General features: G+C 41.8%; 1 protein-coding gene across 1 annotated transcript; it reads left to right on the top strand.

Moving 5' to 3' along the window:
• The first annotated feature begins 9,043 nt into the window (after window positions 1-9,043).
• On the top strand, window positions 9,044-105,545 carry LOC126424911 (NPC intracellular cholesterol transporter 2 homolog a-like). The gene is made up of 4 exons (XM_050087753.1): window positions 9,044-9,203; window positions 42,372-42,485; window positions 71,068-71,243; window positions 105,290-105,545. The coding sequence occupies exons 1-4, from the start codon at window positions 9,122-9,124 to the stop codon at window positions 105,371-105,373; spliced, it is 456 nt and encodes a 151-aa protein (XP_049943710.1). The 5' UTR covers window positions 9,044-9,121; the 3' UTR covers window positions 105,374-105,545.
• The last annotated feature ends 38,634 nt before the right edge of the window (window positions 105,546-144,179 follow it).

Below are 144,179 nucleotides of genomic sequence, written 5' to 3' on the forward strand. Positions count from 1 at the left end.
AGATACTACGCCATGAAGAGATGTGTGTCCCCGTTTATGCCAGGTACCATCGAACGCTGCAGTCAAATCTCTGTTACCATTATTTTCCATTACTGCCTCTTCCACAGCGTTCTTCATAGATTCTATACAGACATCTTGTACTTTAGGCCCTATTAATTTATTATAGGTCGTAAACTTGGTTGGGGGGATTTGGAAGATTCATGATGCCACAGAAAATTGCACCTGCAGTAGCACCCTTACCAACTGAACGCAAGGAATAAACAAATCTAATGTTGTGTTCGTAGATTTTGCTACCATTTTCTTCAGTTGCAGTTACTGCAACACTGTTCCAAAAGGTGGTCATGTACGAACACTTATCACATTTCAGTTGTATTTCACTAGCAAGTCCTACGTGCTTTATTATGGAGAGTTCCAGACCAACTTCACTACAATGAATACATCTTACACAGTTTGAAAAAATTCCTTTGAGAACCGACATATCAAATATTTCATTCACATCCGATTCGCCCATAAAACATTCATAGTTTTCACTCATTGAACCAAAGCTCCCACTTTGACTGCTATGGGCAGGTGTACTTGAGAGGTTAGGTTCACTCACTTGGTTATCGTCTTTATTGTTTACAGTAATAACACATACCTTTGGCTTTCCAACATTTCTCCTTTTCTTAAAAGCCTTCAGAGGATTTCTAATAACTTTACTTTTACTCATTATTATAGTTCAACAAAACAGAGACTCAAGAAACAGAATTAATTACGAATATTTTCGAGATAACGACAGAGTAAATAAACATGAAACAATCGACAATCACACCAGCGATATATATTGAACCATCACAGGTTAGCACAACACATACTTTATCTCACATCACTAAAATGTACCTGATGAACACGGACGTTAATAATAACACCATTTGACAGCAGTTTAACAGCGCCACAGTGGGTCACGCCCATGTAGAACACATTTCAAAAAAAATTTAAAAATAGTTGTAGTCTTCGTAATTGAATAAATTATATATCTATTAAAAGGTAATAGTCTGCAGATTCAGAAAACGCAAAAAAGTAAAAATTGAACTTTTCATGATTTTGAGCCTTTCCGGAGCCCCTTAAGTTTCGAAAACGGTTGAAATTCGAATTGGGCCAGGCCGTAACCGTATGGACGATGATCGTCGACAATGAAACCAAGACGTCGGTCGGACTGCTGCAAATGCCGCAGGGCTGTGATCTGGAATTGTCATGCTGAAGGAGCGCGTGAGCCATGTGTGGGACGAGCTCTAATCAATTTTCTGAGAGTCTCTCACGCACCGCCATACTTACGTTGCATACTGTCACGTTACACTGTACAAGGCGGAGCTCTCTAGGGGCAAAGGAAGTGGAAAAATCGACTGATTAATATATATCACACGAAATACATCAACCAATATTGAGAGCAGAATAAAACATTCTGAGGCGTTACTTTTCAGCACGGCTTCGCAGTTCGATTATTGTGTTGGTTCGGCGGCTCTTAAGCCAGATGGCGTGCAGTATTGTGCTACTGTATAAACAAGAGCTAAAGCTGTTGTTCATAATGCAGATGTCGAAAAGTCCCATACGGTGCCTCATAGTTCTGTAGGATGTTATTCCTTGCAGCTGTCCCTGTCAGGTGCTTCTTATTGCTCAACGTTCTGTCTGAAGTAACTCCTAGATACTTCGGAGTTTTATTGCGAGCTAAAGAGACATAATTAAAGTACTTCTAAGTTCCACATTTGCAAGTTTATTGTTCATGTGGAAGTGGGGGGACCCCTGTCTTAGTTCAAATAGGCTGGAACCTCCATTTATGGAAATAGTCACCCATTGTTAATAAGTTAGGTATCCTCCATTCCAGAGCAGAGGAGCTAAACCGAGACTTGAAGAAGGCCATTATTCACTTCCATTTGGTTGCCCCATATGTTCTCAACAATCACTTGAAATGTTTTACCACGAAGCAAATTTTCTAGCAGTCTTGCAATCACACAACAGGTAATAAAATAAAGAGACTTGCGCATTAATCCTTAACTCCATACAGTGTCATACGTATGCAGCCTTATATCTAACAATACTACAAATAATTGCAGTTCTCTTTGGAATCCACCTTCACTATGAGTACTTAAAGACAGAACCCGGTCTGAGTAGCCTCTGCCGGTTGTTGAAGCCAAGCGGTTCTAGGCGCTACAGTCTGGAACCGCGCGACCGCTACGGTCGCAGGTTCGAATCCTGCCTCGGGTATGGATGTGTAGGATGTCCTTAGGTTACTTAGGTTTCAGTAGTTCTAAGTCTAGGGGACTGATGACCTCAAATGTTAAGTCCCACAGTGCTCAGAGCCATTTGAACCATTTAGATTTCCTATGATAGTTCCTTGGGGAACGCAAGGAAATCACGAATCCAGTCGCACAGCTGAGATAAAGTTCCATAGGCACGAAATCACGAATCCAGTCGCACAGCTGAGATAAAGTTCCATAGGCACGAAGATTTCGGCCTTTATCAAGGCATGGAGTGGTCTTAAGACGGCACTACCATGATGTCTCCAAGTAATGAACCACGTTTCGTCCGAAACGCTCAATATTCCGGCAAAAAAAGAGGTTTAACATAAAAAATGAGTTTTCATCTAACTTTTCGTTCCCTTCACTGTACTGTCGTACTGAACCCTTTCTCTCCCTAGTATTGGTAGCTGTTTTCGATTCATTCGTGACAGTAAAATGATATAGAAAGAAAGGATACACCACAATGCCAGCAAGGAAAGAAAACATGTAGTCCGAAACGTAGGGAGAAGGTACTAGTCCTTTAACTCTTTTCTTACCCTAAGAGATGCTGAAAGAGAATTTTTTTATTTTTTATTTATGTATTTCTTTTTTACAGAAACTAGTTGAACTAGTTGCGTTTTATTCTCGTGGAACAATTAGCTGCAGGTCAGGAAGTCGTCGTGGGAATGCCGCGAGCTTGGTGACTAGAAACCGTGTTGTTCTTAATTGGCAGTGCAAAAATGGTTCAAATGGCTCTGAGCACTACGGGACTTAACATCTGACGTCACAGTCCCGTAGAACTTAGAACTACTTAAACCTAACTAACCTAAGGACATCACACACATCCATGCCCGAGGCAGGATTCGAACCTGCGACCGTAGCGGTCGCGCGGTTCCAGACTGAAGCGTCTAGAACCGCTCGGCCACCCCGGCCGGCAATTGGCATTGCAGAGAAATCGTTTGCATAATAATAATTGGTAAAACAGCTCTAAATCTAGTACCTAGAGAACGTCCAGAAAAAGTAGGGTTACAGATCTCATTCGAGAAAAGTGAAACAAAATACGGTAAAATCAATAAGGTACCGTATTTTAAATATCTCGGAGAAATTGTCGAATCTAAGGTCTTGAAGAAATCTCACAGAAAAAGCGTCTCCAAATAGCAAAAGATACGGCATTACGGTTATTCCAAAACCTCTACAACGAAACATCCGTGTCAAGAGAGACAAAAATTCGGTGCTACAGCCCAGTTATAAAACCTGCAGTCCTCTGCACAAGCGAAACATTGACACTTAACAAAAAACATGAACTTTAGAAAATCAAAAAATCATTAGGAAGGGAAGATCATTAGACAATTTTAGGGGCAAGACATACACAATCAATCAAAACAACAAGTTTAAAAAAATCGAAAGTGACATTAATGAAAGGAGAGTGAAATCCTTGTCATCTCCGCGGACTAGCAGAAAAGCGATTGACAAAAAGCATAATAGACTATGTGACATCACTTAAGAACTAAATATTCTGACTGAACGAAAGACGAAAGTTCCTCAAAAACGCAAATATAACACAAAGTAACATTTTAAATAGAAACACCTTCTGACAAAAAGTAGAAAAATAGGAAGTTACAAAAGAGAAATCAAAACAAAAACAGTACAGGCCAAAGTGGTCGGAAGAACGTAAACAAGCCATCTCGGAAAGTCTATTGCAGCAACATGAAGAACCTAAAGAAAAGATGATTGAGTTATTTCCTCAACTCCTTTCATTTACTGTGAGAATTCGCTAATAATAATCATAGTAAACGGTTTTCGTTTAAAAATATAGATTGCAGGTTCGACTTACAAATGTTGAAATGAGATGATAGACCACTTAGAGCGCACGATCGCCGCATCAGCAAACTGACTACTCCCAGCTAATTTAAAAGGACAAAAATATACAAAAAGCTTCGTGAGTACAGGAATGCAGGATTAAGCACTGTAATACAAAGTAAAGATGAAATAATTCAGATAACATTATTATTTGACACAAGAATTCAAGATACAGGTATAACACAACTTTCTAGCAGACAGACTTAGCAAGGAGGGAGGAAATCACTTTATTGTATTACTTTCACAAGAAAAGATCACAATGACCTTCACAGACAAAATGTACTCGAGCATGAAGTTTATCATCAACTATTTAGAATGAAATTTTCACTCTGCAGCTGAGTGTGCGCTGATATGAAACTTCCTGGCAGATTGAAACGGCGTGTCGGAACGACACTTGAACCCGGGACCTTTGCATTTCGCGGGCAAGTGCTCTACCAACCGAGCTACCCAAGCACGGCTCACGACCCACCTTCACAGTTTTACTTCCGCCAGTACCTCGTCTCCTACGTTCCAAACTTCACAGAAGCTCTCCTGCGAAACTTGCAGAACTAGCACTCCTGGAAGAAGGATATTATGGAGACATGGCTTAGCCACAGCCTGGACGATATTTCCAGAATGAAAGATTTACTCTGCAGCAGACTGTGCGCTGATATGACACTTTCTGGCAGATTAAAACGGCGTGCCGGACAGAGACTCAAACTCGGTCCCGAGTTCGAGTCTCAGTCCTGCACACAGTTTTAATCGACAAGGAAGTTTCATCAACTATTTATTTCCACACCATTGTTAGATTCTATCAGGTTCAGTCAGGGTATCCGCTTGAAATGAAATGGTATGCTACATTGCCTAGGGGAACTTATAGTTATCACGGCCTCTAACGCCCACTAAAGAATTCCAGCTTTCATGGCGGGCAGTAAAACATTTTCATTAAATTATTATAAAATTTTGTTATAAGGTATGTGGTAAGTCTTTATTATCACATGTTTTAACTTTCTGTAGTTCTGTTTTATATATTTTATAAATCATAGTTACTTTTCCACTTTAAAAAACACCATTACTGTGGAACCTTTGGGCCGTAAGATAATTTTACTATAACAGAGATTCAAAAACAGGCAGTAGGAAAAGTTCAGATTTCACGTTGAACTGTAGATGTTCTTTCTAAGGTAGGACTGCTGAGCTACATTGGGGTCGCACCGAAATTATGTCCAGCTAAAGTAGTCGCACCAGCCCGTTGAGCGACACGAAACTATCTTGTTTTGTCCCCGTGAAAAACTTTTTGTTGTTGTTGTTGTTGTGGCCTTTAGTCCGAGGACTGGTTTGACACAGCTCTCCATGCTAATCTATCCTGTGCGAGCCGCTTCATCTCTGAATAACTACTGCAACCTTTATCCTTTTGGACCTGCTTTCTATATTCATCTCTTGTATTACCACTACGATTTTTACCGTCCACACTTACCTCAAATACTAAATTGGTGATCGCTTCATACCTAAGAATGTGTCTTATCAACGGGTCCCTCGTTTTAGTCAAGTTGTGCCATAAATTCCTTGTCTACTCCACTCTATTTAGTAACTCCTAGTTAGTTACACGGTCTACCCGTATAGTCTTCAATATTCTTCTGTAGCAACAGATTTCAAAAGCTTCTGTTCTCGTCTTGTCTAAACTGTTTGTCGTCCATGTTTCACTTCCACACATGGCTACACTCCAGATAAATACTTTCAGAAAAAAACTTTCTAACGCTTGAATCTATATTCGATGTTAACAAATTTCTGTTCTTCAGAAACTCTTTTCTTGACATTGCCATTGCACGAAAAAGGGTTCAAATGACTTTGAGCACTTTGGGACTTAACTTCTGAGGTCATCAGTCTCCTAGAACTTAGAACTACTTAAACCTAACTAACCTAAGGACACCACACACATCCATGCCCGAGGCAGGATTCGAACCTGCGACCGTAGCGGTCGCGCGGTTCCAGGTTGCCATTCTATACTTTTAATTTTCTGTACGTCGGGCATCAGCAGTTATTTTCCTGCCCAAATAGCAAAACTCATCTACGGGGTGTTCAAAGTCTCTCCGCAGTGCCGTATGATTGTTGGCCGCGCGTGCCGCATGGTTGTTCGGCTGCCTGGGTTACTTCCCTTTAAGTGGACTCTCACAACATTCCAGCGTCAGTAGTATCTTTGGTGTGGCTCATTACGTGTTGACGTTCGTTTGTTTCGTTTTTGTCACTGTTAAAATACTAACCATTGAACAACGTGTGTTTTTAGTCGAACTAGTGTTAAAGACTGGCCGGAAATACACAGTTTCAGTTCGTCAAATATTTAATTCAATTTTCCCGGAGACAACACTCCCACATCGCGATACTGTGCCAGATCTGATTAACAAATTTCGAAGTACGGGTACAGTGACAGATGCGCCGAGACGTGATCGTCCTAGCGTTTTGTCCGAGGATAAACAACTCGATATTTCCGATAAAATGTCCATGAGTCCGAACAAGTCAGTAAGAAATCGATGTTAGTGTCGGAACGGCCCACACAGCTTTAAGGAAAAAATTTGAACTTTTCCCATAAAAGGGACAGTCGTGCAAGAACTGAAAAATTCTGATCATGGCAAGAGACTGCATTATTGTCAATGGTTCAAAAATTTCGTTCAACAAAATGGAAGGGATATTCTTAATGAGATGCTTTTCACTGATGAGGCGTGGTTTCATATATCCGGGTACATGAACTCGCAAAATTGTCGTATGTGGATTACTGCAAATCCACTGTGTATTCATGAGGAACCTCATCATTCTGTGAAAATAGTAGTTTGGATTGCATTTTCCAGACGTCGGATTGTGGGTCCCATATTTTTCAATGAAACAATAAACGCACAACGATACTGCAGAGAGATTCTGAACCAATTCATAGGAGCACTTCTGTTAAGTGAAATACTGAACGGTTATTTTCAACAAGAACGGTTATTTTCAACAAGATGGTGAAACCGCGCATTCAGCTCGCTTCTCAATGTCATTGCTTGCTGATGTTTTTGGTGATCGCATAATTTCACAGGTACTTTGGCCTCCACGATCGCCTGACCTACCACCACCTCACGTTTTCTTCTAGGGTGCAGCGAAAGCAACTGTCTATAAAAACCGTGCAAATTCAATCGATGAACTGAAAACTGCAATATCCACTTTCACTGCTTCTGTTACAGAAGAAATGTTACAACTTGTGTTTGGGAACATGATTAGACGAATTCAATTGTGTATTCAACAACAGGGGCGAGACTTTCTATATTTAATGTGAAAATTTGTAAGTAAAATTGAATATTCATTAAATTAATAACTTGTATTTCACTTGTTTTATTTCGGTATATTCAGTGCGGCATAAGGCACGCGCGGATAACAATCATACGGCACTGCGGAGAGACTTTTTGAACACCCCGTACTGTATACACTTCTGACGTCTTCAGCATGGGGGCGATCTGTAGTATTATGTTCACTTAATAAATTTCCAGCTGCCAAGATTTATAAAATCATTTATTCATGTACCTGACCGGCTTGGGAAATTCTCTGTTGCCATCTGCGAAAAATAGAACAGAAAAATGCTGGGAAACAGCAACTAACGTAACAGGACACACACGTAATTATGTCCAAGATTGCAATACATGGAACGGGAACATATCTATTTTTTCATCATTACACAATCTTCTTCTTCATTAAAGTGATCCTACACAAAAACAAAAAAATTATATTCCGTGTTCACTCGTCTACTACTTTTCGTGTTTCGTTTCCTAATACCTCTCGTTTCCTAATGCCCGCAGCATCTCCTGATTTAAATTGAATACAGTATGTTATCCTTGTTTTGCTTTTGTTGATGTTCATCTTATACCCATCTTTCAAGACACTGTCCATTCCGTTCAGGTGCCCTTCCACGTCGTTTGCTGTCTGTGACATAGTTAGAATGTAATTAGCATACCTCAAAGTTTTTATTTCTTTTCCGTGAATTTTAATTTCTTCTCCTTAATCTTCTATGGTTTCCTTTACTGCTTGCTCAATGTACGGATTGAATAACATCGGGGCCGGCCGTAGTGGCCGTGCGGTTCTAGGCGCTACAATCTGGAACCGAGCGACCGCTACGGTCGCAGGTTCGAATCCTGCCTCGGGCATGGATGTGTGTGATGTCCTTAGGTTAGTTAGTTTTAATTAGTTCTAAGTTCTAGGGGACTTATGACCTCAGAAGTTAAGTCGCATAATGCTCAGAGCCATTTGAACCATTTTGAATAACATCGGGGATAGACTACAACCCTGTCTCACTCCCTTCTCAATCATGCTTCCTTTCATGCCCCTCTTCTCTTATAACTGCGTCTGGTTTCTGTACAATTTATGAACACCTGTAGTCTTTCGCTACCTGTATTGTACCCTATCTACCTTCAGAATATCAAAGAGAGTCTTTCAGCAAACACTGTCAAGAGCTTTCTCTAAATCTACAAATGCCACAAACCTAAGTTTGCCGTTTTTTAGCCTACCTTCTAAGAGACTTCGTAAGGTCAGTATTGCCTAGCGTGTTCCTGCATTCCTTGATCATTCCCATGTCGGCTACTCCCAGTTTATTCATTTTTCGGTAAAGAAATTGTGTTAGTATTTTGCAACTATGACTTATTAAACTGATAGTTTAGTAACATTCAGAGCTGTCAGCACCTGCTTTCTTTGAAACTGGAATCATTACAATCTTCATGAAGTCTGACGGTATTGGAATTGCTATGGTTAACGAAATAAAAATATGTAAAATGTTTTTTTTTTTTTTTTTCGTGACATTTCACGGTTGGCCTGCGACTAGCGAACGCATGTGGAGAGTTGTCCAGACTTGTTGTGGCACGTCTGCCTGTCAGCATCACGCCTGAGACAATGCAGTACGTGACCTCCTTCGGAACCTGCAACGCACGCGCTACTCTCTCGGCAGACAAGCAGGCGACGAGTTAGTTCGTGGCCGCCGTCCGCTCTGCTCCGTTTAGAAGCCCCGGCACAGCAGCATGCGGACATCCACGATTGCAGCCTTCACCGTCCACATCCTGCTGTGTGCCTCTCCTGCTCTCGCCAAGATATCCTTCTGCGGTAACTATTACCTTAACTTTATCGTCATCACTTTGGTTCAATCCGAGCCTGCAAAATCACTAGTGACATTTTCAGCATTCTCCCTGCTTGCGTTGTGTTTATTCTTCATCTCCTATTACTCCGAAAGCCACGTTGCGGTGCGTGGCTGAGGGTGCTTTGTACACCACTGTCATTTCCTCACTTTCCTGTCCCATTCGCGAGTTGTTCGCTCTCGGTTAAGTCTCCGTGTCAGCTCGAACTCCTCTAATTTTACACTCGTGGTCTTTTCGCGAGCAATACGCAGGAGGAAGCAATATATTGGCTGACTCTTCTAAGAGCGTGAGCTCTCGGAACGTTAACAGTAAGCAGTATCTGCACCTCTAGGTGGCTGAAGCTCTCCGTGATGCTTTCGCGCTCTCTACATCAGCCTGTAACAAAACGTGCTGCTCTTCTTTGGATCTTCTCTATGCCCTCTACCGATCCTACCTGATAAGGATCCCAGACTGACGAGCAATATTCGAGTATTTTGTGAACGAGGGTTTTGTAAGCTACTTCTTCTCTGGGTGGACTATACTTCCTGAGGACTCTTCCAGTAACACTCAGTGTGGCATTTGCCCTGCCTGCGATTAGTTTTACGTGATCGTTCCACTTTGCGTCTTGCACTCCTAGATATTTCATGGATGTACCTGCTTCCAGTTATTGTCCTGCAATCGCATAATCTTTATATATACGCAGGACTTTCTTTATTTAAGGTTGAATAACAGACACAATCTGTTCTCTTCTACTGATTTTTGTTTATTTCAAACTAGTTTTCGGCTTATTGGGCCATCTTCAGAAAACAACTGACTAGCGTCTGAAAGTGAGCCTATTTCTAAGTTAACTGAACATTGGAAGCGAAACTACAATCCACTTCCATCGAGTGTCGTGCATCAAACGAGGTTCTTCGCGTTGAAATTACAATTCTTTCAATGGACAATATTACGAACAATAAATAATTAAACTACACAATATTACAGATTAAATGGTTGTAATGCTAAAATCTGTGAGTTCTTGACAGTGGTTGACAAACTTTTAAACTGGCCACTCTTCATTTATGTCGTGCAACAAAAATGTTTTTTAACATCCTACATTAAACTTTTGGCAACGTACAATATTATAAACATTAATTAAAATGCGCAACCTTACTTACAGTATTACATGTTGTACGTTTTTGATGTCACGATCTGTGAGGACGTGAAAACTCTCTGAGTGAGCGTTAGTGACTTACGTTGTGCAACAAACGTGTGTTACATTGAAAATTATATTGTATGCAGTTGTCAATATTAAACTCAGTACGTGATTAAAATACACTGTATGACAGTACTGCAAGTTATACTGTTCAAGTGTGTGGGGCAAGCGACGTAAAGAATCGAAAACTGTACTGTGTTTTAATTTTGTGCGGGAATATCTGTCATTATGGCGGTTTGAGGGGATGTGGCTGTTGACTACATCACTTGAAGCTTAAAAGTGGGGATGTGTCCAGCTGTAATTAATCATTTAGAACCAGCTGAGGATTTTTAGCTAAATGTTTATTTACCTCAATTGCTTCAAACAAGCATAGTTTTCTTTCTTTGTCGACTATATGTAGTAGTTCCGTGTGGACTTGGTACCTATGTCCTTCCTTCAGCAGATATTCGACAAAGGTGGAGTCTGACTTATGTAATGTCCAGCTGCGTTCCTGTTCATTCAGAGTAGTTGTCATAGCCCCAATATACGTGGCTGTGGTCGGCAGAGCCTATATATGAGCGGGCCAGAGTGGCCGTGCGGTTCTAGGCGCTACAGTCTGGAACTGAGCCCCCGCTATGGTCGCAGGTTCGAATCCTGCCTCGGGCATGGATGTGTTGATGTCCTTAGGTTAGTTAGGTTTAATTAGTTCTAAGTTCTAGGTGACTGATGACCTCAGAAGTTAAGTCGCATAGTGCTCAGAGCCATTTGAACCATTTTGAGCCTATATAAGACAACAAGTGTCTGGCACAGTTGTTAGATCGGTTATTGCTGCTACAACGGCAGATTACCAAGATTTAAGTGAGTCTGAACGTGGTGTTATAGTCGGCGCACGAGCAATGAGACACAGCAACTCGGAGGCAGTGATGAAGTGGGGATTTTCCCGTACCACCATTTCACGAGTGTACCGTGAATATCAGGAATCCGGTAAGACATCAAATCTCGGACATCGCTGCGGCCGGAAAAAGATCCTGCAAGAGCGAAACCAACGACAACTGAAGAGAATCGTTCAACGTGACAGAAGTGCAACCCTTCCGCAAACTGCTGCAGATTTCAATGCTGGGTCATCAACAAGTGTCACCATGCGAACCATTCAACGAAACATCATCGGTATGGGCTTTCGGAGCCGAAGACCCACTCATGTACCCTTGAAAACTGCACGACACAAAGCTTTACGCCTCGCCTGGGCCCGTCAACACCGACATTGGACTGTTCAAGACTAGAAACATGTTCGCTGGTCAGACGAGTCTCGTTTCAAATTGTATTGAGCGAATGGACGTGTACGGGTATGGAGGCAACCTCATGAATCCATCGAACTTGTATGTCAGCAGGGTATTTGAAGCTGGTGGAGGCTCTGTAATGGTTTGGGGCGTGAATAGTTGGAGTGATATGGGACCCGTGATACGCCTGGATACGACTCTGACAGGTGACACGTACGTAAGCATCCTGTCCGATCATTTGCATCCATTCAAGACCATTGTGCATTCCGAAGGGCAATTCCAGCCTGACAATGCGACACCACACACGTCCTGAATTGCTTAAATTGGCTCCAGGAACACTCTTCTGAGTTTAAACACTTCCGCTGGACACGAAACTCCCCAGATATTAACATTATTGAGCATATGTGAAATGCGTTGCAACGTGCTGTTCACAAGAGATCTGCATCCCCTCGCACTCCTTTGGATTTATGGACAGCCCTGCAGGATTCATAGTGTCAGTTCTCTCCAGCACTACTTCAGAGATTAGTCGAGTCAATGCCACGTCGTGTTGCGGCACTTCTGAGTGCTCGCGGGAGGCCATGCACGATACTGGGCAGGTGTACCAGCTTCTTTGGCGTCACTGTTACCAAATAAATCAGTTTTGTTTTTGTTGTTGAATAGTATATGAGCTGTAGTGCCACTTATAAAAAATGAAGTTTTGTAACTGCAGGATTGGAGGGTGATGGGCAATTAGGATTTGAGGGTTATGGCAATTTGTGGTTCAAATGACTCTGAGCACTATGGCACTTAACGTCTAAGGTATCAGTCCCCTAGAACTTAGAACTACTTAAACCTAACCAACCTAAGGACATCACACAAAACCATGCCCGAGGCAGGATTCGAACCTGCGACCGTAGTGGTCGCGCGGTTCCAGACTGTAGCGCCTAGAACCGCTCGACCGCCTCGGCCGGCGCAATTTGTGGGATAGCTTTCCTAAATATGGGATAGTACACCAGTTGGTTTTATATATGAGTGTTGCTGCAGAGGGCCATATACATAGGGCAACATTTTTCCATTTCCCTGCATCAATCGTCGATCCACTGCAGGTGTTCCTGCATTTCGCTATAATTTTCTTGCATTCCCACTTCTCTGTATACCTCTATATCATACGTGAAAAGCCTCGTGCCACTGTCCACATTATCCACCAGTCTTCTATATGCATTGTGAAACTAGATGGTCCTACAGCACCTTTGTGTTACTTTATGTTTGAAGATTTTTGTCCGTTGAGAATGACATGCTATTTTCTGTTTGCTAAAAACTCTTCAGTCTTATATTCCGCACGCTCGTATTTTGATCATTTAGCGCCAGTGCGGAATTGTACCGAACGACGTCTATAATCCGTTAACCATAAGAATAAACCTTATGTAAACAGCCGGCCGCGGTGGTCTAGCGGTTCTAGGCGCTCAGTCAGGAACCGCGCGACTGCTACGGTCGCAGGTTCGAATCCTGCCTCGGGCATGGATGTGTGTGATGTCCTTAGGTTAGTTAGGTTTAAGTAGTTCTAAGTTCTAGGGGACTTAGGACCACAGATGTTAAGTCCCGTAGTGCTCAGAGCCATTTGAACCTGATGTAAACATCGCACTATATATTCCGTTTCACGTGGGACTGCAGCCAAGCAGTCTCGAGTACTGTCAAGCACGATAATAAGAGTACATTTTGTATTGTGCGTTACGCGCAAATAGACTTAACGATAATACGGGACAACAGCTTTACCGGCGCATTTAACTTGGACTGCACTGGCCGGTCAGCTGGTACGGCTAAGCAACACATTGTCGTTATTAGCTAACGTACTATTGTAATTAAAAACAAGACTGATGAAAATTTCTGACTTAACCAAAGGGTAATTTTTCTGCACAAGCTTTGTGTAACGTAAGAGGGTATCGAAGGATTTCACAGTATAGGTAAATATTGAAGTCAGTGAAGGTATTACTTACAGTCAGTCGTCTGGTAATCTCTTAGCTCCTTTCTTATCCGAATCCGAGAAATACATTTCAGTTCTGGAAGTGTCGCGTGCTACTTCGATAACGAGCCGTTCTATTAATCCGCCAGCGTTCGGCAGTGACTTGTGAAAAAGCTGCGTGCGTTAGTTCCAGTGCGGCTGGCAGCTTAACAGTCTTGTTGCTTCTCGGACCAAACCCCGCCGCTCAAGATCAGTTCTGTTGGGTTCATATTGTAATGCTACAGTAGCAAATGTAAAAAATGTAGCGTTTGTATGATGTGCTCGATGCTGTGAAAATGATTGTTTTTCATGTTTCTACGATACTCATCTATCTCTGTGGTATAAAACGATGGGCATAGTCCACATAAAGAGGATTTGGTTTTTTATTTTTGCCTTAAAAAATTAAATTGTTATGCTTTCTTAATTTAAACAACTTTTATGAACAGTCTTTCATAAAACATAGATAGTTAATAATTTGTATTTGAAATGAAAACAGGAATTTCGCGTCCAATATGTAATTAGAAACAAGAAGACGTGCACTATTCACAAAAAAATGATGAGTTTTACAAATACGAGATATATGTATCTGAAATTGAACGAGGAAAAGAAATGATCCTGGGGAGATTTGAACCAACGCACGAATAACCGCACATCCAATTGCGCTACCGATTGCACTAAATTTCCAGTGTTGATTTGTTTATCAACTGCAGTATATAGAATGCTGGGAAACTTCAGGGCCAATTATCTCTGTAAATTTATGAAAACCATTAAGAACAGCCTATTTCTCGGCACTTTTTAACCGTGTTCCACGCGCGTGTTTCACTACGGAACAAAGTAGCCTCAGCCATTTTCATACTGCGCATTAACAGCGCGACAATCAGAGCACAACGCTGCAGAGGCTGAGACTGTACTCGATTTTTGAAATTAAAAATACGTAGCTAATGCGTGATTAAGAAAAACTTTGATGACTGTTAACACATTTTAATATCTTAAAGTTTCATTTCACGTAACTTAGTAATAAGATATCTATTACATAAGTAATACCTACTTCCAAGAGCGTAACAACACCAGTATACGTGTGCTACGGCTTCTGAACAATCATCGCGTTTGTGTTTGTTTACATCTGGTTTATTCTTATGATGAACGGATTACAGAAGTCAAGGAACACGGTATGAACTTCGACGTCGGTATGTATCACCTTTTGGGTGTTGCGGGCGAAGAAGTGAGCTAGATTTCATTCGATCCTCGTTTGCGGAATCCATATTCTTCATCTACATCTGCGTACGTCATCTACAACCCACCTTAAAGTACGTGTCTGAGGATACGATGTACCACTACCACGCATTTCCTTTCCTGTTCCGCTCGAAAAGAGGGAGGGAGAGAGAGAGAGAGAGAGAGAGAGAGAGAGAGAGAGAGAGAGAGAGGGAAAACTATTGTCTATATGCATCCGTACAAGCTCTAATTTCTCGTATATCTCCGTGGTCCTTACGCTAAATGTAATTGTCGGTAGCAGAATCGTTCTGCAGTCAGCTTCAAATGCCAGTTCCCTAAATTTTCTCAGTAGTGTTCCTCGAAAAGAACGTAGTTTTCCCTCCAGTGATTCCCTTTTGAGTTCTCGAAGCATCTCCTTAATACTTGTGTGCTGATCGAACCTACTGGTGGCAAATCTAGGATCCCTCCTCTCAACCGTTCTGATGTCTTCCTTCAGTCCGATCTGGTGCTGATTCCAAAACTCTAACAGTACTCAAGAACGGGTCACACTAGTGTTATATACGCGGTCTGCTTTACAGATGAACCGCACTTTACTAAAACTCTCCCACTAAACCGAATTCGACCATTCACCTTCCCTGTTGCACTCTTTACATCTTCATTCCACTTCATATTGTTTTGCAACGTTACGCCTAGATGCATAATCGCCGTGACTGAGTAAAGCAGCACATTACAGATTTGTCTTTTCCTACTCGTCTGCATCATCCTACATTTGCCTGCTTTAGCCTCCAGATATGTTATAATACGTGAGGATAAAACATGGTTCGTCGACCCTTAAAAACATTAACCACTTGTAACTTGACTCCACTTCCAGTTGCTTGAAACGCTTTGTTGTTACAGCGACCTGCAGTCAGCTGTTGCTTGAAAGAGAGTAATTTCTTTCGTACAATCAACATATAATCTTACAGTTGTCCCACATGATCCTGTCGCCTTTCCTCTGTTATACGACTTAACATTTACGCAGTAATTAATCTCTATCTATATTAGTTAGATATTTATATGTTCCATAGATCATTTGAACTATTCTTTTATATGAAATGATGGGGAGCGAGTCATTTTACACGACACGTAAACATGATTTGTGTTAACATTAATGAACAAATTATTTTTTTGTCTTACTCATACAGCGCCACTTGAAAAACCAAATTTTTCTTTACTGGCTACCAGTTTTTAACAGGAAATTCGTCCATACAATGGAAGGAGTTGTCCAGGAGAAACAATTTTAGGATAGATTCAAAATTTACTTCCGTACCCGTCGGATATTTTATCTTATTGAGCAAATGATCAAAGATATTTGTTGCTGAATGTTAACTCCTTTCTGAGCCAGTGACTGCTTTAATATGGGTAGTAAGGGTCACTTTTCCCTCTAGTGATGCATGTGTGGATCTTACTGTTATTCTCAAACTGTGACATAATTTATGACGAATTTCGTTAGAAAATATTTGTATTTCGACGACACAATTAAATTGCATAGTTACTTGAAAAATAACACGCACGACGTCCCTGGGGTGAACGCCACATATTATTCTTTCTGCTCACTTTTGTGCAATCACGCCGGCCGCAGTGGACGGGCGGTTCTAGGCGCTTCAGTCCGGAACAGCGCTGCTACTACGGTCGCAGGTTCGAATCCTGCCTCGGGCATGGATGTGTGTGATGTCCTTAGGTTAGTTAGGTTTAAGTAGTTCTAAGTTCCAGGCGACTGATGACCTCAGCTGTTAAGTCCCATAGTGCTCAGAGCCATTTTTTGTGCAATCAATATTTTTTTCTGAGTGGTGCGTTACCCCAGAAAATTATCGCGTACTGAGTTCCAGGACTAGCAATTGTACGTGGAGCAAAAGTAGCTGAACAATTGTTTAAGAAGATCAGTAACATGCTTCTTCCTACGCCACTTTTCGTCAACAGGCACACCTCAAAATTCGGAGCATTCTAAGCTGTTTACTGGCTCTTGCTCAGATATTGGTATGTTGAAAGGTGAGCGGAGAAAATCTCCGACCCAGCCGGGAATCGAACCCGGGACGTTGGGATTGACATTCCGTCACCCTGACCACTCAGCTACCGGGGCCGGACGTTTGGTTGGTGTAATGTACAGATGGAAGAAGTTGCAATTGTCAGAATATATTTGAGAAAGGAGATGGGCTTGTGATTTATTATGCTGGTGTAATGGAATATTTTCGTCAATATATAATGAGGTGGTAAAAAGCTATTGCAGTTTTCTTTAATGACAATCCCTCTTGCTCACAGGTACAGTCAACAAAGCATCTGGCTCGTGTTCATTTATTAGACTTGTAATTCTGGTTTCTATGTGCAATTATAGTATTTCTGGTTTTTCAATAAGTTCATTGAAACGGTGTTTAAAATATTTTGTCGCATTGAGAAAGAACCGAGCCAAATACATGTACGTTCAGTCACACTACATTCTTTATTTTTATTTTATGCAGTCAGATTGCGTGCTAATACTAGTCAGGGCGGGTCGACAGAAGCGTCCGATCCCACGCGTCGGCTTTGACCCGTGACGTAAGGGTGTTGTCGTGTGTGACGTCATGACGGCGCGGAGTTTGGTTTGAGTGTGGCTGTCTCCAGTTCTGTTTTATCTTATTTTATTTACTTTTCTGATCTGTTCGTTCTATCTCGTGAGATTTTTTTTTTTAATTTAAAAACACTTATTACTTATTTTAATTATCTGTTTCCTCGAATTTCTGTTTTAGTTTATTATATTTATCTTTCTGATCTGTTCGTTCTATCCCGTGAGATTCTTTTTTTAAAGACAAAAAACACTAATCAGCTACTGAAGCATCTTTATCTTCTATGGGTTGCAGGGGTTACGACCCCTGGGGAGGTGGGTGGGTATTCATGCATGGCTGTCTTCACTTACACGTTGTAGCTACGCAAGGCGTCTAAATTTGTTTATATTTAGTTTGCCCCCCACCCAAAACACCCCATTTCCCGCGCTTGTCCCGTTAGTGTCATTAGGCTTCTTGTGGAAAGTGTGTGTGTTTGTTTTTGTTTCCGCCATATTTATGACGTCATGGGTCAAAGCAGATGGGTGGGATCGGACGCTTCCGTATTTCCGTCAGGGCCAACCGGTTACGAGACTTCGTAACCAGTCACACAGCTAATAAAATTATTGCATTTATTCATTAATATTAGTCCTTTCTCTTTTTAATTAAGCCCCCATGCAATGTCTCTGTTTGTTGAACAGAACTGAATATAGTACTTATCTCAAAATTAAGGGAGAATCCGTTTTCTAAGAACCGTTTGATAATTCTTTTAAAAAATCATTAACGATTTCTTCTGGTGCTTTGTCTCTAATGGCTTTTGTTATACTACTAGTATCGTCAGCAAAAAACATCAATTCTGCTTGTTTAATGTTAAGTCGGGGGGAAGGGGGGGGGGGGAGAATGTCATTCACGTACACATGAAACAGGAATTGACTCAAAATTTAACACTATAGAATTTCTTTTGCAATTTCTCTCAAGAGTTACTAAAATTTTTTACTGTTCCAGCATTGTTTGAATTATTCAACCATAATTTCCATTCTGTTTGTTAAGAGTGATTCAAACTTGTTGTCTAAAGCCATTAATTCCGCTACTTGATCTAAGAGAGAGTAGTCTGATTTACACAATACGTCTTGCAAAGATTACAAAAATACCATTCACGATTTTTTATTATTTAAAAACTGTAGTATTCATCTTGTTATAAATCCAGTAATGGTTCGCAATAATTTTTTCACCTGATAATTAATGTCGGTCAGCTTTGATCATCTTCAGACCTAAAAATTAACATACAAAGGTAGTTTGATGTTCAATGTAGACAAATAATACACAAAATCAGAAATTGTTACTAGCAAACATGAGAGCCTTTCCGTAGCTTAGTGAAGCCAGTGCATTATACAAGTCGTGTCATTGTGTATACATATGGTGTAGTCGCGTTAATCAACCATACAAGCTTCGTCATAAAATCTAACCATTCTTTTATGTACCATGAATAGTACTGCGTCAGACATGTTGACACGAAGTACAGCGCCGCGCAGCGACGAAAGACGTGTTTGCACTAAAGCAAACTTATCCTACAGAATGTAGCGCAAATAAATCTCAAAGAGCAGATTAATGTGTTTCTATGACACAGAATAAAAGAATCTGCATTACAATATTACATAGCGTCATTATATAGTGCAATGTATCTTGAAACAAAATCTGCAGCTTGTTAATGAAGCAGACCATAAAAGCCCTTCCTCCAACCCACACACCGAACTCATGCAATCCATCTGCTAAACTTCATCCTACAAACCTTATCTCAACCGTATGTGTAGAAACGGACGTAGTGCCATTCAGCGCTAGTGTCCCACGGGATTTACTCATGAGCTATAGTTAATACAAACTGTAAAAACGGATTTGATTGAAATATAACACTATGTTATAAAAACCATGCAATACCATTGTACAGTGCACATTAATCATTAAAGCAACAAATGCAGATTCTTTGAAAGACAAAAAAATAAAAACTGTACGTGATATAGTGAAGACAGAGACAGGTGAGGCCAAAAAGGAAGAGCAACAGATAGCTCTGAAAATAAATGAGACTTTGGTTACAAGTGCATGTAGTGTTGCAAACCTCTGAAACAAGTACTTCATTTCTGTTACTGACAGCTTGGGGTTATCAGGTTCAGTGAACAGTGCAAAGGAATACCTGAGACCAGTCTTTAAAAATAACGTCAGTAAAATGGAAATGACATTCACGTCTCCCAAAGAAGTAGCATCCATCATAAAATCCTTAAACTCTAAGTATTCCAGCGGGTATGATAACATGTCAACGAAGTTAATCAAAGAGTGCTCATGCGAGTTGAGTTCTATCTTGTCGCGAAATTGAAGTAGATACTTCCTGTGAGTTAGCATGGGCAGAGGTCATTGTTGGCAACCGGAACTAAATAATATGATCCTTTTACCGACATCCCAATTCAGATGATACAGTTGCTGAAAGGTTCAAAGAAAACTTGAGTTTGATTTCAAATACGTACCAGACTCATACAATAATAGTTGGTGGTGACTTTAATTTACCCTCGATATGTTCGCTATAATACATGTTTAATTCCGGAGGTACGCATAAAATATCATCCGAAATTGTGCTAAACGCATTCTCTGAAAATTATTTCGGGCCCACGCGAATAGTAAACGGTTGTGAAAACACACTTGACCTCTTAGCAACAAATAGTCCTGAGTTAATAACGAGCATCAAAACCGATACAGGGATTAGTGAACACAGGGTTGTCGAAGCGAGATTGAATATTGTAATCCCAAATCCTCGAAAAATAAGCGAAAAATATACCTATTCGAAAAAGCAGATAAAAATTCACTTGGCGCCTTCCTGAGAGACAATCTACATTCATTACAAATTAATAATATAAATGTAAACCAGATGTGGCTTAAATTCAAAGAAATAGTGTCGGCAGCAATTGAGCGATTTATTCCAAATAAATTAACAAACGACGGAGCTGATCATCCTTGATACACAAAATGGGTTAGAACACTGTTGCAGAAACAACGAAACAAACATGCCAAATTTAAACAGATGCAAAATCCCCAAGATTGACGATCTTTTACAGAAGCTCGAAATTTCACGCCGACTTCAATGCAAGATGCTTATAACAGTTTCCACAACGAAACGTTGTCTCGAAACCTGGTAGAAAATCGAAAGAAATTCTGGTCGTATATGAAGTATGTCAGCGGCAAGAAACAATCAATGCCTTCTCTGCGCGATAGCAATGGAGATACTATCGCAGACAGTGCTGCCAAAGCAGAGTTACTAAACACAGCCTTCCGAAACGTCTTCACAAAAGAGGACGAAGTAAATATTCCACAATTCGATTCAAGAACAGCTGCCAAAATTAGTAACGTAGAACTAAATATCCTCGGAGTAGTGAAGCAACTTAAATGACTTAATAAAAGCAAGTCTTCTGGTCCAGACTGTATACCAATTAGGTTCCTTTGAGAGTATGCTGATGCAATAGCTCCATATTTAAAAATCATATAAAACCGTTCGCTCGATGAAAGATCCGTACCCAAAGATTGGAAAGTTGCACAGGTCACAACAATATTCAAGAAAGGAAGTAGGAGTAATCCACTAAATTACAGGCCCATATCTTTAACGTCGATATGCAGCAGGATTTTGGAACATATATTGTGTTCAAACATTATGAATTACCTCGAAGAAGACGGTCTATTCACACACAGTCAACATGGGTTTAGAAAACATCGTTCCTGTGAAACACAACCAGCTCTTCATTCACATCAATTTTTGAGTGCTATTGACAAGGGATTTCAGATCGATTCCGTATTCTTGGATTTCCGGAAGGCTTTTGACACTGTACCACACAAGCAGCTTGTCGTGAAATTGCGTGCTTATGGAATATCGTTTCAGTTATGTGACTGGATTTGTGATTTCCTGTCAGAGGGGTCACAGTTCACAGTAATTGACTTAGTCATCGAGTAAAACAGAAGTGATTTCTGGCGTTCCCCAAGGTGTTATTATAGGCCGTTTGCTGTTCCTTATCTATATAAACGATTTGGGAGACAATCTGAGCAGCCGTCTTAGGTGTTTGCAGATGACGTTGTCGTTTATCGACTAATAAAGTCATCAGAAGATCAAAACAAATTGCAAAACGATTTAGAAAAGATATCTGAATGGTACGTCATCCACATGAGTGCTAAAAGGAAATCGTTAAACTTCGGGTACACTATAAATTAGTCTAATCTAAAAGCCGTAAATTCAACGAAATACCTAGGTATTGCAATTACGAACAACTTAAATTGGAAGGAACACATAGAAAATGTTGTGGGGAAGGCTAACCAAAGACTGCATTTTATTGTCAGGACACTTAGAAAATGTAACAGACCTACTAAGGAGACTGCCAACACTACGCTTGTCCGTCCTCTTTTAGAATACTACTGCGCGGTGTGGGACATTAGAATAGATAAGACTGGCGGAGTACACCGAAAAAGTTCGAAGAAAGGCAGCACGTTTTGTATTATCGCGAAATATGGGAGAGAGTGGCACAGAAATGATACTGGATTTAGGCTGGAAATCATTAAAAGAAAGGCGTTTTTCATTGCGACGGAATCTTCTCACAAAATTCCAATCACCAACTTCCTCCTCCGAATGCGAAAATATTTTGTTGACATCGACCTACATAGGGAGGAACAATCACTACGATAAAATAAGGGAAATCAGAGCTCGTGCGGAAAGATATAGGTGTTCATTCATTTCACGCGCTATACGAGATTGGAATAATAGAGAATTGTGAACGTGGTTCGATGAACCCTCTGCCAGGCACTTAAATGTGATTTGCAGAGTATCCATGTAGATATAAATCTAATGACTGCCCTTAAAATATTAGTGTTTTTTGTAGTATATAACTTATATCGGATCTCGACTTTTTCTTGTATTTATATATATTTCCGCCTCCTCCTCACTTGAGATTCTAATATCCTTAGTTATTCATGGCTTACTTGCTTTTTAAAAGACCTTCTTAATAACTTTTTAGGGAGGCAACTTACAAATACTAACAAAACATTTAGTGTGGAATAGATTGAATTTCACATTAGTGTCTCTTTCTGTGTATACCTCATCTCACACCATCTCTTTTTAACTTACTCTTAAAACATTGTACCTCATTAAGAAGGCTAGCTGTTTTGTATGACCCTGCCTTTGGGATGTAAGGTGCTATTGTTTGTTTCCATTAATTGTGTATCATGATCAGATAGTCAAATAACAATGGCGTTACATTATCTGTTCCAGTCTGAGCAGTATCTATAAAAATGTTATCAGAGTCCTTATCTTGGTACACCAGATTTGGAAAACTAAGTACTGAAATTATTCTGAAACACCCAGACAATGATTCTAGTTCATTCTTTCTGCCCGTATCTAAAGATATCTACACTGAAATCTCCACAAGTTACTGTTTCTTCTTGTCTGACGGGTAGTACAATAATACACCTCCATTTCTCATAAGTAGCTGAAAGTTTCATGGCGGGAATCTGTAGCCTGTCACAATTACAAGAGAAATGTTCTCGTAATATCTCACAAGCACATGCTTCTAGATTGTAATCAACACAAAAATTATTTATCTCAATATTTTTGTCTTCATGTTCAGCTTTTACATACGGCACAATTCTTCCTGTTAACTCTACGCGAAAATGATGCTACTGTGTAATCTCTCCTATTTATCTTCCCCATCTCTGTCACCACATAGTGTTCAGAGAGGCACACCACATCTATGGGTTCGGAATTTTCCACATCCTGTAAGCGTAGATGAAGAATCTGTGTCTTGTTTTCAACCTCCTAATGTTCTGGTGAAGTAAATTAAGTCTACTTTTCTGAAAACTTTTACACTGGGGAAGTAGCGCTAAAAGGGATTCATATGTCAAGATGTTTTGATTTAAATATCTTTGAAGCGGCCAGACAAGTCGAAAAGCGTGTTTCCTTCACAATCGTATCGACGCCCAGAAGATACTGACCTTTCTTGTGATACGGTAGGAGCATTTTTCGTTCTGGTTTCCAACTATTTCTGTACCATACTTCATCATCAGTCTGCCATAGCTTGGCAACCGATACAGATTTATTTGATTCAGGTGACGACTGATCTGTTTTTTATTGTCTTTCGGACCAAGTTGCTTATGTCGTGTAAGTGGATAAAGCTTTCGCAAAACAGGACGACGATTGATTACCTTAATTTGTCTACCTTCTTAAAAGAAATTTGAACCGATTCGCAGAAGTTTGAAACATATAAATACCGCACGGGACAAAATCACAAAAAACGTGTTTTTTGAACGTAAAATAAAAAAAGCTACGTTTTAAAAAGCATGTCCTCAATTTTATCATAGGAACGCATTTTTTCATGTATTTTAATCAGTTTAAACCGTCTCGGCGCATTCAGTTTGCGTAAGAACGAATTTCGCGAATTACATTTAGCTCGACTTTAAAAAATCGTATGTAGATAATGGATAAAGATTACTGGATAAAAAAATGTTTCAGTTTCAGTTTATCCATTTAATTACCATAGCGCAAAGTTTGAGGCAGTTCGTACAAATTCAAAGTACAGAAATGGCGCGCATCAGAAACCGCCCAGAAAAACGTGTTTTTAGCACGTATTTGTAACTAAAATCGTAACGGTGCATATACCAATGGATCCGTTAGCTGACCATTAATTTCAGCCCAGTTAACATCTTTTGCAAAAGGGATTAATCAATTCGCACAATTTTCCTGGGCAACAACTCCGGTTCGTAGTTCAAACCCTGCTTAATGTACTGTAACATAGCTTTAGTAAGAAGGATGTTCGGACAGCTGTGCGAATGACTACTGATCCGTGGTAAACTGAAAACTTTTCACTCCAAGTCCCCAGCTCAAGTAGGAAGGAAGCACCGAGACGCCCCACACGGCGATTGGGCGCGCGGCGCAGTCAAACATTTTTCTTCACTGTTTCAGCCTTTAACGATTAGTATCAAACATGGGCCTTAACTTGAAAAAGAAGTTTCTGAGAATGCTCGTGTGCAGCACAGTTTTGTGTGGTAGTGAATCATGGATTTCAGGAAAACCGGAAAAGAAGAGATCGAAGCGTTTGAGATGATATTGAAATATAGGTGGACTGATAAGAGAAGGAACCAGAAGGTTATCCACAGAATCGACGGAGAAATTAATGTATGGAAAACAAAACAAATAAAATGAAAATAATTGCAGCCCTCGGTCGAAAAAATGAAGTTCAAATCGCTCTGAGCACTATGGGACTCAACTTCTGAGGTCATCAGTCCCCTAGAACTTAGAACTACTTAAACCTAACTAACCTAAGGACAACACACACATCCATGCCCGAGGCAGGATTCGAACCTGCGACCGTAGCGGTCTCGCGGTTCCAGACTGTAGCGCCTAGAACCGCACGGACACTCCGACCGGCGAGTGTGATTTGGCGATGTTCAAAACAGAAAGAGAAGCATTTCCGAGGATAGATCAAAACCAACGATTCTGCAATGCTCTTTTCGCAGGAGCATCAATGTGGAGCTCCGGATGACGCAAGGTTGGAAGTACAGAGGACTCTGAACCAGGCAAAGAAGAGGGCACGAGAGAAAAATACGTCTATTTCCAAAATCTGTTCAGAGGAGCTAGGTAGCTTGCATAATCGAGGGTACGACTTTGTGTCAGAAATGCCAGAGCAACGAACAACGAAGGGAACGTTATACAAGCAAAGAGCAAAGTCGCAGAGAAGTCAAAGGGATCCAGAGACAAGAGAAGAGATTGAACTTGAAACAGAGCTATTAACTATAAATGATGGCAGCAGTTTCCTATTAAGCGACGATAAATTCAGAGACAGGATAATAGTTTTTTGTGAAAGAGCAAGGAGAGAGGCTCTAAGAAGTAAACGAGACATTTCTATGGATGGTACGTTCAAGTGCAGCAGCAAACAGTTTTCACGGATATATACAATTCATGCAGATTTTGGAAGTAAGAAAAATGAGACTAATATCTACCAAGTTGCATTTTCATTGTTACCAAATAAAAGGAAAGAGACATATCTGACTTTTCAGAAATGTGCTGGAAAATGTTCCAGAATGTAACCCTGCAAGTTTGACTGCAGATTTTGAGTCAGCAGCGATTCATGTGTTACCAACTTCCTCAGTGCATGTATCTTATTTCCACATAAGAAAGTCTGTGGAGGAAAGTACAGGATCTTGGACACACGCGAATACAAAGAAACTGAAGAAGTGAGACAACAAATTCGCATGCTTGCTGCGCTGGCGTTTCTACGGCCTGAAGATGTATGTGATGGCTGGCTGGAGATACATTCACAGGCACCGGATTTTCCTAGACTTTCTAACTTTCTCGACTATTTTGTAGAGAGATGGTTGGAAATTGAAGAAAACCCTATCAGCCTTTGGAGCTGCTACAGACGGCTCAATCGAACAACTAACTCCGTAGTTATATATTAATAATACGCTTTCCAAACCAAATCCTAAAATTAGTGATGTAATTACTTGCATGAAAACGGAAGCAGAAAATTAAACGTGCGCGTTAATGATAACAGAGCTGAGAATGGAAAGTAGAAGAAAGAAAACAGTGTACATGAAACTGGATGAAAGGCAGGAGAAAATATTGAAAAGGCAGACACAAGCGATACCAAAGGTAATGCCTGTTGGTAAGAGCCAAAAACATATTGCACTGTCAAATTCAAAATTACAGAAGACGTTGTATATGAAACATACATCAACTCGAATCGGGAGGGAGTAAGGACGGCATCAAGGCTGAGAAGAAGCATCGTTATTTACGTAAGGAGCTACTGTGCTGACAGGTTTTTTATAAAACAATGAATTACCGATAACTTACATGCATTTACAATTGCCATTAAATTCCGTTGCTCAACGAAATTAAAACACATGGGGGTATAAATTAGTTATGCAAAACTAAACTGTAATTGTGAAAATGGTACATAACTTACAGAAATGATTGATACCGCATTGAATGCAGCGTATCTTCAAGTTTTATTCCCGCAGCACTGTCAGTTCCCGACGTTCCTGGTAGGTGGCTTGCGCGAATGAGTTACTCCGACAGTCATCATGGAGTCGTATAATGGTGCAGAGCGTGCGCAATGTTGTGTGTGATATCGTGGCCGCCTCGATCACCTGACTGAACACCAATGGACTTCTGTGTATGGGATTGCTTTAAAGACAGTGACTGTTCCCCACTTCTGGGAAACGTCGATGATCTGCGACAACGTTATGACGCAAGCAGCTGCCACAACACTTCAATAATTGCTTCGTAGGATTTGGCAGGAAATTGATTGGAGATGGGACATTTGTCATGTTGCAGGAGGTTGCCGCATTGAACACTGGTTAAGTAAAACTTGATGATATGCTGCATCCATTGCTGTATGAAACAGTCCTGTGCGTTATTTACCGTTCCACAAAGGTTAATTTTGTATATCTAATTGGTAAATACACTGTACAACATGTAAATTTCGAGGTGTTTAGAAAATTATTTATAAAGAACTGAACAGTAATGGAAAAGATAATGTTTAACAAGCCTTATGATACAAAACAACCAAGTGTAGGGAAATTTATATGTATTTGTGCAACTTAATAAACATGCTAACATTACAAATAATATCAGTTTCAGCTGAGTTCGAAAAGCCACATGACATGTCATCTACATCTGCGTCATACTTTGCAAGCCACGTATGGTGTGTGGCGGAGGGTACTTTTGGTCTACTAACTGAGCCTTCCAACTCTATTCCACTCGCGAATAGCGCTGGGAACAATGATTGTCGGTAAGCCTCTGTATTGACTCTAATTGCTCGAATTTTCTTCTCGATGTCATTACGCGAGAGGTATACAGCGGAAAGTAATATGTTGTTTGACACTTCCCGAAATTTCAATAGCAAATATATCTGTGATGCACAACGCCTCTCTTGTAACGTCTGCCGATGGAGTTTGCTGAGCGTCTCTATAACGTTCTTATGCCGACTAAACGATCCCGTGACGAAACGCGCCGCTCTTCGTTGGATCTTCTCCATCTGTTCTATCAGTCCTATCTGGTAGGGATCCCAGACAGATGAACGATACTGAAGAATGGGTCGAACGAGCGTCTTATAAGCCACTTCCTTCCTGGACGAGTGACATCCCCTTAATATTCTTCCTACGAATCTGAGTTTGGCATTAGCTTTCCCACTATATGTTTTATGTGCTCATTCGCTCCGGCTAGTTACGCCTAGATATTTTACGGCAGACTCTGTCTCCAGCAGTTTGTCATAATTAGTGTAGCTGTACAGTGATAGATTTACACTCCTGGAAATTGAAATAAGAACACCGTGAATTCATTGTCCCAGGAAGGGGAAACTTTATTGACACATTCCTGGGGTCAGATACATCACATGATCACACTGACAGAACCACAGGCACATAGACACAGGCAACAGAGCATGCACAATGTCGGCACTAGTACAGTGTATATCCACCTTTCGCAGCAATGCAGGCTGCTATTCTCCCATGGAGACGATCGTAGAGATGCTGGATGTAGTCCTGTGGAACGGCTTGCCATGCCATTTCCACCTGGCGCCTCAGTTGGACCAGCGTTCGTGCTGGACGTGCAGACCGCGTGAGACGACGCTTCATCCAGTCCCAAACATGCTCAATCGGGGACAGATCCGGAGATCTTGCTGGCCAGGGTAGTTGACTTACACCTTCTAGAGCACGTTGGGTGGCACGGGATACATGCGGGCGTGCATTGTCCTGTTGGAACAGCAAGTTCCCTTGCCGGTCTAGGAATGGTAGAACGATGGGTTCGATGACGGTTTGGATGTACCGTGCACTATTCAGTGTCCCCTCGACGATCACCAGTGGTGTACGGCCAGTGTAGGAGATCGCTCCCCACACCATCATGCCGGGTGTTGGCCCTGTGTGCCTCGGTCGTATGCAGTCCTGATTGTGGCGCTCACCTGCACGGCGCCAAACACGCATACGACCATCATTGGCACCAAGGCAGAAGCGACTCTCATCGCTGAAGACGACACGTCTCCATTCGTCCCTCCATTCACGCCTGTCGCGACACCACTGGAGGCGGGCTGCACGATGTTGGGGCTTGAGCGGAAGACAGCCTAACGGTGTGCGGGACCGTAGCCCAGCTTCATGGAGACGGTTGCGAATGGTCCTCGCCGATACCCCAGGAGCAACAGTGTCCCTAATTTGCTGGGAAGTGGCGGTGCGGTCCCCTACGGCACTGCGTAGGATCCTACGGTCTTGGCGTGCATCCGTGCGTCGCTGCGGTCCGGTCCCAGGTCGACGGGCACGTGCACCTTCCGCCGACCACTAGCGACAACATCGATGTACTGTGGAGACCTCACGTCCCACGTGTTGAGCAATTCGGCGGTACGTCCACCCGGCCTCCCGCATGCCCACTATACGCCCTCGCTCAAAGTCCAACTGCACATACGGTTCACGTCCACGCTGTCGCGGCATGCTACCAGTGTTAAAGACTGCGATGGAGCTCCGTATGCCACGGCAAACTGGCTGACACTGACGGCGGCGGTGCACAAATGCTGCGCAGCTAGCCATTCGACGGCCAACACCGCGGTTCCTGGTGTGTCCGCTGTGCCGTGCGTGTGATCATTGCTTGTACAGCCCTCTCGCAGTGTCCGGAGCAAGTATGGTGGGTCTGACACACCGGTGTCAATGTGTTCTTTTTTCCATTTCCAGGAGTGTATTTTCCTATTTATGCGCAATATGTTTTATTTATTTACGTTCAGCGTCAGCTACCACAGCCTGCACCATTCATCAATTCTCTGGAGGCCATTCTGCATTTGTTATAGGCAACCGCACCATCTCGAACAGGCTTAGAGAGCATCCGATGCTTTACACTACAGCATTGTAAACAATAAAGGACTTGTCAAGCTCGCTTGGGTACTCCGGAAATTACCTTTACGTCTGTCGATTTTGTTCCGTTAAGAACGACGTGTTCAGTTCTGTCTGCAAGAAGTCTTGAATCCAGTCGCAAACCTGCTCCGATACGCGATAAACTCGTATTTTTTCACTAAATGGCAGTGCGGGACGGTGTCAAATGCCGTCCTGAAGTCAAGGAACTCGGCATCAATCTGGGCACCATCGTCTACGGCGCTGTGGATCTCATGGAGCAACAGAGCGAGTCGAGTTTCGCAGTATCTCTGTTTGCGGTACCCATGTTGCTTTTTATAAAGGAGAATTTTCTTCTCCAAGAACGTCACAGTTCTTGCAAATAAAATGTTTTCCATAATTCTACAACATATTGACGTCAACGGTATATGTCTATAATTGTGTGCATCTGTGCACGGCCCTACTTAAAAACGGGAGTAACCTGCGTTTTCTTCCAGTCGCTAGGTACCCTTCATTGCTCAAGCAATCTACCATAAGTTATTGTTAGAATGAGAGCAACACTGCTTCACATAATCTTTGAAGAATCTTCTAGGTATCTCATCTGGTCCTGACGATTTCATCAGTAATAGAAGAAGACCAAAGAATTGGAGGATGATTCAGCGTAATTGAATGTGTTCCAAACCACGTAGGAAGGGCAGGAACCGTGAGGATGAGCTGACCGATATCTGAACATGTACACTAAAGAGCCAAAGAAACCGGTACATCTCCCTAATATCTTGTAGGTCCCCCGCGAGCACGCAGAAGTGCCGCAACATGACGTGGATGGACTCCGGTACGGTCTGAAGTAGTGGTGGAGGGAACTGACACTATGAACCCTGCATGGCTGTCCATAAATCCGTAAGAGTATGAGGAAGTGGAGATCTCTTCTGAACAGAACGTTGCAAGGCATCCCAGATATGATCAATAATTTTCATGTCTAGGGAGTTTGGTCACCAGCAGAAGTCTTTAGAAGAGTATTCCTGTAGCCACTCCGTAGTAATTATGGACATGTAGGGTGTCGCATTGTCTGCTGGAATTGTCCAAGTCCGTAGGAATGCACAATGGACATGAATGGATGCAGAGGATCAGACAAGATGCTTACGTACGTGTCGCCTGTCAGAGTAATATCTGGATGTACAGGGTTATTACAAATGATTGAAGCGATTTCACAGCTCTACAATAACTTTATTATTTGAGATATTTTCACAATGCTTTGCACACATATACAAAAACTAAAAAAGTTTTTTTAGGCATTCACAAATGTTCGATATGTGCCCCTTTAGTGATTCGGCAGACATCAAGCCGATAATCAAGTTCCTCCCACACTCGGCGCAGCATGTCCCCATCAATGAGTTCGAAAGCATCGTTGATGCGAGCTCGCAGTTTTGGCACGTTTCTTGGTAGAGGAGGTTTAAACACTGAATCTTTCACATAACCCCACAAAAAGAAATCGCATGGGGTTAAGTCGGGAGAGCGTGGAGGCCATGACATGAATTGCTGATCATGATCTCCATCACGACCGATCCATCGGTTTTCCAATCTCCTGTTTAAGAAATGCCGAACATCATGATGAAAGTGCGGTGGAGCACCATCCTGTTGAAAGATGAAGTCGGCGCTGTCGGTCTCCAGTTGTGGCATGCGCCAATTTTCCAGCATGTCCAGATACACGTGTCCTGTAACGTTTTTTTTTCGCAGAAGAAAAAGGGGCCGTAAATTTTAAACCGTGAGGCATCCAGAAGCTTTAAACTGCGCATACCATCGCCGAATGGAGTTAGCAGTTGGTGGATCTTTGTTGAACTTCGTCCTGAAGTGTCGTTGCACTGTTATGACTGACTGATGTGAGTGCATTTCAAGCACGACATACGCTTTCTCGGCTCCTGTCGCCATTTTGTCTCACTGCGCTCTCGAGCGCACTGGCGGCAGAAACCTGAAGTGCGGCTTCAGCCGAACAAAACTTAATGAGTTTTTCTACGTATCTGTAGTGTGTCGTGACCATATGTCAATGAATGGAGCTACAGTGGATTTATGAAATCGCTTCAATCATTTGTAATAGCCCTGTATGACGGGTCCCATATCACTCCATTGCATAAGCTCCACACCATTAAAAAGCCTACACCAGCTTGAACAGTCCCCTGCTGACATGCATGATCCATGGATTCATGAGGTTGTCTCCATACCCGCTCGATACAATCTGAAGTGAGACTTCGTCCGACCGGGCAACATGTTTCCAATCGTCAACAGTCCAATTTCAGTTGTGACGCGTCCAGGCTAGGAGTAAAGCTTTGTGTCGTGCAGTCATCAAGGGTAAACGAGTGGACCTTCGGCTCCGAAAGCCCATATCGATGATGTTCCGTTGAATGGTTCACACGCTGACACTTGTTGATTGACGAGCATTGAAATCTGCAGCAATTTGAGGAAGGGTTGCTCTTCAGTCACGTTGAAGGATTCTCTTCAGTCTTCGTTGGTCCCGTTCTTGCAGATCTTTTTCCGGCCGCTGCGGTGTCGGTGATTCCGTGTTTTACCGGATTCCTGATATTCACGGTACACGCTTGAAATTGTACAGGAAAATCCCCACTTCATCGCTACCTTGGAGATGCTGTGTCCCATCGCTCGTGCGCCGACCAACACCACGTTCAAACTCACTTAAATCCTAATAACCTGGCACTGCAGCAGCAGTAACCGCGCCAGACACTTGTCTTATACAGGGTGTTACAAAAAGGTACGGCCAAACTTTCAGGAAACATTTCTCACACACAAAGAAACAAAATATGTTATGTGGACATGTGTCCGGAAACGCTTACTTTCCATGTTAGAGCTCATTTTATTACTTCTCTTCAAAACACATTAATCACGGAATGGAAACACACAGCAACAGAACGTACCAGCGTGACTTCAAACACTTTGTTACAGGAAATGTTCAAAATGCCCTCCGTTAGCGAGGATACATGTATCCACCCTCCGTCGCATGGAATCCCTGATGCGCTGATGCAGCCCTGGAGAAAGGCGTATTGTATCACAGCCGTCCACAATACGAGCACGATGAGTCTCTACATTTGGTACCGGGGTTGCGTAGACAAGAGCTTTCAAATGCCCCCATAAATGAAAGTCAAGAGGGTTGAGGTCAGGAGAGCGTGTAGGCCATGGAATTGTTCCGCCTCTACCAATCTGTTGTTGAGAAGCGTACGAACACTTCGACTGAAATGTGCAGGAGCTCCATCGTGCATGAACCACATGTTGTGCGGTACTTGTAAAGGCACATGTTCTAGCAGTACAGGTAGAGTATCCCGTATGAAATCATGACAACGTGCTCCATTGAACGTAGGTGGAAGAACATGGGGCCCAATCAAGACATCACCAACAATGCCTGCCCAAACGTTCACAGAAAATCTGTGTTGATGAAGTGATTGCACAATTGCGTGCGGATTCTCGTCAGCCCACACATGTTGATTGTGAAAATTTACAATTTGATCACGTTAGAATGAAGCCTCATCCGTAAAGAGAACATTTGCACTGAAATGAGGATTGACACATTGTTGGATGAACCATTTGCAGAAGTGTACCCGTGGATGCCAATCAGCTGCTGATAGTGCCTGCACACGCTGTAAATGGTACGGAAATAACTGGTTCTCCCGTAGCACTCTCCATACAGTGACGTGGTCAACGTTACCATGTACAGCAGCAACTTCTCTGACGCTGACGTTAGGGTTATCGTCAACTGCACGAACAATTGCCTCGTCCATTGCAGGTATCCTCGTCGTTCTAGGTCTTCCCCAGTCGCGAGTCATAGGCTGGAATGTTCCGTGCTCCCTTAAGACGCCGATCAATCGGTTCGAACGTCTTCCTGTCGGGACACCCTCGTTCTGGAAATCTGTCTCGATACAAACGTACCGCGCCACGGCTATTGCCCCGTGCTAATCCATACATCAAATGGGCATCTGCCAACTCCGCATTTGTAAACATTGCACTGACTGCAAAACCACGTTCGTGATGAACACTAACCTGTTGATGCTACGTACTGATGTGCTTGATGCTAGTACTGTAGAGCAATGAGTCGCATGTCAACACAGGCACTGAAGTCAACTTTACCTTCCTTCAATTGGGCCAACTGGCGGTGAATCGAGGAAGTACAGTACATACTGACGAAACTAAAATGAGCTCTAACATGGCATTTAAGCGTTTCCGGACACTTGTCCACATAACATCTTTTCTTTATTTGTGTGTGAGGGATGTTTCCTGAAAGTTTGGCCGTACCTTTTTGTAACACCCTGTATAAGCAGACGTTGCTGACCGCAGCGCCGTATCCTGTCTGTTTCTATATCTCTGTAATTGAATACGCATGCCTCAAAAATGGCTCAAATGGCTCTAAGTACTATTGGACTTAACATCTGGGACTTAGAACTACTTAAACCTAACTAACCTAAGGACATCACACACATCCATGCCCGAGGCAGGATTCGAACCTGCGACCGCAGCAGCAGCAGCAGCGCGGTTCCCGACTAAGGCGCATAGAACTGTTCGGCCACAGCGTCCGGAAAATACTATTGCCTATACCAGTTTCTTTGGCGCTTCAGTATATGTATACTATTATTTAAAATAGTTGTCACTTGACAGGCAATGGGCTGCAGGGCTCCTGCCACCAATAAACCGATGGCAGCCGGCGCTGTCGGCTGCCACTGCGTTGCCACTTGGCTCTGCTGAGCTGACTAAGGCATTGTGCCAGCCAGTCCTCAGCGAGCCGTTGTAGACGTGCGGCTGAGAGATTTGAGTGACTTGTAGCTTCGCGTGTTTACGATGTCTGATGAAAGCAGTCGCGAGAGAGGGAGGCCGAGGCTACACACTCTTCCGAAACCTGCAACAAAGTGGCGGACATGGCGTCGTTATACGCAGTCAGGCGCGTGAATACGTGTGTTCCTTAAGGGAGAGAGAGAGGGATGCAGGAGGGCCTCTCGCTCCTTTGGATAAGGTGGTGGAGCGAACTGCAGCTGCTCTGCAAGTTAACGAACGTTCAGTAATAAGAATCTGCAAGGAGAAATTCACGAAAGAAGGCTCAAGTGAATCATCTAAATTGGAGACACCTGGGAAATAGAGGCGACTAGAGAAGAGGGTCACAAAACTTGGCTCTTTTCAGGAAGATGCCATTCGTCGTCAAATACACGCATTTTATTCCAGGAAGTAGTATCCAACACTCAAAAAACTACATGCTACCCTCATAGCGGCTGACCTGTTCCAGGGTAGTAAATCGTCTTTGTTACGACCCGTGAAAATGTTAGGATTCCGCTATAAATCCCTCTCTGGCAGAAAGTTACTAATAGAACGCTAAGATATTGCAGCCTCGCGATGCCGCTTTCTTAGAGAATTAGTGGTGACAAATTTTGATGATATCGTTTGGCTTGATGAAACGTGGGTGAATGCAGGACACAGTTTAAAAAAAGGCTGGACAGACGGTAGCGGTAGTATGGCAGCTCCGATCGGCAGAGGAAAAAGGATAATTGTAGCACATGCCGGAAATTCTAAAGGTTTCATTCCAAAATTGTCTGCTGCTATTCAGTTCAAATAAGACCTGCGACTACCACGAAGAGATGAGCCACAATACTTTCGTGAAATGGTCTGAAGACTGTGTGCTCCAGAACTTAACAAAAAACTCTATCATTGTTATGGATAACGCTCCTTAACACTCAGTTGTTGTTGTTGTGGTCTTCAGTCCTGAGACTGGTTTGATGCAGCTCTCCATGCTACTCTATCCTGTGCAAGCTTTTTCATCTCCCAGTACCTACTGCAACCTACATCCTTCTGAATCTGCTTAGTGTATTCATCTCTTGGTCTCCCTCTACGATTTTTACCCTCCACGCTGCCCTCCAATACTAAACTGGTGATCCCTTGATGCCTCAGAACATGTCCTACCAACCGATCCCTTCTTCTGGTCAAGTTGTGCCACAAACTTCTCTTCTCCCCAATCCTATTCAATACTTCCTCATTAGTTATGTGATCTACCCATCTAATCTTCAGCATTCTTCTGTAGCACCACATTTCGAAAGCTTCTATTCTCTTCTTGTCCAAACTATTTATCGTCCATGTTTCACTTCCATACATGGCTACACTCCATACGAATACTTTCAGAAATGACTTCCTGACACTTAAATCAATACTGGATGTTAACAAATTTCTCTTCTTCAGAAACGCTTTCCTTGCCATTGCCAGCCTACATTTTATATCCTCTCTACTTCGACCATCATCAGTTATTTTGCTCCCCAAATAGCAAAACTCCTTTACTACTTTAAGTGCCTCATTTCCTAATCTAATTCCCTCAGCATCACCCGACTTAATTAGACTACATTCCATTATCCTTGTTTTGCTTTTGTTGATGTTCATCTTATATCCTCCTTTCAAGACACTGTCCATTCCATTCAACTGCTCTTCCAAGTCCTTTGCTGTCTCTGACAGAATTACAATGTCATCGGCGAACCTCAAAGTTTTTATTTCTTCTCCATGAATTTTAATACCTACTCCGAATTTTTCTTTTGTTTCCTTTACTGCTTGCTCAATATACAGATTGAACAACATCGGGGAGAGGCTACAACCCTGTCTTACTCCCTTCCCAACCACTGCTTCCCTTTCATGTCCCTCGACTCTTATAACTGCCATCTGGTTTCTGTACAAATTGTAAATAGCCTTTCGCTCCCTGTAATTTACCCCTGCCACCTTTAGAATTTGAAAGAGAGTATTCCAGTCAACATTGTCAAAAGCTTTCTCTAAGTCTACAAATGCTAGAAACGTAGGTTTGCCTTTCCTTAATCTTTCTTCTAAGATAAGTCGTAAGGTCAGTATTGCCTCACGTGTTCCAGTGTTTCTACGGAATCCAAACTGATCTTCCCCGAGGTTGGCTTCTACTAGTTTTTCCATTCGTCTGTAAAGAATTCGTGTTAGAATTTTGCAGCTGTGACTTATTAAGCTGATAGTTCGGTAATTTTCACATCTGTCAACACCTGCTTTCTTTGGGATTGGAATTATTATATTCTTCTTGAAGTCTGAGGGTATTTCGCCTATTTCATACATCTTGCTCACCAGATGGTAGAGTTTTGACAGGACTGGCTCTCCCACGGCTGTCAGTAGTTCCAATGGAATATTGTCTACTCCGGGGGCCTTCTTTCGACTCAGGTCTTTCAGTGCTCTGTCAAACTCTTCGCGCAATATCATATCTCCCATTTCATCTTCATCTACATCCTCTTCCATTTCCATAATATTGTCCTCAAGTACATCGCTCTTGTATAGACCCTCTATATACTCCTTCCACCTTTCTGCTTTCCCTTCTTTGCTTAGAACTGGGTTTCCATCTGAGCTCTTGATATTCATACAAGTCGTTCTCTTATCTCCAAAGGTATTTCTAATTTTCCTGTAGGCGGTATCTATCTTACCCCTAGTGAGATATGCCTCTACATCCTTAAATTTGTCCTCTAGCCATCCCTGCTTAGCCATTTTGCACTTCCTGTCGATCTCATTTTTGAGACATTTGTATTCCTTTTTGCCTGTTTCACTTACTGCATTTTTATATTTTCTCCTTTCATCAATTAAATTCAATATTTCTTCTGTTACCCAAGGATTTCTACTAGCCCTCGTCTTTTTACCTACTTGATCCTCTGCTGCCTTCACTACTTCATCCCTCAAAGCTACCCATTCTTCTTCTACTGTATTTATTTCCCCCATTCCTGTCAATTGCTCCCTTATGCTCTCCCTGAATCTCTGTACAACCTCTGGTTCTTTTAGTTTATCCAGGTCCCATCTCCTTAAATTCCCACCTTTTTGCAGTTTCTTCAGTTTTAATCTACAGGTCATAACCAATAGATTGTGGTCAGAGTCCACATCTGCCCCTGGAAATGTCTTACAATTTAAAACCTGGTTCCTAAATCTCTGTCTTACCATTATATAATCTATCTGATACCTTTTAGTATCTCCAGGGTTCTTCCATGTATACAACCTTCTTTCATGATTCTTAAACCAAGTGTTAGTTATGATTATGTTGTGCTCTGTGCAAAATTCGACCAGGCGGCTTCCTCTTTCATTTCTGTCCCCCAATCCATATTCACCTACTATGTTTCCTTCTCTCCCTTTTCCTACACTCGAATTCCAGTCACCGATGACTATTAAATTTTCTTCTCCCTTCACAATCTGAATAATTTCTTTTATTTCATCATACATTTCTTCAATTTCTTCGTCATCTGCAGAGCTAGTTGGCATATAAACTTGTACTACTGTAGTAGGCGTGGGCTTCGTATCTATCTTGGCCACAATAATGCGTTCACTATGCTGTTTGTAGTAGCTTACCCGCATTCCTATTTTCCTATTCATTATTAAACCTACTCCTGCATTACCCCTATTTGATTTTGTGTTTATAACCCTGTAGTCACCTGACCAGAAGTCTTGTTCCTCCTGCCACCGAACTTCACTAATTCCCACTATATCTAACTTTAACCTATCCATTTCCCTTTTTAAATTTTCTAACCTATCTGCCCGATTAAGGGATCTGACATTCCACGCTCCGATCCGTAGAACGCCAGTTTTCTTTCTCCTGATAACGACATCCTCTTGAGTAGTCCCCGCCCGGAGATCCGAATGGGGGACTATTTTACCTCCGGAATATTTTACCCAAGAGGACGCCATCATCATGTAATCATACAGTAAAGCTGCATGCCCTCGGGAAAAATTACGGCTGTAGTTTCCCCTTGCTTTCAGCCGTAATCACTCAGTAATACAAGATAAATCACCCACAAAGGCAACGAGGAAAAACGACTTTGTTAGCTGGTTACAGAAACATAAGGTACAGTTCGACAGTAATTTGACAAACGCAGAATTATTAGAACTTGTATCGCAACACAAGCCGAAGAACCCGATTTACATTGTGGACGAAGTGGCAAAAAAATAGGGGCATAAAGTGCTCAGATTGCCTCCTTACCATTGCCATTTGAACGCAATAGAGCAGATTTGGGCTCAGGTTAAACGGCATATTGCTGTGAAATTCACATTAACCGAAGTGGAACGCCTTTTGAAAGAGGCAGTTGAAATTGTGACATCGGAAGACTGGCAGAAGGTAGTGCATCACGTGAAAGGAGTGATAAGGGACGCATGGAACAATGAAGGTATCTTACAACAAAGGGTCGAAGACTTGTTTATATCTGTCAATACGAGCAGCGACACGGATAGTTTCACTGAAAAATGGGTTCAAATGGCTCTGAGCACTATGGGACTCAACTTCTGAGGTCATTAGCCCCCTAGAAATTAGAACTACTTAAACCTAACCAACCTAAGGACATCACACACATCCATGCCCGAGGCAGGATTCGAACCTGCGACTGTAGCGGTCTCGCTAGTTCCACTGACTGACTGAATTAAACGGTGTTTTCGCATTGTCTGATTAGTGTGTAGTGTACTTACTGCCATTAAATATTGTGTTTGTGAATTTATTTTGATTAATTCTTATTCTTGTTGTGAGACTAAGAAATACTGTTTGGCCAGCTCTCGTCATCTCCTTACGGTAAGTTAGACTGAATTTTAATTCTATTTCATTTTGTATATACAGCAAGATGATATTCAATGTGTGTAATAGTTTTCGAAATTTGAAATCTAAAGAAGAAAACCTTTCCGGACGCGAAAATTTCTCATACTTCAATAGTTAATGTAACAGCGTCCATAATTAAAATTAAGAAAACATATTTGATACGCTTATAGAAACCACTGAGACCGATACTGTTTGTAAATTTCAAAATATTTACATGATATTTACAAGAGATAGAGATTTTAAACGTCATACTTGTTTCGAGTTCAGTACTGATAAGGTTGCTTAAAAACGCTGTTTTCAGAAATTTATATACAGGAAACGTAATGCACTACGGAAACTTTTAAGGATTCTTTGCCGAGTGCATTATTTTTGTAATGAATGGAAAAAAAATATTTTGCTGTGCCAGTAATGACATGATAAGTTAGAAGCTGTTTGCGAAATCGAGAATTTAAATGGTTTCAAACGAATTAACTTAACTCTTGTCCTAATTAAAATTAAGAGCAGATATTTGACAGATTGAGAGACATTGCAGAGATATACATCATATGTGGATTTGAAATTTTTTGCTTACTTTTTGTAGAAGATACAGGCTTTAAAACGATTTTCTATCGCCGGGGGATAGAAACAAGGAAGGATGTAAGTTACGATCCCGAGTATTGCACACTACAGTCATTCGCCCTGTTGGGCACTCGTTTGCGAGTAATTGACGAAAAAAGTCGTAATTTTGTGTAGTACTGAACAGCGCTAAAAAGCTGCGATTGTGGCGTGGTGTAATAGGTAGGATAGCATCTTCGCTTGTAGGAGATTGTGGGTTCGAATTTTTCAGGTGTAGTATGTTCTTTTATTTTTAAATGTTCGTCGAAGTGACTTCGATTATCATTTTTATTCACTTAACTGATTTATATGTAATCTTTTAATTCCATTCTTTTCCACATAATTTTAATCGTAGTATCAACTTCATTTGCTCCCATTTTCCCTCTTATCATTCTTTCTGCACTTCAAATCTTTGTTCGTGTGTTTTTAATTAATTTTATGTACTAATTTCGATTTAATTTCTTTTAGCACCGTATTTTTTCATCCACATTATTGCGTTCATTATATCTATTTCTCATTTGATTGAATTTCGCTTTACTTATAAACCCGTCATTAATTTGAATTTTCATCTGCGTTATTTTGTCCATGGTGAAATAGGTATTTAGGGCATGTTTTAAATGTTTGTGTAACGATAATCGTGCAAAAAAATTGCACCCCTTGTAACAAAAATAACCAGTGCGCAAATATAAATATCTTGTTTCACCTTATGTTTTTAACTGATAGATAGAAATTACCAAATATTTGAATATTGGAAATGAAGTCCCATGCTACTTGACAGAGCGTAGGGGAACGATGCGGGAGACCCGCACCGCCGTACCAGGCAAGGTCCTAATGGAGGTGGTTTGCCGTTGCCTTCCTCCGAGCCAGTGTGCGATTTGCAGGGGGGGATGGGTGGGATTTCCCCCCCTCCGGATCAGACCATCCCCTCCACTGGTTTTAGTTTATGCATCCCAACCTGGAATGTTTATTTCCCATGCACTGGAGTAAAACTTTACATATAATTTAAATTTGTGGAGCCGAGCAGTCTTACTATTAATACTATTATTATGCTCGGTTATTAATTTTGAAAAAGTGTTATGTAGTAGTTAAGCATTTCAAAACATTTAGAACTAAATGACAAGACAATGCACGCCACATTTCCGTAGCATGCCACAATGTTGCAAGACGTTGCCCCAGCGTAAACGAGGCTTTCTAAGCCACGTCTGTATTGCATGGTGGATGTGATGTGTTGCGTACGAAACTAAAACCTGCAATTAGATCCAAACGACGTGAAAAACTGTGAAGAGGTGTCATCCTTCAGCAAGATAACGCTCGCCCGCATTCTGCCAAACGGACAGCCGACGCAATAAAGGAGTTGAGATTCGAGGTGCTGGAACACCTACCATACAGTCCAGACCTGGCTCCAAGCGATTTTCACATGTTTGGACCCTTAACGGAAGCACTACAGGGGAGAAGATTTGACAGTGATGAAGACGTCATTGCTGCGGTGCAAAATTGGTTACAGATGCAACTGATGAACGTATTTTCTGATGAAATAAAAAAAAACTCCTAAAACGTCGGGAAAATTGCATTGAAGTCCAGGGAGGTTACGTAGAAAAATAACGCATGTTTCAGTTTTCTATCATCAGAATAAGTACAGCTTTTCTCAAATGTGCCTTTACTTTTTGAATTCCCGTCGTATACCTGTATGTAGATGATTTTGTAAATAAGCTTCACTTATAATGTACTTTTAAAGATATAACAAGGGATGGCTTTTCTGATATTGCATACGCGTGAATAGTGCGTTTCGGCATTTAACATCTATTTATAAATAACTGTTTGACCATGGGTAACGCCACGGTCAAAGCTAGTAACGTATGTAATTTTATTAACCCCCTAAGACATCCCCCCCCCCCCCCCCTCTGGTAAAAGCACAAATCGCACCCTGCTCCGGGCGCAGTGGGGATGAGTGACGATGATGAAGACAACACAACAACACCGAGTCATCTCGAGGCACTTGAAAATCCCCGATCCCGCCGGGAACCGAACCCGAGACCCCGCGCTCGGGATAAATTTATATTTACAAAAATTCCAATTAGACAAAAAATAAATGAAAAATTTGTTACAGTGATTAAAACGATTAGGCAAAGGAACAGCAATAAAAATTACATTTAAGCGAATTAATTGAATAGAAATAATGATCGAAATAATTTCGATAAAGTCCGCCTCCGTAGTGTAGCGGGAGTGTTACCGCCTACCGCGCAAGGAGCCCGGGTTCGATTCCCAGCAAGGGACTGGGTGTTGTGTGTTTCATCATCATTGACTCGCAAGTCGCCGACGTGGCGTCAACTAAAAACGACTTGCAATACGGCGGCCGAACTCCCCTGAATGGGGCCTCCCGGCGAACAATGCCATACGATCATTTCCATTTTCCATTTCGATAGAGACTTAAGGACCCTGACGAGATTCGAACCCACTATCTCCTGCATTTGAAAGTGTTCTCCTATCCATTACACAAGGTAACCACGCCACGTAATCCTAATTTTTCAACGATATTGAGCACCACGCAAATTTCCAAATTCTTTATTCGTCAATTAACTCGCAAACGAGGACCCACCAGGATGAATGGCTGCAGTGTGTGATACCTGGGATCTTAACCTATGTACATCACCGTATAGATAGTTCCAGAAAGTCAATCGGACCGCTGTGGACCTCGTCTTAAGCAGAACCAAAAATACATAAAATTAGAAGTCGCCTCCCGCGCGATATCAAGTTGCAAATTAACTGATTGCAGTTTTGTTTTTTCTTTCTTTTTATCGTTGCCACATCCTAACCCAACTTTTTTATGGGCATTTTTGTACGAATCAGCAGTGTTAACCAGTCGTTTTCTTGTTGCTTTTTCCTCGTTTACAGATTCGAAAGTTGGCAAGTGCCTGCACGCGGCTGTGGAAAACTGTGATAGCGAGGCGGACCACTGCGTGCTGAAACGCGGCTCCAAAGCGACTATCACGATCGAATTCAGCCCCGGTAAGTAGGAGGACTGTTTATATTTTAGTAAATATCGGAAATCAGATATATCGATTTTTAAAAATCTATCATTGTAGGCTCATTACATCTTAAGAAGTATCGATATATCGACGTCGGCGGAGTGAATATCGACGTACCGGCCTATAAAGATATCGGCTGCACATTGTAAATATACTGCTGGTTTTAGAGCTGTATATTTAAAGTACTGATTTATAATTAGTCTGTAAATCAACCGCTCAGTCCGGAACCGCCCGACTGCTATGGTCGCAGGTTCGAATCCTGCCTCGGGCATAGATGTGTGTGATGTCCTTAGGTTAGTTAGGTTTAAGTAGTTCTAAGTTCTAGGGGACTGATGACCACAGATGTTAAGTCCCATAGTGCTCAGAGCCATTTTTTTGTAAATCAACAAGCTAGCGGCATGCCCGTTCCCCTTACAGCAAGAATTGGAAGAAAAACTACGCACGTTCACGCTTGGCGATAACCACTTAGCTAACAATGGTAACTGCATGCAAGTGTCACAACAAAGGGTGTCCGAAGGGTCCGTCGTTGGCTTTAGTCACATAACGGATTTGTCCGGAACACTTCGTGTCGACTTCCCTGGTTTCTCAGTTCTGCAAACGTCAGAGACCTAGCAACTGTAGTGGCAAAATTGCGTGGTGAAGCTAAACTTTGCAGTTTCTGTTGGTAGCGCCGGGCGCCGACTACGTCGTCATTTTCTCTCACGCGTCCACCCATCGCAGCGACAGTCTCGTTTTTAGGCATTTGTTCATCTTTTTTAGCAACTTATTCAAGAATGTCGATGTAAAGATATAGCACACTACTTGCGTTATAATTTTTTTTTCTTCACGCAACTGGCGTTTTGTTTCTTCCAATCGGAAATGATGTTATTCCATTCATACCGCCACCCTCGAGTGCAATAGCAGTCCTTCTTTTGCGCCACGATGCTGGCTTCGCACAGTCATAGATAAAGCTGGATGTGATGAAAGCTCACACAGTGAAAGAAAAATTATGTTCTACTGCAATTTCAAAAGAACAACTTCAAATATTTTCCGAAAATTTTGAAAAGATATAATACAAAATAAAAATATCAGCACTGGATATTGCCTTTTTATATCGATATATCGGTGGTGAAAGTTCTGCAGGCATATATCGACACTTACTAAAAAAATATTGATATATCGATATATTATGAACAGCCCCTGTGATTAGTCCGCATGCAACGCTTATCTTTGTCGAGTGAACGAGGACCACAACTACAGCAAACATGATTATATTTTAGACTTGGTTGTTTTGTCAAGAGATGCTGCCCAAAAACACTCCTTGACGTTTAATGTTATTTTAATGTGATCTTGCTGATGTGTAAGGAAGGAATATATTTTTGTTTGTATTGCACTTGCAGTTCAATAAAAATCACATGGGGGGGCTAAGTATCTTGCCGAAAGTGTACACTATGAGAATCGACATAGTAAAACAATTTTCAGGTTTTTAATTTAGAACAGCAACCAGCCACATGTATCTTCCTGGGGACAAAACGCAAAAAAATAGAAACTTTACCTATTTTTAAATGCAGAACTTCTTGTTTATTTTATTGCACAAAACCAGTAACATCTGCAAAGTGAAACCCTAGGAGAGCAAGGAAATCTGTAAGAGTCATCTGGAGATTCTAACAACCCTACCACAACAAAGGTCAAAAATTAATTATAGTTGTAGTGTTGCTCATGCTGCTAAATATTGCATTTTCGGGCAACAACAAAGTCATATTATGTGGCAGGCGTCATTAGAGCACGGCTAATAAAGTCATTTCTTGAAATAATGGATAAACTAGGCACTCATCTTTTCGTGTTTCCCACGCTGGTCTCGTTGTGAACTCGTGGCTCAATCGTCGAAAATCTAGGTGGTGATGATTCCAAGCTCGGGTGCAAAGAGGCCTTGGTGTTATTCTGCGATATTCAAAAGTTTTATAGATGTGTTTCATAAACTATTCTTGAAGATGAAACTTTTGCAAGTTAGGACAAAGGCGATGTAAAAAAGTTATCAGCACTCCGAATTTAAGTTACACTTCTTTTTTATTACTTTTGTTGCAATATCACGTAACTCGTTCCAAAACATCATCACTTCACAATATAAAACATGCTTGAAAATATCTTCCTCACTGTTAAAGTTCAGATTTCATAAGCTGACTACAATTTGCGTCTTTTTAACATGACGACCAAAACTTGACTCTCTAATAACCGCTTATGTACCCAAAAATCAGAGTTACAAGTACGTCAAAGATCATAGTGACAAAAGAAAGCATACACATAAGAATAATATCATTGCAATATATACATATCGACGTATGGAAGTACCTCTGCATTAATGAAATCAAATCTGAATGTTGTCACAGAAATACGTTAACTATTTTACAGAAACACAGTAGAATATTGCTGGTATCGAGAGGTTGAGGTGAGGTGCCGTAATGGTTACGTAATTCAAGTACCATTACAACATGCATTTGTAATCAACAAGAAACTGGTAATGGTTTGATTTAAATAAACATTTTTTATATCGTACGTTGCTGTAATTATAAATCACAGATGAGGTGTAGTCATTGAATTTTAATTATCACTAATATTAATGATTAATGAAAACCACCTAAGGTGTAATATTATTGAGGGTGAGCCAAAAAATTTGCGACAAACTTCGAGGGAAGATACAAGACGACTTAGACAAAATTTCCAGTTGGTGTGATGAATGGCAGCTAGCCCGAAATGGAGAAATGAAAGTTAATGCGGATGAGTAGGCAGAACAAACCTGTAATGTTCGTATACAGTATTACTAGTGTCCTGCTTGACACAGTCAGGCCGTTTGAATATCTGGGCGTAACGATGCAAAGCGATATGAGGTGGGACGAGCATGTCCGAACTGTGGTAGAGATGGCAAAAGCCCGACTTCGATTTTTAGGAGAATTTTAGGAAAGAGTGTTACACCTGTAAGGGAAACCGCATATAGGACGATGGTGGGGCCTATTCTTGAGTACTGCTCGAGTGTTTGGGATCCGTATGAGGTCGGATTGCAGGAAGACATCGAAGCGGTTCAGAAGCGAGCGGTTAGATATGTTACCGGTAGATTCGAATAAGACGTAAGTGTTACGGAGATGCTTCGGGAACTGAAATGGGAATCCCTGGAGGAAAGGCGACGTTCTTTTCGAGAGACACTATTGAGAAAATTTAGAGAACCGGAATTTGAAGCTGACTGCTGAACGATTGTATTGCTGCCAACATACATCGCGCATAAGGTCCACGAAGATAAGAGAAATTAGTGCTCGTATGGATGCGTACAGACACTCGTTTTTCCCTCGCTCTGTTTGCGAGTGGAACAGGAAGGGAAATTACAAGTAGTGGTACAGCGTACCCTCCGCCACGCACTGTACGCTGGCTTGCGGAGTATCTATGTAGATGTAGATGTTGTAGAGGGCGTGTTGAGAAACAAGTTGAAGATAGGAAGCTGTGCCGTCACCCAGCGACGATACAGAACGTCGAAGCTATAGGCGCTGGAACCTACCACTACGCCATCCATTCGGCAGCAAACGTGCCTTTGTACACTGTCACACCATAGACGGACTGACTGACACGATCGCAAAGATGGAGCTGGCTGCTATAGAGGCAGGCCTTGTCTCTTATTAATGTGATACCTGTGCCCTTGGTGCATATCGGTTTTAGACCTGAGTTTCCATCTGGAGTTTATTTTTCTTCTGTATACTGTAATACACTGGAGATTACAGAGCGTTCCAGGAGAAAAAATAAACTGTGGATAGAAACCTGTGTGTGAAACCAGCATCCATCGAGGAAACATCGTATCGCATTAAAAGGAGACAAGGCCTTACCATGCAGCAGATAGCGCCATCTTCTCCACCTTCGGTCGTGGTAATCAGTCGTCATCATTTAATAACATACAACATTGCGAGGCCTATGAAGTCACGTTTGCTGTCTAAGGGGTGGCCTAGCGGTAGGAGCAGGTGCCTATAACTTCGACGTTCTGTAGCTTCGTTGACGTTTCTGGACATGGGTTCCTATCTTCGATTTGTTCCTCAAGACACTCGTAAGTATGTCGCAAAATTTCTACGACACCCTGTATATTTATTATGTTTCGACCAGTTTCGTTCGTCATCAGGTCGCTGAGTTGCGCCATTATCATGAGATAATCGGTCTGGTAGTCGTATGTAATAATCGAGATAAAAATTATGGAAACAACAAGGCATGCTCTGTACATCCTGACAACCAGACCATTTAAAGGCAGATACTTTCTTTCACAACTTGGCAGCCTGATGGTGTTCTAAGAACGGAATCAGTTGTAGCACAATAAATGTGTAATAATGCAAGTGTGATGAGGTTTGGTTTGTGGGGCGCTCAACTGCGCGGTCATCAGCGTCCATACAAAGTCCCAATTTTTACACAGTCCAATTTTTTTCACAGTCCAATCTATCCACTGTCACGGATGATGATGATGATGATGATGATGATGATGATGATGAAATGAGGACAACAACACAAATATCCAGTCCCCAGGCAGAGAAAATCCCCAACCCAGCCGGGAATCGAACCCAGGACCCCGTGATCCAGAGGAAACAACGCTAGCCGCTAGACCACGAGCTGCGGGCATGGTGCGAGTGTGGTGGTTTTCATTAATCATTGATATTAGTGGCAATCAGCTATGGTGTTCAACATGATCAAGATTCCATTTGGGAAGAGATCAGGTTCTGGCGAAATACAGCTGTGGGGACAGATCGTGAGTGGTGATTTGACCTTGGTTGGTAGACCACTTGCCCGCAAAAGACAATGGTCCTCGGTTCAAGTCCTGGTTCAGCACAAAATTTGATCTGTTAGGAAGTTTGGTGATTAAGATTAATCTTGAAAAAGTCAAGCTGCGACGCTGAAACTTAGTGAGGCAGAAGTCTGCATTTTGGCTGTTTAGGAACCGTTCCACCTCGAAAATCGCCTCGCATCGTTCTGTAATTGTCTGCCACGCAATGCTTTTATTCATGTGAGGAAAATGTTACTGTGTTGCATGTCAGGAGAATACGCAGGGTGAGGCCAGACTTGACAGCCCAATGAAGCACCATTTGTGATTACCTCCTAACACCCTATCCAACCGAATCAGTGCATATATCCAGTCCAGAGAGGGATATTGATAAGTCGGCTCATATTGCCAAGTTCTTTGTGAAATTACTCGAAGTTGTAATCACTGAAATATCACATGCCATCTCTAGCAGTGAACTTTCATTTAGTTTCCTTCTCGCGTCTGAGTGGTTCGCTTTTTTTCTGTCACACACTGAAATTATAGCACTCTGCAATGCAAATGAAACGTACAGAACGCCTGGTACTTGGTAAATGAGGTGTATGCCCTGGCATGTAATGTATGAATGTATATGTAGATGTGCACATCCCATCAAAGGTTTGGAATAACATAGAGTTTACTACAATAACTTCTTATAGAACACCCATTTCGATTTTTACAATGCTTTATTAACAAAATTAACATAATTCCTTCTGAAAACAAGAACGATTTTGGCTGGTTATAAAAAATCATTACAAAACAGAGTAGGCTCTCTTCTAAGTGTACATCCTGAAAACAAAAAATCTTTATCTCTCGATGATGATTATCTGTCTTTAGTAGTCAGTATGTCCTCCCAGTACACGGCATGCTCTGGATTAGACTGTCAAGTTTATCTTGGAATGAGGTACCACTCCTCAACGGCAGCTCCAGTGAGGTCCTGAAGATTATCAGTTGGATTCGGACGGTGTGCAATGGCCACCTTCAACAGGTCCCATGCATGCTCAGTTGCATTTATGGCTGTGGACTGTACTAGCCAATGCATTCGCTTGATGATGCAACTCTGAAGATGCCAAGACACTGTTAGAGTACAGTGCCGTCTCGCATTGTCATCGACTAGGATGAAATTGTCACCGACTTCACGTCTTAAAGCCTTACAATCGTTTGTAGGACCTATTGGAAGTATCAGGGACCAGTCAAATTGCCGTAGATGAGAATTAGAGGGGTCTCCCGTCCCACCATTTTTTGCCGCACTGAACATTACACTTCGACCTGCAAAAGGATGGTTTTTCTCGACGTATTGGCGTTCCTGGTGCCGTCAAGCGCTTCTCAAAATCGTAACACGACCAGTGTCCGATCGCCAAACATTCATCGTCTCGTTAGCAAAAATGGCATTACTCCAATCTGTATTGGTCCAGTGTTGATGTGCAAGAGCTCAGGGCCTTCGACTGGGTCGGTTCCATTGCTTCAGTGCAGAATTTCGCATTGGTCTTCTGGAATGAAGACCACCCTGATGCAATCTTCTATGCATTGTTTGGTCTGAGATGCGAATCCCTGTTGCCCAGGAGAAATCATTTCCAATATTTCTGGCAGGTGATGTTGGATGTCTGCGAGCCAGTAACTGGAGGAAACGATCGTGCATTGGTGTTGTCATACGAGGTCTATTTATCTCTCCGTACTTTCTCCACATCTTAGACACTCCACTTTGAGTGACATGTAACCAATCGGCAACATCTTGCTATGTATGACCTGCTGAAAGTAAAGCCACTATCCTGACTCTAGGAAAGTGTTGTACGCTTCCACATGACATGTTACTGCAGTGCTGAACACAAACTGAATGAAGTTGTTGTTGATACCAGGCTGTTAGCGACGTGCCACTGCGGTAGCGGTATGTTTACATGAATGGGAAACGGTCATAAAGCAAGCGAGTAGCAAACACCATCCAGTGTATGGGCTCTAACTGGATAATGCGTGAAGCGCCTAGATCAGTGAGACTTCTAGTATCGTACACTACATTTTACGACACTATTCTAACCTTCTGATGAGCAGTGTCTATGTAGATGTATATGGCAGTTCTTTGCTGGATTCCAAGAGATTAACGACGTCCTAATGGGAGGTGGGTAGACGAAATTACAGATCAGATGCGTACTGCTGAACAAAACCGGGAGAGGACTATAACCGAAGTGGATATCAAATTTCTGAGGATGGTAATAACAAAGAAGATTAATTACGGAATGTACTGTATCGAAATAGGATCCAAAAAAAATAAGGGCAGTGGCAAATGTCGTTTGCATGGCAAAGCAAAGTGTATTCTATTATTATCCTAGGTCCAGAAGCACGCAGCTGTGTAAGCTGATAGGGAGCCGTGGACGGTATTTGATATCGACCAGGGAGTCAGCTGCCCAAATAGAATCGGTCAACAAGACAGGTTCTAAATTCGGAGTGCGGACGTTGCTGTGTGTGCATGATATCAGGGAGGAGGTGCTCAAGGTTCATTTGGTCAAGCAATGACCTCGACACTGTTCTGGAAACAGGCATTTCTTTCTACGAGGACGGGTAGAAGTTTTTCATACAAGTGCTAAATATTGTCGCGATGTGTGCTGCATGCAATGTTGAGTAGCAACTAGTGCCATTGGCTGGCGTGCTGTGCTTCTCATATATGTTTTTTTTTATTTATCATTTCTATAAGTTTCTCGATATTTCTTATGTTTATAATGTGTGCAGATTCTGGAATATTCGATGTCTGTATTAATATCAGCACTCTCCAGCAGGCAGTTCTGTTCTGCCAGTACGTTAGATCCATCATAAACGTGGTTTCGGTGCAAATCATTGCACTTCATTGGCGACCCTGCTTTCGGATTTGGACTTGATTTTGGTTCCGAAGTTACAATGTCATCGGTTTGCAGAAAGACTACATACTCGTTCTCAACATGACCTCTACTGAGTCCAATTAATTTCGCCCGGAGACATCACATCTTTCCCTCGGAAAATCAAATTGTTTCGCAACTCTGAATAGTTTGCGTTTAGGTAATAGGAAACCTTCTCATTTATCAGTGAAAGAAATGTGAGGATCTGCTAAGTGAAGCTGAGTTTGACTTTATGAAATGTAAATGGCATCAGAGAGGTGGTTATACCGTTACCTTGATAATGGTACCGAGGCTTCAGAGAAATCGAACACTTTCGTAGGATTTGTTGCCGTACCAAAGCGTTCGTCCGTCTAAAAGTGATTTAAGATGTGCTGGACTGGGACTCGAATGCGGAACCTTTGCAATTCTCGTGCACGTGTTCTACCGACTACCAAGGTACTGCTCATGACTCGCCTACACAGCTACACTTTCACCACTCCAAATCTCGCAGAAGTTCTTCATACCTTGCGGGATGAGCACTTCTTAACACTTTAAGTGAATAGACTTTGTGTGTAGACCATTCGTCGTAAATGCTGTTATTACTTTATTTACCGCAAACAATTGATTGTACTTGTATTAATATATTCGCAATATGTACGGTTTTTATGTTCGTAAGCTGGTAAGCTTGAGATATCAGTGAACAAGTGAGTATTGGTATGAATGTTCACCGATACTCTTTAAGGCATTCGTCTTCAGAACTGCTTTTGTGTTCAAATAGCGCTTGTGACCTATGGATTTGCGTTTCTGAAGTCTTTTGATACAAGCGACATATAAGTTCACAGTAAAATTAGCGACATTATAAAGTACAAAATCAATACGGGAGTCTCTTGTAAGCATATATATAGGTAGTATTATTTCGCGCCGTACATGTATGCAAATAGACTGACTGAATTCAGCTCCAGGTTACACCCAGTCTTACTGATTATGTGCTGTGAAATTCTTCTTGCAGATAATATAGTTTCACAAATTATCCCTAAAATACACTCCTGGAAATGGAAAAAAGAACACATTGACACCGGTGTGTCAGACCCACCATACTTGCTCCTGACACTGCGAGAGGGCTGTACAAGCAATGATCACACGCACGGCACAGCGGACACACCAGGAACCGCGGTGTTGGCCGTCGAATGGCGCTAGCTGCGCAGCATTTGTGCACCGCCGCCGTCAGTGTCAGCCAGTTTGCCGTGGCATACGGAGCTCCATCGCAGTCTTTAACACTGGTAGCATGCCGCGACAGCGTGGACGTGAACCGCATGTGCAGTTGACGGACTTTGAGCGAGGGCATATAGTGGGCATGCGGGAGGCCGGGTGGACGTACCGCCGAATTGCTCAACACGTGGGGCGTGAGGTCTCCACAGTACATCGATGTTGTCGCCAGTGGTCGGCGGAAGGTGCACGTGCCCGTCGACCTGGGACCGGACCGCAGCGACGCACGGATGCACGCCAAGACCGTAGGATCCTACGCAGTGCCGTAGGGGACCGCACCGCCACTTCCCAGCAAATTAGGGACACTGTTGCTCCTGGGGTATCGGCGAGGACCATTCGCAACCGTCTCCATGAAGCTGGGCTACGGTCCCGCACACCGTTAGGCCGTCTTCCGCTCACGCCCCAACATCGTGCAGCCCGCCTCCAGTGGTGTCGCGACAGGCGTGAATGGAGGGACGAATGGAGACGTGTCGTCTTCAGCGATGAGAGTCGCTTCTGCCTTGGTGCCAATGATGGTCGTATGCGTGTTTGGCGCCGTGCAGGTGAGCGCCACAATCAGGACTGCATACGACTGAGGCACACAGGGCCAACACCCGGCATCATGGTGTGGGGAGCGATCTCCTACACTGGCCGTACACCACTGGTGATCGTCGAGGGGACACTGAATAGTGCACGGTACATCCAAACCGTCATCGAACCCATCGTTCTACCATTCCTAGTCCGGCAAGGGAACTTGCTGTTCCAACAGGACAATGCACGTCCGCATGTATCCCGTGCCACCCAACGTGCTCTAGAAGGTGTAAGTCAACTACCTTGGACAGCAAGATCTCCGGATCTGTCCCCCATTGAGCATGTTTGGGACTGGATGAAGCGTCGTCTCACGCGTTCTGCACGTCCAGCACGAACGCTGGTCCAACTGAGGCGCCAGGTGGAAATGGCATGGCAAGCCGTTCCACAGGACCACATCCAGCATCTCTACGATCGTCTCCATGGGAGAAGCAGCCTGCATTGCTGCGAAAGGTGGATATACACTGTACTAGTGCCGACATTGTGCATGCTCTGTTGCCTGTGTCTATGTGCCTGTGGTTCTGTCAGTGTGATCATGTGATGTATCTGACCCCAGGAATGTGTCAATGAAGTTTCCCCTTCCTGGGACAATGAATTCACGGTGTTCTTATTTCAATTTCCAGGAGTGTATAAGTCACTGAGATAATACAAATTTATTTTCGCTGATATTGCACATGTAGGAAGATTAATGAAAATAAGCAACATGTCAAAAACATTTGCGCAGTTTCAACAGTCAAAAGTAGGATCAGCAACCCTTTTATTTAGAGACGTTTATCAGAAATCTGTCACGTTTGCAGTACGTTTATTTTGGTGGCTAGTTTCGAAATTACTGGTTCAGTCTCACTATACAATTCATAATCCAGCTGAAGCTGATTCTCACTTGTATAACGAGCATATGTACATTGTGACACGTATCTACCGTCATTGTGTGATGCATGTATTGGAAATTTGATGGTTACCATTAAGATCAGATACTTTTACTACAGCCTTAGTAGGTCAGGCTTGACAATTAATCACTCGGTGCGAAATCACGTGTACTGTAACTATGACGAATTTGCTATAAACTCTTCATGACGGAAAACAGTTTATGCACACACTTGAATGTAATAGGCATATTATTTCCTCATTTTTGGTTGGTTTTTATAGTTGGTGGGATCATTATGAAATATTCTTTTTACATCTGTAGCTATGACTTCATTGGAGTGGCATAGTTCATAGGCGGATGAAGTTCTGGTTGATCGTGTAACGAACTGCTTGGAAGAGGTTACAGAGAAGCACGCAGAAGACTGAAAATTTAGAGGAGACTGTGAAGTACATGATGTAGTTACTATTTCTACAGTTCAAACACTACTATAATAATTGGTGGTGGTCTGGGTAACACACTATAAAGTTGACCAGTAGGTGGATAATACTATAGATGCAGCGGCTAGTGTCTGTGCATTTGATTAAAGTGTTGAAACTAATTGTTGTACTGAAGTGACTGCAAATGTTGGGCTCTGAGCGCTATGGGACTTAACATCTGAGGTCATCAGTCCCCTAGAACTTAGAACTACTTAAACCTAACTAACCTAAGGTCATCACACACATCCATGCCCGAGGCAGGATTCGAACCTGCGACCATAGCAGCCGCGCGGTTCCGGAATGAAGCGCCTAGAACCGCTCGGCCACCGCGGCCGGCCTGCAAATGTTGATTTACTATATATGCGTGGTATAAAGTTGGTTGTGAACTCCGTTCTTTCGGGGAATTGTATTGTCACTTCTTTCTATATACAGAGTAGCCTGTCCAATGACACAGGCCTACCTTTACGATTAGCCACACTTCGCCCCCCAATAAATTTTAAGCTAGGATTCTTAATTACATATTCGTTCTAGTGGCTGAGTGCAAATAACGCATCTGCTATTGTATTTCAGAAGAATTTAGGCGTATGCCACTAGCACGTGCAAAAAATGCCAGCTACTCCAAAACCAATTTACTGTGCTTGTCATCGATATTACTACACGTGGGAATTGGTGAAAAGTTATTACTCGTCAGCGCTTACGTTATCCCTGATAGCAAAGGTGAACTGACCAAACTTTGTGCCCAGTCATTTTAAAATGACATCCAAACACGACCTCTAACAGCACGCTACCAAGCAAATCAGCTATCCAGTAACTCTTACGTGAATTTTATACACGTAATGTCACGCTTACTGTGACGTTATCAGTTAAAATATTTACTATTTCCACCTCTTTGAGTAACTTCACGATTCGAGATAACTGCTGCTGCAGCTGGTTATCTCAAAAAAATGCCATCGGCCGGTAAGATGATCTACAGCGGAGCGCGTCAAATTACTACGAAAAACTAATTACTACATCAACACACGTATTAAATATTTACCGTAGCTGCCATTAATCTTACTTACGTTAAGTACCGACTTAACAAAATATCTCAAACATTAAATGCCAACTTGTCAGTTTTTACGAGAGTTCCGATTGTAACAGTAACAGCTATAATTTTATTATAAACCAGCGATAGCACGGATGTAAAAAAAAAAAAGGGAGATGGTGCAATATAGTTACGCTGTACATTGTTTTGAAGCCAGTGTGGGCGGGGCTTGCCGCCATCTTAAATAGGACAAAACATTAGCAGACTATTGTTTGCGATTGCTTCTTGTTCTTTATTTCTGTCAAGCGCACGCATCAGCTGTTTTAAATACCGAAAACTACAGTGCTTACGTGCATAACACGGTGTAAGAAACGAAATTTTGAACGTTTTTCTGTTCTTCAATCTGTATTTGATGGGGTAATACGACACATTTGGCCTCGTTAAAGTCGCTTGTTTTTTGTTGAAATGTCTCGAATAACCTAGAAGAGAAGGATGTGATATCAAAAGCATGCTTTGGTAATGTATTTTTTTTCAATTTTACTATGTTCGTATCGATAGCAAATGAAGCAGGAACATCGAAACCATTGCTTGTTTGCTTACTCTTACTGATTATTGTTCGTTATAATTTCAGATTTCAACTCGTAAGCACACATTTGATATTCACGATTGCAAAAAAACTTACCTACGTGTTCTCTGTTAGCCCATAAACGTGTGCAATGAGAAAAGAAACAAGGCATGCTATCAAATCTTGTGCATATCAACAAAGAGAACGCTTACTGAAATGTCAAAGAAACAAAACTGCACAGGGGTATACCTCCATGCAGAATAGAGTTCTTGTTTTATTACATTGTCAGTGCAATAGTCTAACTGTAGTTTACACATCTTCTCACTTTGAAACCTTACTTATGATGCATCATCACTCAGTGTTTGTCCACTATAGCAATTTACAACGTTAAAAAAAAGAAAAAGATAATTTTTAAACATCTTCCAGCGTTGTGGAAGGCTGTAAATGTGGTTAAGGGAATGGTCTCAATCGCTTAAGATTCTATAAAATGGGTATTTTGCTTTAACATGTATGTAAACATATTTTTAAAGTAATTATAGCCTAACCTATGTAACATGTAGGCCTACCTTTCCAACAGTATCCTATTTGCTTCTTTTCGCGGAATATTCTTCGCCAGTAACTCCTGCCAGTTTTTCAGGAATGACCAGAGATAGCAGAACTGGTATGCTATTTTGTCTAAAACTGACATAGTGAGACCGTGGCTGTGTACAATTAACGTAGGCTGATTCTTACAAAGAAGAAGACAACCAGCCACTATTATAGTGGCTGGTTGCTGTCTTCTTCTTTGTAAGAACTGGTATGTCTGTCTACTTTCATCATCTGCTTGATTTTACTTTTGAATTTCATTTTGAGGTTTTCAGGCGTATACCACGCTTCGTTACATACCAATAGTAAGTTAGTTAATTAGTTAGTTTCATGTTCCATGTATCATTTGCATGATATATCGTAATGATGTGGAAGAATCATTATACACTGAAGCGCCAAAGAAACTGGTATAGGCATGCATATTCAAATAGAAAGATATGTAAATAGGCAAACATGACGCTGCAGTGAGCAACGCCTATATAAGACAGCAAATGTCTGGCGCAGTTGTTAGATCGGTTACTGCTGCTACAATCGCAGGTTATCAAGATTTAAGTGAGTCTGAACGTGGTGTTATAGTGGCCACAAGAGCGATGGGACACAGCATCTCCAAGGTAGCGATGAAGTGAGATTTTTCCATACAACCATTTCACGACTGTACCGTGAATATCAGGAATGCGACAAAACATCAGATCTGCTGCGGCCGGAAAAAGATCCTGCAAGAACGGAACCAACGACGACTGAAGAGAATCGTTCAACGTGACTGAAGAGCAACCCTTTCTCAAATTGCTGCAGATTTCAATGCTCGTCAATCAAAAAGTGTCAGCGTGTGAACCATGATCGGTATGGGATTTCGGAGCCGAAGGCACACTCGTGTACCCTTGATGACTGCACGACACAAGGCTTTACGCCTCGTCTGGGCCCGTCAACACCGACATTGGACTGTTGATGACTGCAAACATTTTGCTTGGTCGGACGAGTCTCGTTTCAAATTGTATCGAGCGGATGGACGTGTACGGGTATGGAGACAACCTCATGAATCCATAGACCCTGAACGTCAGCAGGGAACTGTTCAAGCTGGTGCAGGCTCTGTAATCGTGTGGGACATATGCAGTTAGACTGATATGGACCCCTGATACTCCTAGATAAGACTCTGACAGGTGACATGTTCGTAAGCATCCTGTCTGATCACCTGCATCCATTCATTGCGACGAACTAGAGCAATTCCAATAGGACAATGCGACACCGCACACATCCATAATTGCTACAGAGTGGCTCCAGGAACCCTCTTCTGAGTTTCAACACTTCCGCTGGACACCAAACTTCCCAGACATAATCATTACTGAGCATATCTGAGATTTATGGACAGCCCTGGAGGACTCATGGTGTCAGTTTCCTCTAGCACTACTTCAGTCAGACATTAGTGGAGTCCATGCCACGTCGTGCTGCGGCATTTCTGTGAGCTCGCGAGAGGCCTACACGATATTGGGCAAGTGTACCAGTTTCTTTGGCTCTTCAGCGTATATTCTCCTTCACTATTGACAACAGTCTGCCAACGCTGGGGTAACTTTACGATACCGTGACTTTAGAAGTCACGTGGTTCGAGGCGAGATAATCGTCGAGATATGTTCAGAGCACATTCTCATCTGGCAAGGATGTTCCTTGGAGGCTGTTCGATAGAGGTGAAATCCGACGGCGGAACATCAGGTGAACAAGTGCGTACGGCATGACTTCCCAACTCACCCCCTGTATAGTGTTTTTGTCTGCCCAGCACAATGCGGACTGGAGTTACCGTGGAGTAGTATCACCTCACGCAGTCTTCCTGCTATTTGTTCTTGGACTGCGTCTGCAAGACATCTCAGTTGTTGACAATGAAAGTCAGCGGCGATGGTTGCACCTCGGGCAGGCAATTCGTAGTACAGCACACCGTGTCTCTTCCCCGAGGTGCATCACATTATCTTTTGGCTGCGTACAGGTCTTTGTACAGAGAGTTGCTCCTTTTTCTGGGCTCATCTACACTCCTGGAAATTGAAATAAGAACACCGTGAATTCATTGTCCCAGGAAGGGGAAACTTTATTGACACATTCCTGGGGTCAGATACATCACATGATCACACTGACAGAACCACAGCCACATAGACACAGGCAACAGAGCATGCACAATGTCGGCACTAGTACAGTGTATATCCACCTTTCGCAGCAATGCAGGCTGCTATTCTCCCATGGAGACGATCGTAGAGATGCTGGATGTAGTCCTGTGGAACGGCTTGCCATGCCATTTCCACCTGGCGCCTCAGTTGGACCAGCGTTCGTGCTGGACGTGCAGAACGCGTGAGACGACGCTTCATCCAGTCCCAAACATGCTCAATGGGGGACAGATCCGGAGATCTTGCTGGCCAGGGTAGTTGACTTACACCTTCTAGAGCACGTTGGGTGGCACGGGATACATGCGGACGTGCATTGTCCTGTTGGAACAGCAAGTTCCCTTGCCGGTCTAGGAATGGTAGAACGATGGGTTCGATGACGGTTTGGATGTACCGTGCACTATTCAGTGTCCCCTCGACGATCACCAGTGGTGTACGGCCAGTGTAGGAGATCGCTCCCCACACCATGATGCCGGGTGTTGGCCCTGTGTGCCTCGGTCATATGCAGTCCTGATTGTGGCGCTCACGTGCACGGCGCCAAACACGCATACGACCATCATTGGCACCAAGGCAGAAGCGACTCTCATCGCTGAAGACGACACGTCTCCATTCGTCCCTCCATTCACGCCTGTCGCGACACCACTGGAGGCGGGCTGCACGATGTAGGGGCGTGAGCGGAAGACGGCCTAACGGTGTGCGGGACCGTAGCCCAGCTTCATGGAGACGGTTGCGAATGGTCCTCGCCGATACCCCAGGAGCAACAGTGTCCCTAATTTGCTGGGAAGTGGCGGTGCGGTCCCCTACGGCACTGCGTGGGATCCTACGGTCTTGGCGTGCATCCGTGCGTCGCTGCGGTCCGGTCCCAGGTCGACGGGCACGTGCACCTTCCGCCGACCACTGGCGACAACATCGATGTACTGTGGAGACCTCACGCCCCACGTGTTGAGCAATTCGGCGGTTCGTCCACCCGGCCTCCCGCATGCCCACTATATGCCCTCGCTCAAAGTCCGTCAACATATATGGTTCACGTCCACGCTGTCGCGGCATGCTACCAGTGTTAAAGACTGCGATGGAGCTCCGTATGCCACGGCAAACTGGCTGACACTGACGGCGGCGGTGCACAAATGCTGCGCAGCTAGCGCCATTCGACGGCCAACACCGCGGTTCCTGGTGTGTCCGCTGTGCCGTGCGTGTGATCATTGCTTGTACAGCCCTCTCGCAGTGTCCGGAGCAAGTATGGTGGGTCTGACACACCGGTGTCAATGTGTTCTTTTTTCCATTTCCAGGAGTGTATTCCTTTCTTTACCTTACGTTAGCACAAAGACACCATTTGTCGTCAACAGTAGGGATGCAGGATAGTAATGGTAGGTAGTTTTCACGAGCCAGTTGATGACTAGCAAGCAGAGATGTACGTATAATCAATCACTGAATTTCGTGATTTTGGCTTAGAGCATGCGAGATCCACACATCTGCTTTTTGAACCTTCGCCATTGCAGGCAAATGCCGCACAATGGTGCGATGATCACAGTTCATCACATTTGACATTTCTCGTACACTGACGTGTATTAATGCTTTTAAATGATCTTCATCGAACTCTGAAGATCTTAGGTGAACGTTGTGAGTCAATAATGTCAAAACGACCCTCCTTAAAACGAGAAAACCATTTTCTTGCCTTTCTCTATCCAATGGCATTATCCCCACACACGGTGCAAGTGTTTCCAGCTGCCTCCGCTGCTGTCACCCCTCTATTGAACTCAAACAGAATATGTCGGAAGTGTTAAGATTTCTTCACTTGTCCCTCAATTTTCTAGTGTACACAGCTCCACTATTTCCGAATGACAAAATGACCATTTGTCAAGTCAAATAGCAACACTAAACTGCAAATAAAAAGACAATGGATAAATAAACCCACGGCAATCGAAATACCGACATGCAAAACAAAAGCTATACGAACTTACACGATATGATCAAAAGTATCCGGACACCTGGCTGAAAACGACTTAAAAGTTCGTGGCGCCCTCCATCGGCAATGCTGGAATTCTGTATGGCGTTGGCCCATCCTTAGCCTTGATGACAGCTTCCACTCTCGCGGGCATACGTTCTGTCAGGTCTTGGAATGATTCTTGGAGGATGACAGCCTATTGTTCACGGAGTACTGCTCTGAGGAGAGGTATCGATGTCGATAGGTGAGGCCTGGCACAAAGTCGGCGTTCCAAAACATCCCGAAGGTGTTCGAGAGAATTCAGGTGAGGACTCTGTGCAGACCAGTCCATTACAGAGATGTTGTTGCCATGTAGTCACTCCTCCACAGGCCGTGCATTACGAACAGGTGCTCGATTGTGTCGAAAGGTGCAGTCGCCATCCACGAATTGCTCTTCAACAGTGGGAAGCAAGAAGGTGCTTAAAACATCAATGCAGGCCTGTTCTGTGATAGCGCCACGCAAAACAACAATGGGTGCAAGCTCCCTCCATGAAAAACACGACTACACCATAACACCATAGCCTCCGAATTTTACTGTTCACACTACACACGCTGGTAGATCACGTTGACCGGTCATTCGTCATACACACACCCTCCAATCGGCTCGCCACATTGTGTACCGTGATTCGTCGTTCCCTACGACGTTGTCCCAGTGTTCAGTCGTCCAATGTTTACGTTCCTTACACCAAGCGAGGAGTCTGACATTTACGGGCGTGATGTGTGGCGTCTGAGCAGCCTCTCGACCGTGAAATTCAAGCTTTCTCACCTCCCGCCAAACTGTCGTAGTACTTGCAGTGTATTCAGTTGCAGTTTGGAATGTCTGTGTGTTGGTCTGGATAGATGTGTGCCTACTACACATTACGACCCTCTTCAACTGTTGGCGGTTTTGTCAGTCAACAGACGAGGTCGGCGTGTACGCTTTCGCGCTGTAGGTGACACTTCATATTTGCACTTTATTGTTGTTGTTGTTGTTGTTGTTGTTGTTGCTGTGGTCTTTAGTACTGAGACTGGTTTGATGCAGCTCTCCATGCTACCCTATCCTGTGCATGCTTCATCATCTCCCAGTACCTACTGCAACCTACATCCTTCTGAATCTGCTTAGTGTATTCATCTCTTGGTCTCCCTCTGCGATTTTTACCCTCCACGCTGCCCTCCGATGCTAAATTTGTGATCCCTTGATGCCTCAGAACATGTCCTACTAACCGGTCCCTTCTTCTTGTCAAGTTGTGCCACAAACTCCTCCCCAATTCTATTCAATACTCCATCATTAGTTATGTGATCTACCCATCTAATCTTCAGCATTCTTCTGTAGCACCACATTTCGATAGCTTCTATTCTTTTCTTGTCCAAACAATTTATCGTCCATGTTTCATTTCCATACATGGCTACACTCCATACAAATACTTTCAGAAACGACTTCCTGACACTTAAATCTATACTCGATGTTAACAAATTCCTCTTCTTCAGAAACGCTTTCCATGCCATTGCCAGTCTACATTTTATATCTTCTCTACTTCGACCATCATCAGTTATTTTGCTCCCCAAATAGCAAAATTCCTTTACTACTTTAAATGTCTCATTTCCTAATCTAATTCCCTCAGCATCACCCGACTTAATTAGACTACATTCCATTATCCTTGTTTTGCTTTTGTTGATGTTCATCTTATATCCTCCTTTCAAGACACTGTCCATTCCGCTCAACTGCTCTTCCAAGTCCTTTGCTGTCTCTGATATAATTACAATGTCATCGGCGAACCTCAAAGTTTTTATTTCTTCTCCATGGATTTTAATACCTACTCCGAATTTTTCTTTTGTTTCCTTTCTGCTTGCTCAAAATACAGATTGAATAACATCAGGGAGAGGCTACAACCTTGTCTCACTCCCTTCCCAACCACTGCTTCCCTTTTATGCCCCTCGACTCTTATAACTGCCATCTGGTTTCTGTACAAATTGTAAATAGCCTTTCGCTCCCTGTATTTTACCCCTGCCACCAGTAGAATTTGAAAGAGAGTATTCCAGTCAACATTGTCAAACGCTTTCTCTAAGTGTACAAAGGCTAGAAACGTATATTTGCCTATCCTTAATCTTTCTTCTAAGATAAGTCGTAAGGTCAGTATTGCCGCACGTGTTCCAATATTTCTACGAAATCCAAACTTATCTTCCCCGAGATCGGCTTCTACCAGTTTTTCCATTCGTCTGTAAAGAATTCGTGTTAGTATTTTGCATCTGTGACTTATTGAACTGATAGTTCGGTAATTTTCACATCTGTCAACACCTGCTTTCTTTGGGATTGGAATTGGAATTGTTTTTTTATCACATCGGAACGGGGTGTTTAGAAGTGTGGAAATATCGCGTACAGACGTATGACAGAAGTGACACCCAATCACCTGACCATGTTCGAAGTCCATTAGTTCCGTAGAGCGCACAATTCTACTCTGTCACAATGTCTAGTGACTACTGAGGTCGCTGATATGGAGTACCTGGCAGTAGGCGGCAGCACAATGCACCTAATATGAAAAACGTATGTTTTGGGGGGCGGGGGAGGGGGGGGGGGGTGTCAGGATACTTTTTTATCACAAAGTGTATGAAGCAAACTAATATTTGGGCACGAACAGCACCTGTGCAGCGTCCTCTACACGTTGCAAGCATCAGTGGTGGCCAGAACAGTGTTCTGTGTAGTTGTGAGTGCATCATGTCGGAGCTAAGAGAGTTCCAACGTGCAACATGTTGGTGCACTTGTGGTGGGTGTTTACACAACCATGGGAGACGAACAAGTTTTAGGTGTTTCAAGGGGCGCTGCGTCCCCTTATCGAAGATTTACACCGCAAACAGCGAAAGCAGGAAAATGTTATTCACCAAGTCACGACGCAGTCGATAGTGTGTGTTAGGTCGTCGTGACGGAGGTCGTTAATGAGGACTGTAACGAAAAATAAAAGGACGACAGCTCCAAAGTCACTGCAGAACTGAATGTCGCACTCGCGGACCCTGCCAAAACATCTCGAAGAGAGCTCCAGAAGTTGGGAACTGCAGGGCGAGCTATGGTTTAAAACCGCTCATCAGTAATGCAAAGTTCCGTAACTGGAGAACGTGGCGCACAAAGCTACAAAACCTAGACTATGGAATAATAGAATAAAGGCACTTGGTTGGACGAATCTTATTTCACACTGTTTTCATCTTCTGGCCGAGTTTACATCCCAATAGTGAAACATTGCGAGCATTAGGTGATTATTTGGGCGGCCATATCGTGTTACTCCATGGTCACCATGGTTAATCTCCAAGGCTGCATTATTGTCAAGGATTATGTTACCATTTTGGAAGATCAGACCCCTCGCATGGTACTATGGGCGTTCAATAAGTAATACACTACTGGCCATTAAAATTGCTATACCAAGAAGAAATGCAGATGATAAACGGGTATTCATTGGACAAATATATTATACTAGAACTGACATGTGATTACATTTTCACGCAATTTGGATGCATAGATCCTGATAAATCAGTACCCAGAACAACCATATCTGGCCGTAATAACGGCTTTGATACGCCTGGGCATTGAGTCAAACAGAGCTTGGATGGCGTGTACAGGTGCAGCTGACCATCTAGCTTCAACACGATACCACAGTTCAAGAGTAGAGACTGGCGTATTGTGAAGACCCAGTCGTTCGGCCACGATTGACCAGACGTTTTAAATTAGTCAGAGATCTGGAGAATGTGCTGTCCAGGGCAGCAGTCGAATATTTTCTGTATCCAGAAAGGCCCGTACAGGACCTGCCACATGCGGTCGTGCATTATCCTGCTGAAATCTAGGGTTTCGCAGGGATAGAGTGAAGGGTCATTCATCCGAAAAATGACGTTTTGCCATTCGTCGACCCAGGTTCGTCGTTAAGTACACCATCGCAGGCGCTCCTGTCTGTGATGCAGCGTCGAGGGTAACCGTAGCTCTGATCTCCGAGCTGATAGTCCATGCTGCTGCAAACGCCGTCGAACTGTTCGTGAAAATGATTGTTGTCTTGCAAACGTCCCCATCTGTTGACTCAGGAATCGAGACGTGGCTGCACGATCCGTTACAGCCATGCAGATAAGATGTCTGTAATCTCGACTGCTAGTGATACGAGGCCGTTGGGATCCAGCACGGCGTTCCGTATTACCCTCCTGAACCCACCGATTCCATATTCAGCTAACAGCCATTGGATCTCGACCAACTCGAGCATCAATGTCGCGATACGATAAACCGCAATCGCGATAGGCTACAATCCCACCTTTATCAAAGTTGGAGACGTTATGGTACGCATTTCTCCTCCTTACACGAGGCATCACAACAACGTTTCACCAGGCAACGCCGGTCAACTGCTGTTTGTGTATGAGAAATCGGTTGGAAACTTTCCTCATGTCAGCACGTTGTAGGTGTCGCCACGGGCGCCAACCTTGTGTGAATGCTCTGAAAAACATGTGCTTCCTGTCGGTTCAATTTCGCGTCTGTAGCACGTCATCTTCGTGGTGTAGCAGTTTTAATGACCAGTAGTGTACAAAGCTTATTTCTGAATGCAAGTTGGGTAATCAGGACTCCAATAGACCTAATTATTCCCCATTCTTCTGGCTACAGAACCCTGTTTTTCAACATGATATCAGTTCAATGCGGCGATCTTATGCCACCTTACTGAGAGGGGTTGTATGCCCGCATGGTACCACTCTACTAGTCGACGCTGGAACCTCATAATGCTCAAGAAATTCCGCACAGTTTGTCGCTCGTCGCTCTTTATGATCTTCTGTTAGTCGGCGATGATCCCAGTGGGCACACACCTTTGTGTACCTAACTGCTGGACGATGGTGGTTGTGGTGCTATGACGATGACGATGTTCGGTTTTTGGGGCGCTCAACTACTCGGTTTTCAGCGCACATACAAATTCCCAACCTTTACTCAGTCCAATCTCGCCACTTACATGGATGGTGATGAAATGATGAGGACGACACAAATACATCTACATCTACATCTACATATATACTCCGCAATCCACCAGACGGTGCGTGGCGGAGGGTACCTCGTACCACAACTAGCATCTTCACTCCCTGTTCCACTCCCAAACAGAACGAGGGAAAAATGACTGCCTATATGCCTCTGTACGAGCCCTAATCTCTCTTCGACTATCCACCTTCCCCAGAACTGCCATTACATGTTTGTCCCACTTCATATCGCTCTGTAGTGTTACGCCCAAATATTTAATCGACGTGACTGTGTCAAGCGCTACACTACTAATGGAGTATTCAAAAATTATACGATTCTTTTTCCTATTCATCTGCATTAATTTACATTTATCTATATTTAGAGTTAGCTGCCATTCTTTACACCAATCACAAATCCTGTCCAAGTCATCTTGTATCCTCCTACAGTCACTCAACGACGACACCTTCCCGTACACCACAGCATCATCAGCAAACAGCCGCACATTGCTATCCACCCTATTCAAAAGATCATTTATGTAGATAGAAAACAACAGCGGACGTACCACACTTCCCTGGTGCACTCCAGATGATACCCTCACCTCCGATGAACACTCACCATCGAGGACAACGTACTGGGTTCTATTACTTAAGAAGTCTTCGAGCCACTCACATACTTGGGAACCAATCCCATATGCTCGTACCTTAGTTAGGAGTCTGCAGTGGGGCACCAAGTCAAACGCTTTCCGGAAGTCAAGGAATATGGCATCCATCTGATACCCTTCATCCATGGTTAGCAAGATATCATGTGAAAAAAGGGACCAGTCATGTTGACAGGTGAAAAATCCCTGACCCCGCCGGGAATCGAACCCGGGATCCCATGCTCAGAAAGCGAGAACCCGACCACGAGACCACGTCGTGCTATGTGTAGGGCGCCAGCAATGGTGGACGAGTGTGTCAGCACTACGACAGGGACGTCCACTTGAGCAGCGAGGTGATTGATTGTGATCCGTTCCTCACCTCGAATGAGTGTGTCCTCACGTTCCAACACTGCAGAAGCGACAGCTGTGTGCTGCCGGCTGGCACGTGGGAGATCAGACAGGTTTGCACAACCTCGTTGCGATGATGAGACACACATCGCCCAACGAGTCGCCGTGCTTTTGTCCACTGCCAGGTCTCCGTAGACGTTCTGCAAGCGCCTATGAACATTGACGATGCTCTGGTTTTCCACCAAAAGAAAATAACAGCTCTCTGCTTGGAATGCATCTCCGTTACAATCCCATTTTGTAGGTTACATACAGCGTCGCCATCGGAACTTCATAATACTACAGGGGCTGCAGCAGAAATATTTCACGACGGCGCACAACGGATTTCGCATTTTTATAGCAGAAATTGGCCGAGAAAAAAGTGTTTCATTAGTTATTGAACGTCCCTCGTACAGTGTTTGTTCTCCGGTGGTGATGCTGTGTTCGGAGACGAAAGCTCTCATCGTCCAGAACTGGTTTTCTAACCACGAGGGTCAATCACCACATCTTCTCTGGCCGCCACACACACCAGATCCGAGAGGTATTCAGTCTTTGTGGCCTATTTTGGAGAGAAGGGTGCGCGATTGCCACCCACCTCTACATCTACATTTATACTCCGCAAACCACCCAACGGGGTGTGGCGGAGGGCACTTTACGTGCCACTGCCATTACCTCCCTTTCCTGTTCCAGTCGCGTATAGTTCGCGGGAAGAGCGACTGCCTGAAAGCCTCCGTGCGCGCTCGAATCTCTCTAATTTTACATTCGTGATCTGCTCGGGAGGTATAAGTAGGGGGAAGCAATATATTCGATACCTCATCCAGAAACGCACGCTCTCGAAACCTGGACAGCAAGCTACACCGCGATGCAGAGCGCCTCTCTTGCAGAGTCTGCCACTTGAGTTTGCTAAACATCTCCGTAACTCTATCACGCTTACCAAATAACCCTGTGACGAAATGCGCTGCTCTTCTTTGGATCTTCTCTATCTGCTCCGTCAACCCGATCTGGTACGGATCCCACACTGATGAGCAATACTCAAGTATAGGTCAAACGAGTGTTTTGTAAGCCACCTCCTTTGTTGATGGACTACATTTTCTAAGGACTCTCCCAAAGAATCACAACTTGGTACCCGCCTTACCAGCAATTAATTTTATATGATCATTCCACTTCATATCGTTCCGCACGCATACTCTCAGATATTTTACAGAAGTAACTGCAACCAGCGTTTGTTTCGCTATCATATAATCGTACAATAAAGGATCCTTCTTTCTATGTATTCGCAATACATTACATTTGTCTATGTTAAGGGTCAGTTGCCACTCCCTGTACCAAGTGCCTATCCGCTGCAGATCTTCCTGCATTTCGCTACAGTTGTCTAATGCTGCAACTTCTCTGTATACTACAGCATCATTCGCGAAAAGCCACATGGAACTTCCGACACTATCTACTAGTTCATTTATATATATTGTGAAAAGCAATGGTCCCATAACACTCCCCTGTGGCACGCCAGAGGTTACTTTAACGTCTGTAGACGTCTCTCCATTGAGAACAACATGCTGTGTTCTGTTTGCTAAAAACTCTTCAATCCAGCCACACAGCTGGTCTGATATTCCGTACCTGAAATTGCTACTATTTTGCGGCAAGAATGGAATAAAATTCGTTTGAAAACCATACAGGACCTGTATTTATTCTTTCAGAAATGACTGGAACTTGTTTCGAATGCCGACGGGTTTTCTTACATCGTGTAAGACGTGGTGGTACGCTGTTTTTTTGGTGTTTCTATGAGGTGTGATTGGAAAGTTTTAAGAGTGGGCTTGTAACAGTACAAACGGTGGTACTTACATGTTACTGTAATGCATCTCCTTCAAAATAGTTCCCTTCTCACTGAACACACCGACTGCAACGGTGTTTCCACTTTTGGAAACATTCCTGGAAATTTTTTTCCTGGAGTGTGTTAAGTGGGGTAGGACATCAAACTGGCCGACTTGGAGCAGGAGAGTCACCACAGGACATTTTAATTTCCACTGTCTATACCTTTACAAATAAATTCATAAAACTTTGTCAGCATGACCAGGAAGGGTTCATGATTCACGCTCGTAGCAGTGGAAGTTCAAAAATATAACAAATCTTTTTTTACATGTGAAATGTCATCATTATTTCACTTACTATTGGCTGCATTCGTTGCTATAGGTACACTTTTCTTCAGAAGTAAGGGAGATTCTTCGATGAATTTTGCACAGCGTACAAACCGTACTTACAGGTATATGAAACTCTAGAATTTTCCAATCTATTAAAAACTGTGCTAAAAATTGAGATAATTAACCATTAAATTTGAGTTTTTTCTAAACATGAAGTTTAAAATGTAACAGCTCATTCATTTTTTCATTAATTAAATAGATTCTAGAGTTGTATACACCCATAAGTATGGTTTGTATGCTGTGCAAAATTCATCGAAGAATCTGTCTTACTTGTGAATTAAAGTGTACCTATAGCAACAAATGCAGCCAATAGTAAGTGAAAAAATGATCAAATTTCACAAGCAGAAAAATTTATTTTATTATACTTTTGAACTTACATTGCTATGAGTTTGAATCCTGAATCCTTCTTGATCATGTTGACAAAGTTTTATGAATTTATTTGTAAAAGTATAGACGGTGGAAATTAAAATATCGTCTGATGCCTCTCCTGCTCCAAGTCGGTCCGTTTGACGTCTTAAGGACGCTCTCCGTATTTGCCTGGATATCTTCCATCGAGTCAATTCGCTTCCATTTCATTGAAAATTTCAGTTTAGAAAACAGGTAGAAGTCATTAGGGGCAAAATCAGGGGAATACAGCGGTTGTCGAAGCACAGCAATTTTGAATTTGCTCAAAAATTCAACGATGGAGAAGGCACGATGAACCGGAGCGTTGTCATGGTGTAGCAACCCAACTCCTGTCTCTCCACAATGCTGACGTTTTCTTCCGCACCTTTTCGCACAGACGCTCAAGGACTCATTTGTAGTATTCATGGTTAATTGTCTGTCCTCGAGGGGTAAATTCATGATGCACAACACCGGTAGAATCGAAAAAAAATCACCAACACTGTCTTCACCTTCGGCCGACTTTGCCGTGCTTTGCTCGGTCGTGGTGAACCTCGAGTCTTCCACTGCGAAGTCTGAACTTTTGTTTCAGTGTCATATCCATATACCCACGTTTCATCACCTGTAATTACCCTATTTAACAAATCTGGGCCATTTTTAGTTCGATCAGTTCTTGGCACACTTCAAGTCGGTTTTATCTCTGGTCACTTGACAACACTTTTGGAAAGAATTTTGAGGACACTCGATGCATGTTCAGAAAATGTTCAAATGTGTGTGAAATCTTATGGGACTTAACTGCTAAGGTCTTCAGTCCCTAAGCTTACACAGTACCTAACCTAAGTTATCCTAAGGAAAAATGGTTCAAATGGCTCTGAGCACTATGGGACTTAACATCTGAGGTCATCAGTCCCCCAGAACTTAGAACTACTTAAACCTAACTAACCTAAGGACATCACACACATCCATGCCCGAGGCAGGATTCGAACTTGCGACCGTAGCGGTCGCGCGGTTCCAGACTGAAGCGCACACCCATGCCCGAGGGAGGACTCGAACCTCCGCCGGGAGCAGCCGCACAGTCCATGACTGCAGCGCCTTAAACCGCTCGGCTAATCCCGCGCGGCGCATGTTCAAATCTTCCGTAACAATTGACTGAACTGCATAGAAACGTAAATTAAGTTCATCAGCCATCTTCCTAATTTACGAGCAGAGCGCACTAAGTCGCAAACTTTCAAAACATTTTCATTCGTTTTCGAGGTGGAAGGACGGCCGAAACATAGTTCATCTATTAATGATTCGTGGCCATTTTTGAATGTGTTGAACCAGACAAAAACATTTGACTGGCTCATACAATTATCTCCAAAAGTTTTTTTATTAGTCTCTAAGTGTCAGAAGCTGATTTCCCAGCTTTAAAACAAAATTTTGCACAAAATCATTGCTCCGTTTTTACGACCATTTTCACCCAGACAGAATCCGGCAACAAGCCCTAACAGACCCACACTCAACCAGCTGCCGCAACGAGCTGAATAAAGGACACGCAGTTTCCTGTCAGAAGGTGTTCAAGGACAAGGCAATGTGACACTCCCAACCCTCCGTGTACCTGCCTGGCAAACCAGTAAGCGGTAGCGGATCCGTTCTTAACACTTACCAATCACACCTCGTATATATTTATCCAACCCCTGTACTTTTCCCAGTTTATACCATCTTTCTTTTTTTTCACCCACAAGACTTTGCACCACACCTTTGTCTGTTACCATGTCAATGGCCTATCTCGCCCCCTACTTTGTACAGTATGGCGCTGCAAGCATCACACATGCCAATTGGACGTTTATTGCATGCCCTCTTCACGGTTTACAATTTTAATGCCAATCAGTGTAGTATAATGGGACGCGAAATTAAAGCGTCACCCATCCACAAGGATCAGCTCAGTTTGCAGGTAAATATAAGTTTAATTTAGTGTTTTGTTTATATATTTGCAATATTTTGTTATGTTTGTAAAATATTTGAAGTTTTGTATTTTTGTTTTGTATGTTTCATGTTTGGAGAGAGCAGCGCAACTCGCGGAAACAGCATCTTCACTGCCGGAACCAGAAAAAGAAAATTGCTGGCCACTAGACGTCGCGGGTCAGCGGCCAAAGAGCAGCAGAAGATGCTGTGACCGGGTTGTTGCGTCGAACCTCCAACATTCAAATAAATAAAAAATTTTAATTTTCCATCGTAATGACGTCACAGAAGTTTTTAGTTCATATTGTATTTTGTTTAGTTCTGTTTTGTCGAGTCTGATGTTCACATCTGTATGTAGCATATACGAAGACAATAAAACAGTGTATGCTCTAAAGCTTAAGTACGTGTTCGAGAATTATTTATGAAGAGTTACATTGAGGAAGAATTATTACTGAATTTTTCAAAGATATTAATTTTCAGAAGAGTTGGATTTCGATTTTTGAATCTTAAAGGTTTTACAGTCTGACTTTAATACGAGAAAAATAAGATGACTTGCAAGAATATAATTTTCAAGAAGAAACAAACGACATCTAAATTTCAAAAGTTTGCGCAAACCAGTTTGACTGAGTGACGTAATTTTGCACAAACGACTCAACTGAGGGTGTTTTAATTACAGTTTCGTTCAAGAATCTTTTATAGTGAACTTTAAAAGAATTTAAATAATTTTTTGAAGTGTTTTGTAAACGACGTAGGTGACTAACTCTGCACATGGTCATATTTCAAACAGAAATCATTGAGTCATACGCGTCGTAACACTACAGTAGTTGAAAATGAAGTATGTACGTCTTTGGTGGGATGAAAACGTCTTTGAGTGCTTATGATTTTTTTTTTCGGGCTAGCTGCCTCTTTTATAAATGACTTTGTTGCACATAGTCTTAGCAATATCCAGCAAAATTTCTGTCTCTTGGTTCCAGACCATCAAGTCTCCATTGTGAAGCCTCTGGTGTTCGGTGTGGTGGAGAAATTTCCCATTCCGTTTCCACTGGCTCACAAGAACGCCTGCGGCAGTTCTGGGCTCGAGTGTCCACTTGCAGCAGGGCATCGCTACAACTACACTGACGCAGTTTCCGTCAAAAGGATGTATCCAAGGGTAAACAACAAGGGCATAATTTCAACAGTCGGATGTCCTTAAAGTTTTATTCTGCATACAGAACCAACTATCAGAAGGGAAAATTAGCGCTTTTCACAGATGATACAAGCGTCATTGTCGAGCTGGTCAAAGAATCATCCACAGAGAAAATAAATTATGCTTTTGTTAGAGTTATGAAATGGTTTTTGCACAAACAAACCACCTTTAAATACAGATAATCCAATTTTGAGCTGTCAAAAATACCGCACTTACTATGAAGATGAAATGGGAGATATGATACTGCGTGAAGAGTTTGACAGAGCACTGAAAGACCTAAGTCGAAACAAGGCCCCGGGAGTAGAAAACATTCCATTAGAACTACTGACAGCCTTGGGAGAGCTAGTCCTGACAAAACTCTACCATCTGGTGAGCAAGATGTATGAGACAGGCGAAATACCCTCAGACTTCACGAAGAATATAATAATTCCATTCCCAAAGAAAGCAGGTGTTCACAGATGTGAAAATTACCGAACTATCAGTTCAATAAGTCACAGCTGCAAAATACTAACGCGAATTCTTTACAGACGAATGGAAAAGCTAGTAGAAGTCGACCTCGGGGAAGATCAGTTTGGATTCCGTAGAAATGTTGAAACATGTGAGGCAATACTGACCCTACGACTTATCTTAGAAGCTCGATTAAGGATAGGCAAACCTAAGTTTCTAGCATTTGTAGACTTAGAGAAAGCTTTTGACAATGTTGACTGGAATACTCTCTTTCAAATTCTGAAGTTGGCAGGGGTAAAACACAAGGAGCGAAAGGCTATTTACAATTTGTACAGAAAGGAGTTGGCAGTTATTAGAGTCGAGGTACATGAAAGGGAAGCAGTGGTTGGGAAGGGAGTGAGACAGGGTTGTAGCCTCTCCCCGATACTATTCAATCTGTATATTGAGCAAGCAGTAAAGGAAACAAAAGACCAATTCGGAGTAGGTATTAAAATCCATGGAGAAGAAATAAAAACTTTGAGGTTCGCCGATGACATTGTAATTCTGTCAGAGGCAGCAAAGGACTTGGAAGAGCAGTTGAACGGAATGGACAGTGCCTTGAAAGGAGGGTATAAGATGAACATCAACAAAAGCAAAACGACGATAATGGAATGTAGTCGAATTAAGTCGGGTGATGCTGAGGGAATTAGATTAGGAAATGAGACGCTTAAAGTAGTAAAGGAGTTTTGCTATTTGGGGAGCAAAATAACTGATGATGGTCGAAGTAGAGAAGATATAAAATGTAGACTGCCAATGGCAAGGAAAGGGTTTCTGAAGAAGAGGAATTTGTTAACATCGAGTATTGATTTAAGTGTCAGGAAGTAGTTTCTGAAAGTATTTGTGTGGAGTGTAGCCATGTATGGAAGTGAAACACGGACGATAAATAGTTTAGACAAGAAGAGAATAGAAGCTTTCGAAATGTGGTGCTACAGAAGAATGCTGAAGATTAGATGGGCAGATCACATAACTAATGAGGAGGTATTGAATAGAATTGGGGAGAAGACGAGTTTGTGGCACAACTTGACTAGAAGAAGGGATCGGTTGGTAGGACTTGTTATGAGGCATCAAGGGATCATCAATTTAGTACTATAGGGCAGCGTGGAGAGTAAAAATCGTAGAGGGAGACCAAGAGATGAATACACTAAGCTGATACAGAAGGATGTAGGCTGCAGTAGGTACTGGGAGATGAAGAAGCTTGCACAGGATAGAGTAGCAGTCTCAGGACTGAAGACCACAACAACAACAACTATGAATTTGGTTTACCAGATAAAAATAATAAACGGGGAAGAGTTTGAAGTTCTTAAGTTGGCTTATGGATCAAAATTTACTTTGGAAAAATGATACAGTGAGGTGACAAAAGTCTTGGGGTACCTCCTAATATCGTGTCGGATCTCCTGGCGTAGTGAAGAAACTTGACTTTGCAAGGTCCCAACAAGTCGATGACAGTCCCCTGCAGAAATATTGAGCCATGCTGCCTCTACAGCGTTCCATAGTCGCGAAAGTGTTGCCGGTGCAGAATTTTGTGCACGAACTGACCTCGCGATTGTGTTCCACGAACGTTCGATCACTCATCGTGCAGGAATGGTGTCTTTCATTAGTAATCAAAATGTCCTTGATCCCGGGTTCGAACTCTGCCATCGCTTAAATTTTGAATTAAAGTAGTCAGTAATGGCGACCGAAAACTTCTGGCATAAGAGATCACCATCATTCAGCCAACGACCATGTCAAAAGAGGGCGGAAGAGCTGATAGAGGTTGAGGGCACTCTCTTACCCTTGGGATGGGAAACGGCAACTGATGGCAGAAGAATCAGCAATGGTCAACGGCATGAGGATCCAGATGGCAATGGAACCTACTGCGTTAAAGACGCATAATACACTCCTGGAAATTGAAATAAGAACACCGTGAATTCATTGTTCCAGGAAGGGGAAACTTTATTGACACATTCCTGGGGTCAGATACATCACATGATCACACTGACAGAACCACAGGCACATAGACACAGGCAACAGAGCATGCACAATGTCGGCACTAGTACAGTGTATATCCACCTTTCGCAGCAATGCAGGCTGCTATTCTCCCATGGAGACGATCGTAGAGATGCTGGATGTAGTCCTGTGGAACGGCTTGCCATGCCATTTCCACCTGGCGCCTCAGTTGGACCAGCGTTCGTGCTGGACGTGCAGACCGCGTGAGACGACGCTTCATCCAGTCCCAAACATGCTCAATGGGGGACAGATCCGGAGATCTTGCTGGCCAGGGTAGTTGACTTACACCTTCTAGAGCACGTTGGGTGGCACGGGATACATGCGGACGTGCATTGTCCTGTTGGAACAGCAAGTTCCCTTGCCGGTCTAGGAATGGTAGAACGATGGGTTCGATGACGGTTTGGATGTACCGTGCACTATTCAGTGTCCCCTCGACGATCACCAGTGGTGTACGGCCAGTGTAGGAGATCGCTCCCCACACCATGATGCCGGGTGTTGGCCCTGTGTGCCTCGGTCGTATGCAGTCCTGATTGTGGCGCTCACGTGCACGGCGCCAAACACGCATACGACCATCATTGGCACCAAGGCAGAAGAGACTCTCATCGCTGAAGACGACACATCTCCATTCGTCCCTCCATTCACGCCTGTCGCGACACCACTGGAGGCGGGCTGCACGATGTTGGGGCGTGAGCGGAAGACGGCCTAACGGTGTAGCCCAGCTTCATGGAGACGGTTGCGAATGGTCCTCGCCGATACCCCAGGAGCAACAGTGTCCCTAATTTGCTGGGAAGTGGCGGTGCGGTCCCCTACGGCACTGCGTAGGATCCTACGGTCTTGGCGTGCATCCGTGCGTCGCTGCGGTCCGGTGCCAGGTCGACGGGCACGTGCACCTTCCGCCGACCACTGGCGACAACATCGATGTACTGTGGAGACCTCACGCCCCACGTGTTGAGCAATTCGGCGGTACGTCCACCCGGCCTCCCGCATGCCCACTATACGCCCTCGCTCAAAGTCCGTCAACTGCACATACGGTTCACGTCCACGCTGTCGCGGCATGCTACCAGTGTTAAAGACTGCGATGGAGCTCCGTATGCCACGGCAAACTGGCTGACACCGTCGGCGGCGGTGCACAAATGCTACGCAGCTAGCGCCATTCGACGGCCAACACCGCGGTTCCTGGTGTGTCCGCTGTGCCGTGCGTGTGATCATTGCTTGTACAGCCCTCTCGCAGTGTCCGGAGCAAGTATGGTGGGTCTGACACACCGGTGTCAATGTGTTCTTTTTTCCATTTCCAGGAGTGTGTGTGTCCACCGGACATGTGGGCTGGAATTGAAAAAGTGTCATGATGATCTCTCTGTTGGCGAAAGATTCCGGAGTAGTCCTCCATTCGGATCTCCAGGAGATGACCGCCAGGTGGAAGGTGACCATAAGAAATAGAATTCGTAACCAACGAAAGGAAAATGTTCTACGATTCGGGACGTGGCATATCAGAAGTTTGAACGTGGTAAGGAGGCTAGAAAATCGGAAAAGGGAAGTGGTATGGCCCATTCTAGATATACTGGGGGTCAGTGAAGTGAAACTGAAAGAAGCTATGGATTTCTGATCAGAAGAGTATAGAGTAATATCAACAGCAGCCGAGAATGGTATAACGGGACTAAGTTTAATTATGAGTAGGAAGGTAGGACAGAGAGGGTATTATTGTGAACGGTTCAGTGATAGGGTTGTACTCATCAGAATCGATAGCAAACCAGCACCGACAACGACAGTTAATGCCGACTTCGTAAGCCGATGATGAAACTATACGGTAAGTATGTGAGGATGCTGAACGAGTAATTCAGTACATAAATGAAGATAAATATCTAACAGTCATGGGGAATTGGAATGCAATTGCAAGGGAAGGAGTAGAAGAAAGGGCTGTGGGAGAGTAGGCTCAAGTTTGAGATTAGTTTGGAAGAACAAATACGCAAGTAAGTAGGATACAGATGTACTAAGGAGTGAAGAGGTACGTTTGAAGTTCTCTGAGACTATAGATAGTGGAATAATGAATGGCTCAGTAGGCAGGACAGTTGAAGAAGAACAGACATCTCTAAAAACGGCAATAACGGGAGTTGAAAGGAAAAACGTAAGTACAAAGAAAGAACCTGTGAAGAAACCATGGATTACAGAACAAATACTCCAGTTGACCGATGAAAGAAGGAAATACAAAAACGTTCAGGGAAATTCAGGAATATGGAAATACGAGTCACATAGGAATGAAATAAAGAGGAAGTGCGAGGAAGCTAACGCGAAATAGCTGCATGAGAAAAGTGAAGAAGTCTGAAAAGAAATTACTGTCGGAAAGACTGACTCTACATGTAGAAAAGTCGAAACAACATTCGGGGAAATCAAAAGCAAAGGCGGTAACATTAAGGTGCAACGGTAATTCTACTGTTAAATGCAGAGGAGAGAGCCGATACGTGGAAAGAGGGCATTGAAGGCCTTTATGAGGGAGAAGATTTGTCTGATGTGATAGGAGAAACAGGAGTTGATACAGAACAGATAGGAGACCCAGTATTAGAATGAGATTTTAAATGGGCTTTGGAGAATTTAAGATCGAATAAGACAGAAGGGATAGACAACACTCCGTCAGGATTTCTAAGATCTTTGGGGGAAGTGGCAACAAAATGACCATTCACTTTGATGTGTAGAATGTATGAGACCAGCTGTTTACCATCTCACAAGTGCGAGAATTATCGCACCATCAGCTTAACAGCTCATGTATCCAAGATACTGTCAAGATAAATATCCAGAAGGATGGACAAGAAAGCTGAGGATGTGTCAGACGACGATCAGCTTGGCTTTACAAAAGGTAAAGGCACGAGAGAGGCAGTTCTGACGTTGCGGTTGATACTGGGGCAAGACTAAAGAAAAATTAAGATAAATTCATAGGATTTATGGGCCTCGAGAAAGGGTCCGACAATATCAAATTGTGCAAGATATTCGAAATTCTGAAAAATAGGGGTAAGATAAATGGTAACACGGGTAACATACAATATGTACAAGAGCCAAGATGGAACAATACGAGTGAAAGACCTAGAACGAAGTGCTCGGATTTAAGAGTTTAAGAGAGGATGTTTTCTTTCACTCCTTCTGGTCAGTCTGTACATGGAAGAAGCAATGACAGAAATAAAAGGAAAGATTCAAGAGTGGGATTGAAATCTAAGGTGAAAGGATATCAATGATAATATTCGCTGATGACATTGCTATCCTCAGTTAAAGTGAATGAACAGTGTAATGAGTAAAGAATACGAATTGAGAGTAAATCTCAGAAAGACGAAGATACTGAGAAACAGCAGAAATGAGATCAGTGAGAAACTTGATCAGGATTGGTGATCACGAAGTAGATGGTTCAAATGGCTCTGAGCACTATGAGACTTAACATCTTAGGTCATCAGTCCCCTAGAACTTAGAACTACTTAAACCTAACTAATCTAAGGACATCACACACATCCATGCCCGAGGCAGAATTCGAACCTGCAACCGTAGCAAACCCGCGGTTCCGGACTGCAGCGCCTAGAACCCCATGGCCACCGCGGCCGGCACGAAGTAGATGAAGTTAAGGAATTCTACTACCTAGGAAGCAAAATAAACAATGACGGATGGAGCAAGAGGGCCATAAAAGCAGATTATCCCTGGTAAAAAGGGCATTTCTGACTAAAAGACGTCCACTAGTATCAAACATGGGCCTTAATCTGAGAACCCATGACCTTTGGTCCCTTCAACCCCCACGAAACCCGACCTTAATCTGAGGAAGAAGTTTCTAAGAATGTACGTCTGGAGTACAGCACTGAATGGTAGTGAAACATGGACTGTGGGAAAACCGGAACAGAAAAGAATCGAAGCATCTTAGGTGTTGTGCTATAAAAGACCGATAAGATAAGGAATGAGGAGATTCTCCGGAGAACTGACGAGGAAAGGAAATTATGGAAAACATTGACATGAAAAATGGACAGGATGATAGGACACGTGTAAAGACATCAAGCAATAACTTCCAAGGTACTAGAGGGAGCTGTAGAGGGTAAAAACTGTATAGGAAGACAGAGACAGGAATATACCCAGCAAATAATTGAGGAATTGCAAGTGCTGTTCTGAAATGAATAAGATGGCGCAGAAGAGGAATTCGTGGCGGGTCGCAACAAACCAGTCAGAAGACTGACGATTCAAAAAAATAAAGGAATAAATCAATAAATACATAAAACAAAACAAATGTTGTATGGGATTCATACTGGGTGATCTACAGGATGTTACGAAAAGGTACGGCCAGACTTTAAGGAAATATTCCTCACACACAAAGAAAGAAAATATGTTATGTGGACATGTGTCCGGAAACGCTTACTTTCCATGTTAGAGCTCATTTTATTACTTCTCTTCAAATCACATTAATCATGGACTGGAAACACACAGCAACAGAACCTACCAGCGCGACTTCAAACACTTTGTAACAGGAAATGTTCAAAATGTCCTCCGTTAGCGAGGATACATGCATCCACCTTCCGTCGCATGGAATCCCTGATGCACTGATGCAGCCCTGGAGAATGGCGTATTGTATCACAGCCGTCCACAATACGAGCACGAAGAGTCTCTTCATTTGGTACCAGGGTTCCGTAGACAAGACCTTTCAAATGCCCCCATAAATAAAAGTCGAGAGCGTTGAGGTCAGGAGAGCGTGGAGGCCATGGAATTGGTCCGCCTCTACCAATCCATCGGTCACCAAATCTTTTGTTGAGAAGCGTACGAACACTTCGACTGAAATGTGCAGGAGCTCCATCGTGCATGAACCACGTGTCGTACTTGTAAAGGCACATGTTCTAGCAGCACAGGTAGAGTATCACGTATGAAATCCTGATAACGTGCTCCATTGAGCGTAGGTGGAAGCTTACATGGGTCCCAATCAAGACATCACCAGCAATGCCTACCCAAACGTTCACAGATCATCTGTGTTGATGACGTGATTGCACAATTGCGTGCGGATTCTCGTCAGCCCACGCATGTTGATTGTGAAAATTTACAATTTGATCACGTTGGAATGAAGCCTCATCCGTAAAGAGAACATTTGCACTGAAATGAGGATTGACACATTGTTGGATGAACCATTCGCAGAAGTGTACCCGTGGAGGCCAATCAGCTGCTGATAGTGCCTGCACACGCTGTACATGGTACGGAAACAACTGGTTCTCCCGTAGCACTCTCCATACACTGACGTGGTCAACGTTACCTTGTACAGCAGCAACTTCTCTGACGCTGACATTAGGGTTATCGTCAACTGCACGAAGAATTGCCTCGTCCACTGCAGGTGTCCTCGTCGTTCTAAGTCTTCCCCAGTCACGATTCATAGGCTGGAATGTTCCGTGCTCCCTAAGACGCCGATCAATTGCTTCGAACGTCTTCCTGTCGGGACACCTTCGTTCTGGAAATCTGTCTCGATACAAACGTATCGCGCCACGGCTATTGCCCCGTGCTAATCCATACATCAAATGGGCATCTGCCAACTCCGCATTTGTAAACATTGCACTGACTGCAAAACCACGTTCGTGATGAACACTAACCTGTTGATACTACGTACTGATGTGCTTGATGCTAGTACTGTAGAACAATGAGTCGCATGTCAACACAAGCACCGAAGTCAACATTACCTTCCTTCAATTGGGCCAACTGGCGGTGAATCGAGGAAGTACAGTACATACTGACGAAACTAAAATGAGCTCTAACAAGAAAATTAAGCGTTTCCGGACACATGTCCACATAACATCTTTTCTTTATTTGAGTGTGAGGAATGTTTCCTGAAAGTTCGGCCGTACCTTTTTGTAACACCCTGTATGTGGCCAAATTGTTTGCTAGAACTGTCCAGAGAGTTCTTCAAACCAACTGTGAATAATTGTCTCCGTGACATGGCGCATTGTCATCGATAAAAATTCCATCGTTGTTTGGAAACATGAAGTCCGTAAATGCTAAAAGTGGTTTCCAAGTGGTTTCCGAATGTAACCATTTCTAGTCAGTGATCAGTTTAGCTGGATCAGAGGACCCAGTCGATTCTATGTAGACACAATCTACACCATTATGAGCCACAACCAGCTTCCACAGTGCCTTGTTGCCAACTAAGGTCCAAGACTTCGTGGGGTCTGCGCCACACTCCACCCTACCATCGACTCTTACCAATTCTTCCACGCAGCGTGGTCACGAGCCCGGGAGAGGCGCTGCAGGCGGTGTCGTGCTGTTAGAAGAGGCACTCGCGTCGATCATCTGCTGTCGTAGCTCATTAACGTTAACTTTCGTCGCACTGTCCAACGGATGCGTTCGTCGTATGTTCCACACTGATTTCTGTGCTTATTTCACGCAGTTTTGCTTATCTGATAGCACTGACAACTCTACACAAACGCCACTGCTCTCGGTCATTAAGCGAAGGTTGACGGTTACTGCATTGTCCGTGGTGAGAGGTAAAGGCTGAAATTTGCTGTTCTCGGCACTCTCTTGACACTGTGGAACTCGGAATACTGAGTTGCTTAACGATTTCCGCAACGGAATGGTCCATACGTCTAGCACCAACTACCACTCCACGTTCAAAGTCTGATCATTCCCGTCGTGTGCCATAATCACGTCGGAATCATCTTTCAAATGAATCACAGAGTACAAATAACAGCTCTGCCAATGCACTGTCTTTTCATACGAGGTTCATTCAAGTTCTAAGGCCTCTGATTTTTTTTTTTTCTAATTAACTACTCACCCGAAATCGATGAAACTGGCGTTACTTCTCGACGTAATCGCCCTGCAGACGTACACATTTTTCACAACGCTGACGCCATGATTCCATGGCAGCGGCGAAGGATTCTTTAGGAGTCTGTTTTGATCACTGGAAAATCGCTGAGGCAATAGCAGCACGGATGGTGAATGTGCAGCCATGGAGAGTGTCTTTCATTGTTGGAAAAAGCCAAAAGTCACTAGGAGCCAGGCCAGGTGAGTAGGGAGCATGAGGAATCACTTCAAAGCTGTTATCACGAAGAAACTGTTGCGTAACGTTAGCTCGATGTGCGGGTGCGTTGTTTTGGTGAAACAGCACACGCGCAGCCCTTCTCGGACGTTTTTGTTGCAGTGCAGGAAGGAATTTGTTCTTCAAAACATTTTTGTAGGATGCACCTGATACCGTAGTGCCGTTTGGAACGCAATGGGTAAGGATTACGCCCTCGCTGTCCCAGAACATGGACACCGTCATTTTTTCAGCACTGGGGGTTACCCGAAATTTTTTGGTGGCGGTGAATCTGTGTGCTTCCATTGAGCTGACTGGCGCTTTGTTTCTGGATTGAAAAATGGCATCCACGTCTCATCCATTGTCACAAGCGACGAAAAGAAAGTCCCATTCGTGCTGTCGTTGCGCGTCAACATTGCTTGGCAACATGCCACACAGGCAGCCCTGTGGTCGTCCGTCAGCATTCGTGGCACCCACCTGGATGACACTTTTCGCATTTTCAGGTCGTCATGCAGGATTGCGTGCACACAGAACCCACAGAAATGCCAACTCTGGAGGCGATCTGTTCAACAGTCATTCGGCGATCCCCCAAAACAATTCTCTCCACTTTCTCGAGCGTGTCGTCAGACAGGCTTGTGCGAGCCCGAGGTTGTTTCGGTTTGTTGTCACGCGATGTTCTGCCTTCATTAAACTGTCGCACCCAAGAACGCACTTTCGACACATCCATAACTCCATCACCACATGTCTCCTTCAACTGTCGATGAATTTAAATTGGTTTCACACCACGCAAATTCAGAAAACGAATGATTGCACGCTGCTCAAGTAAAGAAAACGTCGCCATTTTAAGTATTTAAAACAGTTCTCATTCTCGCCGCTGGCGGTAAAATTCCATCTGCCGTATGGTGCTGCCATCTCTGGGACGTATTGACAATGAATGCGGCCTCATTTTAAAACAATGCGCATGTTTCTATCTCTTTCCAGTCCGGAGAAAAAAATCGGAGGCCTTACAACTTGAATGCACCTCGTACATGTAGGTAGCAGTGTTGATTCTAAGTCTGCGTGGCAAATTGATATGTTGTGTAATTGGTAGAAGTATGAAACCGGAATTTAGTTGCAATAATTACACCTCTGTTGTTTGAAACTGATAAACAATATTTTATTAAAAATAATCTCCATTGCTAGTTATACATTTCTCCGACTTCTACAGCAGGCTATGAATGAATGCCACGCAAAAGCGAACCAATCAGCGAGCCATTTTCGTACATTTTCATACGAACATAAATGTTGTTCAGCGAGAGCGTGTCCCAGTGATGCAAATAGATGACAATCATACAGAGCCAAGTCTGGAGAATAAGCCGCGTTCCCTAATGTTTCTCAACTGAACGCCTCAATCGTTTTCCAGACCCGTTTTGCTGTGTGTAATGGGGCGTTGTTATGGAGCAATATGACATTGTGTTGCCTTTTTCCATATTCTGGTCGTTTTTCATACAATGCTCGATTTAAATCGATCATTTCCTATTGGTAGTGATCAGTGTTAACGGTTTGACCAGTTTTTAGCAGCTCATAATAGGTGACACCCATCTGATCCCACCAAACACAAAACATTGTCTTCTTTGCAAAGTGATTTGGATTCACCCATGACTCTAAAAATATATCCATTTTTCGTCAACTGTCACTATTCCATGGAGAAACGACTTTGTTTTGTATCTGGCGAACAGCATTTCACAATAATGATCTTTCGATTTGCTTGCTGTCTTTCATTCAGTTCATGCAGAACCCATTTTACCAATTTTTACACCTTTTTCATAGTTTTCAATCAAAGAGAAACATCTTTCTGCGTGACTTTCAATTGTTCCTGTTGAGTCTGAGTATCATCTTCACCCAATAAAGCCTGCAATTCGTTGTCTTCGAAATTTTTCGGTTGTTTCCCATGTCAATATCACCATTTTTGAATTTTTTGAACCACTCGTAACACTGTGTTTTCAAAATACCATGTTCGCCGAAAGCTTCGACAAGCATTTGATGCAATTCTGTCGCAGTTTTCTTCAAATGATAACAGAAACCAATGCTGTTCGCAAGTCGTAGTCCGTAGGCACAAAACTCGACATGTTTATGTGTTTGAAACAGATGCTGATGTATAGTCGTAGTTTGTAGGCACAAAACTCGAAATGTTTATGGGTTTGAAACAGATGGTGATGTATGGAACTAGGGGTTACAAGGTATTGACGTTTGTCATCAGCCATTAAAGGAAGCAGATGGTGCTGCAGACACGGTCTCACGGGTCCAATACAGACGGCTAGAACAATGTATAGGGAAATACTGGTTTCGTACTTGCTACAGACGCGATATTTAACCGACAGGAAGAAGATGCTGTGATATGCAAATGATTAGCTTTTCAGAGCATTCACACAAGTTTCGCGCCAGTGGCGACACCTACAACATGCTGACATGAGGAAATTTTCCAACCGATTTGTCATACACAAACAGCGGTTGACTGGCGTTGCCTGGGGAAACGTTGTTGTGATGCCTCGTGTAAGGAGGAGAAATGCGTACAATAACATTTCCGACATTGGTAAATGGCGTATTGTAGCCTATCGCGATTGCGGTTTATTGTATTGCGACACTGCTGCTTGCAATGTTCTAGATCCAATGACTGTTAGCAGAATATGGAATCGGTGGGCTCAGGAGGGTAATATGGAACACCATGCTGGATCCAAACGGCCTCGTATCACTAGCAATCGAGATGACAGGCGCCACGTCTTGATCCCTGAGTCAACAGATGGGGACGTTTGCAAGACAATAACCATCTGCACGAACAGTTTGCCGACGTTTGCAGCAGCATGGACTATCAGCTCAGAGACCATGGCTGCGGCTACCCTTGACGCTGTATCACAGACAGAAGCACCTGCGATGGTGTACTCAACGACGAACCTGGGTGCACGAATGGCAAAATGTCATTTTTTCGGATGAATCCAGTTTCTGTTTACAGTATCATGATGGTCGCACCCGTGTTTGGTGACATCGCGGTGAATGCACATTGGAAGCATTTATTCGTCATCGCCATACTGCCTTATCACCTGGCGTGATGGTATGGGGAGCCATTGGTTACATGTCTCGGTCACCTGTTTGCATTGACGGCACTTTGAACAGTGGACGTTACATTTCACATGTGTTGTGACCCGTGGCTCTACCCTTCATACGATCCCTGCGAAACCCTACATTTTAGCAGGATAATGCACGACCGCATGTTGCAGGTCCTGTACTGGGCTTTCTGGATACAGAAAATGTTCTACTGCTACCCTGGTCAGCACATTCTCCAGATCTCTCACCAATTGAAAACGTCTGGTCAATGGTGGCCGAGCAACTGGCTTGTCACAATACGCTAGTCACTACTCTTGATGAACTGTGGTATCGTATTAAAGCTGCATGGGCAGCTGTACCTGTACACGCCATCCAAGCTCTGACTCAATGCCCAGGCATATCAAGGCCGTTATTATGGCCAGAGGTGGTTGTTCTGGGTACTGATTTCACAGGACCTGTGCACCCAAACTGAATGAAAATGTAATCACATGTCAGTTCTAGTATGATATATTTGTCCAATGAATACCCGTTTATCATCTGCATTTCTTCTTGGTGTAGCAATTTTAATGGCCAGTAGTGTATATACACTACTGGATAAGAAAGTGAGGCACATGGAAGGGGATGATGAAAAGAAATGAAACTTTGCAAGTTGAGAGGATATGCAACGTTATTTCAGTGATTAGAAACTCAAGTCAAATTTACAAAAAAAAAAATTTGTTGGCGTGCACTGATTTGATTGGGAAGGGTGCCACAAAGTCAGGGTATCCTCTCCTAAGGCAAACTAGCTCACAACTGTTGTAATTCTTCCTTGACATCCTAGATACTGGCAATGGATGGAGTTGACGTATGGTCCCTCACACATTCTTCCAGGGACAGACATCGTGATGTTGCTACCTGTGGGAGTACCTCAATAAAATGCAGATATTTCAGAGACGTGTGTCATCTGTGGACATGAATTGTCCTGTTGCAAAAGGCACCAAGATACTGTCACATGAGAGTTAACGTATGAGAACTCAAGATGTCCATGCAAGGGTGCCCCTATGAATGCTTGTATGGGAGGAGGTGAGCAAGACCTGGGGCTATGAAGTATTGCCAATAATTTGGAAAATGAATGGTGACCTGTAAGTAGGCATAAAAAAGTTCCAATTGTGATGCTGTTAACAACCTACATAATACCAACCTTTAGAACTTTTTCTTGAAATAAAAATACCTAACTATGCTATATTTTTTCCTTTCCATAAGAGCTGGGGGGGGGGGGGGGGGGGGGGGGATAAGAGAGGGAGCCGACTCATGCTCTGGGTGTGAGTGTCCTTGCATCCGTGACTTACTATTATGCTCTTGAGTGCCATCAGTTACTACCAGCTATGATGTGAAGTCATACTTAACGGCTCCCCACTCCATGGCACCAGGAGTTACACTGCTGTGACCCTTTGAAGCATTGGAAGAGTGGGACTTCTCCCCAGCCACCATACTCATCAATGTTGATCTTCCAAGGTGGTGCAGAACTGCTACTCGTCACACACATACAATGTGATGTCATTCAACAGCAATCCATGCTTCCCAGACTGCTCCATACTCAGCCACTTTTGGGTTGCAGTGTTAAGTGCAGCCTACACCTGGGTCGGTAATTCCCTAGTCTAGCCAGAGCTCATATTTGACACACAATGCCGCAGGGAGTCTATTACTTACTCTCAAATGGGTGGTGCAGATATACCCCACAAATCTGGGAATTGCACAATTTGACCACACATCTAGTGGAGACCCACAATGAGGCCCCTTTAAAACTCTGTCGTGTGCCAATAACATTGTCTCAAACAAGTATGTGGCATCTCCATGTCCTTCATAGTGACCATTCAACATCTGATGGTGTTCATGCCCTTTGTATACCCAACTGGGCCTGGGAATAAACTAAAGATGTGCAACAGTAACACACTCTGGTGGCTGTTCTACTTGTTAAAAATTATTATTAAAAATCACTGCAGCTCTCACCATTTAAATACCAGCTGATGGTCTGTGCATGTACAAAGCTACACTGGTATCTGACAATGTCTTCTGGAGGAGGAGGAGCAAATTAGTGTTTAACGTCCCGTCAACGATGAGGTCGTTAGAGATTGAGCACAAGCTCGCATTAGGGAAGGATTGAGAAGGAAATCGGCCATGCCCTTTCAAAGGAAAGGAACCATCCCGGCTTTTGCCTGAAATGATTTAGGGAAATCATGGAAAACCTAAATCGGGATGGCTGGAGGCGGATTTGAACCATCATCCCTCTGAATGCGAGTCCAGTGTGTTAACTACTGCGCCACCCCGCTTGGTATGTCATCTGGGTACTTCACACTTTATGTCAGCTAGTATACTGTTCTCACTAGCCCACTCTGTGGTCTCCACATGACCATTCGCAACCATCCATTTAGTCAGTAGAGAGTACATATCTCTCTCTCTCTCTCTCTCTCTCTCTCTCTGTCTCTTGTGTGTGTGTGTGTGTGTGTGTGTGTGTGTGTGTGTGTGTGTGTGTGTGTGTGTGTGTGTTGTCTGTCCCAATGAATGCCTATTCAGCCAAAAACTTACATGTTGGACAGTCTCTTTGTTGTGCCTATCTGCAGCCTAGCGTCTACGCTATATGGTAAACAGCAATCTTTTCTGTTCATAATATTGTCATTATTCCATCCTCGATTTTCCATTATTTGAATGAGACAATCTGCATTTGGGTAACATTTCCTTGACTCTTGTTGAGAAAGCTTTGCAATATATTGCTGCATCCATTTTCGGTAAGCTCCCACAAGAATTCAAAAATCTTAGCAGTAATTCATGCGCTTTCAAATTGAAACTGAAGAGTTTCCTCACGGGTCACTCCTTCTATTGTGTCGAGCAGTTCCTTGAAAAATTAAGCTTATAATTATGTTATATTATTGATTTCATATACATGAAGTTATTGCTTGTCTTTTTCGGTTCATAAACATTTTATTTTATCTGTTATTGCTTTTCTGTTGTAATTTCATGTACCAAAGCGCTCCATGACCTTTTAGATTTGCTCGTCAATTTGGTCTTACGGAACTAGATGTGTAAAATAATTTTTTTTTTTTAATACATTGATCTAAGACAAAGGCAGCTAGAAACATAAGCCTGTTTGCCATCACAACATTGCTTTATGCTTATCATTAGAAAGGAATCTGCAACTCAGATAAAGCTGCTTCCTCCCCAGGTTTATCATATAGCTGCTGTTTATCAACTTCTTGGAGTCTCCTACAGACTGTGCCCACAGATATCTACTTTTGGTATGTGTAACAAAAACATTACCAAAAGGATAGATTGACACTCACCATAAAGAAGAGATGTTGAGTTGCAGACAGGCACAACAAAAAGACTGCTATATATTTTAGGTTTTAGCCATAAGGTCTTCTTCTGAAACAGAAAACACATATACTCACTCAAGCACAAGTCACACACATATGACGACTGTCCTGGCCACTGTGGTTGGCCATAGCAGCAAGAGACAGTCATCAAGTGTGTGTGAGTGTATGCATTCTTCTGAAGAAGACCTCTTGACTGAAAGCTAAAATATATAGCAATCTTTTAATTATGTCTGTCTCGAACTCATCATCTCCTCTATGTGGTGAGTAGCAACCTGTCCTTTTTCTTAATGTTGTTCTTATTCTGTCCTGGTACCTGTAAGTCATTTTCATTTATTTGGAACTTGAGTCTGCAATCTTCATAGAGGAGGCAGTGAGTCACAGACAGGTGCAATGAAAAAGACTTCTAAAATATTAACTGTTGTTAGCAAATTGTTTTTATGCCATCCTGGACTTTACATTGTTTAATATGAGCCTATGTACACTGCTTGACAGCTGCTAAGTAACAGAGTCATGGTTGGACAGGAATAATCTCAGGCAATGATGGGCAACATGAAACACAGTACATACATAACAGTTGTAGAGTGGTATATTTGTAATGAAAACTGATACAGATTTCACCACATGAAAGTAGGATAACAGTCATAAGTAACATTCATGTTAGACACAGGTCAGATTCCCAAAATAAAGATCAATATTGGACTCTCAATAAGGAATATGCCTTTCTTGGGCACTAATGCACATTTTGTACATGTCATTCATGCTGACTGCCAAATTGTTGTGGTGCTCTTGAGGAGTGTTTACCCACTCCTCAGGCAGTTTTTAGTTATTGCACAGTTTGGGGAGGGAGGGTGTTCATTGGGAAACATGTCTGCCAAGAGCATCCCAGGCATACTCTCTACAATTTAGGTCCAGTGAGTGCGCAGGCCATTCTATACATTCAGTATATTCGTTTTCCAGTATGTCTGCACCTCTGTGGTCCTGTGTGGGTGGCATTCTCATCCATAAAGAGATATTTTATGATCTATTATAAACTCCCTGTAATACCAATGTTCTGTAATGGTACCTCATGCAATAATATGCTGTGGTGTTTAGCCATTGTGTGTAATACCTGGCTACATCATAATGCCTCTGCCATACCGATGATGTTCATGAACATTCTGTGGTGTGCAATGTGTTTCCCTCAGTTTCTGCACTAACTGCTGGCCAGAATAACTTGCCACAGTGTTACAGATTTCATCAGAGAACATCACTTTGCACTACTGTTGCTGGCCTCAGCCAACATGCCCCTACACTAATGAACTCTTTCTCAATGATGGTGCGATTGAAAATGGATGCACTTAACAGGTTTCTGAGCATAGAAGCCATACTGATTTAATTGCCATAAAATAGTTCTGTCAGAGATGTGTGTACCAGTAGCAGTTGCAACATATGCAGTGATCTGCCTACAAGTGAGATGTCCATGCTACTACGGCTATGTATCAACCATTTTGTGGTCTGGTCAACCATCTACAACCACCAGCATGCTTTTGCATAGCATTTCAAACTTCAGTGGCCTTTTTTTTACCGTGAGATGACACTTTCAAATAAGCACATTACTGTGACACTTTGATCAGCTTCAAGGTATGTTTCCACACCACACAGAATGTCGCAACAATCAGTTTTGTGACATCCTTTAACAAAAAAACCATACTGCATGAGCTGTTGAATGCATACAGAGCATTCATAGACAGACTTCACTTAACATGTCCCAATCTCTACATTTCCTTTTACCATCATTGTGGTTCTGTAACACTTGTCTGTTCTTCTACAGTAGTGGCAGTTGTTCCTTAGGAAGTGTCAAGCAGTGTAATATTAAGAGATTAGTTTCTGAAAGTATTTGTATGGTGTGTAGCTATGTATGGAAGTGAAACATGGACGATAAATAGTTTAGACAAGAAGAGAATCTAAGCTATCGAAGTGTGGTGCTACAGAAGAATACTGAAGATTAGATGGGTAGATCACATAACTAATGAGAGGTGTTGAATAGAATGGGGAGAAGAGGAGTTTGTGGCAAAACTTGACTAGAAGAAGGGACCGGTTGGTACGACATGTTCTGAGGCATCAAGGGATCACAAATTTAGTATTGGAGGGCAGCGTGGAGGGAGACCAAGAGATGAATACACTAAATAGATTCACAAGGATGTAGGTTGCAGTAGGTACTGGAGATCAAGAAGCTTGCACAGGACAGAGTAGCATGGAGAGCTGCATCAAACCAGTTTTCGGACTGAAGACCACAACAACATCAGCTATTAGTGGTGAACCAGTAGTGATCTTGTTCCATTATTCACCTGGTTATATGTGGTATGGATGTTTCTGCGTCCTTTTTCAGTATGCTATTGTTGCATCCAAAGTTCTTAGTTTTTGAAGAGTTCTCTAATGCCCCAGGCAGTTTATTTATGTAGGTCAAGAACAGGAGTAGCCCAAGCATACAACCTTGCAGAATAGTATATTCAATGTTTCCCCATTCTGAATTTTGCCTGCTACTTCCTTTATAATTCATTATGTGATCCTCTGTTCTCTACTCTTAAGATAAGACTATGCCAAACTGATGGGACTGCCACCATACAGCAGTGTTACTCTGTCATTGCTGTACTCCTGCATATTAGTTGTTTTTTTATATATCTTTCAAGTATTCATTCACTCATTCATTCATTGTGTTTTGTAGTTCCTATCAAGATGAGGAGCTATATGGATGTGGGACAAATGAAGGTGTAATAGAAATATTAAAAAAGGTAGGAAGATTTTTCTGTTTAGCAAAAGTGACAAAAAACAGATTTCAGAGTACCTGATGGCTCAACACAAAAGTTTTGTCTCAAGTACAGATAGTGTTGAGGATCAGTGGACAAAGTTCAAAACCATCGTACAATATGCGTTAGATGAGTATGTGCCAAGCAAGACCGTAAGAGATGGAAAAGAGCCACCGTGGTACAACAACCGAGTTAGAGAACTGCTGCAGAAGCAAAGGGAACTTCAAAGCAAACATAAACATATCCAAAGCCTTGCAGACAAACAAAAATTACGCAAAGCGAAATGTAGTGTGAGGAGGGCTATGCGAGAGGTGTTCAATGAATTCGAAAGTAAAGTTCTATGTACTGACCTGGCAGAAAATCCTAAGAAATTTTGGTCTTATGTCAAAGCGGTAGGTGGATCAAAACAAAATGTCTAGACACTCTGTGACCAAAATGATACTGAAACAGAGGATGACAGACTAAAGGCCGAAATACTAAATGTCTTTTTCCAAAGCTGTTTCACAGAGGAAGACTGCACTGTAGTTCCTTGTCTAGATTGTCGCACAGATGACAAAATTTTAGATATCAAAATAGGTGACAGAGGGATAGAGAAACAATTAAAATTGCTTGAAAGAGGAAAGGCCGCTGGACCTGATGGGATACCAGTTCATTTTACACAGAGTATGCGAAGGAACTTGCCCCCCTTCTTGAAGCGGTGTACCGTAGGTCTCTAGAAGAGCGTAGCGTTCCAAAGGATTGGAAAATGGCACAGGTCATCCCCATTTTCAAGAAGGGACGTCGAACAGATGTGTAGAACTATAGACCTATACCTTTAATGTTGATCAGTTCTAGAATTTTGGAACACGTATTATGTTAGATGACTTTTCTGGAGACTAGAAATCTACTCTGTAGGAATCAGCATGGGTTTCAAAAAAGACAATCGTGTGAAACCCAACTCGCACTATTCGTCCACGAGACTCAGAGGGCCATAGACACGGATTCCCAGGTAGATGCCGTGTTTCTTGACTTCTGCAAGGCATTTGATACAGTTCCCCACAGTCGTTTAATGAACAAAGTAAGAGCTTATGAACTATCAGACCAATTGTGTGATTGGATTGAAGAGTTCCTAGATAACAGAACACAGCATGTCATTCTCAATCTAGAGAAGTCTTCCGAAGTAATGGTGATTTCACGTGTGCCGCAGGGGAGTGTCGTAGGACCGTTGCTATTCACAATATACATAAATGACCTTGTGGATGACATCGGAAGTTCACTGAGGCTTTTTGCGGATGATGCTGTGGTATATCGAGAGGTTGTAACAATGGAAAATTGTACTGAAATGCAGGAGGATCTGCAGCGAATTGACGCATGGTTCAGGGAATGGCAGTTGAATCTCAATGTAGACAAGTGTAATGTGCTGCAAATACATAGAAAGAAAGATCCCTTATCATTTAGCTACAATATAGCAGGTCAGCAACTGGAAGCAGTTAATTCCATAAATTATCTGGGAGTACACATTAGGAGTGATTTAAAATTGAATGATTATATGAAGTTAATCGTTGGTAAAGCAGATGCCAGACAGATTCATTGGAAGAATCCTAAGGAAATGCAATTCGAAAACAATGGAAGTAGGTTACAGTACGCTTGTTCGCCCATTGCTTGAATACTGCTTAGCAGTGTGGAATCCGTACCAGATAGGGTTGATAGAAGAGAGAGAGAAGATCCAATGGAGAGCAGCACGCTTCATTACATGATTATTTAGTAATCGCGAAAGCGTTATAGAGATGATAAACTCCAGTGGAAGACTCTGCAGGACAGATGCTCAGTAGCTCGGTACGGACTTTTGTTGAAGTTTCGAGAACATACCTTCTCGCGAAGAGACCATGAGGATAAAATCAGAGACATTAGAGCCCACACAGAGGCATACCAACAATCCTTCTTTCCACAAACAAAACGAGACTGGAATAGAAGGGAGAACCGATAGAGGTACTCAAGGTACCCTCCGCCACACACCGTCAGGTGGCTTGCGGAGTATGGATGTAGATGTAGAGTAGATGTAGATGTTTCAACAAAATCAGCCTGAACACTGTATCAACAATAACATGTCACTCTGCTGCTTGAAAGAAGGCATTGTCAGATATCAGTGTAACCATGTGCGTGTACAGACCATCAGCTAGTATTTAAATGGTGAGAGCTGTAATGCTTTCTGGCAAGTAGAATAGTCACCAGAGTGCATTAATGTTGCACATCTTTTGCGTTGTTCCCAGGCTTGAGTTACCACTGTGAAGGACATGTATAGAACACCACTAGATGTTGAGTGATCACTGTGAAGGACACGGATGTGCCACATACTTGTCGGAGACTGTATCAGCACAGGAAAGAAGTGGGTCTCCACTTAGCTGGCTGTTCAAATTATGCAATAACCAGATTTGTGGGGCATATCTGCACCTGCCATCTGACAATAAGTAATGGACTCTCTGCACCATTGCTGAAATTTCAGCAGCAGCTAGGCTAGGGGATTATCAACCCAGGCATAAACTGTGGTTAAACTGCAATGCAAAAGTGGTGGAGTATGAAGTGGTAGCACGAGTGGGAAGTACAAATTGCTGTTGAATGACATGACATCGCTTTTCTGTGATGAATAGCAGTTCTACACCACCTCAGATGATCAACATTGATGAGTATGGTGGCAACCTGGACAGATGTCCCACTGTAGAGGCACAGAAGTACTACTAATGTTGTTAGGAGCAATTGGGTATGACATCAGATAGTAGCTGGTAGTGACTGACAGTACGCAAGAGCATAACAGTACCAATATGTCACAGACACAAGGGCATCCCTCCACCACTCCTTAGAAAAATAAAAAAAATAGTATACATAAGTGTTTCTCTTCTGAGAAAAAGATTTCAAGTTGGTATTATGTAGGTTTTTAACATGGTCAGAACTGGAACTTTGTTATGGCACTTACAAGGCAACCACCATTCATATTCTAAAATATTAACAGTACTTCACAACCCCAGGTCTTGCTCCCCTTCTCCTCTGATGAAACAAGCTGGAATATATTTACTTCCCCTCTTGTTTTGCCATCTGCCTTCTTAAAATTCATTTTTTCACTTTTAACTAATTATCATTGACATACATGAGTATAATCTGCATTTTCATAACAGAGAAAGGTTGGCCCTCAGTTTTAAAGAATATAACACCAGATATAATTTTGTGCTTAGTTTTATGTATGTAATGGATTTTCCAGTTTATTTTGACTGTTCCTAGTTAGTATCTTTCATTATAGGGTGAAATCAGTAATTGTTTCGTAACTTAAATTCTATTGTTGACTTATAAACAAATATAAATTCTATAATAACTATAAACGTTTGGAAGACAAAACATTAGCATTCTTTAAGTACTGGTATTTATTTGGCTCTATTCTGAAACATGTTAGCAAAGCAAGCCCTTAATTAATTTGAAAGTAATTAACAGTTTTGTCAAAAGTAGGGTTTGCATAACTATACGTTATATGTTGATTTTATGATTTAAACAAATAATTCAGCCTAACCTTTGTAATAGAAGAAACTGTTAAGAAGGACCAATTTTTTGATGTATTCAGCTAATTTAATGAGTTAAGTTTCAATTGTAGTTTCTGTACATTTAACTTCGAACAATGTGTTGTTTCAGTACCTATTATTGCTTCAACTTAACTGTGAAATAAGTGTGACACTATTAGGCCATGTGTTAAAACAATGACAGTGTCTGCTCTATACATACCTTTCTATTCTTCAAGAAATGTGGACTTTGTGGTTAGGTTTTCACTGCTTGTAGATTTTCAATAGTAAACTACTGTAGCAGTGTGTTGAGGTTTGCCTGCAAACTGTTAATGAGGCTCATGGAAAGTTAAAACAATAGTACACTGGCCATATATAACTCTGTATTATTGGGGTAGGGGCGGGGGGTTGTGAACAGTGAAATAAGTAAACTACTGTGAAATGCAACTGTGCACCTGTCGGTTACGTTATTGAAAGCAGTCAGTATTGCATTTCCATACCCCATTTTTGAGCAAGAATCACAATGCGTTACATCAACACTGAGGACAAAAAATGAAGAAATAAGGAGGGCAAACCATCACACTCCCTATAAAGATTCATACGTACACCACTGTGTGGACATCTTGTGTCTTCATGTGTTACTTCTCATGTGACAGTATCTTGGTGCCTTTTGAAACAGGACAACGCTTGTCCACAGATGGCACACGTCTGTGTGAAATGTCTGCATGACATTGAGGTATTCCCATCCGCAGCAAGATCCCCAGGTCTCTCGCTTCCTGAGCACAAGGTCCCGGGTTTGATTACGGTGGGCTCAGGGATTTTCATCTGCCTCGAGATGACTGGGTGTTTGTGTTGTCCTCAGCGTTTCATCATCATTTGTGAAAGAGGTGCGATTGGGCTGAGCAATGGTTGGTAATTAGTACGGTCTCTGATAACCGAGCAGTTGAGCACCCCACAAATCAAAAATCATCATCACAATCCCCAGGTCTGCCCCTGACAGAACAGGTGAGGGATCGTCTCAGATGTCAACTCCACCCATTGCCAGTATTTAGGATGTCAAAGAAGAATTACAACAGTTGTGAGTTAGATTGCCACAGGAGAGGATACAATGACTTTGTGGCACTGTTCCCAACTGAAACAGTGTGTGTTTCCAGCCCAGAGATGCTGTTACATCCTTCCCAATCAAATCAGTGCATGCATCCAGGGGTGCAATGTCATACTGATAAATGGGCTCATATGCCAAGTTCTGTGTAAATTTGGGATCTAATCACTTAAATAATGTCACATACCCTCTCAAACCATGAAATTTTCTATTGTTTCACCTGGGTTTTTCACTTTTTTTGTAAGGCAATGAACATAGATTCACATTCTTTGTTAGTCATTCAGCATTATGACATGCAATAGACTTCATCAGTTCACTTAACCCATTAATTTTATAAAATACATCTTTACATATTTAAGTTGATATTGGACATTTCTAAAAATTCTTCTAATGAATTGAATGTGTTAATACACAATAAGTTGTGTAACTTTTCCTTAAGTACTTTGATTGGCATGCTGGAGGCATATTTAGATAATTTGTTATATATTTTAACTGCTATATACTTACAACTATTGTTAGGTTTTGCTAATCTGTTTTGTGGCAAGAGTGCTGGCCGGGGTGGCCGAGCGGTTCTAGGCGCTACAGTCGCAGGTTCGAATCCTGCCTCGGGCATGGATGTGTGTGATGTCCTTAGGTTAGTTAGGTTTAAGTAGTTCTAAGTTCTAGGGGACTGATGACCTCAGATGTTAAGTCCCATAGTGCTCAGAGCCTATTTATTTATTTATTTTATTTTTATTTATTTTATTTATTTGGCAAGATTAGTGAAGTTTGATTCCTTACACGTAAATTTGGTAGTTCAGCAAGTATACAGTTAACACTATCAAGAATATACAGATTAATAACTGTTAATATTCTGTATTTAATGAATAATGGCTTACAACCTGTCCTATTATATGCCTTACCCACTTCTCTGATTGCTTTCTTCTGAATCACCAGAATTTTACTTGTTTCTTCCCGATTCCCCAGAGTATTAAAAAAAAGCATTGAAAAAGTATTGCAAGAAAGTAAAGCACACTGTTCTTACAAATAGTCAAATATCACACAGTACATCAGTCAGATATATAACTCTTGATAGCGTTACAACTAAGTGTTCGACGTGAGAGTTCCATGTTAGCTTATTGCAAAGTATAATACCTTAAAATGTTGTTTTTTGTTTTTCTATTTTTACAGTATTTGACAGACTGAACCACACATTCTGTGTCTTTTTCTCATTTAATTGTAGACCATTTGCATTTTCTTTTGCCAAATTCATAATACTGACAGGGTTATCAAAGATATGTTTTACAGACAGAAATGCTGTATACTCTGCATGCTTATACGTCTTTACGTCTGTTTCCTGCTAAGTGGTTTGTATGTACAAGGAATAGAAGTGGTCCTACTTTAGTTCCCTGTGGTAGTCTGTGTCGAACCTCAACTGTATTTGACAGATGACTTCCTGTACTCGCATCTTGCTTCCTATTATGAAGGTATGTTTTGACAAGTTTTAAACTTTTGTCACATGTTCCATAGTACTCAAATTTAGGGAACAAAACAGAGTAGTCAACACATTCAAAGGCCTCGCTCAAATCACATTAGGTTATGTGTACGTGAGCTTGCCCTTGAATGCTGCTAAAATGTCTTTTACTAAGAGTTCTATGAAATCTATAGATGACTTTTCTTTTCTGTAACCAAAATGTGATGTACCTAACACATCATTTAGGTCTAGGTACTCATAAAACTGCTGTAACATTATGCCTTCAAGGACTTTGGCTAGTACTGGAATTAGTGAAATTGGCCTGTAGTTTGCTTGACTTACATCTGTAAATATTGAGACCATTTACAGTAAATTGCTACTTTCCATGCAGTTTTAGAATAAACGCAGCTACATGTAGTCAACTGAAATTTTCAGACTTGAACTTAAATATTTGAATAATTATATCATAATGAAAATTTAAACAAAAAATTTATTGAAATATGAAACAGAACTATTGATGATCAGTAGTTACCTTCAAGAGTGGAAATATTAAATACAGCTGACAGACACATATAAAAGTAGAAGTACACAACCTATCCTACCCTTCTTCTTTGGGAGCAGTGGGGGCAGGGGATATATTGAGGAAGAAATTGTAGACCACTCAGATCTCAAGGATGAATGGGACCCAGCTGTAGAGAGCACAGGGGTAAACTGCCTGCTCCCAGTAGCTGAGTGGTCAGCGCGACAGAGTGTCAATCCTAAGGGCGCGGGTTCGATTCCCAGCTGGGTCGGAGATTTTCTCCACCCAGGGACTGGGTGTTGTGTTGTCCTAATCATCATCATTTCATCCCCATCAATGTGCATGTCGCCGAAGTGACGTCAAATCGAAAGACTTGCACCCGATGAATGGTCTACCCAACGGGGGGCCCTAGTCACATGACATTTACTGGGGTAAATTGAGATATAGGAAGGTGTCAGAGAGACTAGAATGTCAGACACATCTCTGACCTGCTCTCTCTGATGGCTCCCTCTCATCTGTCTCTACTCTTGTCTTCACTACAGATTCAAAATATCTCTGACCTTGTTCTGTTTTTGACACCTATTTCCCAACAACATTGACCAATTCTGACAATAGGTGGAAATCTTGTGGAGCACTATCTCCAGTCCTGGTGGCATGGCACCTTTAAGATTGTCATTGTGCACTAGAGAATTTATTTAGAGTTGACAACCTTACATCTTGCAGACATATCTCCAGGAGCCTGAGTATTCACTTTTAATAACTTTACTTATGTCTTGACCATACTTTTTTCATCAACCTTACATATTTCGACTTTGTCATTTTCAAAGACGTTGTTATGTCAGGACAAGTGCTCAAGAATGTTGACATAATACAATGTAATGTTTTTATATGACTGACGTAGCAATGCCTTTGAAAATAATGGAAATTCAAAATGCATAAGGTTGATGAGAAATAAAAATTTGGTCAAGGCGTAACTAAAGTTATTAAAAGTGCATTCAGATGGCCACATCATCTCATAGCACTTTCATGCAAAGTGTGGCCTAAGTACTCTTACTCTTATCATCCAATACACGTATTCTTTAATGGTATTTTGGCTAACAATAAGAGCAAATTTTATATGAACTCAGCCACATGCATCCACAGTACTAGGAGTAGAAAGAATGTCCAAACACACTATGGGTCCCACTCTAAGGTTCAGAACTGAATTATGTAATCTGCCACAGAAGTCTTTTATCAGCTTGCCAGCAGGAATCAGTCAGGAAATTGGAAAAACCTAGATAATCTAAACCAACTAAAAGAGCAGCTTATTAGCCACTGCTATAATTTATAAGAATATGTGGATTTTGAAACGTATATTCCATTGAACTCTTTTTCAACAGCCTTTACCTTTCCCAGTACACACACAGTTGATAGTATTTTACTCCAGTTAGTAAAGTTACAGTAGTGGTTAAAGTCTTGATAAGTATGTTCCAGATGAAGTAATAAGACAGCAAAGACCCAAAATGGTTTCATTGTACCATCTGTAGAATGGTACAGAAATGAATACTATTACACTCTTGCTACAAGAGAGATGCAGGGATATTTACAGAGAAAAGTTAATAGCACTTCTCGCATGTTTAAGAAGGGTCATGTGTGAAGCTCATAATAACTTTCACAGTCGAATCTTGGTGGAAAATTTATCGGAAAATTCTAATGTGTTCTGGTCATATTTAAAACCAACACACTTACAATAAGAAATATTTTTAAGAGAAACATTATTTTATATACATTTCTGAGATAATGCTACACAAATATATATTACATCTTGGTTCAAGCAGTATTTATTTGCATTTTTTAACCAGTAGTTGGTAGCAATTTTATCAACGTAGGTTACTGATCTGCTGTTTGGTCTAGTGCTTTCATAAAAGTTTAACTTGAAACCAAATTTCTGATTTTAGTTGCAAAACTTTGTGGAATCACTGCTTTAAAATAACATATTTATGTTGAAGTCTGTTGAAATAACAACTTTTTTTCTTGCTGTCTTTGTGAAGTTTTTTAAGAAGACATTGGAATTTAGCCTAGAACCTTTCATTATAGCACATCCAAGAATTCTACAAATTGCTAGAATCACTGTATTCAGATCATTTAACTCTATAGAGCAACTCTCAAACACATGTTCTTCAATTAAATGACTACAATTTTCTCTTCTTTTATAACTTACTTAAATGCCAACAAGAATGCAGGAGCCACTACAAGATTTGTTTCTCCCACAAAAACTGCTAGCTACCTTAGAAATAGTAATACTATTTAAAACTTGTATACAATCTTCTGGTAATTGGTTTCATTTAGACAGATTATTTTAATATTTACATATTCTGAAAGCACAATTTTAAGTTCACCAATTGTAGCATAATTCATCAGGCTTTCCCAGCAATATGTTGACATGCTGAGTAAGTGGATCTTCTAGCAGTTGTTCATATCATTCTCACATGATATTTCAACAGCCAGTCACACCACTGAAATATCATGTGAGAACAGTGTGAAGAAATGGCAAGAGAAGCTGATTATTCAATTAATTTTAGAGTATTTAAGTTTTGGTAGCTCTGCTGGTAAACCATTGCTATTCTAGTGCATAAACAGAGAATTTTTTTGTTTCACTATGATTTCATATTTGTCCTGTCTGTGGTACCTATGCTTTTTATTTTCAGTTTTTACCTTTCCTTTGTCACCTTCATCAGAATGTATCAGGTTTCTTTGTGTTTTAGGATTTTTACCCACATCTACAAACATTTTACTGAAGTTCATAGAGCCTACTGAATGTACATGTTATAACTGAAAAAAAGCAAACAGAGTGCAAAAATATTAATTTTCTTATTTAAAAATTTATTTATGAATGAATGAGAGATATTAATAGTGGTATCCGGGCCACTGAAAAACAATTAAGGCTGGTTAAAGTGAACAAGGCACCAGGCCTTAAGTGGATTCCAGCTAGCTTTTGCATTGAATATGCTCCTTTCACTTTCTGGGGTCATAATATGACAAACCTAAAAATCACCTTCACAAAACAAATACGAGCTGTTAGAATAAATTCCACCAGTCCAAGGCTAACACCCTCCAAGCAGCTATTTCAGCAGCTAAATATTCTACATTTATCATGCCTCCACAGATAAAAAAGGGTAACTAACATAAAAAGGTGCACTGAAAATTTCAAAACAATTCAGATCTTCATTCATATAATACAAGAATGGGCAACGATATTCCTGTAAAAAGAGTAAACAAGCTATTGCACATAAACAAACAAATGTTCAAAGTACAAAATTGAATAAAAATCATCCAGTGCATAAAAAATAAATGAAAAAATTTTCTACATTTGAGGAACAAATGTTCAAGTTTTTAATGACCAACTACTATCACAATGTAAACAAATACCTTCAACAAACTAGTAGCAAGTAATTATATTCATGTACTGTGTTGATACTATATGCCATACTCAATATCAGTAGCATTTTTAGTCAAATGTTTGCTATGATCCATAGTAGTACTTTAAACTGAAGTATCACAACTATTATGTGTTTTTATTTAAATCTTAACAAAGTGATCAATGAAAAATATCTTTTATGTAATTCATCAAAATTGTGTGTACAGTTTTAATGTAAGATTGTGTAGGTGTATTGGCACCCTTGTATTTGTAGGATACTGTACATCCTTATATTTGTTTGTGTGTATTTTAATTTTTTTGGTATACTACATAATTTCTGGCAAATATCATCGAAAAGTGAGGAGACCAGAACTTTCCCAGCAGAGCAATCACTTTTTGTTTTTTGGGAGTTGGTGACGAAAGAGACCCTCACACTGAGCTTTACTATTTGCACTAAGATCAATATGATGCACCCCCGTTTCATCAGCAGGGATTACCTTTGAAAGAAACTTTGAATCCTCTTTTAACATCAGCTTCAACTTTATGCAGACTTGCATGTGAATGTCTTTTTATTTGTGAATCAGCGGTCTTGGCACCCACCACACAGAAACATGTCTCATGTGTACATTTTCGGTCACCAACACATGGGTGACACCCAGTGAAATTTTCAGTATTTCAGAAAGTATTCAGAAGGACATTCATTAATCCTGTCTCAGAATGACAGCAGCTGTGTTGATGTTTCATTCCACAAGAGCAGTAACTGGAACACCAAGACCCCTTCCTTTGAAACTGATTGCCTCCTCTCTTTAAACAATTCAAACCATTTTCAAGCTGTGCAGTATGTAATGACAGACTATCCATAGGTGACCTGCAACTTTGCATTGGCCTAAGTTGAAGATCCATTGAGGTGAAAGGAGAATTTCAAAGCTGTACATTGTTCATCATGTGATCACCTCCCCTGTTGCAGTAGACAATATGGAAAGTGTCTCAGCTAGTGTGCTTCTCAGAGGAAGGTACCAAGAATGCCAATGATGAAACTAGTACTGTGTGTTTGTTACACATTAAGATAACAGAATATTATTTATGATCATTCTTAATTGAATACCCTCATACAATTTCACAAGCCTAAATGGATTGTTTTCCTCAGGATGCGGGTTTACACACATAGCATATTATTGAAGTTTATGGAAGTTACACAATTAAAATAAAATTACTAATCTTAAATTTTATATTTAAAAACAAAGATGATGTGACTTACCATTTGTTTTTAAATATGTTTTTAAATATAATCTTAAATTTTTGTAGATAGAGACCCTGATGTCTTAACAGATGTCTATCATCCTGTTATTTCTTCTTGTCAGTGCTTTCCATATATTCTTTTCCTTGCCAAGCTTCCAGAAAACCACCTCATTTCTACCTCATTTCCTACCTTATCAGTCCATCTAATTTTCAACATTCTTCTGTAAGCACTGCATATCAGATGCTTCAATTCTCTTCTGTTCTCATTTCTCTAAATTCCATGTTTCACTACCATACAATGCTGTGCTCCAAACATATATTCTCAGAAATTTCTTCCTCAAATTAAGGCCTGTGTTTGATACCAGTAGACTTTTCTTGGCCAGGAATGGCCTTTTTGCCAGTGTTAGTCTGCTTTTGATGTCCTCCTTGGTCCATCCATCATGTGTTATTTTGTTACTTAGGTATCACAATACTTGACTTTCTTGAATAATGATAACAAAATCAGCAGCTGTATTTGAATCCATGTTGTTTATTCTTTTTAACACATGCTACCACTTTGGACATCAAGTGGTGCTTTCTTCAGGCCCCAAGTGTAACTTGGCATCCACAACCCTTTTCATGTGCAATGAACAGGATCATATGCAGTGGGCAAAAATTAACTGGATTCTGTCATTTCCATGACCATATTCCTTGACTTCATCTGCTTCATGATCCCCTACTCTGATGTAAAGTTTCTCACTGTACTCATTTCTGGTACTTATCGTTAGTTTCATCTTTCCTCAGTTTACTCCCAGTCCATTTTCTGTACTCATTAGACAGTTCATTCCATTCAACATATCATGTAATTGTTCTTCACTTTCACTGAGGAGAGCAGTGACATCAATGAATCTTATCACTGATACGCTTTCGCTCTGACTTTTAATTCCATTCCTGACCCGTTAAAGTAAATAAATCAGAACTGTCTTTCATCTCCTCTCCTATGGTGGTGCTTGGTTCTGTGTTGTGAATTTCTTTTGTTCCTAAGAGTTTCTTTTGTTTTCCATGTTTTTACTCTTTGAAGTTTTTGTTGTTGCTGTGAGTCAACTTTTAGATATTAAAGGAAGAAGAACACTATTCCTAAAAGTGTTGTGTTCTTTCTATAGAATTACATCTTAAGTTCATCCACATGACCCTCCCTTTTATTTCGTTTACTACCTCTTCAGTGTATAGATTGAACAGTAGGGTCAAAAGATTACTTTGTTCTTGATCTTCCAGTCTTATTTTTCCCTCTAAATTGTTGTATCCATCTTTCCCTATTTTACTCCTATTTTTTTCAGAATTTTGAACATCTTGCACCATTTGGCATCGTTGAACACTTTTCTCAGGTCAACAAATCCTATGAATGTGTCTTCATTTAACTTTAGTCTTGATCCATTATCAAGCATCAGAACTGCCTCTTTGGTGCCACTACCTTTCCTAAAAACCAAATTGATTGTCATCTAATGGATCCTCAGTTCTCTTTTCCAATCTTCTGTATATTATTTTTCTCAGTAACTTGGATTCCCCAGTCTAATGGTATAGTTTCAGTCTTGTACATTCTACACACCAATGTGAATAGTGGTTTTTTGACACTTCCCCCAATGATTTTAGAAATTCTAATAGAATATCATCTGTCCCTTCTTTCTTATTTGGTCTTAAGCCTTCCAAAGGTCTTTAAAATTCTGATGCTACCACTGGATCCCCTATCTCTTCTGTATTGACTCTTGATTCTTCTTCCATCACATCATCGAACAAGCCCTCCCCCTCACTGAGGTCTTCAATGTACTTTTTCCACCTATCCACTCTCTCCTCTGCATTTAACAGTGGAACTCCTAGTGCACTCTTAATGTTATCACCCTTGTTTTTAATCTCACAGAAGACCATTTTGACTTTTATATATGTTGAGTTAGTTCTTTGGACAATCATTTCTTTTCTGATTTCTTCACATTTTTCATGTGGCCATTTACCTTAGCTTCCCTGTACTTCCTATTTATTTGATTCCTAAGTGACCTGTAGTTCTATATTCCTGAATTTCCCTGAACATTTTCATACTTCCTTCTTTTGCTAACCAACTGAAGTATTTCTTCTGTTAGGCAAAGTTTTTTCGCCCTTACCTTCCTTGTACTTACATTTTTGTTTCCAACTTCTGTGATTGCCCTTTCTAGAGATGCCCATTCCTCTTCAACTGAACTGCATACTGAGCTATTCATTATCACAGTATCTGTAGCCTCAGAGAACTTGAAATGTACCTCTTCACCCCTTAGTACTTCCATATCCCACTTCTTTGCACATTGATTCTTTCTGACTCATCTCTTAAGCTTCAGCCTGCTTTCATCAATACTAAATCGTGAGCTGAGCCTATATATGTTCCTGGGCATGTCTTACAATACAATACTTGATTTTGGAATCTCTACCTGACCTAAATGTAAGCTTCCTGTACCTCCCAGCCTTTTTCCTAGAATACCTCCTCCTCTTGTAATTCAGGAATAGAGTATTACCTATTAATATGTGAAATTTATTTCAGAACTCAATAAGTTTTTCTCCTCTCACATTCCTATTACCAAGCCCATATTCTCTTGTCCAATCTTCCATGACTGTCAGATGTTCATCTCCCTTTATGTACTGAATTACCCTTTCAATATCCTCATACATTTTCTCCATCTCTTCATCTTCTGTTTGCAGTTTCGATATGTATATCTGAACTATTGTTTTCAGCATTGGTTTGTTGTTGATTCTAATCAGAACAACCCTATCACTGAACCAATCACAGTAACTCACTCTCTGCCATACTTTTCTATTCATAACAAGTCCTACTTCCATTATGTCATCTTCTGCTGCTATTGATATTACCCTACACTCATATGACCAAAAATCCTTGTCTTCTTTCCATTTCACTTCACTGGTCCCCACCATACATAGACTGAGCCTTAGCATTTTCTTTTTCAGATTTTCTAGTTTCCCTGCCATGTTCAAACTTTTGACATTCCATACTCCACACTCTGACTCAGACCTCTACACACATTCCATTTTATGCAGGTTTCTGGGTTGCTGCAAATACTCATTTTAGGTCAAGGTTTTCCCTTGCAGATAGTAATAAACTATATTTTATTCCTTTTTAATATGTGCACTGTTCTCAACTCAACTACCACTGCAGAATTCATAACTCAAAGTTCTTCTGGGACTGACTTGAAATTGATTACTATTTCAAACACTTGTGCAACATGATAGCCAGCAGTTAAAGGAACTAACAGATACATTAACATGTTATGCAACATTTACATGCACTTTACATGACGTCACACTTACAAGAAGAAATATTTTTCATTGGATCAATGTTTAGTAATGAGCTTTAAAGTTACGAATTTTCATTTTTACAATTCATATCTCGACTAATATTGTATCAATAAAAGATCCTTCCACCTATAATTTATTAATTCCTTAAATTATTGAACAAACATGACAATTTGTCATTGTAAATGATTGCAAATTATTACAATTTAACACAAAAATGTCCAAAACCAATATTTTCCCCAATAATAGAAGTTTATAGTTTGTAACAAGGATGTTTGTTCCATAACAATTCCTGATTTTAATTTTGCAAAAAACTGATAACTCTATTGTTCCCATACATGCTAGCAAAGGTGTCTAAAATTTGCTTTCCAAAAATAATAATTTGCATTTCACTAACATATTTTAGAAAATGATTTATTTGATTGTTATGTCTGTCCCTTTTTTTTAGAACAAGCTTTCTTAGCTTATGTAAGTCCCACTTGTTGCAATGTTAACCACTGAATATGATTATATCTATCAAAGGTATCTGTTGTGAGAACTATTTCATATAACCATTGTTACTTATATTCCCACATAACAAGCATGAGTTTCGAGAACAAAATATATCTAACTATCTTTGTATATGTAACTAGCCAAGTAGAACAATTACACAGCGAATTCTACTAACAATACCGAAAATAGTAATTCCAGTTGCATGAAATACTGTCTCTAACCCTTTGTCATAATAGTTTAACAGCACTGCATATCTAATCTATAATTTTTTCACATTTTTCATTGCAGATACCTGTTGTTGTGCTGTGGAAACTGCTGGATGGTAAAGGGAAGGTTATTTGTTGCGTAAAAATTCCATGTGAAATTCGCTGAAAAAACTCAAAACACATATCAAAGCATAGTCCAAAACCAGATAGTAATGAACCTTTTACCGAAAGCACTAGTACTCTCTGTCTGACAAGAATTTCTTCAAATGACATGTTTCTATTTCCCATGAATATAAATCAAAAACAGTTTTCAAGGCCAAAACAATGCATAAACCACTTTTGCAGTATTAAATTTTATAAATTTATGTTTACAATTTACTTTACTTTTATGAAGTTTCTAAATTTCAAACATATAGTGACTTTGTTAATGTATGCTGAAATTCTTTGTCTCAAATGAGCCATTACAAGAAGAACTGAAGTAAATCTTTGAAATTTAGTATGTTGTTTGATTTAAAACAACTGAATCCTCATGAATCAACAACAGGCAGTTATACATAATTATCATGCATATTGCTTCCTTTACTATTTGATTTTATTATGCATCCCCCTAAGCCCAAAAGCATCAGAACTGCTCAGATATTGAATGAGTAAGTATTTTTACATAAAATTTGCAGTTATGGAAACAGTAGGGTGCAGTATGACAGTCATAGTAGTACTCATATAAACTAATGTTACATTGTAACACATGAAAATAAACAAGGTTCAAAATAAAGCACGACCTTGGAAATAATATTTATACACACACTACAAGGCATTCATATTAGTAATATCTTAACAGTTGAAAATGAATTTAATATCGCTCACAAAAAAATAATTTATATTTATGCTTGCACTAATGGGGCATCACAGATGTACACTAAAACTACACAAATTTATGGTAAAAACTTCACCATTTTAGTAGAATGTATTTTGCAAAAGGTACGCTTTCAATTTTCTTTTGATCTGGGTTGTTGAAGAATTGAAAACTTTCTTGCCTGAGCATTTCTGCACAAGGGTGAAGCTAGTCTGGTTGCTACATAAGTCCTGTTTTAAGGCACAAAACCTAGACTATCAAATAACAGAAGAAGGGCGCTTGGTTGGACAAGTCTTATTTCACACTGTTTACATCTTCTGGCCAAGTTTACGTCCCAATAGTGAAACATGGCATTATTAATTCTCAGTTGAGCATCACTGATAATGCCTATAAACATTGACGTAATAACATAGCAATGCATGAAAATATCTTAAGCACCTCTTACACCCTCTTATGTGAAGAGGATGATGAATCATGCATAATGCAAAAGTTGTGGAATGAAATATTAACTCTAGATCTAGGATAGGGTAGCGTCAGTAGAATTTGCCGCTAGTGTACTCACCCAAGAATTTGGCAGAATCCACTTGTTGTATTTGTTGTCCATCATATTTATTAAATTTTATATTTATGTTCACTTTTTCTTCCTGTGTCATGTGAAGTTGCATGTAATGAATTCCTTCAACATTCAGACCATTGCAGCTGAATGAGTTGAGGACATCATCAAATACACACAAGCAGCTTGTAATGAAATTGCGTGCTTATGGGATATCGTCTAAGTTATGTGACTGGATTCATGATTTCCTGTCGGAGAGATCATAGTACTTGACAGAAAGTCATTGGGTAAAACAGAACAACTTTCTAGTGTTCCCCAAGGTAGAGTTATAGGCTTTCATCTGTTCCTTATCTGTATAACAATTTAGGAGACAACCTGAGTGGCTGTCTTAGGTTGTTTTCAGGTGATGTTGTCATTCATCATGTGACATAGTCATTAGAATATCAACACAAACTGATTCAAAAAAGATATCTGTAGGGTGCAAAAATTGGCAGTTGACACTAAATAATGAAAAAAGTGAGGTCACCCACATGAGTGCCAAAAGGAATCAATTAAACTTTGGTTACATGATAATTCAAATTTGATGGCTGTAAATTCAACTAGATACCTAGAATTACAATTATGAACAACTTAAATTGAAAGAACACATAAAAAATGTTGTGGGGAAGGCAAACCAAAAACTACATTTTATTGTCACAACACCAGAAAATGCAACAGATCTACTAAAGAGACTGCCTACACTATGCTTGTCTGTCCTCTTTTGGAGTACTGTTGTGTGGTCTCGAATCCTTACCAGATAGAACTAATGGGCTACATTGAGAAAGTTCAAAGGAGAGCAGCACATTTTGTATTATCGCAAAATAGAGGAGAGTGTGTCACTGAAATGATACAGGATTTGGGGTGGGCATCACTAAAACAAAGGCATTTTTTGTTGCTGCAAAATTTTGTCACAAAATTTCAATCGCCAACTTTCTCCTCCGAACGCAAAAATATTTTGTTGATGCCAGCCTAAATAGTGAAAATGATCATCATAATGAAATAAGGGAAATCAGAGCTTGCATGGAAAGATATAGGTGTTTTTTTCTGTGTGCTGTTTGAGATTGGAATAACAGAGAAAAATTGTGAAGATGGTTTGATGAACCCTCCACCAGGCACTTAAATGTGATTTGTGGAGCATCCATGTAGATGTAGATATACACTGCTAGCAGGAGTTTCTACAGTTGTATAGTAACATCAGATACTAGCTATTCCTCCTCATTCTAGCTTCAACAAATAGTTCATTTAGACATCTACAGGTAAAATAAAGTACTAATACTGCAATGCATAATTAAATATAAGTATAAATATTTACATGCAGGTCTACATGTACTGTATGTGAATATTTTCACATTATTATAAAGCTATAAACATAAATACAGCATGTAATAGAAAAAATGATTGAATCAATACAAATACAATGCCTGCAAAAAAGGGAAGCACCCAGAATGGGAGGAGGAATTGAAATGACGCTTCACGGGTTTAGAGGATATGTGACGTTAATTCAATGATTAGAAATTCGGATCAAATTTACAAAGAACTTGGCAGTATGAGCCGACTGTGCTGTCACACCCTCCTGGCCTGTATTCATCCACAGATTTGGTGTCATAAAGTGGTTGTATCCTCTGGCCCTTGATACCCTGGATACTGGCACTGCGATGAAGTCAACACCCAAACTGGTCTCATACACATTCCACTGGGGACAGATCTAGAGATCCTTCTTTCAATGGGGCGTTGAAGAGCATTGTCCTGTTGAAAAATGACATCAAGATATTGTCACATAAGAGGTAACACGTGAGGATGCAGGATGTCTGTAGTGTAGTGTTGTGCTGTTTATGATGGAAGTTCAACACTTATTACTGTAAATGATGTAGCAAACAGAAGAGCAAAGTTGCATTTCACAATTCTTTACTTTCACCATTCACAACCCCCCCTCCCCAATACTACACAGTTATCTGGCCAGTTAACAGGCTGCAGACATCAGCATACTGCTACAATAGTTTACTAGAGAATATCTAAGAGCAGTAAAAACCTAACCACACACTTCACTGCACTTGCAGAATAATATGGTATGCATTGAACAGACACTGTCACTGTTTTGACACATGGCCTAATTGCATTACACTTATTACACTGTTAAGATGATGTATTGTTGTTGACCTAACCAACACAGGTTTCTCATCTGAAAATCAGCCAGGGACTGACTGTATCAAGACAACAAATTGGGCCTTTATATATAATCACAATAATGGGTACTGTAACTATCCATTGTTCAATGTTTATGTTACATTAATTACAATTAAAACATAACACATTCAATTAACTGAATATATAGAAAAATTCAGTCTTTTTAACAGTTTCTTCTAAAAATTTTAAGCCGTATTATTTGTTTAAATGATGAAACTACCAGATATTGTTACACAAATAATACTTTTGTCAAAACTGGTAATTACTTTGGAATTTATTAAGGGCTGGCTTTGATAACAAGTCTTCAAAATAAATACTTAAAGAATTCCAGAGATTCGTCTTCCAAATGTTTATATTTAGTATATAATTTATATTTGTTTATAAGACAACAATAAAATTTAAGTTACAAAACAATTACTGAATTCACCCTATAACAAAAGATATTAACTAGGAATAGTCAAAATAAATTAGAAAATCAATTACATACATGAAACTAAGCACAAAATTAGATCTGGTGCTATATTCTCTAAAAGTGAGGGACAACCTTTCTCATTTATGAAAATGCTGATTATACTTACGTATGTTAATGATAATTGGTCAAAAATGAAAAAATGATTTTAAGGAGGCACATGGCAAAACAAGAGAGGAAGTAATAAGATCTGAGCTTGCTTCATCAAGTGTTCTATCACAAATTTTTGTGTGGTCATGCAGATATTAAACCAACAGCAGAATCTAAACATCAGTTATTTAGTACAAATGAGGAAACAGCATTATTTCAAATTAAAAGCTTTGGTGCAAATTTTAATAAATTACAGTTCTCTTGAGTAAGTGCAATTAGTTTATAGAGATTGAACAGCAGTTAATAATCAACAAAATTTCTAACATTTGCCTAACTTAGTGTGTAGGCCAAGTTGTTCCACAACCCTGATGGTTTCTAAAGCTACTTATCTGTTATTGTGCCTCTTAACTCTCATGGATGTATTCATCTTCACCAATCTTCTTTAATTGATTGACATGTTTTTTCTGATGTTACTAATGACTTGACATCACAACAGAATCAAGTTTGCTTGTATAGTTCATTTACATTTAATGAACTTTAAACAAGTTTAGACAACTAGGCATGGTATTACTATGTAACCATTTACCTGTATGTTGATGTGTTGCATACCTGTCAGGCATTAGCTAATTTCAATTTCTTTGTCTGCATATGCTATCAGTTACTTAACAGATTTCCCTAGAAAATGAAGTGGTGAACCATTTAGAAACTGAATCAGAATATATAAGGACTGCTTAACCCACAGACCAGTTTTGTTCTACATACACTCCTGGAAATTGAAATAAGAACACCGTGAATTCATTGTCCCAGGAAGGGGAAACTTTATTGACACATTCCTGGGGTCAGATACATCACATGATCACACTGACAGAACCACAGGCACATAGACACAGGCAACAGAGCATGCACAATGTCGGCACTAGCACAGTGTATATCCACCTTTCGCAGCAAGGCAGGCTGCTATTCTCCCATGGATACGATCGTAGAGATGCTGGATGTAGTCCTGTGGAATGGCTTGCCATGCCATTTCCACCTGGCGCCTCAGTTGGACCAGCGTTCGTGCTGGACGTGCAGACCGCATGAGACGACGCTTCATCCAGTCCCAAACATGTTCGATGGGGGACAGATCCGGAGATCTTGCTGGCCAGGTTAGTTGACTTACACCTTCTAGAGCACATTGGGTGGCACGGGATACATGCAGATGTGCATTGTCCTGTTGGAACAGCAAGTTCCTTTGCCGGTCTAGGAATGGTAGAACAATGGGTTCGATGACAGTTTGGATGTACTGTGCACTATTCAGTGTCCCCTCGATGATCACCAGTGGTGTACGGCCAGTGTAGGAGATCGCTCCCCACCGCATGATGCCAGGTGTTGGCCCTGTGTGCCTCGGTCATATGCAATCCTGATTGTGGTGCTCACCTGCACGGCGCCAAACACGCATACGACCATCATTGGCACCAAGGCAGAAGCGACTCTCATCGCTGAAGACGACACGTCTCCATTCGTCCCTCCATTCACGCCTGTCGCGACACCACTGGAGGCGGGCTGCACGATGTTGGGGCGTGAGCGGAAGACGGCCTAACGGTGTGCGGGACCGTAGCCCAACTTCATGGAGACGGTTGCGAATGGTCCCCGCCGATACCCCAGGAGCAACAGTGTCCCTAATTTGCTGGGAAGTGGCGGTGCGGTCCCCTACGGCACTGCGTAGGATCCTGCGGTCTTGGCGTGCATCCGTGCGTCACTGCGGTCCTGTCCCAGGTCGACGGGCACGTGCACCTTCCGCCGACCACTGGCGACAACATCGATGTACTGTGGAGACCTCACGCCCCACGTGTTGAGCAATTCGGCGGTACGTCCACCCGGCCTCCCGCAAGCCCACTATATGCCCTCGCTCAAAGTCCGTCAACTGCACATACGGTTCACGTCCACGCTGTCGCGGCATGCTACCAGTGTTAAAGACTGCGATGGAGCTCCGTATGCCACGGCAAACTGGCTGACACTGACGGCGGCGGTGCACAAATGCTGCGCAGCTAGCGCCATTCGACAGCCAACACCGTGGTTCCTGGTGTGTCCGCTGTGCCGTGCGTGTGATCATTGCTTGTACAGCCCTCTCGCAGTGTCCGGAGTAAGTATGGTGGGTCTGACACACCGGTGTCAATGTGTTCTTTTTTCCATTTCCAGGAGTGTAGTTATTCTCTCATCTGTTACTTAAAAATAAACAGTATTTAAAGCAAAATTGAAACTGTCAATGTTTAATTCAGGTTTTATTAAAAAATTGTTGATTTTTAACATGAAACAGAGGGAAGTTGTAGTAAAATAATAAAAAGAAATACAGATTTATCACATAGTATTAGAAAATGCAATTTCCTCAAAAAAAGTAAAATTTCAAGAAACAAAAACGTATCAAATATCCTTTCAATACTTGACCAAGCTTATACAAAATCTGTTTCTCCTATTCATAAACAACTTTTGCACTTATCAGTAATGAAAGGAAACTCTTGGTTTTGATGTTAATAATAGACTTTCTGTCGCCTACAAAATAACAGTAATAATTATAGAGATTTTTTATGTTTGTGCTTGTAAACTATACTTGCATCAAAAGTTTATTTATTTATCTAGAATTTTTGTGTGGAGTCATCAATATGATGGCTTTTTCAAGCATAAAGTACAGCTACAAACATTAAATACATTTAGATATTAGCCTTACAGGTAGTAATTCAACAATAAATTGATGTCTGTCAAAATACATTACATCTTTTTGCAGCCAATTATTTTTTATACCGGTAGTAATTCTCTTTGGACCTGGTGTTGTGGTCATGTATATTACTACATTTAGTTACTTCAGTTTTCTGTGAGACAAAGCTGAGGGAATAGGATATAGTTGTAGGTAAACAACTAGAATTCTCTCAGATACAGATTTATTAGCACTTCGCTTCTACACAGATACAAGTCCGGAGGCCAACTGCCGTTCGTGGCCAACATCCTCCCAAAGCCCTCTCCTCAAAGACAGCACACTTATACACTGAACAAATATCTATATTTATGGCACTTTACGCCACATAGCCCCCCTTCCCCGCACAGTATGGAGTACGTCCCTGTGAATGGGGGGGGGGGGGGGGGTTGAGAAGTTAGGACGGTAACATACAGTTCTTCTGCATCAGGTGGAAGCGGTTGACTGGTAGGAGACTGGGGGGTGAAACCCGGTACGTCGAGGCGAAGTCAGCATGCGACGCCGACGGCTGAAGACGACGTCCCATCCTGGAGTGGAGGTGTAGCACTTCGTCAGCCGGCAGGCGGAGAATCACTTTGCCAGAAGGCCTAACAAAGGCACATAAATTGCCACACGCAGCACTTATGCTCAATTTAAAGCGGCACAGCACACGAGTTTCTGCACTTCCTCCCTCAACATTGTCACATGTGAGTACCACACACACCCCATCACCATCTACGACAACAGATAACTTATGTATGTCATCAGGGTGTACATGTCTTGTGAATTCTTGGGTGGCACCTGTACGAGCAATGGTAGGGAGGCAGGGAGGTGTGGGAAAGCCATGGCTGGGGGAAGCATCTGTGAAGAGGGGGGTGGCAGGTGCACTGGACTGTGCAGGCGACAACCTCGGGCGATCAGCTGATGGACAAGGGAGCGTGACCAAAGGCAACGAGGAGCCAGCGTGGATTGAACGGCGTGACAAAGAGCTGTCACAAGAAGATGGTAACACAATGGTAGAATCTGAGTGGTTGGCAGTTCGACTGTGAGGGCTGTGAGGAGTGAAACCTCGAAAAGATTGGCCACTCAAATTAGATGAACGCAGAGAAGAAGCAGTGCTCGGCAGAGAAGCACGCTGTGGAGAATCAATACCCGAATGTATGGTATGAGAAGATGGATGGCCGCTTGAAGCAGGAGTGGAATAAATAGGGGCAGAATCAGGGAGGTTCACCTGAGGCTCAATGAAAGCTGGTTTCAGTCGGCTGAGTGAGACCGTGGTTACAGAGTCTTTTATGAGGAGATCCATGTTATTCTCGGAGTGTTTGGCGACCTTGTAAGGACTTGTGTAGGGCGACTGAAGCGGAGCTTTGATTGAGTCGTCTCTGAGAAACACGTACTCACAAGAGTCTAGCGTGCGTGGTACGTACATGCACGGAGGTGTACGAGTAGCCGGAGGTGGCAGCTGAATTTTGCTGCAGAGCAAGCTCACTCGCTTGAGAAGTGAAGAGAGTTCAGAGGGCCATAGAAGTGGGGTGGGAGTGACTAATTCTCCAGGAAAAACCAGAGGTTGGCCATACACAAACTCGGCTACAGAACCTTTGAGGTCTTCCTTGAAAGTCACATGAAGGCCAAGAAGCACGAAGGGCAGTGCTTCTGTCCATAGTGAGTCATGGCAACGCAAGGCAGACTTTAAGGTGTGATGCCATCGCTCGACAAACACACTGCTTTGGGGGTGGTATGCAGAAGTATGAATTTTGACAATACCACACATTATACATAAGTCGGAGAAAACTGAAGACTCGAATTGTCGTCCCTGGTCAGTGGTGAGGTAAACAGGTGAGCCAAATCTAGAGATCCACATATCTAAGAATGCTCGACTTACTGTCTCAGAGGTAATGTTTGGAATAGGCACAGCCTCAGCCCACCGAGTCATCCTGTCAATAGCTGTAAATAAGTAACGGAAACCCTCGGAGGGGGGCAAAGGGCCCACGAGGTCCACATGAAAATAGTGAAACCGACCTGGAGGTTGGGCAAAACAGCCAAGGGGTGGGGAAGTGTGCCTGGAAACTTTGTTCTGTTGACACAACACGCATGCCCTGGCCCAAGACTGACAATCGTGGTGCATGTCTCTCCAGACAAACCGTTTAGCTACCAGATGGGTGGAAGCTTTGACACCAGGGTGTGCTAATGTGTGTAGTTTGTCAAAGACCTGGCATTGAAGGGGCTTAGGAATGAATGGCTGCAACATACCAGTCGATTCATTACACCACACTAAGTCAGATATGCCAGGGAAAGTAGAGCGTACCGGCTGGAGAGAGGAGCTGTGGTCCGAAATTAACTGCATGGTATTGGGGTCTGCTGATTGCAACCGAGGTAGGTCCGTTAAGTCAATTAAGGTTGTGACAGCACCAATGCGTGAGAGAAAATCAGCAACCACATTCTCCACTCCTCGGATGTAACGAATCTCATTTGTAAATTGCAAGATGTAATCGATGTGACGAAAGTGTCGTGGGGGTGGATCAGCCGCAGGATTTTTTTATGGCAGGAACCAACAGCTTGTGATTAGTGAGCACACAGAAATCTTGTCCCTCAACATCAGTTCTGAATTGTCTTATGTCCTCATAAACTGCAAGTAATTCTCTGTCGAATGCTGAGTATTTCTTCTGCGCATTGTTTAGCTTTTTTGAGAAAAACTGCAGGGGGAGTCATAACATCATTTTGTCTGACTCAGTACTGCGCCGACAGCATTGTCACAAGCGTCAGTAGTGACAAAAATTGTGGTGTCCGCATGTGGGTGAGCAATAGTGGCACCAGAGGCCAACAGCTGTTTGAGTTCGTTAAATGCCTTGTCCATGTCTGGTGTCCATGGGACCTGGCAGGTGCCAGAGGTTTGTGGGCCAGTGAGAGCATCTGTGAGAGGAGCCTGCACCACAAAAGTGGCTGGCAAATGTTTACGGGAATAATTAACTGTTCTGATGAACCTGCATAATTCCCTATAGGTCTGGGGGCCTGGCATCTCCCACTCCTGCTTTGAGTGGCCATCCATCTTCTCATACCATACATTCGGGTATTGATTCTCCACAGCATGCTTCTCTGCCGAGCACTGCTTCTTCTCCGCATTCATCTAATTCGAGTGGCCAATCTTTTTGAGGTTTCACTCCTCACAGCCCTAGCAGTCGAACTGCCAATAGGCTTGATCTTGTCCTGCGGTGGTGTCAGACCGTCCGACGACACAACATAACTTAGGAATGTGACGGATGACTGGTGCAATTGAGTCTTTTTATTGTTCAGTTCAATACCAGCGGCTGCTAAAATATCTGTCACGACTTGAACACACTCCTCACTCTGTTCCAAAGTAGAAGCAAAAACCAATATGTTGTCCATGTATACGAAACAAAAGTCTAGATGGGATAAAGTTTGATTGATGAAACGCTGCCACATTTGGGGGGCGTTTTTCAACCCAAACAGCATAAATTTGTATTGAAACAGCCCGAAGGGAGTGGTTATGGCAGTCTTTTCAATATCCTCCGGAGCCATAGGAATCTGATGAAGTGCATGCTTACAGTCCAAAACAGAGAAGTACTTTGCACCTGCGAGCGCATGATTGAAGTCTACAATGTGTGGGACCAGGTATTTTTCAATAATGGTGCGGGCATTTAAACGCCTATAGTCTCCGACCATATGCCAAGTACCGTCTTTCTTTTGGTCAAACAGGATAGGACTAGCCCAGCAACTGGAAGAAGGTTCAATTAGTCCCTTTTGTAATAGATCATCTAACTGTTCTTTTGCAATTTTCATAAATTGAGGCGGCGTGGGCATTGTGATATGGGCGGCCCATCGGTTAGCCATAACCGATGAACTGTGCCATTAATGACTACTGCAATACGTGGTGCGGCATGACAGTCAGATGTCCATGAAGCGGAGCAGGCAGTGGCGGATGGGCAAAGCTGTGGCGCTGAGGGCACAGAAGTACAAGTGTGCCAACCACTCGTAGGCTGTGTAAAGGCCGCACGCGTGTTAACATGGGTGAGGTTGGTACACTGGTTCTTGGTAGCGGGCCATGCTGCTACGAGCGCTGTAGGCACGGCACGAGTGGGCGTGGCTGAACAGCAGATGGTCGTAGTTCATTGCCACGAGCTTGGCAAGTTAATTGTCCATTCGGAACGCAAGGAACATGAACACTCGGGCATACACTGTCATTACAAGAGGGGGTGCTGACACAGTTTGCAGAGTTCATAACATTGTCGTTAACATGCGTGGGCATGGGAACACCAGATTGGAATGGACTGACCTTGTCTGTAGCCGACGAGTCATCTGCTTGTAGTGACGTGAGGCATTGTTGTTTGGAGGCCATCTCTTGGTGTCATTACAAGAGGGGGTGCTGACACAGTTTGCAGAGTTCATAACATTGTCGTTAACATGCGTGGGCATGGGAACACCAGATTGGCATGGACTGACCTTGTCTGTAGCCGACGAGTCATCTGCTTGTAGTGACGTGAGGCATTGTTGTTTGGAGGCCATCTCTTGGTGTATGTTGCGGAGATGCAGCAGCATTTCCATACGTTCCGTCTGCAAATTCGAAGACTTGGCACACTCCACTAGCCACTTGTTTGTCCAAGATTGCAGCTCTAAAAATAAGTTTAAACATTTCTTAGCACAGCACACGTTTGGTGTTAGCCAAACTGAGAAGCGATGGACACTCGAACAGTGTGAGGATCATAGTCAAAATGTGCATTCTCATTGACGTGGTAGCTCTGAGAGAAGCCACAAGTACTTAAGTACGCCAGTGAATGAATGTCCGTTATGCACGCTGTATTCACTCAACCGTGAGTGGTGGGGCTGGTTGTAGATGTCCGGGTAATTACTGTCCAGCACAGAATTGTTGACTTGATTAGAAGCAACACAAGGATCCCACACATGTCCACTAGAATGCACACTAGGTGTGATATTTGCTGTTTGGCGAGCATTGAGCACCTGTTGACTAGCCAGCATGGAAGGATACATACGTGGCAGGAACTGATTCGAGTTTGGATTTACTACTGGATTTTCCAAAGTAGCAAAACTTTGCTCGATGCCATGAACTGTATCGAATTGTGCATTCGACACAGGAGTAGGAATGATCCGAACAACACTCTGTGGAGAATACGTGCAAAGGTCTAGGCCAACAAAGCCAGAGTCCGCCACCATTGGCGGTTGGAAGAAACTGGCGGCACTCGATGAATTCCACTGCATGTTCGGACTGAAGGATTCTGAAGAGTCTTGCGGCATGTCCACTATGATGGCAGGAGTGCTGGAGAGATGTTGCTGAAATCCGGGCGGCGATGAGTGCTGAAAGGCCATTGTCTGAAGCTGAACAACGGCCCTCGCAATCGCGAAGAAACCCGATGCAGTAGGTGCGTAAATAACCTTCGGGCAGTAACTCGGACGAGTATTACACAAAAAACGGGGTCACCAGTGAGGGAATAGGATATAGTTGTAGGTAAACAACTAGAATTCTCTCAGATACAGATTTATTAGCACTTTGCTTCTACATGGATACAAGTGCAGAGGCCAACTGCCGTTCGCGGCCAACATCCTCCCAAAGCCCTCTCCTCAAAGATAGCACACTTATACACTGAACAAATATCGATATTTATGGTGCTCTATGCCACAAAGTAATTAATTTGTAAAGATACAAAGAGTATATGGTGAAGTACATGTATTGTCTGAAAACATCACAGCAAAAGTCTTTATAGCCTAGTCCTTGGGGAGCGATGAGCACGCTGTTTGGAGCATTTAAAAATCAAACCAACCAACCAACTTAGTCCATGTATAATCCTTAACTCTCTTTTTTGTAGTAATAGTACTCTGTTAAGGTGGATGTCTGCAGCACACCACCATATTTCTGTACAGTAGCTAAGGTGAAGATAGATTGTCCCATAATACACATTTTTAATCAGATGGGTGGGCACCATTTTGGACAGTTGGCTAAGAAGATACAACCTATTGCTGACTTTTTTACATACAGCATTAATGTGGCTAATCCACTGCAGGTTTGAGTCCACATGGACCCCTAGAAATTTACACTCATTTGCTTCCTCTGCCACTATGATGCATATGTCATTTAAACATGAGTGATGTGAGCAGCCAGTTGTAAATATTAACATCTGGGATTTATTTACATTGACCTTTAATCCTTGTGCATGAAAATTGCTTGCTGAATTACTTGCTGAAAATTTCAGTTCCTCACAATCTTTAACATGAAATAAAACTGAGGTGTCATCAGCATAATTTACAATGTGCGAGTTAATGGGGTATACAACGTCATTAATATATACTAAAAACAGGAAAGGGCCAAGAATTGAGCCTCGAGGGACTCCCTGTGTCACTGTTTCACTTGTGGATTTAAAAGTTAAGATCTTATTGTCAATTTGATTTGTAGGTTTGGTATACTGTTTCCGATTCACCAGATAGTTGAATAGAAGTTTCTGTGATACATCATTGATATTGTACGCACGCAGTTTTTGTAACAGAAGCTCATGGTTTACTGAGTCAATAGCTTTGCTCAGGTCAAGGAATATTCTGGCTCTGTGCATACCCCATTCTATATTGCTATATACTTCACGGAAGAAACTGGTGACAGCAGTGGCCGTGCTTAGGTCTTTCCTAAACCTATGCTGCAATCCGGTACGCATTTTTTCTCTTGAGAAAAATGTTGTGAGTTGTGATAGGGTAGCTGTTTCAAATATTTTATTGAAGGTAGGAGTTAGTGATATTGGTCAATAATTTGAAACTTCTTCTTTACTTCCCTTCTTATGGATGGCTGAATTACACATATTTGTAATTGCACTGGTTACAGGAAAGTGCAGAGGTTACGTGATCAGCTAATGTTTATTGCTTATAAAATGCAATTTATATTTTGTAAGCATATAAAATGCACAATTAACTGAACCTGAATCAAGTGCAGTTCTAATTGTGTACAAAGTAAACTAAACTCTATCCAAACAGACCTTCAAGGCCCAATGGTACCGATTAACCACCCTGTCATCCTCAGCCCACAGGCATCACTGGATGTGGGTAAGGAGGGGCATGTGGTCAGCACACCATTCTCCCAGCTGTTGTGAAGTTTTCATGACTGGAGACATTACTTTCCCACCCAGCAGCCCCTCAATTGGCCTCACAAGGGCTGAGTGCACACCGCTTGCCAACAATGCTTGGCAGACCAGATGGTCACCTATTCAAGTGCTTTCCAAGCTCAACAGCACTTAACTTCAGTGATTTGATGGGCACTAGTGTTACCACTGTGGCAAGATCATTGGCCCCAATTATGTACAAACCAAGTAAACTAAAACAAAGATAACTCTTTGGTTCCCAGTTTCTCTCACACATTCATTTACATGTCTTTATGTATCAGTGCTACCAATACTACTGGTGATCCTACAATTTACTACATTATTTATGTACTGTACTAAAACTACTGAGACATAGTTTTGTTAGATTGCAACTCTAATTCCAAGAATACTCTCTAAAGCCAAGGATAAAGTGCATGTTAAGGCTAATAGTACTTGCAGGTACTTTCTTTCCTTTCCTTTCCTGTCTTGGCTCACTCAACTTGCAATGATTTGCCCATCTCACATGTGACCCTTGAGATGTGTCTGTTTTTTTGGTCAGCGACAGTACATTAGACACATTGTGGGAAATTGAATATCCCTGTATACTCAAACGCAAAGTAAATGAATACGTCATAAGCCACTCATTTTCTAATTTATCAGAATATCTGGACTTGAGTATGTAAATTACATGTAAGTCTAATGTTTTTATTAAACATATCTTGACTTTGCCAGTATTAGAGAACAGCAGCTAAGCAGTGTGAGACAAGGAACAGTGATTTCCTCCAAGGTAGTTGTTTTTCTCCTTATACAAGGTGTTTCAGAGCTTGACAGCAAAACTGCAGGAACAGATTCATCATACAAAAAGAAGAAAAAAAGGCTATGTGAATATGGGTCCAGAAATGAATAATTACTCAGTTATTTGAGCATGTTTCACTTATGCAGTGCATGCTGACAAGCACTGCCTGCTGGAGAAAAATTATGATGCCATTTACCAGAGTTACACGAGTAAATAAATTGTGAATCAATATGATATGGACCAGAATATCTTTCAGCACATGCATATGAAGTACAGAGATTGCCATCTAATTACGCAGTTGTTGGCATATCTGTGGTTAGTAATTGCTGTGTGCAGTGTGCTCTGAAGTGACTGATATTACGAACTTTAAATGAATATGTAGCCATTAGCAAAGGTATGTATGGGGTTGTTTGTAATTGTCTGTGTCCATAGTTTGCAGTCTGGAAATGTACACCAACCAAGAGCTCATAACCATGCATTGGAGGCACATTGCTTGTGCCAGGAACACTACCCATTGCATGTATCACCAGACTGAAAAACATTTGAAGGAATTCATCACCACTTATATGAACACAGAAGTTTTAGATGTCCACTGGGCAGTGGGAGTCAGCCAAGCCATGCAGCACTAGACGAAGATGAAGGTTTATTCAGTTCTATGAAGGAAAGTCCTGGAATTGGTTCAAGGCAGCTTGCAGAGGAATGTGCCACATGAAACATTCTGGAGACATACTTTGTGAGACATGTTGAGTCCATACCATCTACAGTGTGTACAAGCCTCATCTCCTGTGGATTGTCCCCCAAGTGATATGTTACGATGCCCAACTTTGCAGCTTGTGTTTTATTCACAGATGAAGTGACATTGACAATTAATGCAAACCAGAATTTACATAACCAGCACCAGTGGGTGGACATAAATCCCTATGCAACTATACAATCATCTCACTAACAAAGGTCCTCCATTAACATCTTGACAGCCATTGTTGGCAACTGCTTGTTGGGACCCTACATCCTTCCAGGGAGACTGACTGGACAGAACTACACAGATTCCTTGCATACTGCATTGCCTCAGTACTTAGAAGATATGCCACATGCGTCCTGTTGACAACTGTATTTCATGTGTGATGGTACTCCTACATATTTCATCATGTACACCCAGATGCAACTCAATGCAAATTTTTCTCAGTACTGGTTAGGCAGAGGTGTATCAATTGCTAGGCCACCCTGTTCGCCTGACTTAAGAACCTCGGACATTCACTTGTTGGATATGTAAGTTTAAAGTGTACTCGACTGCTGTTACAGATGGACCTACTCCTCATGTGCACATTGTAGCTGCCTTTGAAATAGTATAAATTACATCCAGTATTTTTGATTGTGTCCAGAAATCAATGAGGTGACAAATGGAGGCCTGTATTCAGACCGGAGGAGGCCACTTTGAACATTTCATCTGATATGTAAACATAATGTACCAGCTGGCATCACAAACATAAAGTGCAGTTTGTAGGACCTGAAGCTCAAATAAATGCATAATGATGCACTTCTGGAGCCATGTTGATGTAGCCCATGATGTTGATGTACTCCACAGTGTAGAGGTATCTGGCCTAGCCGCCGCTGTGTGCAGGACTCACCGCGAGTGGGGCATGTCATCGGTTGGTCATCGCTGTAGCTTGTGAGTACAACATAGCCACCCAGCTATGGAAGCTCAGATTAGGAAATTTGCATTGAAAATTTTGTTTCCGTTTGGTTATGACAGGCCAAAAGTTTATGAAATCGATGATTGTTTCTTTGAAAAGACAGGTTTACAAGATGATGATGTTCACGGGTTGTCATATGATTTCCTTGGTAATGCAGTGTATGTTAAAGTGCGAGATGTTGAAACATGTACGCGGATTATGACAAAAACAGGAAGTTTCACAAACTATCTTCATTCCAGTGGTGAATCTAGTTCAATCGCTATCAGCTATTCTGTTTTAGGGTTGTGATCTGTGTGCATATTCAACCACCCATTTGAACTGAAGTTCGATCTCATCAAACAAGCGTTAACTCCTTATGGAACGGTTTTACATATTACTGGTGATAAATGGACAGGCATTAAATATTTCAATGTTGACAATGTTGTGTGAAATGTCAGAATTGATCTTCATAGGCACATCCCATCATATATTATGGTTCAAGGCTACAGAGCCTTAGCTCTTTATGATCACCAACCGAGGACCTGCGTAGTATGTAGATCCATGGATCATCTTAAGGCAAGCTGTCCCCGGGTCAAATCTTTACATATGGAAAACAGGCACTCACTTCCATGGGCGATGTGTGACATCAACAGAAACTGTCGTATGCAGAGACCTTGTCAGCCCCTTTACAGGGAAGTGGGAATGGACAGGGCCCTTACATGTCACATCAGGGAGAAAATGAAGGATATCAGGATTCAACTGCATGTAGCATGCTGGCAAAATGTTTGGATCAGGCCTCTCCAGGAAAGACTAATACCCAGACTTTAGATGGTAGCAAGACATCTGGACGAGAAATTACTATGCCTGTTTAACACCCCGAGGTACCACTAGGTTCCGATCCCGATGATGTTCCAGTGTCATCAGTAGGTGGTGACATGCTGGTTGACGAGGACACAAACCCAAACAATCCAACATTCAGTGACTGGTCTGATCACCCAGTATCATGTAAGGACAATTCAAAAAAGTCATCTAAACAAATGAAATGGCCTCCTAGAATACAAAGTCAGCAAGAGACACAGGAATTAGAAAGGAAAAAAATACACACAAGAGATATCCAAAATAAATTTCAGACAGGGGAAAACAGTGGCTGATGCAATTAGGGCTATGGCTCCCATTCTGAATGAGGACATTCAGATAGAATTAGACAATCACGTGAATACAACCATATTAGCATCTTCTGAGTCTCACCCGGTTCTGAGCACGCTTTGGTTGGAGGATACTGGGCAGTACTAAACAATAATATGCAGGCTTACAAGCTAGCTACAGTTAATGTCTCTGGGATAGGTTTGGTGGTGAAGTTATAATGTTTGAAAGATTATCTTTATGCTCCTGACATAGAGGTTGTCACAACTAAAGTAGCGGACATAACAGGTTATGAAGCCATAATTAACATCGGAAATAAAGGAGGAACAGTGGTCTTATTCAAAGAGGGTATCGTGTGTCGAGCTCAAGTTATTTTAGAGACTGGTTGGGGTGTAACTGTCCAACTTCATGACATTTTAATTAACATATATGCATCATCTGGGACCAATGAAAGATGGCACAGATGTAACTTTTATTGGAATGGGGTAGTTGAAATGTTTAAGAAGGCTGTTGCCATGCTTGCTGGAGATTTTAACTGTGTATTGCACCATGAAGACCAGATGGCCAATTTCAACACTTGTCAGGAGCCACAAATATTGGTGACTGAGTTAGAACTGCAAGACACCTGGACTTACTTAAATCCCCACCATACCAGATACACAGGGTGCAGCAGAACTGACTAAGCAGTTTCTATCAATTACTGCTGGATCTGTGGTGGGAGTAGGCAGTTGCACATGGTCTGCTTTTGTTCAGTCATTGACCCCATTTCAGTAGCCAACATAGTCTGGACCAGTGCACATCACGGTTTGCCATTCACACTTATTACGAAAACAACAGATCTGTGATTGCTACACAACGAGCTTTTCAGCGACAGTTCAACATTCCACGCAACAATGCCGTTCCTAATGGAAACACGATTCGATCCTGGGTTTGGCAGTTGGAGGAAACTGGTAGCACACTAAGAATAGACACACATGGCTGACGCCGATCCATCAGAATGCCAGAAAATGTGCAGCGGGTGAGAACAGCAGTTCAACAATCGCCGCAATGTTCTGCTCAACAACCTGTTGTTGCATTGGGGATTTCAGACTGCAGTTTGAGAAGGATTCTGCAATGCAATCTGAAGTTCCATCCTTTCAAAATAATGATTGTGCAAGAATTATGCCCAGTAGACTACACCAATCATCAAAATCTGTGTGAGCAAATGCTTGCTCAGATCCCTCTGAATACAGCCTTCTTCAGTAGTGATGAGGCACATTTTCATCTCAGTGGGTGCGTGAATAAGCAAAACTTTCACTATCGGGCTGAAAATAGCCCCAGAATTATTCATGAAAGACCACAACATTCTTCTAAAGTGACAGTGTGGCGTGCCATATCACAATTTGGCGTGGTAGCCCCTTACTTTTTTGAGGAAGAAGGAGTGACGGTGACTGTGAATTCCACACGATATGTTTCAATGCTGCAAAATTTTCTGCAGCCCAGAATGGACGAGATTGTTGAAGAACATGGACTGGGAGACTTTTGGATGCAACAGGATGGAGCTGCTGCTCACACATCTTGAACTTCACTTGATGTTTTGAGAGAAATGTTTCCAGGGCGCCTCGTCTCTTTGAGGGGTGATGTCGGGTGGCCTGAGCGGTCACCAGATTTGAGCATTTCTGACTACTTTCTTTGGGGATATCTGGAGGAAAAGGTTTTCAAAAGCCACCCTCACACCCTACCAGAGCTAAGAGAGTGGATTGCTGAGGAAGTGAATGACGTACCCCGCAATATGTGTGCAAGAGCTGCTCAAAACTTCAGGAATCGTCTACAACAATGTATTGATGCTAATGGCCACCACCTTGAGGACATTATTTTCAAAACCAAATGAATGTAAAATAGTATTTTGTACTAATTTAGAAAATAAGAACATTTTTTCTGCATACATCCAGATTTACTTTTTATTGCTCCTTAAAACTGCTTAGCCGGTTCTGTTGCTCTCTGTACTTATGTCCGTAGCACACCAGCAAGCAGGTTAGATGGTATCTATGTTACCAAAGAATTCATGCGCAATATTGATAATCATGAAATTTGACCTATAAACTTCTCCAACCAATGTGCATACCATATTTCATTCAGGTATATCCGACAAAAAACCATTTGTGGCTGTGGGGTATGGCAACTTAACGTCTCACTATTGCAGGATGCTGAACTTAAGCAACCTAGTAGACAGACTTGGCACAAATGGTTACACTCCCAAATGAGGTATTGAGAGCAGATTATTTGGTGGACCAAATATTGCACAACCTGTACTTCGTAAATGCATTATACAGTAAGCAAAAGCCCAAGCAAATTGGCGCAAACAAATGGCAGAATATTACTTTTCCTGTTTGCAAGGCCTTTATGAACAACCAGATGGCCTTTTGGCTAACATACTCAAACTGAAATGCTTTAAGTGGAAAATAACTCCCCTAGCCCGGCAGCATCTGGATGGGGTGTGTACGTGAGCTCAAGGCAAGTATGTTCTTATGCAGGAACGTACGTTTCTATACCATGTAATAAGGGAGACACAAAGAGGGGAACAGAGAATAATAACTGTGCTAGTGGATGATCACAGAGGAGAGTACACTACTCAGACCACCATAAGACAATATGTGGTGAAGTATTATAGGAATCTCTACACTTGAATGAAAATAGGTAGATGGGACAATGAAGACCATTTACCAAATGTTAGAACAGCAATATGTGAGGAGAATAATGCCAGTCTAATTGAACATATAACTCAGGATGAAATAAAAACCATAATTGTATGTTGTATGTTAACCGGGGACCTAGAAACGACGGAGAGACTCCATCCCCATTGGAGCCGCAGTGATCCACAACTCCACGACGACTACTGCAGTCCACTTCACCTCTCCATCGCCCCACACCGAACCCAGGGTTATTGTGTGGTTCGGCCCCCGGTGGACCCCCCAGGGAACGTCTCACACCAGACGAGTGTAACCCCTATGTTTGCATGGTAGAGTAATGGTGGTGTACGCGTACGTGGAGAACTTGTTTGCGCAGCAATCGCTGACATAATGTAACTGAGGCAGAATAAGGGGAACCAGCCCGCGTTCGCCAAGGTAGATGGAAAACCGCTTGAAAACCATCCACAGACTGGCCGGTTCACCGGACGTTGACACAAATCCGCCGGGCGGATTCGTGCCGGGGACCAGGCGCTCCTTCCCACCCGGAAAGCTGTGCCTTAGACCGCACGGCCAACTGGGTGGGATAAACCATAATTAATGACACTCCGATGGGTTCCCAGTCAAATTTTATGTATGCATGTGGGATGTAATAGGGAATGATCTCACAGATATGTGCAATGAGTTATTAACTAACCAGGCATTCCCTCATGTATTTATGGAGAGAATAATTGTACTCATCCCCCCCAGCCCCCCCCCCCCCCACCGCCCAGCCCGCCCCCCCCCCCCCCCCGACCCAAAAAAAAAAAAAATGAAAAAGAAAAAAAAAACAGCAAGAGGATTCACCTTACTCAATGTTGACTAAGATTCTCACTTGCATCCTGAACAGAAGGATGAAGCCCCTACTGCAAAATGTCATAGATCCTTACCAAACGAGTACAATAAAGGGTAGATCAATGCTAGATACCTTATGTGAGTATAGAGGCGTCATAAACCTTATTTGGTTAAGTGACAATAGTCTTTCATTATTGTTTTTAGATTTTGGTAATGTTTTGATAATGCCTTTGATAGGATCAATCATGGCTTCTTATTCATCACCATGCAGAAAATGGGTATCAATGACCACTTTATAACTGTCATATGTAAATGTACCAGTGGTGCTTTTTCAAGGATTAAAATCAATGGTCAACTGACTGAAGCATTTCCAGTTCAACAATCAGTACAAGTACTGTCTATGACATTATATGTGATCACGGTGGAACCTTTGCTTTCACAATGCACTAAAAATTGAAAGGACTACAGGTCTTCAATATTAAGACAGTTCAAAACCAAATGAATGTAAAATAGTATTTTGTACTAATTTAGAAAATAAGAACATTTTTTCTGCATACATCCAGATTTACTTTTTATTGCTCCTTAAAACTGCTTAGCCGGTTCTGTGTTGTAAATTTGAATAGTGAGGTTGATGTAGTGCGACGTTTGGTACACCAGTACGCACAGTCCTCTGGCACAAAACTGAATCTCCAAAAATTCCAAAATAATGAATCTTGGTTCTTACAGTAGCGCCATAGATGTGCACTGCTTGGATGTAACTGAAGAGAGACTCCAACTCGGATTGTGGTTAAGGGTGAATCCCAAGCTCATGGTTATGAACAACTGGGAGCTACAACTTAATATCATCAGAGCCTTGCAGAAGGACCATAACATGTGATCGTTAGACCAACTGCAGAAAGTTCAGTTTATAAATACATATATACTTAGCAAAATACATCATGTCACAGCAGTCTTACCAATACCGCACATCACTGATCGAAAAATACTAGCTGCAGCATGTTGGTATGTGTGGAAACAAAATATCTTCAAAGTATCCTTCCACACACAGACTTTGTAGAAGTGCAGTGGGGGACTTGGAATTCAAGATGTTAAATCTATATGTGACACACTGTTTTTAACTCATGTTTTTAAACGAATACATGCCACTAAGACATGCATTATAAAGCTTCTGTTCCTCTCATTAGATCCTGGGGACAAGACTAATTCTGTTAATGTAGCACATATAGATGACACTCTAGATTATGTCTGAAAGTACTATGTTGATTGGAGCTATATAAGACTTCCACCAGCACAAACCAACACTAGAATCGTCCATGACTATATTTCCAGAAATCGTCTTCACGACCCAATTCAGATAAAATATCCTGCTAAAAACTGGATAGACATTTGTAAAAATATCAACAATGAAATTCTGCCAACTAGAGTAAGTGCCATATGGTATGATGTCATAAACAAAACTATACCCACAGCGGAACGATTATGGAAAATCAAATTGACACCATCTTCATATTGTGACAAATGTCAGCTTGTAGAAACTGTAGCACCCCAGTTGTTTGTATGTGGAAATAAAATTGGAATTTGGAACTGGACTGGGAAGAATTTAGCACTTATCAACAGAATCACAGAAAGTCAGATACTGATAACTGAAGCTTTGCAACCCGACTGGAAATGTTACCTGTCCTCAAATAATAACAGTTATTCCTGGCTTCTGGGACAGTTCGTGTTTTATGTGTTAACAATCAAAACTTCGAACTTAGAAGAGTGCATGTTTTATATTGCAGAGGAACATTTTAAGTTGAAGAAGACTCACAAATATAAGAAATGGTTTCACAATTTTTTATCTATTGCTTTATATGAGCTACAAACAGGACAGTTTAATTGATTCAAAGCAGAATACTTATTATTTCCTTTCCATTATTCCTGGCATCTTTTATTATGTTGGTTCTAAAATGAGAACTGTTCTAATTTGGCAAAACCCCTCCAGTTCTGAATTTTCTTTCATTTGTTGAAAAATATATGGCTTCCTTACTGATATCATATGTCTCCAGTGCATTAAATTGTGTAAATGTTTTTGAAGGAGTGTTTGTTATGGATTTTTCCATCACGTTTTTGCCGCTTATGGGTTGTGGCCTACAAGGAACTCATGCTATTGGAAGTGGCAATCTGTTACGTATTTTACCTTAGTTACTACTTCAGTTTTGTACTGCAGTTTACGGCATATATGGGAATACTTGGTAATAATGAAGTTACTCAGTGACAGGTAGGGGGGAGGCATTGTGGCCAGGCTTCGGACTTTGACCTCTGCCCTCTTTGCCTCCACCTGCCTGGAGCTGAAAGTCTTCATAAATCCAAAAAAAGCCAGATGTATCACAAAAATTGTGAGTGGGTGACAGGTATGGAGGCGGCATCGTGTCCAGGCCTCAGTATTCTTGACATCTGCCCTTTTTGCCATCACCTGCCTGGCACGAACTCACACGGCATTGGAAGTGGCAATCTGTTATTTATTTTACCTTTATTACTACTTCAGTTTTGTTCTACAGTTTAAGGCATCTATAAAAAGAAAAAAAAAGTTCTGCTTCAAGCACTGAGTGGGAAGGTTCTTGTTTATGTTATATTAAAGAAGAGAGGTAGAGTCTTTGACTAGTAAACAAAATGCCCTAGTTCCCAAGTTTGGGCCTCGCCACTGCTTAAATTTTGAATAAAAATCATCAGCAATGGCAGCCAAAGACTTCTCACATCAGGAATCATCCTCTTTTTGCCAATGGCCTTGTCAGAGGAGACAGAGCAGCAGACAGAGGTTGAGGGCACGATCTTGCCCTTGGGGCAGGGAAACTGCCCCGAAAAGGCAGAAGAATCAGTAATGTTAAGCAGTATGGGGCTGCAGAAGGCAATGGAAGCCACTGCATTAAAGACACATAATTTGTGGGCTGAGACTAGCCAAGAAGAACCAATGTGTAAAGAAGTGGGATATGGAAATTTTAAGAAATGATGAGATACATGTGAAGTTGTATGAGGCTATAGATATAGTGATAATGAACAGCTTGATAGTTCAGTTGAAAAGAAATTTTATCAGTTATAAAAACCTTGAAAACAGGGTACTCATGTGGAATTGATGGAATACCAGATTCAATTATTAAAAAATGCTGTCTTGCCTTAACTGAACCCTTGACACACTTGTGCAACAGCTCACTGGCATCAGGAACCTCCCCTTCATGCTTAAAAACAGCAAAACTGAAACCACTGTTCATGACAGGAAATCGAAAATGTGTTTAAAATTATAGACCAATAGCCCTACTGTCTGCATTTTCAAAAATTGTAGAAACAAAATTTTTATAGGAGATTTTCTGATTTCCTAAATAAAAATAAAATTCTCTCTCCCTTACAGCATGGCTTCAGGAACGGCTATTCAACTGAAAGTGCAATATTGAATTTCTTAATGAAATCTATACTAAACTGGATGCAAGTGAATTTGTGATGGGCATATGTCTTGATTTATCTAAAGCTTTTGATGCCATTGACCATAATGCCCTACTGCAGAAGCTTGATCAATTAGGAATTAGAGGTACACTCCTGGAAATGGAAAAAAAAACACATTGACACCGGTGTGTCAGACCCACCATACTTGCTCCGGACACTGCGAGAGGGCTGTACAAGCAATGATCACACGCACGGCACAGCGGACACACCAGGAACCGCGGTGTTGGCCGTCGAATGGCGCTAGCTGCACAGCATTTGTGCACCGCCGCCGTCAGTATCAGCCAGTTTGCCGTGGCATATGGAGCTCCATCGCAGTCTTTAACACTGGTAGCATGCCGCGACAGCGTGGACGTGAACCGTATGTGCAGTTGACGGACTTTGAGCGAGGGCGTATAGTGGGCATGCGGGAGGCCGGGTGGACGTACCGCCGAATTGCTCAACACGTGGGGCGTGAGGTCTCCACAGTACATCGATGTTGTCGCCAGTGGTCGGCGGAAGGTGCACGTGCCCGTCGACCTGGGACCGGACCGCAGCGACGCACGGATGCACGCCAAGACCGTAGGATCCTACGCAGTGCCGTAGGGGACCGCACCGCCACTTCCCAGCAAATTAGGGACACTGTTGCTCCTGGGGTATCGGCGAGGACCACTCGCAACCGTCTCCATGAAGCTGGGCTACGGTCCCGCACACCGTTAGGCCGTCTTCCGCTCACGCCCCAACATCGTACTGCAGTGGTGTCGCGACAGGCGTGAATGGAGGGACGAATGGACACGTGTCGTCTTCAGCTATGAGAGTCGCTTCTGCCTTGGTGCCAATGATGGTCGTATTCGTGTTTGGTGCCGTGCAGGTGAGCGCCACAATCAGGACTGCATACGACCGAGGCACACAGGGCCAACACCCGGCATCATGGTGTGGGGAGCGATCTCCTGCACTGGCCGTACACCACTGGTGATTGTCGAGGGGACACTGAATAGTGCACGGTACATCCAAACCGTCATCGAACCCATCGTTCTACCATTCCTAGACCGGCAAGGGAACTTGCTGTTCCAACAGGACAATGCACGTCCGCATGTATCCCGTGCCACCCAACGTGCTCTAGAAGGTGTAAGTCAACTACCCTGGCCAGCAAGATCTCCGGATCTGTCCCCCATTGAGCATGTTTGGGACTGGATGAAGCATCGTCTCACGCGGTCTGCACGTCCAGCACGAACGCTGGTCCAACTGAGGCGCCAGGTGGAAATGGCATGGCAAGCCGTTTCACAGGACTACATCCAGCATCTCTACGATCGTCTCCATGGGAGAATAGCAGCCTGCATTGCTGCGAAAGGTGGATATACACTGTACTAGTGCCGACATTGTGCATGCTCTGTTGCCTGTGTCTATGTGCCTGTGGTTCTGTCAGTGTGATCATGTGATGTATCTGACCCCAGGAATGTGTTAATAAAGTTTCCCCTTCCTGGGACAATGAATTCACGGTGTTCTTATTTCAATTTCCAGGAGTGTATATCCAATGAGTGGATCAGGACATACCTATGTGGCCGCAAACAGGTTGTTGAAGTGCAATATACTGACCATAGCAAAATCAGCTACTAGTATTCAGGATATGAAAATGTGAAATATGGTCTCCCTCAAGGATCAGTATTAGGACCCATTCTGTTTCTCCTCTATGTCAATGATCTTATGTACAACAAGTATTGCCAAACTACCCTCCAATTTGCAGATGATACAAGCTTCCTTATTAGTGGTAAAACAGAAGAAAAACTAAAAGACTCCGCTATCCAAACAATGAACATTGTAGAATAGTGGTTCAGCTATAACAAGCTAATTATAAACAAAGAAAAGACAGTAGCACTGAACTTCTATAATGTAAAAGGAAGACACCACCCAAACATTCAAATAGAACTTAGCAACAGAGTTGTTGAAAGTGCTGACAGCACAAAATTTCTGGGACTCTGGCTAAAGAACAACACAAAATTGGAGGTACACATTGAATATTTGCAAAGAAAACTAAGCAAAACCTGCTACATGATAAGGTTCTTAAAAACTTGGTGCAGTAAAGCCAGCCTGTTAAATGTATACTACTCCTATGTGCATTCTGTAATTAAATATGGCATAATCTTCTGGAGCAATACAACAAATATTAAACTTTTCAGAAAGCAAAAGAGAATATTGAGAATTACTGAAGGTGTAAACAGTACGAAATCATGAAGACCCATATTCAAAAAACTCAGTTCTTCCTCTTCTTGCATTTTTATCTACAAAACATCAGTTTTCATCAAACAATATATTGATAGACACCCAGGTATCTTATTAAAAATTGTTCTTGTAAAATAAACCAATGTCTGTGCAATGTGATGTATAAATGTTAATGTACTACTGTAATTGCATCAATTGACTTGTCCTATATTACTTGTACACTGGCTGTATAATATGTAATCAACAGGACCAAATAAATAAAATAAAATAAAAAAAGATATACATGCATACAATACAAGGCAAAAATCTGACCTTCATATGAAACAAGTGAGAACATCATTGTACCAAAAAAGCACACTACATACTGGGATAAAGATTTACAATAATCTGCCTAACCATATTAAATCAGCAGGTAAGCTCTGTAGTTTTAAGGCTGAACTAAAGGCATATTTAATTGATCATTGCTTTTGCAGTCTGACAGAGTACCTAGAAGACAAGCAACAAAAATAAAGATGCATTATGAATATTCTACTTTGTATGTTGCCTCTAATGTTTGTTGTATGCATGATTCTCTGCTAAATTACTTCAATATCTAGTCCTTAGGATTGCAATACCAACTGTATTTTATCTTGTAAATACCTAACCATGTCCAATATCCTTGTATATATTCTATACATGTAGGATTTGAAGGACTAAATAAATAAATAAAACCTCTAAAAAAAAGGCAATCACAGAAGTTGGATAGAAAAACATAGGTACATGGAAGGTACTGCATAGAAACCATAGTAACAGAAGAAATACTTCAGTTTATCAATGAAAGAAGGAAGTACAAAACTGTCCATGAAAATTCAGGATTACATAGATACAAGTAATTTATGAACAACATAAATATGAAGCGCACAGCAGCCAAGACAAAATGACTGCATGAAAAATGTGAAGAAATCAGGAAAAGAAATGATTATTAGAAGGACAGACTCAGCATACAGAAAACTCAAAAAGATCCTCAATGAAATTAAAGCAAGGGCAGTAATATTGAAAGTGCAATGGGAATACCACTGTTAAATGCAGAGGAGATGGCAATTAGGTGGAAAGAGTACATTGAAGGCCTCTGTGAGGGGGAAGACTTGTCTGATGATATACAGAAAGAAGAAGCAGAAGTTGATAGGGAAGAGTGAGGGGATCCAGTATTAGAATCAAAATTTAAAAGAGCTTTGTATAACTTAAGATCAAATAAGGCAGAAGGAATAGACAAAATTCCATTAGAATTTCAAAAATCATTCGGGGAATTGGCAACGAAATGACTATTCACATTGGTGTGTAAAATGTATGAGACTGATGGTATACCATCAGATTCTAAAAAAAAAAAATCGTCCACATAATACCACAGAAAGCAAAAGCCAACAAGCGTGAGAATTATCACACAATCAGCTTAACAGCTGATGCATCCAAGTTACTGACAAGAAAATTTGATAAGAAAATTGCGTATCTGTTAAATGACAATCAGTTTGGCTTTGGGAAAGGTAATGCTGATGTTTCAGTTGATTATGGAAGCAAGACTGAAAAAGAAAAAGCATTTGACAATATGAAATGGTGTAAGTTGTTCAAAATTCTGAGAAAAATAGTAGTAAAAGAGGGAAATGTGGCTAACATACAATATGTACAACAACCAAGAGGGAGTAACAAGATATGAAGATCAAGAATGTAGTAGTTTATCACCCTTACTGTTCAATCTGTACATCACAGACACAATGATGGAAATAAAAGATAGGGTCAAGAGTGTTTGATTAAACTTCAAGGTGAGATAGGGTCAAGAGTGGGGTTAAACTTCAAGGTGAAATGATATCAATGAGCAATAGAAAACAATTTGTCTTGCTTAAAACAAACAGTTGGTCTTACAAATCTAAAATTACTGATATCAAATATGGAGTGCCTCAAGGCTCTGTCTTGGGACCTCTTCTTTTCTTGATTTATGTTAATCATATACAGTATTGTTCTCCTAACTGTACAAAAATATTGTATGCAGATGACACATCAATAGTGTGTCAACACAAAGACTATGAGAGTCTGGAGGTACTGTGCAACAGTGTAACTAATGAAATAGTCAAGTATTTTAATGAAAGCCATCTAAATGTAAGTGCTTCAAAGACTGCAATGATGGAATTTAACACAAGGAAACAAATTGAATTTGACATGAAATCATCCATAGGAAATGACATTGTAAAAAAGGAAAAATGGACAAAGTTCTTGGGAATTACAATCCAGGTCAGCCTCAAATGGTACATGCATATTGATTCCATAGCATGTAAGCTGTCGAAGAATGTGTTTTCTATAAATATGATTAGCAAATATTGTAAGGACATGTGTGTACTAAAAACTGCTTATCATGCCCTATTCTCATCAAACTTAAACTATGCTGTAGAAATATGGGGTGCAACAACTCAAGCCAACCTAAGTGCATTATTAGTACTACAGAAAAAAGTTATCAGAATTATTTGTGGTGCCAAACCTCGAGAATCATGTCGGAATCTGTTCCCAAATTAGGCGTGCTTACCATAATAGGTGTATACATATTGAAAGTTATATTGATTGTGAAAACAACAAATCCAAATTTCAGCTGTGACCTGCACCAGTACGATACAAGGCAAAAGTTCAGATACCATGTAAATAGCCACAGAGCGGCTTTATATGAAAAAAATGCACTTCATGCTGGGCTGAAGCTAGCCAATGCCCTACCAAAAAGTCTCACAATCCTTCCTTCTAACAAAATTAAAAGATCAGCTAAAAAGAATTCTAATTGAAAACCCTTTTTATTCCCTGTATACATATACGGGGTGAAACTGAACTCCCTTTACAGACTTTGAGGACAGGTTCCTTGCATCAAAACAAGAAAAAAGTTCAGTAAACATGGGCTCTAGCATACATACCTTAAGATCTATGAGCACTCGTTCATCTTCACTACTCTGTAACATATCTCTTCTGCTAAAAAAGTGCTTGTAGCTCATAAGGTATGCATTTTAGAGTCTCTTTCATGTTTGATGATGATGCCAGGATTTTGTGACCCACAAATCCTTACATTATGGACGTTTACCATACCCAAAAGATGAAACACTGATTTCTACAAAAAAGGTGAGTCCTTTGAGAAAAGTATCCTCTATCCTATCCTGGGGAAATGAAATGCAAAATTGATGCCTTTTGTTATGATTGTTGGGATCCAGCTGCTGCAGTAACTGCAACTTAAAATGCTTCATATACAGGTGTCATTTCAGTACATGCCAAATTATGTGTTTTAAGACTAACTCCCACCTGTGCAGGTGGGAGTTACCTTTACAACACATTCTCCTCTCTCGAAGTTCTACTGGTGTCAGCCTATGGTAACCTACTGTCCTCACCTCCACCCACCAGTTTCCACCCCCTCTATCATATCACCTCCTCTATTTTCATGTCTCCTACCCTCACTGTGGGCTGCCTGTCTTTTCCCCTTCCCTGCTCCTCTCCTTTTCTGCTTCCCAGTTTTCCCCCATACCCCACCTCCAAACATTGAGTCTGGCAGTCTAGTCAGGCCACAGTCTAGTACATACAAATCCCACCAGACAGTGCTCTTCTCTCCTCCCACCTGTTTCCTGCTATTCCTCCCCTTTCCTCACCCCCCTCCAGAATGCTGTTCACGTGGCATTCCCATTCTGGTCAGAGATGCTGGCGGTAGTTGTCATGTGTTTATAAATTGTGCTTACTTGTGTGTGTGTTTTCTTTGTTAAAGAAGGCTTTGGCTGTCAGTTAAGATGTGTAAAAGCATTTTTGTTGTGTCCGTCTGCAACTCAATGGGTCATCTTTGCTGTGAGTAGCAATCTATATTTTCTAATATTGTTAATATGCCAACCTGGAAGTTCCATTGATTGATTTTACAGTAATGTTTTTATTTGTTCTGGAACTGCTAATATAAACTTTTCATAAAATTTGCAGCAGAGCCTGCTTCCATATCAATGCATTGGAAAAGTGACACAACAGTTGATGGAGTGCCATTACAAGGACCAGGTACAGCCTCTTTGCCCATTTTAATAAAAAAGATTAACAGTCACTACACACACTACTACACACAGAAGAATTCTGTATTCATAATGGGTACTTACTGCTGCAGTTACACAGCTAATGTTGGCAACATATGTAAACATTCCAGAGTGGAACAAAGTGAACCAGCTTTCACCAAACACAAAGGGGCCAAGATAAAATGTGTAATCTGTATCTACAAGCACATCTAGTGTTTTTCTAGGTTGATGATGGATTGACATTGATTAAAGCATAATTTAGTGTAGATGTCTACTTTCACCATCAAAATGAAAATCATTTATACATTTTCCACTATTTTTCTCCATCCACTCTAATTTGACAGACCAAGTGTTAGCCCTGACATCATTTCCAGTTTCTGGCTTCTTGAAGTGTTCCTCGGCTAGTAGCATCAATTAATTTTTTGCAAGTCCTCTGTTTTCATCTTCTTCTTGAGGACAAGTGTGGCTACTGATGGTTGTGTGGACTTTGGTAACTTTTGTAACTAAAAGTAAAGAAATGTGTGTGCAATGTATTTATTTCCACTAGCCAAAATGGAAGAAGGCTGTGAGAATACAGTGACAGAATTTGAAAGGTGTTTAAATTCCTTTAACTGTGAAAGGGCTTGGATGGAAAACATATTACTATTCAAAAATCTCAGAATTCCAGCTTCTATTATGCTACTACAATTACAAAGAGACCTACAGCATAGAGTTAATGGATATACAATGCAAAACATTAGTTTATTAAGGTGGATATTGGGACTAATAGCAGAGTGTCTAAAGGGGAAGTAATAAAATATATTACATTTTGGAATCTATTAAGATAACAATGAATTGCATGTTCTACTCCATGAAGTACAATCAAATGCAAATAAAAATTACTGTATTTTTTTAGGCAATGAATCATTTCATACAAATTTTACTAAACCTTTTACCAAAATGTGTTAAATGATAAAAGAAGAATTGTCTCATGCTCATGAAGTTATTGACTGATTTTGTTTGGTCCTATTTGATTACATTATGTACAGTGTGTGTACATGTAATATAGGTCAAGTAAACTTAATCTAAGGTCTTAAAACATTTAGCCTAAGAATTACAGTGTAAAACATCAAACTGGCAAATATGATAGTTATGTTGCATACATTTTTCTCTCCATTTATGTTTAGTCCTTGAAGCTATTTACTCCCTTTAACTCAGGTGACTACAGGGTAGACAAACAAAATCATATGATGTGTGCAATACGTTCAGGTGATTACAGTGTATATAAATGGGTAATAAAAGTATTCCTCATTATTTACACATAAACTACTCTACATCATAAAGTAATGTCTCCATTAAATAATCCTTAAGAAGTTACTGGAGTCTGTTTTCACACATACTGTTAAGTAGTCTCTTATAAACACATTTTGCCCAGTTGTACTCTTGAGTACTGAGAACCTTTCTCAACATCTCTCTCTGTGTGTCGTACAGTTCTTATATGGGTCTTATTTCTTGTACCATAAAAATGTACATTGCCATTTTTACTGCTAGACCTTATGTATTGGCTTTTATTAATGAAATTATTGTTCTGTTTATGTACAGGGACAGAAAAATCAATACTTTCACATTACTGAAGCCAGTTCTGCAAAAGTCTCTTTATTTTTATTTTTTCAGGATGCTCCTTCTTTTTGCAGTATAAAACTAAAAATACATTGAAACAGAAGAGTACCATGTTACATTTACATTTCAACAAAAACAGGATTAAAAAACTGTTGCAGGTACTGACTTTTGCAATTTGCCAATTTACTAATTGAATGACACAAGTGTATTTGACATCATGAGGCAGACATTGAAGATTGTGCCTATAAACATTCACCATCACAAACAAAGCAATTTTGAGAAGATTTTTGTTACAGCTGGAGCAATTCCATGACAAAACAAAATACTTGCAACTCCAATAAGAACTTTTTATGTCATATCTTAAAATTCATTTTGTAAATATAAAACTTATCATCATCATCATCATCATCATCTTGGACAGTTTCCAGCCCCTGGCCAGGTCTGTATGGAACATAGGCCCCTCCATCATCTTCTGTCTTTCCACCATCCCTTCACCTTCACCTTGGTCCAGTATTCTCCTTTCTTCTGGATGCATTCCTCTACTCATTTCATCCATCTGTTTCTTGGGCTTCCTCTTGATCTTTTATCTTCCAGTTTCATCTTGTGTATCCTCCTGGTATCCTCTCTTCCTCCATTCTCTTAATGCATCCATACCATCTCAGCCTTGATTTTTCTATCTCCTCCTGTAATGATTCTACCTTTATTAACTCTCTGATCCTCTCATTTCTTAACCTGTATATCTTTGTCACTCCAATACTGTTTCTCAAGAATTTCATCTCATTAGCTTGTACTTATAAATATAAAACTTATGATGATATTTAATATAAATAAAGATATCAAGGAAACATTACTTACCAGTAAGGTACATGATTTTCAATTTTACCAATACTGAGCTCTTCTTTTATTGATCCAACCAGTTCAAATGTTCAAATGTGTGTGAAATCTTATGGCACTTAACTGCTAAGGTCATCAGTCCCTAAGCTTACACACTGCTTAATATAAATTATCCTAAGGACAAACATACACACCCATGCCCGAGGGAGCACTCGAACCTCCACCGGGACCAGCCGCACAGTCCATGACTGCAGCACCTCAGACCACTCGGCTAATCCCGCATGGCAATCCAACCAGTATAAGGAGACGTACCATTAATGTAATTGACATGATGTAGTGTGGTACGCCTTTATTGATACAGAGCACTATACAGCCAACCACATTACACCAGGTCCTAACCAAAATTGTCTTGCTTGTGCTGTTCTCAAAAATGGTTCAAATGGCTCTGAGCACTATGGGACTTAACATCTGTGGTCATCAGTCCCCTAGAACTTAGAACTACTTAAACCTAACTAACCTAAGGACATCACACACATCCATGCCCGAGGCAGGATTCGAACCTGCGACCATAGCAGCCGCGTAGTTCCAGACTGAGCGCCTAGAACTGCTAGACCACCGCGGCCGGCACTGTTCTCACATACTTCACACTACCATGGAAACACTCCCAATAATGATGTTGTTACTGCCATGTCCTCATAGAGCCTACTCCTCCCTCCCCCTCCCATGTGTGAAGCACTGGGTGAAGTGCCTTTAGTCATGGAAACCATGCAAAGATGTATGTGACCACCTGTGTCATGGCTGGCTACGAAGTGGAACCCAGCTGGAACATTTCTCACAAGGGAACATCCCCATCGCACCCCCCTCAGATTTAGTTATAAGTTGGCACAGTGGATAGGCCTTGAAAAACTGAACACAGATCAATCGAGAAAACAGGAAGAAGTTGTGTGGAACTATGAAAAAATAAGCAAAATATACAAACTGGGTCGTCCATGCGTAAGACAGGCAACGTTAAGGGCAATGTCAGGCGAGGAGTGCCGTCGTCCCGTGGTTAGCGTGAACAGCTGCGGAACGAGAGGTCCTTGGTTCAAATCTGCCCTCGACTGAAAATTTTGCTTTCTTTATTTTTGCAAAGTTATGATCTGTCAGTTCGTTCATTGATGTCTCTGTTCACTGTAATAAGTTTAGTGTCTGTGTTTTGTGACCGCACCGCAAAACCGTGTGATTAGTTGACAAAAGGACGTGCCTCTCCAATGGGAACCGAAAACATTTGATCGCAAGGTCATAGGTCAACTGATTCCTCCACAGGAAAGCACGTCTGATATTTTGTATACGACACTGGTGACAGCATGTGCGTCACATGACAGGAATATGTTGTCGACCCACCTAACTAGTACACTTGGCGAATGGGTGAAAAGATTCTTCTACCTTGCCCGATTTAGGTTTTCTTGTGGATGTAATAATCACTCCAAAAAAAGTGATGAAAACATAAGAGTTTTTCACATAAACTGAAAATAAAAAGTTAAAATTTTCAGTCGAGGGCAGATTTGAACCAAGGACCTCTCGTTCCACAGCTGTTCAGGCTAACCACGGGACCACGGTGCTCCTCGCCTCACATTGCCCTTAATGTTGCCTATCTTACGCATGGAGGACCCAGTTTGTATATTTTGCTTATTTTTTCATAGTTCCACACAACTTCTTCCTGTTTTCTCGATTGATCTGTGTTCAGTTTTTCAAGGCCTATCCACTGTGCCAACTTATAACTAAATCTGAGGGGGTGCGATGGGGATGTTCCCTTGTCAGTGTTTGTTGCCTGGTGGTGGTGGTGCAGAGATGGTGTGGCACCAAGTGAAAAGGAGGCCAATGGGGGCAGCTGAACCGGATGTGCTGGGTGTAGGTAGTGATCGTGGATGAACTGGTGGGTTCGGTGCCTCAGAGGGTGGTGGAATCAGAGTTAACGGCATAGCTTGAGGTACCAACTGAAGAGAACTGGTTATGGTGAGCATGCCATCTGCTGACAAACATGAGGATACAGCTGTTTAGTCAGCATGTAACTGTAATTGATAGACATGGGCAATGAGTGCATCAGGAGTGTCATGACAGGCATCTACTATGACGTTGTTGTCAATCACTTTGATGCTTATATCTCAAGGTTCAAAGTCATGGATGTCAAAAATAATGATTGCTGTGTCACAGGCCCATGAAGTGGCTAGCGGTGTGTTGATTGGAGAGTGGTCATCCTGGATGTTGCGTCAGGCATCAGAATTCGTGGGGCATGGAATGACAAAATCACAAAAGAACCATGCCAGTTTGAGCCTGTGTGAGGAGTCAGTCATTGTGGTGTCCAGAGGATGAACTCCAGTGTGAGCATAAGAGATTCACCTTACAGGACTTCCAAAAGAGAAGCCCATAAGTCCTCCTTAAATGCAATGCAAGTGCTGACCAGCACCTATGCCAAGGCCTCCAGCTGCAGTCTGCAATGGCACATGAGTGCCATCTTCAGAGTGCAATGCCACCACTCCAAAAGCCCATTACTTTGTGGATAGTATGCAGTTGTAGAGTTGTAGAGCTCTGCAGAGCTGGCAGAGTGCAGTGAACAAAGAAGATTTGAATTGTGTCGCTTGGTCTGTGGCAACTATTTCTGGACAACTGAAACTAAATTCCTTGTATCGATGGAAACTCGAGCAGTGGATTCTGCTTTGATGTCTTTCAGAACCGTGGCTTTGACCAGCATGAGACTTAATCATTTATTGGTAGCAGATATTTGTAGCCTTCTGATTCAGGAAGAGGGCTGATGAGGTCAAACTGCACTAGCCAAACTGGTGTGCATGATTTATCAAAACAACTGAGAGGAGGCTGGATATGTTAGTCAACATAGTTGCATTGGTACACCAAGCAAGCCTGTGACCAGATGCATCAGTTGTGTTTGACTTTCAGCCAAATGAACTGTTCAGTTAAGTGCCACCAACTTGACATAGTTGAGGCAGAGTGAAATGATATTGATGCACAAGTAGTAATTAGCAATAATGTTTCTGGTACCATGTAAATGACAGATGTCAGTTGTGTATTGCAGAACGAAGCCAAGATGATTAAAGTGTTGAGGGCTCACATCCTTCGATGGGTGACATACTGCATCAGCGAGAGGTTTGTCATATGCATGGATCAGGACATGTCTGCCTTTTTATATCCTTGCTGAAATATCAAACTGCTTCATATACAACAAGTAACTCTTGACTGAATGTGGACAATTTTGACTGTGAAGCTGTGAGCTCTCTAGAGAATAGCCAAAATGGCTATATTTTACCTGCCACAACTTGCTGTAGAACCGCCCTGACAGCTGAGTTGTTTCAGTACCACAATCTGATCCATCCAACCCTAGTGCATATGGTGCCAGTTGCTTTCATGAGGCGGTCTTTGGCACAGTCAAATGCAGCTTACATGTCCACACAATTTTCCTTTTTTCCTATGTATTCAGCTGGATGAGGGTGTCAGTAAGGGCAGTCTGAGTTTCTGTCATGCGCAGCAGGTGACACTGGTAAAAGTTGATGATGCCAACAAAAATGTCACAGCTTGTGGTAAGTCTGTGACTGTGGTAACTGTTGGATGACATCTGTTCATTCCAATGTGGGTTTGATGCCATTGGTATTGAGGACACATCCAAAAAAATCACTTCCTTTCTCCGCAGCTGAGATTTATCTTTGTTAATTATTTCATTCTCATCTCAAAGAGCAATGAGATTTAATTCAAGACCCCACTCATAATGTTGGGTTTGGCTGAAAAGATTAGGATATCGTCAAGGTATGCACAGCAACGGTCCTTGTATGCATAGGAACAGTCCACTATGAACAGAACACCACTGGTAAATCAGTGGCAGGCTTTTCGGTCCACAGGGAATGAAAAGAAACTTGAAGAGGCTGAAAGCAATAATGACAGCAGTCTTAGGGACGTCATCTACATGCATAGATATTTGAAGGTAGGCCTTTCTGCAGTCAGACATTAAAGATAGTCACACATGTGTTAGTATGTGTTATTGTTGTTGTTGTGGTCTTCATTCCTGAGACTGGTTTGATGCAGCTCTCCATGCTACTCTATCCTGTGCAAGCTTCTTCATCTCCCAGTACCTACTGCAACCTACATCCCTCTGAATCTGCTTAGTGTATTCATCTCTTGGTCTCCGTCTACGATTTTTACCTTCCACACTGCCCTCCAATACTAAATTGGTGATCCCTTGAACATGTCCTACCAAACGATCCCTTCTTCTAGTCAAGCTGTGCCACAAACTCCTCTTCTCCTCAATTCTATTCAATACCTCCTCATTAGTTATGTGATCTACCCATCTAATCTTCAGCATTCTTCTGTAGCACCACTTTTCGAAAGCTTCTATTCTCTTCTTGTCCAAACTATTTATCATCCAAGTTTCACTTCCATACATGGCTACACTCCATACAAATACTTTCAGAAATGACTTCCTGACACTTAAATCTATACTTGATGTTAACAAATTTCTTTTCTTCAGAAACTCTTTTCTTGCCACTTCCAGTCTACATTTTATATCCTCTCTACTTTGTCATCATCAGTTATTTTGCTCCCTAAATAGCAAAACTCCTTTACTACGTTAAGTGTCTCATTTCCTAATCTAATTCCCTCAGCATCACCCAATTTAATTCGACTACATTCCATTATCCTCGTTTTGCTTTTGTTGATTTTCATCTTATATCCTTCTTTCAAGACACTATCTATTCTGTTCAACTGCTCTTCCAAGACCTTTGCTGTCTCTGACAGAATTACAATGTCATCGGCGAACCTCAATGTTTTTATTACTTCTCCATGGATTTTAATACCTACTCCGAATTTTTCTTTTGTTTCCTTCACTGCTTGCTCAATATACAGATTGAATAACATCGGGGAGAGGCTAAAACCCTGTCTCACTCCCTTCCCAACCACTGCTTCCCTTTCATGCCACTCGACTCTTATAACTGCTATCTGGTTTCTGTACAAATTGTAAATAGCCTTTCGCTCCCTGTATTTTACCCCTGCCACCTTCAGAATTTGAAAGAGAGTATTCCAGTCAACATTGTCAAAAGCTTTCTCTAAGTCTACAAATGCTAGAAATGTAGGTTTGCATTTCCTTAATCTTTCTTCTAAAATAAGTCGTAGGGTCAGTATTGCCTCACCTGTTCCAATATTTCTATGGAATCCAAACTGATCTTCCCTGAGGTTGGCTTCTACTAGTTTTTCCATTCGTCTGTAAAGAATTTGTGTTAGTATTTTGCAACCGTGACTTATTAAACTGATAGTTCAGTAATTCTCACATGTGTCAGCACCTGCTTTCTTTGGGATTGGGATTATTATATTCTTCTTGAAGTCTGAGGGTATTTCGCCTGTCTCATACATCTTGCTCAGCGGATGATAGAGTTCTGTCAGGACAGGCTCTCCCAAAGCTGTCAGTAGTTCTAATGGAATGTTGTCTACTCCGGGGGCCTTGTTTCAACTCAGGTCTTTCAGTGCTCTGTCAAACTCTTCACGCAGTATCATATCTAAGATATTGAATGTTAGGAATTGAGTAATTGTTGTGTATTGTTCAAGCACTGATAACTCTGTAATCACACCAGAGTCTAATAGAACCGTCCTTTTATAGCACTAGTTTGATGAGTGAGGACTAGAAGCTGCCCAAAGGGCAAACTATATCCAACTGTGACAGTTCATTGTCTGCCACTTTAGTTTCCTGTAG

Source organism: Schistocerca serialis, chromosome 10, assembly GCF_023864345.2.
Source record: "Schistocerca serialis cubense isolate TAMUIC-IGC-003099 chromosome 10, iqSchSeri2.2, whole genome shotgun sequence".
Lineage (NCBI taxonomy): Eukaryota > Metazoa > Arthropoda > Insecta > Orthoptera > Acrididae > Schistocerca > Schistocerca serialis.

Coding starts and splice junctions, on each gene's coding strand:
- LOC126424911 (XM_050087753.1), top strand. CDS start 9,122: ATGCGGACATCCACGATTGCAGCCTTCACCGTCCACATCCTGCTGTGT. Junction 9,204..42,371: donor CGCCAAGATATCCTTCTGCG/GTAACTATTACC, acceptor CCTCGTTTACAG/ATTCGAAAGTTGGCAAGTGC. Junction 71,244..105,289: donor TCAAAAGGATGTATCCAAGG/GTAAACAACAAG, acceptor TTTTCATTGCAG/ATACCTGTTGTTGTGCTGTG.